Genomic DNA, 141,819 nt, shown 5'->3' on the forward strand with positions numbered 1-141,819 from the left:
GGTCCGGGCTCCCGCCTGAAGGCGCGTGGAGCGGTGCCCCGTAGGCTCTGACAGGCAGCCTGGGGATGAGTGGCTCTAGGGAGGCATGAATTAGCAGCATCCGCCACGGTACGCCCGGGGCACCTGGAAACGGGGTGCCCTTCCCAAAAACTCCCCCTGGCCCCACAGGGCTTTAGTGGAGAGGGGCTGTCGTGGTGGCCTGGCCGCTCCCCTGGCACCAGGGATGGGCGTGAGCTGGCCGGAGAAGGGTGGCTTGTGTGTCCGTTTGGGAGCAGCGGTGCCCCGCGAGCTCAGCAAAGCCAGCGCTACAGAGTCCTCTCTTTTCCGGGCCCTTTTCTCCGCCAGGAGTTTGTGCCACCCTTTGCAATGGAACAAGCTGTCGTTGGCTGTGGATGTAGTTCGGGGTAGGAAGCGCCGCTCGGGCTTGCTCGTAGGGCTGGTGTAGAGAGCAAACGTAAGGGCACTGCTTGCGGGCTGACGCGCGCCGCTGTGCGTGCGCTTGTGTGGGGTGTGTTGGGTGGGAAATAGTGTTCTGCCCCGTGGGGTTCTTCATTGCGTTCTTGTGGTGTGTTTGGGTCAGCTGAGTGCTGTGAAGTAACTGCTGTGTGTGCCTTAACACTCTGTGTATGGGTGCCTGTAGAAGGGATCTTCTCTTCTCAGTCCATCTTGAAAACTGCCGGTAACTTCATCCTGTGGGCTTGGGCCAGGGTGTTGGGCTGCCAAGCTTCTTGTGTTTGCTTTGTCTCCTCCTGCCTACACCATAAGTGAACGTTCATTCACACTTCAGCTGGTTATTTTGGAGTGGGTATCCTCGCTCTCATTGTTTTTTTGTTCCCCCTCGTTTGAAGCTGATCTACCTTACTTAAGCTATTACTCAGCAGAGCCCTACTCAGTGAAGTAAGAAGTGAATTTGTATAATGACAAGAGGAGATGAACTGACCTGACTTTGTTTTGAGCTGTACGAAGGGTGGTCTTTGCAGACTTTTGTCCAGAGTCCAGAACTCCCTCCCCAGTGAGTTGTCTGTTGAACTGATAGCTTCCTGTCAAACCCTTAACTTTTACCTTGTGTTCTTAATCAGGAAATACTTACCCACTGTAGTCCTGTAACGCTGTGCAAGGGACTGAGCTGTCCATCACAGAAAAGAAGCCTTCAAGAAAAATATTTAACCTGAGCCATCATACTTTTACTGTTCAGTATGTTAAATATTAATTCTTGTAGTGCATTTTAAGAAGGCTTCTGTGCCGATGTGGTGAAACGGAGGCATTGAGGTGAGCTCACTTGTTCACAAGGAGTTACTGTAAAAAGTCACCAGTTGAGCAATGCTTTATCCCTCATGTTAGCCTTGCTCTGCAGTGGTTGTTCATGTAAACTATGTGAAAAAGCCTTATAAAATGTATATTAAAGTTCCCTTGTTCTTTTCTGTCTCAGAGATAATAACTGCCTGTGCAATAATGTGTGTCAAAGCCTGCTTGGTAACTGAGTGCCTGATGCAGGGATAGCTGTGCCTGAACGGAATGGGAATCAGAATCCATTTGCATGGTGTCTTGGACTCTTTCTCCTCGGGCAAACTCTGTAAATCAAATTCCTTATCCTGGTTTGTTTGGTTTTCCTCCCCAATTTTCATGCCTGAAAAGTGACTTTTTTTTCCTCCACCATAAAGCAGTGGGATCAGTGGATTCTGCTGCGGAGTTTTGCTTGTTTGCAGGCTGCTTTCAGTTGCCATTTAAGTGACAGGTAAAACTTCGCCCTGGTGCAGCAAAGATGTGGTGTGTTTAATAACTGCAGGATTTAATCCTTGTAGAGTATGGGGCCTTGCACGTGTCATCACTTCTTGCATCTTCTCTAAAAGGCAGCATTGAGGTGCTGAGCTATTAATTGTGGTGTGAGTAATAAAGGTAGCTGTGTTTGAGCTGCTGTTCCTGTGGAGATCCATCCGGGCTGTTTTCACAGGCTCTTCTCAAGTCTCATGAGTTCAGACTGCCATAACATATGATGGTTCAGCATTGACTAATCTTGATCGGCTTCTCCTTGTCCTGTAGTAGTACCCAAAGTGATTGTTCATGTCTGCTTCCCTTGATTCCTCAGTGCTGGAGTTATTTTTAGAGTTAAGATCAACTGAGGAGTGTGAAGAAGGCTATTTTTGCACCTTGTGAGTGTATTACAGAGAAAAAAATAAAGCTTATACACTCTGTGAGTGTTAATCCCTCCCTACGTAGTTGCAAACTGAAAGCAGAGGTTTAAGAAAGGTGTTTCCTGAGGGTTCATGAGCCTGAAGGCTGTCATTTCCATGGGTAGTAACGAAAATACTTGCTCTGTATTGACACTTACGTGTTCTACTGACCAATACACTGGAAAGTCAGTGTTTCAGAATATTTTTGAAGTATATTTGAAGTCATCTTCTCTGCCCTCATCTCCCATGCTGCTATGACACATTCATTAAACTATTCTCTCTTGGTCTTGCCACAGGACTGAAGGGTTACTATACAGTGGGGTCACATTTGAAAATCTGGAAAAGGACATTCCCTGGTTCTGAACTGATCACAGCCTTTGTACCTCCGTGTTAGGATTTTCTTGGGGAGCGACAGCCTGATGGGATTCTGCATACGACTCTTGCTTCTGGCTGTAGAAGCCGACCTGAGGGTTATTTGCACCCTGGTGGAGGTGTGGTGCTTCTGTTACCTACCTGTAGCGCTGGGGAACCTGCAGCCAGGCGACAAACGTGAATGAAGAAAATGTGGTAACAAAGAACAAAATCAAGGAATGTGTCTCTGTGACAGCTTCATTTTCTCTTCATACTTTCTTTCAGGCATACTTTTTTCCCCCTTCAACTAATCTTTCTCCATCTTATCCTTCTCCATCTTATCCATGCTTTCCTATTTACAGGGTAAGAGAGGTAACATGATTCCAAGCATCAGGTGAAGGTGAGAGCTGCTAAGGGAAAGAGAATTGGAAAGCTTTTCATGCTATCAGCGCCTGATTTTTTTTTGATACAGGTGGATCCAGACCGAGACAAGAAGATTTACTTAAACATGCTGAGCTGCAGGAAAATGTTAGAATACTTTTTAAATACAATCAAAGCAACTTGATTATGCTGTCTTTATAAAAGAACACCGCGACCCCAAAAAAGCCCTCCAAACCAAACAAAACCCCCTAAACCATTCCTTGCTCCTACAGAAAGCCTACCAGATGTCATGGTACTTCCCATAGACTCTTTCCATCCTCTTTTTCACTTTTACTGTCAATTGTGGGAGTTGGGTGAATTCTTTATGTAATACGCCTATATTTCACAGTAGGTAGGTAAAAACCAGTTTGTCACTTATTCCAGGAATTAAGAAATCATGTCACCGTGTTTTGGTTTATTAAACTTTGTTTTGCTGACTTAGGTTTTTAGTGTGCAGGGTTCAAAGTGCCACTGTTACTTGCAGTGATGTGTGTGTCTGTGCTGGCACAAGAGTTAGAAACAAACTTTGGAGTGTAGATGTGAGGCTGCTGGACACGTGACCGTGTGCTTTGTGCAGTAGCAGCTCTGTTGGCTCTAGAAGCAGGCATAACCCTCATGGTGTTTTTCTTGCCACCACACCTGGTACAGCTATGGAGAGGAGTAACGGGTAGTCAGATGGCACATTGATGCGGAGTTGAAGCCAAAGTGAAAGAAAGAGAGGGCATGAGGGCAAAATTCATGAGTGTAGGCTTGCTAGGGAGAAGTTTTCATGTGTTGGGCAAGAGCATGGGCAGAAAATAGGGCGATGAGAATCACTTCACTTAGAAGCATTGGGAGCTGCCTGGCTGGACCAGACTGTCAGGCTGCCTAATCTGATACAAACAGAACCTGCCACAAACAGGTTACGGGCTTCAGAAAAACTTGCAAGAACCTGCTCGTGATTCATGCTTGCCTTAGACTGTGCTGTAAAGGCTTGTGTTTCTTCACAAATTTTATCCTGTTTGCATGGAGTTACCTCTGGCCTTGCAGTCTCAGGCACTCTGAGCAGCTATTGTAGAGCGTGGCAGTGCATCAGAGCTGTTCCCTTGGGCAGTGGTGCCCAGTTGTACTGCAGCAGTGCCTTTTGTATGGTTTCGTGGTCTCCTGTGACTTTCAATAACCAGAAGCAGCACAGTCACCTGAAGCAATGATCTCATCTGCCAGCTCTGCCAGCTCAATGTAGGGCTGTTTTCGATCTCTGCAGAGTCATCGGGGAAAGTTTTCACCTCGTGATTGAAGCTCTGCTTGCTGGCACTGGAAGTAAAACTCCACCCAAAGGTGCCCCCTGTGTCCCTGAAGGTTGTTTGGGAATTTCTTTGGGTTTTATCTCTTAGACTATTCAATTCAATTGGCTTTGGAAACTAAGAATACTTGTCAGTGCAGCTGAGCTTTCAGATACAAGTGGCCAGTGGAGTTCTTTGCTTTCAGATGGCCAGTCTTAAGCTTCCAACGCAGTCAACTTCTAATTATCTTCTTGAAAATATTTTTGCCAAGGACTGCCTTGATTTGTAAGCTAGCCAAAGCCTCTTTCCACGTTTGCCAAAGAGTGGCTAATATGAGGGTTCTGTAAGTCTGTCAAGGTTGTCAGACTTGTTTCAGAAAGGGGTTCTTTGCTAATAAGCACCTTTTCACTTATATCTACGCTTGGTTTTCTTCTGTCCATCGATCACTCGTTGAACCCTGATGGAGCTTTCTCACTTGGCCTGAAGTTGCATGGTAATTTTATCAAAGGCTTTATGAAAATAAAAGTATTTGATACCTTTCTTTTGTCTCTTTATGAGATGCTGTGTTGCTTTCCAACTTTGAGGTGTAGGATGGGGGTGGGGGAAGGTTTGTCTTGGTTTTTCTGGGTGGTGGTAAAAGGCTCGCAAGACATTACCTGATGGGATGGTTCTTGTTTGGGGTTTTTTGGTTGTGGTTGGGGTTTTTTGTTTTCTGAGTAGGGTTTTTATTTTCCTATAGTACTCTAGCTGGTGTACGGGCGTTACCTGCTTTTGTGATGGCTTTAGTGCTTGCTTTGGCTTATACTGAAAGCTGTGTTGGGAAGGTAGGTTCTCTGTCTTTATATGGTAGGTGTAAATTCAGCTGTATGCTGGAACCTGGAGATGACCATCTCCTCCATGTGCTTTGGAGAGATCTTAGGTCTTCAAATTCTCGTATCAAAACCCTGCAAGAAAAAAAAATAGCTTCAAAAATAAGTTATGAACTTGTCACTGTTGTTTTGAAACAAGTAAAATACAACTCCTTGGAGCTTGTAAGCATGTGCATGCTTCGTATTGGTTTTGTTTCTTGGAGGAGGAAGGGGTACGGCTATACTGAGGTGAAGTAACTTGGGGTTTTTTTTTAATGTGGCAGTTGTTCAGAATCTGTTGAGTGGTATACTGTGCCTGAAGCTTTGTTTTGTGCAGAATGTACTAATAAACTGAAATTAATCAAAGCTGTAACTATTTTTCCAATACTTGAAATATCCTCCTGGAGTACTTTCGACGGGAGTGTTGTGTAAAGGAGCCGGGAAGTACAGCTGAGCTGGAAGGGGCAGACTGGCTCCTTTTATTTCCGCATGTTAAGAAGCAGCAAGTGGTGTAAAAGAAAACCCGTTGAGCAGTTCCTTAATTTTTGAACACACCTCCGCTGTGGTCCTGGTACGTGGGTCACTTGCCAGCGCTGAATTGGGTTGCAGGCGTGTGTTGTGAAACGGGAGCTGCAGGGGGTTGCACCTAACGCTGTTTGCACTTCTAACTGTTTCAAAGGCAAATAAAAATGAAACTGACTGATTATTAGATACATTGGATAATAGCTTGTGGTACTTTGAGTCTAAAGGGTTTATTTGGATTTTGTAATGTGTATTTAGACCCTCATGAAAGGTTAGCAAGAGCCACGAGAACAGCTGTTGTCCTGTAGCTATTGGTGTCTGTTGACTTTTGCTGCTTTAAGAGTGGTGGAGGTTGTCATTGATGGAAGGATGTATAAATATCCTGAGTTAAAATGCTGTCAGCACGGCTTAAACCCTGTTCTTTCTTAGGGAGAAGGAACAATGGTAACTGTTGTCGTGTTTGAAATAACTTGCCTTTGCGGCACTGTACTAATAGGCTGCATGGCTCTTTGTTTGGATTAGTCTAGTGGGGGGAAAGAGTTGCTGAGTCAAAATGTTATGCACTGAGCAGGAGGTTTTCACTGAAAGTCACTGCTTCCTCTTGCCTGTTAGAAATAGCCACTCTTAAACCCTTTTTTCCATTTTGATCTAACCTACCAGGTGCTTCCCTCACCCCCCCCAAAAAAGCAGCAAGCTGCAGTCATTGTCATGCCAAATTCTGTATCTAGCCATTAGTTTTTTTTCTTGCACGTCCCTAAAACAGATACCCATCCTTTTGAGTACTCCTTTAGGAAGGAAAAGTACAGGGACCTTAATTATTCTCAAGCATTAATCACTCATGTTCGTCTCTGTGCATGTTTTCTCCACATTCGCACAGGGGTACCAGGCATCCATCTCAGATGGACACCACATGTCTGCTTTCCACAAATATACTCAAGCCACGCAGGAGTAAAGCAAGAGAAGCTAATTTATTGTCTCCTCATATTCTAGTTGAAATGGGTGGTGATACCGTGTCCCATGCCCTTGGGAGTAAGAAGGGTACCTGTAGACCTGGGACCTCTTGCTCCCTGCATGAGGAGTCATGGAGGAGGTTCGGCCCCCAGGGGAGGGACAGGGAAGCACAGCACTGTCATCTTTTTTTTTGTGAGAAATTGAAAGCCTGTTTCTCTGCCTGCTGAGAAGTGATGCTGCTTCATCAGCCTTGCCTGAGTAGTACCACTGTTCAGATTAGTGTGAGACCGAGTCAGGTAGCTGTGTATGTTTGTGGTGTTCTCCCTCATTGTCTGTGTCTTTCAGCGGGCACGCTGAAAAGAGCTTAATCCTCGATCACTGAAGTGTGTAGAGACGGATCTTTTTTTTCCTTATTGCTTCCCTGAGAAGATGAATCCATCCTAGCGTATTTTTGTGTCTGTGTGTGTTTTGGCAATCTTAGCTTAGAGGTACCTTTGGGAAGGCTGCACAGCAAATAAAACGTAAACTGCAACTTGCATACCTCTTGTGAAAAGGAAGGTGCTTAGTTAATTCCTGTAGTGACATCCAGGCACGTGAAAGGAATACAAACGTGCCTTTGTGTTGCTGGAGCTGCTGGTCTGGGCTCCTTTGTGGTATGGGGGCGACGCATAAGAAATCTGCGTGGTGAGTTGCACTCACAAATCACCAGGCACGGCCTGATGCGAAGGTGCTGTGGGTGATGGGAGCCTAATTGCCATCCCTGCACCGGCAGCATCTAGGAAGCATCCTGGGAATTGCTTGCCCGACGCTGGGAGCAGCTGATCACATGAGCCTGAATTTTCAGTTCAGTTCATTAGTCAGCCATTTTGGTCACCACCCTGCTTACTGCGCACAACCAATCCTGTCGGCACTCGCTCTCCTGGCTGGTCTGGGAAGAAAGGGACCAGCAGTTTGATTTTCAGCAAACCTGGGTATCTCTCTCTACAGTCTTCCTTTGTTTTTGCTCGGGTAATCACCAGAGGAAGCCATTCTTTTTCCTCATTCTGCTTTTTTTTTTTTCTTCTTCTTTTTTTTATCTTTTTCTTTTTATCTTTTTGTTTCTTTGCCTCCTGTCTTTGATGTGGAAGCCAGTTTTTCGGTGGTCGCTTAGGATCAATAGCCTCTCACGTAGCTGAAGACAACGGCGACAGTTGGAAAGGAGGGAGGAAGAAACGAGCGTGAGGAAGCAGCATTTTTACCTTGCTTTATATATGAAAAGGCCAGAGCAGTCTGTGTGATCCTGAGCATATCTGTCCTTTAATAGCAAGGTATTTCTTATTTTCTTCTTCAGAAAGCTTTTCTTTTTAGTTCTTGTTTTTTTTCCCCAACCCGTGTTGTTGCTGTACCAGCTGAGTCATCATGTCTGCTCTGACGCCTCAAAGCGACATGCCAACCCCCACCACAGACAAGATCACTCAGGCTGCCATGGAGACCATCTATCTTTGCAAATTCCGAGTGTCGATGGATGGAGAATGGCTCTGCTTGCGCGAGCTGGACGACATCTCGCTGACGCCTGACCCAGAGCCTACCCATGAAGGTACGGTCCAGTTCCCCACAGCCGTCGCATTGGTACAACCGCTGCACGGGTTGGGAGGGGGTGTCTCTGGGATGAGATGCTCCTGTCCTGCCGGGAGAACCTGGACACTGTTTGACATGTTAGAAAGCCAGATTGGTGCTTCAGGTTGCCCTTAGAATATATCGGGTCTCTTGAATCTCCCCCTTTGACAGATTTGTGCTTAATTGCTGTTATTTCACTAGCACCTGGAGAAATGGTGTTTGTGAGTCTCAGGAAGATAACCACTGTGTTTTCAGTGGTACATTGGTTTGTGATTTTACTCTCAAAACAGGGCTTACAGCTCTACTGGGCAGCCAGCAGCTTTTAGAAATGGAGCATTCTGGCAAAACACAGACATGTTTCTGTGTAGGGCCAGTGGGTAGCTTTTGGAAAACCCCAAGTAATTACGCAGTTATGCCTATTGTCAGGAGATAATTCCATCACAAGTCTTCCAGCTCACTTCTGTTGAGCATGCTGCTGCTTATAATGGCCTGGAAGCCTGAAAAATGGAGGTGTAACACACCTTTCTTTCTTCGACAAAGGATTTGTGAACTGGGTGGATTGTGGCAACAGTTTAATGCCAGGTTGTGCCAGATGAGGATTGAAAGCTTTGTGAGGGCAAAAAACCCAGGAGAGGACGTTCATGCATTGCTCTACCAATAAAAAAAAACAAAGGGGGAAAAAGGAGATGGGATGAATTTTGCACAGTAGCTGGTGCTGCCATGGCCACTGACATGGCCAGGGTCCAAGTGCCCCTCACTGGGTACACCTTACCCTTTTCTAGTAACTACTGAAGTGCGACTACACCAAGTAGTCTTGCCTGACCCGTTTGGTACTGGCTTGTCAAGTCAGCAGTACCTTACTATATTGCTGTCTTGCTGGATGAGGCAACTTGAGTTGTGGTGAGGATTTGAGCTTTAAAATTAATTCCCAGGTGATAATTGAATTTGCATTTAACAGCTGCTTTCAGTGGTGGCAGCCTTTGGGTTTGGATTTGCTTGCCAAAGACTTAGTCACGCTGTGGGACACAGACAGAGGTTTCCAAAGCAGAGAAAAACGCTCCCTCTGAAGCATGTCCCGGGGTTTCGGTGGCATACTGCAGGCTCAGGACAGCAGAACCAGAGTAGTGAGCACAGGGTGATCCAAGGGTGCAGAAATTGAGCTGTCATCCAGTTTCTGCTTCCTTCTATGTGTCACAGGAAGAACTTGCTCAGTCTTACTCCTATGGTTTTGGACTTGAGCGCTTAGGGATTTTTTAACAGTATGTTCTAGTGTGGGTGGATTGTTTTTATGTATTCACTCTTTCATTCGTAAGTAGTAACTACTCTTTGGACTTGTGTTGTAGCTGGTTAATGACCCTCAAGGCAGTCTAGGGCTCTTCTGGTAGTATAGCCTGGAAAACCTTTTGGTCACGCTGCAAGTCAGTTCTTTAGATCCTCATTTCTGCATGTGTGTCTCTTTCCTTTCTGTTGGTTTTTGTGCTCTGAGCAGACTCACAGGGAAGGTAGGCTTGGCTGAATCCAACGTCTGTAACAGAGCTGTGCTGGGTTCCCTTCCTCAAATATGCTGAACGTGTCCTTACAGTGCACAGATTGTGCTCTTGCCTGCCTATGTAAATAATTCAAACACTAATACTACACTAATCATTCCCCCAAACTAGAAAAAGAATTGTTTATAATTACAGTTACTCGCTTGCAAGTACCAAAAAGGGTTAGAAAACAGTATTATCTAATTTCATTGTTATATTGCTTAATTTGTATGTCAGAAATTAATGAAGAGAACTGTGTCATAATTGTAACTACCTTTATGGAGATGTTTATACATTCATAAGTTAGGGTTGCTTGCTGGGAGACAGAAAGACTGGTTGTCTCGGGGCGGGAGGTTTGAACCCAAGCTGTGTTTTTAGCAGAGATAGAAGGTCAGGAAGGAAGTGTGCATAATAGAAAAGCTGACACAGCTTTATCCCTCGTGTTTGAACTGATACTACTGCATCAGTGCTGCTGCTCTGTCCTCGGTGTATGGATGGCTCACGGGGACAGGGTGACAGGGCTTGCAGGCACCAAGTGCTCATCCGGGGGAAAAGCAGGAGATCTAGGAGCCAAGGCTGGTGTGACTTGTAACCTCTTGATAAAACTGATGCAGAAGGGTAGAGGTTGTGAAGAAGGGAAAAAAACCAAACCCACTGGAGATCTGCCAAAGGCATAACAAGAGATCTGTGTTTTTTTACCTTACAAATCAAAACATATTAAAAATAATCTATTGCAGTAGCAAATCCAGCAGATTGTTGAACTATGGGTTTGAAGCCTCCGGTTGCTGCTCCTCAGCTCCTCCTGCTTCTGCAGAGTTTTGTTGCCTCTGGCCTCTCTTGACTCTGGGTTCTGCTATGCCCCCAGCCCACAAGCAGCCATGCTGCCTTTCTCCTCACTGTGCACCCGTCCTGCTGAGGATGAGCAGGAAGCTGCAGCACACTTCTGTTTTCTTTCTTTCCGATGGAACTAGTTTGTTAATTTTGTAATAGGAGCTAGAAGGACAGGGAGGCAGCTCATAAGTAAGGCCATAGTAGCCATCACTGTCTTAGTGACATTTAAAAACCGTGTGCATCCTCCTGCCATGCTGATATTCCCTGTTAAACCCAAACCCAATCCTGCTACTTCTTAAGCCAAAGGCAGTGCACTTTCAGAAGCAGATTCTGACATGAGATGAAACAGGAAAACTGGAGGAATTCCATTCCTGCCACACGTTTGGAGTTTGTTTCTGAGTGTAACTCTGAGAAAAAAACTTATATTTAAGTCAGTTCAAGAGTTGCAAGTCATGAAAGTGTAAATTTATTAGTATAGTTACTGCGTTTCTTGCAACTGTGTGTATTCAATAGAGCATGCAATAAAGGCAGCAAACTTTCAAACCATTTGGAGCAATTAGTAAGCCGATTTTGCTGTATATGGCCTATTTGCTTGTCTTGGCAACAGAATTCTTTATTGAACAGTGGTTCTTAATTAAGTAATCAGAACTTTACTGTGCTACACAGGCACCATGGAATGAAACGTGGCACTAGTGGCCATTAAGCTCTCATTTACAATAGCTGTAATGACCTTTGAAGCATCTTTAGGGGCTGAGGTATGAAAAGCATCTTGGTTGTGTTTCTGCTGCATGTTCCTGAGTGCATGTCTGTACAGGATGGGACATCGATTGCAACTTTGGGGAGAAGCTGTGCTGTGCAAAATGGCCTTACACGGTTTTACTTTGAATAATCACTTGTCTTTAAGGAGCTTCAGGCTAGAGCAGTGGAAATATTAATCCTCATGGGATCAGCTTGTAATTGAGAGCAGAAGGAATAACACGTGGTAACTGGATGATCTGAACTTGCTTGCAACTGTCAAGAATTACAATTTTTTCAAATCCTGTTCTACTTGTACTCAAGTTGGTCAATTGGAGTGGTATGCTTATAGCATGGAAAGATTAAATTCTCTTCTCTGTAGTATAGTTGAGGTCAGACTTTTTTTTTCTTTTTTTTTTTTTAATTTTAATTCTTTTTTGACCAGGAATTTAAAAGTTTTACTTTCAGATGTGTGCTTGTGTGAAATGGCTTGAGTAGAACTTGTACAAACAACTGTTTAGTAAAAGCAAAAGCGCATTTCAACCCTCAAATACTTCTGGCCCGTTATTTCTTGCACTGATTACTGAATCATCCTTCAGATTCTACCTTTTTTTCTCCATTTTCTGTTCAAGTATTTTTCTGTGTTTCTTTGCACACTTGAAAATGGTTTAAGGAAACATCAGGACCTTAATAGTTGTCTTTTTGTTTTGCAAATTGGCAGCGGACTTGTAAGTTAAATTTACGCGGAGGGAGCAAGAATCTCCTTACTTTTGGTGGAGGAATTTAAGAGCTGTTGGGTTGAAAGGGAACCATGTGGCATGAGGGCTCGTCATCCAAACTGGGCTGCCCTAGCAGAGGAACTACGCTGCTGGAGTAGAGCTGTGCGGTCTGCCAAGACCAAAGCGTGCCTAGGAAGAAACCCTCATAACCCTTACAGAGAGGCGAAACTGCTCCATGGACTCTGCCTTCCCCGTTCCAGCACAAATCTGCTGCTGAAAATGCTATATGGGGAGTAGCAGGGACCTTTCATGTCTTGACAGAAACCCCATGGAATTGCTTTCTTGTTAGGAAAGTACCTCTTAAGTATGTATGGCATCAGAAACCCCTAAACGTGTCAAAAGTTTGAAGGAGCTAGAGACCAGGTTTAATAGAACAAACGTGGAGTCAACATTTATCAGCAAGATAAATGAATTACAGTGCGTTAATGGTCCTAAACCTTTGGCATAGCATGTCATGTGATCCAGACAGCACGGACTGAAAACTAACCTAATAAAAATGGTCATCTCCCCAGGGATGGAGGAGATGTCCCGTTTGCTGTATCTACACCGAATTCCATTGCAAGCCACCGAAAAAGGGGGATGACCCAGAACAGGTGGAATCTTGACCCTGTACTAAAGGGCAGATTGAATTTTAAAAAGCTCCTCTGGAGAATCGGTACAGAATGAAGCAATTTGGGAAGAAAGAGGGCGAGTGGCCTGTAAGCTGAGGGTGAAACTTGCATCAGAGCTACTCAGATTTTAAACTTGTAAATATTTTCAGTGCTGTTAATTAAGAAATCACAATTGAGAGTTTTCTTTGCTTTTTTAAACTTGTTTCAATCTAAATGAAATCAGATGTGGGAAATGCGGGGCAGGTTCATTTCCCTTGGGGATAATGAATCAAAAGTGCTACAGAGAAATGTCTTAGATGCCAACCAAGATGGGAAATGAAAGTGTGGGGGTGGAGTGGGAGGGAAATAGGGGAGTTCTGTTTTGTTGGGGTGTTTGGTGCTAGAATAAAATGAGAAATTTCCCGTAGCAGCTCCTCCTTACTTCTCTCTGGAAGAGCCTGCCTGTGGAGAACATACCATGGAACTCCATGCAGCTGCAACATACACAGATGCCTGATGGTCATCATGAGGAGACAGGAATAAAACCTAGGGTGGGCTTACACCATCCTCATGTGATGTACAGTTCCTATTTACTCATCCCGTCTACATCCTCTGTACCTTTTTACCCCCTTCTTTTCATCTCCTCCCAGTCTGTTGCAGGTGTGTGACTGCTATGTCTTCTGGTGCAGTGCAAGACTTAATTTATGTCAAATTGTCCATGTTCTAGGAAAAATGGTCATGTCAGGCTGTCACCCAAGGAGCAGCAGGTGTTAATACAAGGGTGATGACAACAGCAGCCTTTAAAAAAACCTGACCATCAAAGCACATATTGTAGGAGTTTTACACTAAAAATGATGTGTCCAGTTGTCCCAGTTCAGAGTGGAAGCACAAGCTGTTGGTGCAGTCGGTGAGGTAAGGCAGTTCTGGGCAGTTGGGCGCTGAATAAGGATGTGCTGACTGGGTGGACAAGGAAGGTAGGTGTGGGATAGAGTCGCTGCGCGTGGTGTGGTCAGAGGCAGTGGATACAACCAGTTATCAGCAGGAAGCGGATAGCAGCGAGGTCAGTAGTGTCAGTGAAGAACGGCTGTAGGAGAGCAGAGGCTTCCCCAGGCAGCAGCAGTGCCAAAGCTGAGCTCTGTGTTCTCCAGTTTGTTCCTGTGCTCAGGAGGCGTAGCCGGGACTCGTGGGCAGGCCCCATGTCAGTGCAGCGGTGCTTGCAGGGGAGAACAGGTGTATGAAGTGTCTCTAGTATCCCTTACTCCCACCTTCCTGGTTGGGAAACAGCTGACCTGGGGAGAGCCTGCAGGGCAGAAGGGATGGACTGATTGTTATTTCTTTAGGCGTGGCTTGCTCTCTCTAGAGTTACATTTAGAGGTGGGATTCCTGTGTGATGGGGTTTAAAGATGTTTTTCTCCTGCTTTGTAAATCCTGACGAGATTGTTCCCAGCGGTCTAGGCTGTGGGCTGTCTGGTCACTTCACGGATGTTTGGATTGAAAGGTGATGCTGGATCTCTCTTTGCTGGCCCCTTTTCTTTGTCAATGCTTCTCGATCCACCTGATTTACAAGTCTAATCTGAAAAAATTCCTTACATATCTCCAATGATAGTAACAGCATCTACTTAATTTTCTTTCTTAAGCACTTTATTTCTTATTAAATGTAATATTTGTCATTCCTAAGGCAACATATGTGAGAGAATACAGTTTAAGTATAATAATGTGACTGTAGGCTTCTGTTTTGTGATAAATAAATGTTTGCCCATGCAGTGAAGGAGAGTGTAATAGCCTCAATGGAAAAAAAAATTATGTGGATGCAATTATCATGTATATTCAATATTTTTCGATAAACTCTTCCAACTTTCCCTTTTGTTGTGAGGTCCTTTGGCCCAGAAAAGAACAGCAAGCTGTTGGTGCAGCAGACTGGAAGTTAAAATCAGAGAAACAATCTTAAAATTAACCTTCTAAAGCATCAGCGTTTCTTCTGTTAGTAGAATGCGGACAGTGTTCTGTGGGCATAATGAGGCATAAGGACAGGGGAGCTCTCAGCTGGGGATGTAGAGCTGGGTGCTGTAGGATTCCACTTAACCTTGGAGATGCCTTGGAGAGAACGTCAGGAGTGCTTCCCTAACTCCTGGTGCTCTGACTGGGGCACAGTGGTGTGGTCTTGTCTTGTCTTGTCTTTCTGGAAGTAAAAGAATGAGTTCCTGGCATGCTTTGCCTATTAGGGATTCGATTAAAGAACAGTGTTGAATAAAAAAGGGGCGTTGGAGACAGTTATTCTTGCTTCTGTGTGCTTCTTGGTTTGGTTTGATTTGCTTGAGCATCTTCTCAACTCCTGCATTTATTGTTCAGTCCTAAGTAACTTGTCAGCACTTCTGTAGTTCTTATTTTCCATCTGTTGGTTGTTTTTCTTCTTTCCTCAGAACTTTTTTCAGTGGTGGCAGTTCAGCCAGGCAGGAGCAAAGGAGTCTGAACACAGTCCAGTTGACATTCTGGTATTGGCGATCAGCTGTTGATGCATTTACTGTTTACCTGCACTGCTGATATCTGCAAGCTTAAAAAATAACCCCTGTCCTGATCAGTAAATGGACCGTGGGGACCCTGGTCTGGCTGTGGTTTTGTTTGTATTTCTTCACCAGAGTTGATGTTTTATCTAAGGAAGGAGGAGATTTGTGCCAAGCCTTTCATAGCAGGCAGAGCAGTGTAACTGACAGGTCACCACTGCCTTGGACTTTCTATATCAGGCTCGGTTTTCACTTCCCAAAACTGGTGCTGGGTTGGTTTGTAGGGGTTTTTTGGGGGGTTGTTGGGTTTGTTTATTTTACTGAGTTATCAGCTTCTCCTTTACATGTTTGTTAAAAATCCCCAAAAGATCCTGACCTATTTAGCTTGTCTCTGGAGGAACTTGATTCTCATATTGTGCTTGGAAACTGCAGAAGGGATGTGTGGACTCCTTGCTTTGTTCTGAGTGTCTGTCTTTATGCGTGAAAAAATGCTGAAGATGTAGAAGAAGATTGGAGCATTCAGTCCTCCTGGTGCATTCACAAGCTGTTTGCTAACAAAAGTAGAGGAGGTGGAGAGAAAACTGGTGGCCTAGGAAGAAGCTGGGGAACCTGGAGTTGTACTGTTCAGCTTCCTGCAAATCGTGGGAGCTTGCTTGTAGGTGGTATCTCAGTATAGCATACATATACACACACACACATATATTTATATATATATGTGTGCTCTTTGCTTTCCTAATGGATGCATTCTCCCTTGGGAATTTGAAGGGCATATATAGGAGGTTGTGCAGCTCTGGACTATGGGAACATCTCAGCATTTATTAAAGGACTGATGCTTGGTTAAGTTTATTTAAAATATCACCGGGATAATTCTGCTGTATACTTGGGGACTTTAGCTGGTTCCTGCTCATGACACACCTGTCCAAAAACCCCATAAGGTGAATTGGATGCTGCTTTTATCCCCATCCTGCTCACAGTGTGAGGAGCCACAGTCTTGACTTCCCTTTCGTGTACTCAGATTTTCATGTAGCATGTTTTTTGGGTGCACAGTAGCGTGGCAGCTCGCTGCTAAGCAGAGGTCTATTTACAGGTTTATTTACATGGGAAAGTGTATCTGCTGGCAATATCCCTTTCTCCTGCCTGAGTTGTTCCAAATGGCAGTGTAACTGGTTAGGTATTGCCTATGTCTGTGAGAAATACTAAACCAAAAGTGAAGATATGAATAAATTCATTTAGGAAGATAAAGTTAGAAGGGAAAGTTTTTGCTTCTTTTCTTACTGTATGTAATCATTCACTGTTCATTAATCACCACCTCTTTAAGCATTCTTATTAGTGGGAACAAAGTCATAACTCAGAGAAGCTGCTGCTCTTCTTATACATCAGTATCCCTGCTCATGAGGATGGGTTTGTATTAATTTTTTTTTAATTGCTTGGATAAAATGCATTGGTAAACCTTAATTGGCATTGGGTTTGGGAGGCACTGTGGTTGGTAGTGGGTGTGTGGACAGCAGCCGAAGTCACCGTGGAGGCCTTTGAGGGTTTCTTCCTCAGGTGCTCAAGTGGGTAAATCAGCCAAAAGGGAGTCCCAGGCTTCTGCCAGACCCGGACTTGTAGTCACACTGCTTGACAAGAGCACAGCGGGGAAGAGAGTAGCTTGGAAAAACTGTAGTGTTAAAGTGACTGATGGGATTTGCATGGTGACGATGGTTGTGCTGATAAGCACTCTAGTTCCTCTGTAAAGCACTTGCTTGTGTGCTTATTCCAGTGGGATATTCAATTCAGTAATGCTAATCTTCCTGGGAATCTAGTTGGAATGAGGTAATAGCTTTATGAAGACTTAAAAGTTTGTTTTCTAAACTTGGTACACACCAGTTACAAGCTTTCATATTTTTCCATAACAGTAGAAAGTATTGAGTTTGTCTTAGATGTGCTAAGGTAAGGAACATGGAAACTATCAAGTAGCTGATTTCTGATTGTTTGGGGGGTTTTGGCTTGGTTTTTTGTGGTTTGGGTTTTTTCATTTCTGTGTGTCATGAGGGTTTTTTTTTCCCCACTGTTGTTTGATGGAAATTCCAGACAAGTAGTGGGGGAAGCTGTAGAGTGTAAGAGAAGAAAGAAGATATGTGCAAAGGGCAGTTAGATGTGTAAGAAATGAACAAAAATATGAAAAGTGCTAATTAAGAACTTCTGCCTGTAAATCTGTACAAATCCCATAGCGCCTTAGTGCCAGCCTAAATTCATTAAATTCTTGCAAGCTTCTCACTAGAAAGAAAATGGGGCGGGGAGGTAGGGTAGGGGGCGGTAAGGAGGATAAAAATGTATGCCTTAGTCCTTTACCATGAGTTGGGTAGCAGTTGTCCAGGTAGAGCCAGCACAGTTGTGTCTGTGAAACGCAGCCCAGTTGTGATGCAGGGTGGGGTTCTGGACCACCCGTGCTGTGCTGACCTGACGCTGCGAAGGGGTTTCCTGTGTTGAATTAAAAATACAAAATCATTCAAAAAGGAAGTGATCAGAAAGTAAAACCTGTTCTTCTGTGTGTAAACCTCGCTGCCTGTTGGCCACAGATGTCATGGTTGGTTGGAGGTCTTTGGTGGCTTTTGGGTATGAGCCAAGCACAGAAAGAGGCCTGGAGGAGCGGTGAGGTGGGAGGATACGTGGTGTGTGTAGGGAGGGGCTGAAGGGGCAAAATCCATGTGAGAAAGATCTCTCATAAGGCCGAGCAAAGCCTGGCGATTTTCTCTGTCCCTGTTAACAAGCTGATTGTAAATCTTGTTTTGGTTATGAGAGGTTCTGTTTACGCTTGAGACTAAGGAGAAAGCCCAGACCCTCAGTATTAGGTAACAGACCGTTCAGTGATGATGTCTGGCTTCAGTCTCAGTATGTAGGTAGGGATTTCGGGGTGCTGGCAGTCCGGTTCTGATCTTTGCATGCGATGGAAGCCACTAGTAAATAAACCATTGTGTGTGCAGCTAGGTTCTCATCTGATTTGTTTTCAGAAATGCTAGAAATACAGCTAGAAAATACTCTCTGTGTGAGCTTGTTTATGTAGTGTTGTTAAGCAAAGCACTTTCTGCAGATAGTGAATTTCTCCCATCACACTGACATCTGTGTTTTAAGGCCTTTTTTTTTTTAAAAAAATGGGGGGAGGCGGAGCAAAGGGGTGAAAGTGACTCTGGAAGACAAGACCAAAAGCCACATGTGTAGCATGGGGGAGCATCACCAGGGCTCTGTTTTGGCAATAGCAGGGGATTTCTCAAGCAAAACTCCCTGTTGCTCCTTGGAAACAGAGGAACATGGGCATGTGTCTTTCTCTCCCTACTCACCCCCCAACAAGGAGAAGAGAGACCCCTGCTGAACTGAAAGGAGGTGATCGATTCAGCCTGGGTTGAGGTGTGGAACGGTGGTTTTCTGCTCTCAGGAGTGTGGTGGTAGTGCTTAACCATAGGGCAAGAAGGGAACTTCTGGTTTACGATGAAAACTAATCGCTACAAATCATCTATGTAGATAAAGCAGTCAGAAAGGATGAGAAACGTGTTGGTCAGCAGCATTGCAGTGTGGGAAGCTTTCTGGGACCAGTTGAACCGTTAGTCGTACTGGTATTTGGACTTTTTATTTTTGTCCTTCCTTTAAATGTAGTGACTGTGGCTGTGCTGTTTGCTAGCCAGCACTGGCTCCTGGGGCAGGAGGAGGCTGGAGATAGCTTTTCCGTGGGGGGGAGGAGGTCCCAGTAGCATGTGTACTTTGCTCAGGGCTTTGGCACAGTTGGCCGGTGCAGGGGAATAGAGCCGTTCTCGTGCTTCCGATGTTCCACTGGTTGCAGGTTGGCACTGGGGACGGTGGGGCGCGTAAGTAGGGAGCTGAAAATCTCACAGGGTTCAGAGCCTCCCTGGTTTGGTCCAGCTTAGTTTTCTGGGTTGGAAACTGGGGAATTAGCAGGCGAGGTGAAACAAGTTTTCCTTGTCCTACGTGCTCCTCGTGCAGGATATTTACCTATTCCCCATGCCTGTCTGCCATCTGCAGGCTCCCGGCAAGGAGATAGAGGTGTTTTCCTCATCCAGACCTTAATGAATCATCATCAGAGTGACAATGTAAAACCTGTGACCCGGATCTGGGCTTAGTTGGACCACCTCTGCAAGATTTTTCATTTGAAGTCACGGTTGTAACGCAATTAAAGTTCTGTTTAACCTTGTTTAAAGTGTCCTCAGTATGTCCTTTTCCTGAAGTGTGCTTGCTTTTCCTGCCTGGCTACGTTTCCCTGGTGTTGGGGGGGTTCTTTTGCTGGCTGGGCAGAAGGAAATTGAAGCAAATGCTGACTTTGCATAGCTATCGAAAGTTCAGTGCTTTGATCTGACAAAGAAAATAATGCTTTTCTTGCTTTTCTTTTTAGGATGTGCTTTACAAAAACATTGCTTGTCTTAATGCAGAAGGAAATAAAGCTTCTGAAGCTTTTCTGAAGCCTACCTTAATTTGACTCTCAAGGAAAAAAATGCTTTGCTGTGTTGCTTTGTGCAGACTAACAAACCCTTTTGACTTGCAAATCTCTTCCCGATATGAATTAAATCTTGTATTATGCAAATCTCCCTTTCAGTTATTCTTTTCTTATACCTTGATTTTGAATCTTCCCTTTAGATCACGGCTTGCATGACATTTTCTTTCTTTTCCTTTCTTTTTGCTGTTTGCAAAGACTCTTGGGAGGATTTGACAGATGTGGTGGAGCAATTGCGTGATGATACTGAAGGTGCGTGCCACACCAACATCTTTCAGCTATTATTTCCGCTCGTGATTGGCTTTTGACTTCTTATTTTGAGCCTGAGTGCCAAATACAATTTTCCTTTACTGTTCCAATAGCTGGTGCTTTCTGAACCTGCTTGTCTGGTTAAACCAGGTTCCCGGACAGAACACGCTGCCCTAGTTGCACTTGGTGTGGATGTTTGGTTTCTGCTGTTAGCGTGTGAAAGAAAATGTATTTGATCACTCCAGTGCATGAATTTGTTGCTTTTGCCATTGTATTAATTTACATTGTGAAGGCTTCCTTTCTGGATTTTATTGGCCCCTTCATGGGTTGCATGGACTCACTTTTGGTTGCTAAATTCTTACCCATCTCATTGAAAATACATGCATACAATGTTGCTTAAAACAGTGTTTCAAAAAATTTTGGATGTTTTGACTTCACATGGAGGTAGAAAAAGTGAATGAACAAGGGGCTTATTGATTGATATTGAATCCTTTCTGGGGAAATTATTTTCCTGAGTCCTGTATAAACACAGGTTACAGCAGTATCCATGGAAACCGAATTTTAAGAAATATAAACGGAATATATATGCAGCAACGTATGGAAGCTAAATATTAAGAAATATTCCAGAAATCACCTTCAGATTTTCTGAAATGTTTCTACTTATCAACTTGAGACCTTGCAAAAGTGGCTTTAAAACTTGTATTGCAGATCTTGATTCATACTTGTGAAGTACTAAACAAGCATTGGTTTTACAGAGCTTATTACTTGATCCTTAAAAAAGGTGCGAGCGTGAGATAGCGGGATGCTCGTTCAGCATGTGCTCCAGTAAATTGGCAATTTGATGACTAAATACAACTGTTCATGCATGGGATGAAAGCATTTGCAACACAAAAGGCAAGTAGGCCTTTTGGAGGCAGGGAAATATGAAGGGAATTTTCCTTTTGTGGCCACGAAGTTCAAATGCTCATTATAAGGATGAATACAGTTTTTTTGACATAGATTGGGATATTTACCTATACAGCCCACGTTGTTTTAAAATGGCAATCTGAAGTTAGAAGCTAAAACTAAGGTTCTTGGTATCCTGAAGACTTTTGAACATAAATCCTGTTACTCTCCCACTGATAATCCCAGAGGAGTAAGGTCGGGAGATGCACGTCAGCTCTTTGCCTATCTGCACGTTCACTGTTTTTGGAGGTGTTGCAGATGGCAGATCTGTGGCTGTTTTCTCGTTGGGGTTTTATCAGTTTTGGTCTAATTCTCACTGGTAGGATATAAACCAAAAGCTGCTGTTTTTTTCTTTACAGCACAGATAAACGACTTAAACTATAAACTTGGTAAAGCAGGATGGTGAGATTGAGTGAAGTGCGTTTGTGGTACAGACTCAGGGTTATAAATAGAGCGTAAAGTATGTGCAAGAGTGTGAGGGATACATCTGTCTTAAAATATGTAGCTGCAACTATTACTAGACTAATAACTGATAGTTAAGGATGGCCAACTAATGCAGCTAGGTTTGGGGGACAGTTAGGAAACACCTTCCAATGCAAATAGTTTTAAACACATTTCTGGCAGAAGAAAAAAGCAAAATCAACCACTAAATAGCAACATTTACTGTTTTTTCTGTGTATTTCTATTTTGTTTGTATTTGGAAACTCAGATGGTATAACCCTTTTTAAAGAAGATGTGTTGGGCAGAAAAAGTCACAGAATGACAGAATGTTAGGAGTTGGAAGGGACCTTGAACCCCCCTGTCAGAGCAGGATCACCCAGACTAAATCACACAGGAGCGCATCCAGACGGGGTTTGAATGTCTCCAGAGAAGGAGACTCCACAATCTCTCTGGGCAGCCTGTCCCAGTGCTCTGCCACCCTAACAGTGAAAAGGTTCCTTCTTACATTCACATGGAACTTCCTATGGTTCGGCTTGCATCCATTGACCTTTGTCCTGTCGCTGGCCATCACTGAGAAGAGCATGACTCCATCCTCCTGACTCTAGACCTTTGCATATTTATGAACATCAATAAGGTGATGATGTATGTTTAGATGTATTAACTAACCTGGTGTCTTGCTGGACATCTTCCTTGGATATTGCCTTCCTTAACTGTTGTGCTTGGTTATGTGCCTGGGTTTCTGTCAGTGGCCTTGTAAACACAGCATGCTTCTCGTTGGCCATGGGAGAGCTCTCTCCTGACAAGACAGCTAGTGCTGCTTCCCCAGCAGCTCCAGCCAAGGGCTTATCCAGGGTAGTCTATAGGGACAAAAAAAATAGGATGTCCAGATTATTTCTTTTCTCTCCATTAAACAGATTTTTTGCATTGATTTTGTCAGGGTGGGATGCCTTTGAAATGTCTTCTCTGTTTGAACCTGTAGCTTTTGTTTCCCATGTCCCTCACCCTGTTCTGGTTTGGGGTGGGGGGCTTTTTTGTTTGTTTTGGGGTTTGTTTTTCTAAATTCTTACGTGCTTGGTAACAGATCAGAGACTGATGGATGCTTGATGTGCAGCGTGGTTTTCCCACTTGAAAGTTCAGGGTATCACAGCGAGAGCAACTTGTGAAAATGTTTCTTCTCATAGGAAATCTGTTTAATTTTTTATAAGGTGGCATTAGTCCAGCTGCTCCCCAGTTTATCCACAGGCCCTCAAAGCAGACAGGTTGAGTTTTGAACACAGAGGCAAAAAATTAGACTAAACCATCTTGCTGTAGAAACAGATGTGCCTCTGGCTTTCACTTGCGAATAGTCACGTCCCTTTTGTTTCCATGGCCGCTTTGCTTTAAGAGAGCGTTGACATGACAGGCAAAACGTGGGTCACCTCGTCCTCAAGGTGGGTGTCAGGGCTCACATTGCCGTAAGGCAGATGAGGTGTTTGAAGGTAAGGGAATGTCAGGAGTGCTCAAATGGCAATACAAGAAGCTGAACAAGGACATAAGGATGTTGGACCCCAATTTAAATTATGAAAGCCCTTAATTTATCTAGGGATTTGCTTTCCACATTTATTAGTAATTACACATGTGCTGATGATTTTGTAGTCTGAGCAGCTGGAACTGATGTCTTTCCTGAATTTGCTTAACTGAAACTCTGGACTGTAGGTAGCACGGGGGTTTGCTTTGAAAGCAAGTGTTCCACTGTTAACATATCTCAGTTAATCTGAATACCGTGTGAAATGTTTGCAAGATGCAGTTTCTCTTCGATACACAGAAGCAGCCTTTTTAAGCTTCAGATGGCAGCAAGTTTCAGTTCTTGATCAGATATGGGTCCAGTCAATGGGGAACCTAGCTGAAATACTAACCAACTGGCATTGCTTTGAGCAGATTCATATCTACAGTGTTTCATAACTACCTGCATTTGATCAAAGTTCTGGTTATATTTTAATTTCTTCTTAATTCTTTTAAGGTCATTAATATGAGTAGCAATAAAATTTATTATTACCAGGTGAGAAGTACTTAGACCAGTTGCAGCTTAACCCTTGGAGATCCAGCATTGTATCAACTTTTCCCCTCACTGTTAGGTTCCTAGATACATATTTTAACTTATAAACAAATTTCAGGGTTCCTGAGATTATTGGGGGCCTTTGAAAACATTGCCCTTGTAGAAGCTTCTCAGGAACCCTTTTCATGCTGTTAGCATGTCAGTGATGGTGGCACTGTTTTACCTCTTCAGAAACCTGGCAGTTCAGTGTTTTAAGGAAACAGTAAGATGAGCTGATGATTTGACCCTGCAATGGTAGTGGGATGCAAGTCCAGTTCAGTCATAACTGCTTACGTGCCATGTGCAAGGTCGTTGGTTGGAAAGCACTTCTGTTCTTTAGAAGCCACGATACTTAAATACAAAAGTGTCTTGAGAATTCAAGATGACTTCAGTTGAAATCCAAACCACCTTGAAAGGTAAAGTTTAAGGTCCAAGATTTTACTTTTTAAGGTTTACAACGTAGCATGTGTAGTAAAACACAGGTAGAGGTTTTGTAATTAGACGTGGAAAGAGAAAGTTGGAGAAGACATTGTTTCAAACAGAGTCTCTTAATTGCACATTGTGTCAGGCTGTTGAAGCCCAAAGAGTCTGGGTTGACTTCAAGCCAGCTGTGTAGTCTTAGTGTTTGAAAGTGATCTGTGCTTGCTTAGCCCGCTCTTTTAGTCACCTTTAAAGATGTACATGTTGCAGCACATATAACAATGGTACGAACTACTTAGAATTTAATGCTTGGAATAAAACTTTGGTATTTTACCCAGTTTTGTACTATATAAAAATCAGTTTGTGAGATGAAAATTATAGATCAGCATATGCAGATCACCATTGTTGGCAAGAGACTAATGAAGCAGAAACTGTTCATTAGTTACTGTGATGAAAATATTTCTTTTTAGCTCTTAAGACTGTGAGTACACCTTTTAGTCTTAAATGAAAGCATAGCCCTGCTTTGTCTCTTAAGTGTTTTCATTAGCTCAGACCTTCATTAGCTCTTAAGAGTGTTGAAAGAAACTGGTTGTCTAGAACATGCTTCATATACCTCTTGTCAGATAGTGAAGAAGAGAACAGAGTGTTGATGTTTAATGAGGTTTAAGTTACGTCTTTAAACTTTTAGGTATGTTCAGGAGGAAAACCTCACCTTTTTGAAATGGTGTGATCTCACCATTGAGATCAGAGTACCCAGTGCGTCTGTGTATTGGAGGTTTTCTTCAAGGCCTGGCCAGGTGAAGTGTCATGTTCAATCTAGACTTCCAAATGCATTTAAACTTTAAAATCTACTTGTTTCTGTTACCCCATAGTCTTTTAAGCTACATATAAATATGCCTCCAATAATTCAAGCCTGCCAGACATTTGTGTCTTGGTCAGAAGTGTGGATATGCTGTGGATGGAGTTGTGCTACCAGAAGTGTTGAGGGAAGGGATTTATTTTTTTTTTTACCAGATAAGCTTGTTCTTAGCAGATTTTTGAATCATGGTACCGAATCAAAGCACAATTATGTGATGATATTTGTGTGCAGTAGAAGCAAATGCTCTGGGGTATTGATATGCTATTGAATGGCAACTGTGATGGATGCTATCAGAGGTGGTGTTCATGAGTGTTATGTGGAAGTACCCAGGAGAAAATATACAGAAGGGGGTTTAATTGCATGTGCAAAAATTGGGTTTTGCAATCGTGTGATACTATGTCTGATTTTTTTTCCCCCCCGGGTCTGTGTTCCTAGCAGTGGTGGCAGTTAGCTACCTGGCAAATCCTAAATGGATTTCAAATCACAGAACAGGTAATTGGCTCAACGTACACGCCAAATAATAGTAGTTCTGAAAAGGTGTTAAAAATGACCTGCTACATGAAATCTTTCCACAGTCCAATGCTGCTGTGAGAATTGAATTCATAAATGAGTCCTTTTGAAATTTTCTAAACTGTGAAAATAAATGGCAAATGCCTAATCTCAGCCTTTTTATAAGGTGTGAGCCAAGACAATCGGTGCTTGAGGAGCATGCCTTAGCAAAACAAAACTCCTGAGGGGCTTTGATCACTTTGTCCCTCAGCAGTAGAAGATTGGGTGGAGGCACAGGAACCACTGGACTTGTTTGCTGTGCATCTGAATGAGAAGGCATTGGCCCACAGCAGCAGATATGCACCGTCCAGGCCACATAGGAGTGGCTGTTGATCAGTGGCAATTCTGGCTGATGACCACCCCTTTGATGAGGGGTACTCGAGTATTGCCAGCACTGTTGCTGGGTCTGAGTATCTCTGTGAGTCAGCAGCAGTATCCCGGAATAAAGCAGCTTGTCCCCTGGCAGACAGGCCACACAAAACTAAGACCTTACCAGACTTGAAGGCATGGTGTGCTTCTGAGGCAGATTCAGCAAATCTCTTTGTTCCCAGGTTTCAAAATATTTCTTTGATAATTTTACAGAAGTTCATAGTTTATTTGAGGATGTGCATGTCTCCACTTCAGTAGTAGCTTTTTGTCTCCCAATCTCAAGGAGCCTTTCAGTGGGTCCTGTCTGGCCTAAAGGTTGCATGGTAGCAGTTGCTCCTCTTCTTCCCTGTTTTGAATTCAGCCACAGATTTCTGAAGTCATATATTACTCTTGTCAGCCACGTGCTGCTGGGCCTACAGTGCTTTTCAACCTGCAGGAGATAAGGGAATTGGGAACGCTGTGATTTTTAATGATTCTGTGGTTCTTCCCATTTCAGCTGATGGGTGCTGACAAGATGCCTCACTGCAGTACTGGTATTTATGAGATGACAAGGAGATTGTACTTCAGCAACTGGACTTGTCAGCATCAGCGTCATGATGAAGCAGGATGATGACTTGCATCATCAGGACAAGTCCTATAGGGGACTGCAGTAGTTTCAGAGGAATGTACCCCTTGGTCTGAGATGTCCTCTGTGTGTCTGCTGCTAGGTGTAGTAAATTCTTGTGTAGGTGGCAAATTGATTCAAGGTCCATGGCTGTTTACGGCAGCCCTAGAATAAAGGTACCTTATGGGGATGAAACTGCTTGTGCCAAAGTACTTGAGCTCAAAATCAGGATGTGAGACTGGAGGTAGAACAGGTGCAAACAGAGAAATTGCAAGCAGTGCAACATCATTTTAGAAGCAAGAATTTCTATTACTGTGTTTCTCCAGATCTAAAGCACGCTTCGTTTGTTGTGGTCATAAGACAATTTCACTCATGAGAAGGAAATACTGGATAGAGAGGCATGTGGATGAATTAAGTGTGAGGGTAATCGTGATGTTTAGATGGAAGAACATATTGCAAGTCGAGAGGTCTTGCCGGTCTGTAGCTGCTGGGTGTAGTGGAAGGTTTGAGCTGGAGCAAGCGTTGGCCATGACTCAGTAATGTGTTGTCAAGATGTAAAACATGATATCAACAGCTGTCTTCAAACATCTTTTCTTTGAAAATGTAAAGCTTTTGTAGTTACTTGAAGTATTGAGGAACCCTTAATGTGATATACCACCTGTTCCTGTGCCACTGTGGCTTGGGCCATAAAATGCTAGTTCATTTTGATTTTTCTCACCAAAAGGCCTGAACGTCACTGCCCTTAAAGAGCCCTCAAAGCTGAGGGACAAAAAGAGAGATGGGCTATCTTACTGCATTAAAAACAACATTTCTTACTTAGCAGCATTCTTCCTTTTTTTCAATAGATCCTAATTATCTCATGGCTAATGAACGCATGAACCTGATGAACATGGCGAAACTGAGTATCAAGGGGTTGATTGAATCGGCACTTAATCTGGGCAGGACGCTGGACTCCGACTATGCACCTCTTCAGCAGTTCTTCGTTGTGATGGAACATTGCCTTAAACACGGCTTGAAAGGTAACCTTGCTTGAGAGGAGTCACAGAATCATAGAATGGTATGGGTTGGAAGGGACCCCAAGGATCATAGAGTCCTCCTGGGCTGTTGGTCCTAGTGTAGGAATGGAGAAAGAGCAGCCTTATTTTTTTTTTAAAAAAGTCTGGTTTTGTAATGTGCAGTAGGCTAAGGAGAAACTGAGCCAGGGTCACTGCTGTCATCACAGTTGATTTGACAGGCCACAGGAAGGGGAAAAAAAATGTGCTGAAGGCGTAACACAGCAGCTGAAAAGTTCACAAGTTGTGCTTGCTGTTTTTAAAACGGGGTGTCAGATGAGTATAACGAAGTGATCAGTGATTAAAATTAGCTCCTCAGCAAACTCATGACTCCCTTCTTTTTCTGTACTTCCTTATGCTTTAGGGACACAACCGTCCTCTTGCTGGAAGAGGAACTGCAACATGGGTGTCCTTTCTCGATAGTTTTATCAAAACTGAGGATTTTGGCTTTGAGAGGCTAATGTCTTGTAAGCCCCTTTCTAAAATAGGGAGCAGGGCATAGACTTAGCAGTATAATACAGAGTTCCAATTAAAATGGCCAAGTACCAGAGTACTTCTCTTGATATGCGTTATAGTAGCTTGAGATGAAAAGCAGGGGCTATTAAATACCCTTTTGTCACTCACACGTACGTACGTTTAGTAGTTGTGTTCAGCATTGTGCTTCTCCTTGTGCTGTGGTGGTCAGTGAGTGAGAGGAAGTTACTGTGCAGGTGTTGAGTATAACTTAGGGACAGTGACAGCATCCTAGTAGAAATAATGGATTTCTAGCAGGGACTTGAAGTTGCTGGTTATTGCCAGATGCCATTGTGGTGGCATTTTGGGATCTATGGAATATTTTCTCTGTCTCAGGCCCCTGTTGAATGATGCCAGTAACTGCTGCACTCGAACATAAAAAACTCATGTTTGGACTTGCCCAGCAGCAGTCCCAGAAGAATCTTTCTAGCCATTTTTGTCTGCTCTTCGTTCAGTTCTGACTGTGTTTGAGAATGTATTTAGCCAGCACAGGCCTAAGAGGCTCATTTTCTGTCTTTTTCTTTTCTAGCCAAGAAGACTTTCCTTGGGCAAAATAAATCATTTTGGGGACCTCTAGAACTAGTAGAAAAACTTGTTCCTGAAGCTGCAGAAATTACAGCAAGTGTTAAGGACCTTCCAGGGCTGAAGTAAGTAGAGTCTTTTACCGCACAAGTACACAACACAGAAGAAGAGGACAAACATAACCTTCAGGAATAGATCTGCCACCTTCTGCCAATAAAAATGGATCATGACTCTTTAATCACGGAACTGCAGAAGGAGAGGATAGGATAGATCCTTTCTGTGTTAAGCACACAGGAGGTTATGGACAAGTTTATTGCTACCATTGAACTAGTGACAGCGTGTATTGGGGATGGGAACAGCCTTCACTGAGTCTCTTCCTGATTGGAAGGAAGGTGATGACAGGTTAAATAGTTTTCAGGCTGATACATAGAGGTCATTTTTCCTTTAAATCATTCCAGGTTAACATGTAGAGTTTGTGTAAAAGGGAGGCTTGGTCTCAAAAGTGTGAGAAGATGCTAGCTTGTGTTAGAGAGTATGAAGAAAAACCCCACTTTAAACATCTATTACTTTTAAAATTTCATAGTAATTTCAGATATCCCATTCAGGTTTGCTTATTCCAAGCTAAAAAGAAACTACATGTGGCTTTCAGACTGAGGAACAGCGAAAGAAGTATAAGGAGGTTTTTGTATGAGTATCAGGACTAAGGATTAAATCTTCTTCACTGAAAGAAGTGAATTGGTCCAATAACAGTTTCTTTGGCAATGTGCATACAGAGAAGTGCTGTTACTGGAGATCTATGTAGGACTCCTGGAACAGCTTACAGGATCAGCGTGCCAGCCTTTTTCTGCCAGAGCTCCTGTTACCTTTTCCTGTTGTAGAAGAATAGTGGAAGAAATTGAAATAAAGAGCAGCTTTAGAATAGCTTTCTAAACCTCAGCCTTGCATTCATGCTGACTGTTGGGAAATGTGGGAAATGTCATGTATAGTGAGGTCAAGAACAGGGAACAATGAGGATGACTTTCATGGGCAGTTGCTGCTTATATTAGCTAAGGTTAGAAAATGAAGTGCCCACATGCTGTTTGATGTAAGATGCTGACTGTCTGCTGGGCATGGAAAAGAAATTTCCTTCTAATCAGAATACTGCTCAGTGTGGGGGATCACCACCTTCCTTGGGAGCATCTGGTACTGGCTCGTGGCCAGCACGCGAGGGTGGGTGAGGCAGAGCTGTGATGTAGCATATCAGTTACTGTGTTTTTAAGGCTGTGTGCTTCAGATTGCCAGGAGAAACAGAGGGGGAAGGACGGTGACTGTAACCCATTGCGTGCTCTGAGAGTGTCGCTATCAAAATCATTGAAAAGAGCAGTACTGAATTTGTTTTCAGTTGTTTCTGTGGGTTCTCTCCCAACTTAACAGCTACCTGTCAGAGTGGTGCTTGGGCGTCTGTGCTGAAGTGTCCACATGGTTGTGCAAAACTGGCTTTGAATCAGAAGGTGATGTGTTGAAGCAGCTGGTGTCTCTCTGTGGAGTAGCATCTCGCAGGAGTAAAGTCAGGGAGATATTTTTAGTATAACAGCAAACACATGATCAGTTGAGAGAGAAGCAGTGATTGGTTGGATCATCTTGTCTGTAACTATTTGCACTTAAATACCTTGTATTTCCCTGCTTTAATAAATGCCAGCTCTACCTTTTGAGATGCAGAAACTTTAGCTGGAAAAGGATTGTTAAAGTGTTTGCAAATGTGCATTGCAGTGTGTAAGTAACTGTTTTGTTTCTGGCCTTTGCAGGACACCTGTGGGCAGAGGAAGAGCTTGGCTTCGCCTGGCTCTAATGCAGAAGAAACTTTCAGAATACATGAAAGCCTTGATTAACAGAAAGGATCTTCTCAGGTGAGTGCTGAGCTCACTCTTGGGTTAGGTTAGGTTCACTTCTACCCTCATTTATGATATTGTGCACCCAAAGGGTAAAGTACATGTGTACTACTTTTGAGAAATGGCGATATTTCTGAAATGCACAGCTTCCCCTGAGGGATTAAAAATGCTTAATTCAGAAGCTGTTATTTCTCCACTTTCATTGTCTCAAATATCCGTTATAATAAACACAAATTGTGGCTCCGGAGAGATAACTGGGGTGAAATATTTGCACAGAGGGGATACAGCATTCTTTGTATCCAAAATCTTGGCCCTGGATATGTTTTTGACCATGTCACTTCATGACCACCTGACTTTGAACAATTCATTTCACTTCCCTGTACCTCTGCTTCCCACTCATAAAACTGCAACAGTTCTGTAGTTTAATTGAAATCTGTGGACTCAGACTGCTAGGTCTGTACAAAGCAGTAGGACTTATTAAATATGTTGGTGTTTCTTGACTTAGACAAGTAGGTTTTCATTGGCTGTCTGTGTAAATCCATAGCTGTCTTGGGGTTAGAGTGGAGAACTTGGCATTGCCCACTGGAAAACGTGGCAGTGGCTTAATAGTAGTGTGTAATAGAGTAGTACAAGTCTGCTACTTCAAAAACTCTGCTGTTAAGACCCCATCTGAAATCTTGACCATGCTGTGCCATTATTCCTGGAGAAAGTCCAAAGAAGGGCTACAAAGATGATTAAGGGCCTGGAGCATCTCCCCTATGAGGAAAGGCTGAGTAAGCTGGGACTGTTCAGCCTAGAGAAAAGAAGACTAAGGGAGGACCTTATCAGTGTTTATAAATACCTTAAGTATGGGATGCAGGGGGAAATGGCCAGCCCCTTTTTAGTGTTCTGTGGGAACAGGACAAGGGGCAATGGCTGCAAGTTGGAGCACAGGAAGTTCTGCACCAACATGCGGAAGAACATTTACACAGTGAGGGTAACAGAGCCCTGGAATGGGCTGCCCAGGGAGGTGATGGAGTCTCCATCTCTGGAGATATTCAGGACCCGTCTGGACGCCTATCTGTGCAATATGAGCTGGGGAGCTGCTTTGGCAGGGGGGTTGGACCCGATGATCTCTCGAGGTCCCTTCCAACCTCTATGATTCTATGATTACTCAAGAATCGTACGTGATTTCCATCTCCTTTCCACAACTGAGGAACCAGGTCTCCTACTTGTCATTGCCTTGTCTAAAGATTTACTGTGCTAAGAGAGGTTTGTTCAGAGCAGGAGTACATTGGCAGTATGTAGGAGTATGTTTCTGTGTGAACTACGTGCCACTGTCTGGGTTATTGTTAAGGCTGAGCTTGCATTATGTCATGGTATGAACTAACAAGGATCACATCATTTTAGCTGACTTTTAAAGATGTAATACTTGTCTTCTCTTGCTGTGCACTCTACAGTGAATTTTATGAGCCTAATGCACTGATGATGGAAGAAGAAGGTGCGATCATTGCTGGCCTCCTGGTAGGTTTGAATGTCATCGATGCAAACTTCTGCATGAAAGGAGAAGACCTGGACTCACAGGTACTGGGTATTCAGTTAATGCTTTTCTGCTCATTTAAATGAGAATAATTTTCCATTGTAGAGGACTTTGGTTGACTGAGATACAACTTAGTTACTGTATGCAATAGAAGACTAAGATAGGCGTTTAACTCTGATTGTGGTCTCTGGATAGGTGGTGGCACTGAGATCAGAGACTTAGGACTTGGGGTTTTTTCTTTGCTGTTATGCTTTGCTCTGGTCTGCATGCAGGTCGCTGTGGAGGGGCAATGGAGTAAAAGAAAAAGGAGGAAAAAACAGGGAAAGACTTGGCCAAAATGAGGGGAGAAATGGACAGAACTGTTAATTCACTCCCACTGTGAGATGAGATCATTGTAGTTGTTAAACAAGAGAATATGTGCCTGTGTGCACTTAGGTTCCTGCTTGTGCAAGCAGGGTATATACAGATATGGGGATGGTAACGATTTGTCCTTATGTCCTAAGACTTGCTTGCCAACTTGCTGCTAATCTGAGCATATTTGTGCTTGGAATACACTGTGTTTTCATTAATTTTTGATAGAAGACTGGCACAATGAATCTCTGCTATAGTACAACACATAGTGATGTTGGAACTGAAGGACACTTAGCTTTCATGGCTCCAGATAGTATTTAGTTTTAGAAAAAGTATTTAATGTAAAATATAAATTTTTCTTTTTTAGGTTGGAGTTATTGATTTCTCAATGTATTTGAAAGATGGGAACAGCACAAAAGGCAGTGAAGGGTAAGTCATACATAGTTGTCCTGCTACTTATCTATTGGTAACTGTATTCAAGTATTCTGGGTTGCTCTGAAAGCTGTTATTTTTTTATTTTTTTTTTAATTAAAAAGCTACTTGGACTGAATTCCTGTTTTGTGAGAAATCATAATATATAAATAAGATATTGGGAGTATTGGGAGGGAGCTGTGGAAAAGTCTCCCAGAAATTCTGTGTGTTCTTCCGTAATGGATGATTGAAGTATTTAAAAAGTGACCCCCTGTTGAGTTAGCCCAGCCATTCTTTGTTGCTGTTTTGGTAAGCATCTTGGTAGCCTTCCCCAGTTGTATGGCTAACGCACTAGTAGTTGGTTTTTGGCACCATCATGTCCTAAGAAGGAAAAAAAAATTCTCCCTAGCTGTAACAGTAGCTTAAAGTACTTGTGCCAGCATACAGAGATGGAACTGTGCGACATTCGGAGCGAGAGACTGCAAGCTGCAGTGTGGGCACACTGACAGGGAGCATGTCTTCTTGTTTCCTGGTGTTCTTCAAGAGTTCTTTCTAAGGAAGTCTGGCTGGTTTGAATTCGGGTCTCTAATTGCTGTCCCTCAGGATCGGGTGTGTTGGATGCATTTATGTGATCTGTATTTTCATTTTTAGCACAGCCTTTAGTTAAGTTTCCCTGCTGGAAGCACATGCAGAATGTGATTTTTTTTTTTTAAAGATTTCCTTGAGTGGAATTTGGTGAGGTGACTCTTGTCCAGTGTAAAGGTAGCACAAACTCAGGCTCTTTTCTTTGAAATACCACTGTACACTGTGAAATGCTGCCTGCCTCAGTGGTTCAGCTTCTGGGTCCCAAAATGCCTGAACATCATCCAGGTGAACGTAGCAGTTGCAGCTTCTGAGAGGTCAGAGGGCAGGAGCTGGTTATAAAGGCATGGCCTGCAGCTCGGCTTTGCCATCACACACGTCACATGGAGTCATTGAGAGCCAGGGTTATGCTGGGTCCACAGGCTTTCTTGCCCAGTTTCCTCTTAGACCTTTGATGGTGTCTCTTGTTCTTTGAATCCAAATGGTGGTGCTGAATGAGAATTCTTTTTTCCAGAGATGGTCAGATAACGGCCATTTTGGACCAGAAGAACTATGTAGAAGAACTCAATAGACATTTAAGGTAAGGAATAATTTATTTATTCTTTATTATGTAGTGTAGCAAAATAGAAAAGTGCCTTTTCAAAAAGAAGGAATTACTGAAGGGTTTGGGTTTTTTTTCCCTTTTCAACAGTGCTACAGTAAACAACCTACAGGCCAAGGTGGATGCCTTGGAAAAATCCAACACTAAACTGACCGAGGAGGTAAGTGTAATAGAAAATCATCTGATGTTTTCCCCTTTAGCAGCCAGGGATTAAAAAGGTGGTAGGGGAGGGAGGAATTATTTTTAGATTTGTAGTGTACATAATGATGAGTGTGTTAATGCTGGAACCAGAGTAACTGACCTGCTGAGGAATGACACCAGCTGTCACTACTAACAATGAAATACCTATGTTAACCTAAGGCTGCTGAATCCTCATGAAGTCTTGGAATGCTTTCTGATTTTTGGAAAATGTCTTAGAAGTAGTTGTCAGGTGGTTTTGAAGACCGTGCAGGTGATCCAGGTTAGGAGATGTCCAGACATGACAAATTTTAAAATGCCTGTTCATTTTGATGGGTCCAGACATTTACTGCAGCGTAAAGATAGCAGTTCAACTGTTTCATAAACTTTTTCTCTAGCCCCTCACAATTTGTAAGAAATAAAGGCAAAATGAGCATTGTAGATAAAAGGATGTTCAGTCTAAGCATGAAAAACAGCAGGTATGTGTGTCATAGGTGTAACCTGTGTTTTAAAATGGGTCTTGCAGTTCATTAGTAATAGCATAAAAGTCAAAATCTTGTGGGGTCAGTTCCCTGACAAATGGGTGATAGTACGTCTCATCCTAGCAGTGTCTCTGTCTGCATGTCACTTAGCAGAATGATTTTTGTTTGAGATGTCTCAGTGCCCTCACAGTATCAATATGATATGGAAAGCTTACGTTTTCCTTGATCATCCTCACTGAAGGAGGTCTGTGTGTTGAACACTTACTCTAATGAATGTATTGCAAATTAGGAGAAGCTGTAGCGATGGAAATTTGGTATCCATCCTTGCAATAGTTTTTTACAATTAAATTACTGTTTTTAATTTGTAAAAAGCAGTCTGCACTAGAGGCTGCCTTTCTCAGGGCTATGATAATAAATGGCTTTTAATTTATTACCTGCAGAGTATGAGCACTGTGCTCATTAGGCATGTTACCCATGGATATTAATTGCAATATTGACTGAAGTATTTTTTGATTTTTAATAATGTACTTGCTTGCATCTTAGTGAAGTCTGCATGCTGTTCAAAGAATTTAAGTGGCACTGGAACATGCTGTGCCAACCAGGGCTATTTGCAGGGTGGAGTTAATGTACCGTGTCACATGTCACATCGATTTGTGTATGTGGCTTGAGCTGTACCAAAGACTCACACTTTTATCAGGGTAATTTTAGCTTCAGTTTGTCACTGAATTAACGTGCTGATCTCTTGGAATGTCACTGAGCTTTTCTTCTGCGCAAGGCTTACGTAAGGTAGGATTTACAAAGCCAGAAGGTGTTTTCTGGAGTCCCTTTGGCCTTTGATCACCTGCTCAAAGTAATCTCTTAGTCTGCAGTCATGTCTGTTCTGGGAGTTCCTCTGGGCAGATGTCCTGTCTCATAAAGGTGGTGTGTGCTACTGATCCTCCGTTCCCAGCCAGCTGTTCCATTGTGCTTCTCTTGCCCAAATGCTTGGGCATCTTACATCTCATGTACTTCACCTCGCAGTGTAGCCAAACCACTGAAGCTTTAGCAATCCCACTCAAGTATTTTTTTCTCTGGTAATGTGCTGCAGTTGCTTAAAGTCAACAAAACTTTGCTGCCATGTGTTCAGATTTTTCAGTTTTGATAACTTTGGCAAGGGAAGGGGAATGGAGATTTCAGTAGAGTTGTGCTACCCATGTGTTACACTGAGTCTGGCAGGTAGAGACCTGATGATGGCAATAACTTGACTGAAAGACAGGAACTAAAATAGGTTGGGAAGTCTCTATTTTAGCTACTATTGGAAATTCTGACACTAATCAATGCTTTTTCAGCTAGTCTTTCTCCATGGTGATGGCAAAGTTTTGTTTTACCATTCCCAATTTTCTCTCTTGTGAGAAAAAGCTGAGTACTGAAAACTAGTCCAGAGGAAAAAAGGAGGTGGTGAAGTATGCTTTTGATATGTGAGTGTTGCCCTGTTTTGTTCACAGCTTGCAGTTGCAAACAACAGGATTATTACGCTGCAAGAAGAGATGGAACGGGTTAAAGAAGAAAGCTCTTACATCTTAGAGTCCAATCGTAAGGTTGGTCTGTGGGAGTGAGCACTGAACCTTTTGGGCACTCCCAGCCCAAATTTGCCCAAGAAGTAGGTGTTTTAGCCTCTGTTGGAAATCCATCACACTGGCACTAATTGATGCTTTTCCCATAAGTATCTCGCACAAAACCTGCAATAGAGAAGAGTGACTCGAGGTCAGCCCTCTGCAGAGGGTGACAGATGGACCCTGGCCACAGTAAATCCTGTCTGGCCGCAGGCGATGGATCTGTGAGCGTGCGCAGAGCCGGGGGCTGGCACAGCCTGTTCCTGGCTTGCTGGGTGGAGGTGTCAGAAGGGACAGGATGAAGGATGATTTACTGAGGTGGTGGCAGAAAAATTAGGATGTTGGAGTTCTACCTCTGTGGCCTGAAGAGCCACCTCTTTTGGAAGTGTAGGGGTAGGATCTATAATTCTTCATCATCGTTGATTTATTTCAAGTGCTAGTAACTATGGCAGAATCCGGTTTATGTTTTAAAACATCTTCTGAAGTTTTGTAGCCACGCTAAGAAGGCATTTTGTGTGTTTTGATGCATATCCACTGCGGTGCACTGAGCACTGTGGGGAACCAGGGAAATGGAAGCGTTTCACGCAGAAGCTGCGTTAACTGAATCACAGAATCAGGATCCTGAGTTGGAAGGGACCTATAAGGACCATCGAGTCCAACTCCTGGCTCCACACAGGGCCAGCCAAGGCAGAGCATATGACTGAGGCTGCAAATTTTGATAGCTGTGGAATTCAATTTCCAGGCAGTGGGAAAAACAAATCATCAGGTTGGTAGTCTACAATGACAAGCTAATTGGGTGTCTTCATTACCTTAGGTCGCTAAAGACAGAACTGCTGATGGACATGCACTGACTGAGGCACGAAAACAGCTAAAGGAGGAGACTCAGCTGCGGCTGGTAAGGACTGTGAGAGCTTGGAGCTGGCTACAGATGGCTGCAAATTTCACACAATAACTCCATGTTACACACTCCCTTTGGAAAATGTTTAGCCAGGCGATGTTTTTAATGGTTTTGGCTGCCTGCTGCAGTCTGATCACAGAGACGGTCTCGTCAGAAGCGATGTTCGTTTTGTGGCTCTGTTTATCAGCCTGAGGTCTGTTTTTTCGGAACAAGCAGTGCAGTTGCATTTCTAGGTGTGGCACATTTCCCCTTGCTGATGAGGTTATTGCCACTATCTGAACTGTTACGCAGCACAGTGTGTTCAGCTGGTGGGGAGAAAAATGTCTGAGCAGAAGGATTTTAGGAAATAAAAGACCTGCCAGCTTTTCACTAGTCCCTTCCATCAGAAAGACGGACTTGCATACTTCTTTCTGACTCTGTGCTGGTTAAGCTGTTCACGTTGCTTTAATACTGGACTGAAAATGTGGATTTGTTGTCCTTAGATGTCTTTAAACGGGTCTGAACTGTAAGCGTGGTGATGTGGGAACGCGCTGTGCTTCTGGGCAGCGCTGGCATTGGCAGGAGCACCAGTTAAGGGTGGGTGTCTCACGGCTGGTGAGGAAAGCTGGCTGGTAACATGGGCTGATCCCTGTGTTCCAGGATGTGGAGAAAGAGCTGGAGGCACAGATCGGCATGCGACAGGAGATGGAGCTAGCCATGAAGATGCTGGAGAAAGATGTTTGTGAGAAGCAAGATGCACTGGTGGCACTCAGACAGCAACTGGATGATCTCAGGGCCCTAAAGCATGAACTGTCTTTCAAGCTGCAGGTAGGAAAATAATTTAATGCTGTGAATTCCAGATAAAAGTGATAGGTCTTGGTCTTTTTTGCCTCCTGATCTATTTAAAAGCTGCTAGGTGTAGGAGGGTTACAATCTGCATAGCGTACTACTTGCTGCAAGAAAGCTGTATTACTTGAACAGCTGGGTGTGTTGGAGGTTAAAGGAAAATGAGGTTTTTTGAAGAGCAACTCGTGATGATCTGCAACTGTGTCTGTGTGACTGGGGAAAGCACCTTCTGTGTTCTTGTGGTACAAAAACCGAGCTGTGGTATCTTCTGTCCCAGCACAGTCTAGCATTTGAGGATATACGGGGTGATTACTTACGTTACCGTGCGATGACAAAAGCAGATGCTTAAGATAAAGAGCAACCCAAAATGCTCAAAAAGAATTTCTAAAATAAAGTTTAGAACAGAGAAGAGCTGCTTCTGCTCTCCTTGAGCCAATCTTTGCCTGTAAAACAGTCAAAGGCTCTTAGCAGGTACTGCACTAATACGCATCAGACAGGGAGTTTCACTGATGGCAGTATTGCCTTCCTGTGGGGCCCAAGTACAGCCTGCGCCTGTATGGAAAAATGCTTGTCCTTGTAATACTGGCCTGGCATTTGCTTTCTGAGCACCTTATCCTCCCACTTTGGCTTCTGCTTTCGTTTCTTGTACCACATGATTGAGTGTGGGTTCTGTTCGTTTTCCTGCTGCCCACAAACAAACCCATGACGGTGCTTGTTGCAGAGTTCGGACATGGGAGCGAAACAGAAGAGTGAATTAAACAGCCGCTTGGAAGAAAAAACAAATCAGATGGCTGCCACCATCAAACAGCTTGAACAAAGGTAAAAAATGAACTTGTACAATTACAAAATCACAAGTGTCTGCTAGTGGTAGTGTCCTGCTCACCCTGAATGGACCAAGCAAGAGTCCAAGTGCGCTGCTTGGCCACTGCTAGAGCGCTACACAAGGAGAGCTGTCATTTTGTGAGATGCTGTTAGGAGTTTTGTGTGCTTGGGAGGACTTCCACTGGCAAAGAATATACTAATGAAGGGGTAATGAACATAACAGCATTGTTTATCTACGTCAGCTGCTTCTCTGTGTTCCCCAGTCATTGCCAGTTAATTACTCTCTGATAGTGCTGATAAAAAAAATAGAGATACAAACTTAGAGAAGTGCTTAACCATTAATGACAGTTACATTGGGAGTGGGAAGGACAAGCATGCAGCAGGGACCAGGCTTAGTGGTGCTTGGTTATTCCAGATCTCACTGGTTCTGTTTGGAAAACAATACCCTGAATTGAACTGTTCTGACTATGAACAGCCTTGTACTTAGGGAGATAAGCTGGAAGAAACCCTCACATGGAAGTAAATGGAGGAAGATGAGAGGGCAGCCTGGCTCTCACTATCAGACCAGCAGTTGATACAGATAGCCCACAGGTGTAATATTAATTTAGACAGGGACAAGTTCATCCTTAGTGACTCTGTTGATCTCATGTTAGTAACCCTCATGAAGTGAGGAGGACCTCCATGTTGAAGTTGGATCGATTTGAGGAGGAGCAGTGTGCTCCTTTTTACCCTTTGGTCTTGTTGTCGAAACCAGGCTTTGCAGTGGTTTGGCCAAAGGTTCAGAAGAACTTCAGTTTCTGCTAGTTAATGAGTAGGTCAGTGTACTAGATGAAAGCTCTCGTTTTAGGGTTTGTGTCTTGAAAGATTCTTTGTAAAAAGGGTCATTTTGTTTGTAGAAAGTTTGTATTTGAAAATGTTTTATGGTATCTACTCAGCTAATTGATTTGCTCTTTTTCTCTTGCTGTTCTTATTTTTTCCGTTTTCTCATCATCCTCATTCTGACTTAAACAGTGAAAAGGATTTGGTGAAACAGGCAAAAACCTTAAATAGTGCAGCAAACAAACTGATCCAGAAGCATCATTAGACATTTTGATGTCTGGTCACCTCACAGCTCCAACATCAGAACTCATTTATGAGGGGAGAACTTGAGAATTGCTAAAAGCAACTGTTAAAATGTTAATTGTCACCTAAAATTGATTTGGAATTTGCTGAATTTTTAAAATCAGAGTTTTTCTTCAGAGATTTAGAGTTGGGTATAAAAGTCCCTAACTTTGCCATTTAAACTGTGTTAAAATACTGATAAGTTGGCCAATAAACACAGCAGAAAAGCGTAAGGAATGGGAGATCTGTGGCTCTGTACATCCCGGTGATGCATACCGTATACAGCAGCACAAGTCTTCAGCATTTATGGATACTAGGTGCGATGGCCAAGACCCTACCAGATTGGCCAGCTCTGGCAAGTCAACTAGTTTTCTCTGTTACCCTTTTTGTGAAGTAGATGAAAAAAAAAAAAGCATCCCTGGAAGTTGTTGACAGTAGTTGTGTGCGTACCCCAAGCCGTTACCCATCCACTTCTGTTCTGTGGGTTCAGCCCCCAGTCCAAGACGAACGGGCGCGACTCCGTAGCTCGTCACCGTGAAGACCAGCCCTCTTGTAACCAAGACTGCTTGCAACGATTTTGCCTTAGTGACTTGGGGGGAGGGTGGGGACTTGCCCTGATTCCTTTAAACTTCATGTGTCCAGAATTAGTAGCTAGGTGTCTTTAGAGTAACATGATAGAGTGGTAAGTTCAGTGGAAACCTCCTTATCTTTACATCGCCTTCTACCTCTGCCATGATCCCGCTAGACATGTGTTGCGGTTCTTTCTGACCGAAGGAAGCTAAGGAGAGGTGTTTTGGTAGGCCTCTCCCCTTTAGAAAGGGAAGTTCAACGTTTTTAAAAATAAAGAAAATAAAACCTGCTCTTTATACTCTAGTGTTTAACAGAAACAAAAGCAAAAAAAAAAAAAGGAAAGGAAAGAAAATGTGCAGTGGTGGGGAGTGGAAATGGTAATTGGGTACTTGACCATTCCTTGTCTGAGTAGTTAGTGGTTGGAAAGGAAGAGTTGCCTTCTACATTTTTTTGATTTCTGTCTGAGTTTCTGTTGCTCGACACAAATGGAATTTGCTAGTGAAAGAACAGCTATAGCTTGGAAACAGCTCTCAATAGGGAAAAATATAATTGCCAATTCAAGGCCCCAGCACAAATCTTTAGGTAACTTTAGATAATATGAAAACTAATATCCTCTTCCCCGGGGCCACAGAAGTTCACCGTGCTGGCCTGCCTGTCACAGGCTTTAGGTTATAGGTTTCTTTTTTCTTTCAAAAAGATCTTGTTTGGGGGTTTCCTGTGACGAATTAGGGTTTTTTTGCCCTGGTGAGATGCCGATGGAAATTGTTTGGTGCCAGTTCTCCCTTTGTCCTGAGGGATAGTGCTCCTTGGGCCAGTGGGCAGCAAATGTGACTGAAACGTGACTGGGGAAAGAACACCTATTGATTCTTACTAGGTAGGTTTAAAAATCCTTGAGGCTCAGCCTAGTCCTCCTGTACACAAGCGTGTACCACTGCTTAGCTTGTCTAATGGACTCCTGCCCAAAAAGCTGACTTGGAGACGCGTTTTAAATCTGTGGGCGATGCCCAAGTTGCATGCTCCAAAGCATAAACTTAACCTCTTACTAGAAACTCATTTTAACTACCTGGAGAAAATAGAAAATAGGGATAAAAAGCTGGAAGCTTACATCAAGGGATCTCCAATTAGTTAGAACTGTTGGCTCCCCCACCCCTCCCCAGATTTCCTCTGTAGAAGTAAGGGGTTGGGCTGGGTTGGTTTGCTGTCACAGTACCGCTAAAATAAGAGAGAATTAGGGATCTGATCATTTCTGATGTCAGGCCTGAAGTGGAAGTGCTTCGGTGCAGTGATGCCTGGGCCTTGAGCCAACGTGCCAGTCCATGGAAGAGACCAGGAAAATGCACTAATCCTTAAATAGTAGCTAACCTAAGTTGCAAGTTCCAGTTACATGTGTAAAGCTGAAATGTAACGTACATTAAAATCCAATTTGACTTAAAATTCTGTGTACTTGAGGTTTGCTTTGAATCTGGATACAAGTGATGTTTTATGTTTTTCATCTAATGGCTGTAAACTGTAGTAATAGAATAAAAACTATTGAAAATCAGAGCCTTCTGCCTGGTTCACCACCTACATTTTGCTTTTCTTTTAAAATATTTTCCTCCTTTCCATTGTTTTTACCATTCCTCCTTTTTTTGGCTTTACCTTTTCACTGGGTTTTTTATTTGTTGGTTAAACTCGGTCTTCCTCCCCACCATGGCTTTTGTTTTTTATCACAAGTTCATGTGGCTCAAATCCAGATTGCGACAGGCGGAGAAGGACCGTCAGTTGGCCCAGCAGGACAACCGTCTCTTCAAGCAGGAGTTTGGGGACAAAATCAACAGCCTCCAGCTAGAAGTGGAAGAGCTCTCCAGGCAGCGGTGAAGAAATCTTTTTCTAATCTATTTTCTGGGCTGTTTTTAATGTGTCTAGTAGGAAGTAGGTATGAAAGCAAAAGGAAGCATGGGTTGGAGGTGGAGAGAGACAAGAGGCATTTTAGATGCCAGCCAGGTATGAAATGCTCCAGGGAGGTGAAATGTTTGGTGAGATGGCAGATGTTCCGATGTGTGAAGTTACAACTCAATCTGGATTGGAAGAAAATGCAAAAGAATTACGTGGTCAGTAGAAATCACCAACAAAAGTACTGGTCTTATGTGGAAGTGGATTATCAGAAGCAGGTTGCAGAACATCTTTTGGGTAGAAATGAAATGTCAGGGTATTTTTCTGATTTTTTGGGCATCTGTCGATAACCCTCTCTCTTGAAAACCTGCAGCACTAGAGGTGCAGGAACAAAGATCACAGCAAGCTGCAAAACTTGGGTGAGATCCCAGGGATGCTGGTCAGATCTTTGGTCTGCACTGAGGTTGTGTTGCAGGTTAGCCTGTTCTGGGGAATGAGAGTCACCAGGATGTGTGGTCAGGTCTCTGACCACAGCCTAGTCCTCTCTAACACAGCGTTGCATCAGACTTTCCAGTGTAATACCATGATCTGGAGTCTAGAGCAAAAGACAACAATTTGCTGTTCATTGGCAGGGATGTGCCAGTGGAGGCTTTGCCTAGCGCTGGTGCTGAAGAGTTGGGGCTGAGGGTTGTCAGTCCTGGCTGTTGGTCTGACACACAGTGCTGTGATGGTTTTTGGTTTGGCTTTTTTTTTTCTCCAGCTGAAACTGGTCTGTTTTGCTGAGCAGCAACCAAGGAGCTGGAAGCCAAGTGCAAAGAGCTTAGTGAGAGCTGTTGTATTTTCCCCTGCAGTGTTATCTGTTGGCCCCTGTCAGGAAAATGGAGAAATCCTCTTCTCTTACAAGAGAAGAGCATCTCTTCTCCTGCAGCTATGATGCGTCTTCCATCTGTTGCAAGGTTACTGCAGTGAACTGTGCAGCAGCATTGCTGGACGTGTGTTGATTTTTATTTTTGTCCCCTCCTGGCACAGCTTTTAGTTTCCTTTTCAGAAAGTTACAGAGGGGATCCACAAAGCCAGCAAATAGCTTTCATCAGAAATTCCCATGGGGTGCTTGTGGGTGAGCTCAGCGGTGCTCACGGGTGTGCATGGGGAACGCCTCATCTTACACTGAGTGGGTTTAACAGCGTACCTACCAGTGGGGGGGGATTTGCAAATGGGTCTATTTTTGCAGCACTTGGACTTTCTCTGATTCTTTCCTCACCCAAGCTAAATCAAGACAACGGTATGAAAATGTTTGAGCCTCCTTTACTGGGAGGTTGTACTGCTTTACTTAACTGGGCTTCCAAAGCAGCAAGTTACTGGTGAGTGCTGCAGTAGTTGGTGGGTAGTTTTGCTTGAATTAGATTCCTTGAAGAGGAAACGGGGCTTTTTGTGGTGGTGGTGGTTTAAAATCCAAGTTATAAACAGGAATTCCCTCGGGTGGCTTGTTTTTAAATGTCAGCCTGGGCAAGGTTCATTTCTGGATCTAAGTCTCCACCGGCTTACACGCTTCAGTTAGGCTATGTAATTAATGAGGCTGTAGTCATGATGAGTTATTTTAAAAACTGTTGGAGCAGTATGGAGGCTAACGAGGGTAATAATGGGTAATGTTGGGTTTAATAGCATCGAGGAGTCTGAATGTTCTGTAGTACAAGTCTTGCCAATACTTCTGCCAGCCAATACTCAGTTTCTAGGCTTTGATTTTGGAACACGGGTCATAATTTGGAGCATGGAGCAGCTGCCATGATTTCAGAAAAAGGGGGTTTATGGCACTTTATGGCACACTGAGGGCATGTGTGCTCCAAAAGCTTTGTCACTGTTGCCCAGTCGTGGAGGTGTTGGGTGCCCCAGGGTAAAGGGTCTTCGATCCACAGCTAGATTTAGTCGTGCCTCTCTTCAGCCTGCTTCGGGCTGTGTCGGGACCTCTCGGTGCCTGTTTGTCCTTGACCCACTGATGAGCTGTCCTCCTGAATATGAGTGGGCTGCTCTCAGCTTTGGTTCCCTGCAGCTCCACATACCCATGTGGGACTGGGGTACTGATGAAAAAGCCTCAGCTGCGGTACCAGTGTGGGGCAGTCCTGAGGGCGCATGTGTCATCCATTCCTTGCAGGCTCAGTCAGACTGGGGACTTGCCTGTGGTCCACATGCAGCCTGTTTTTAGCCTGCTGGACTTCTCCTGGTTTCAGAGCTTGTCCTGTGGCAGTTGACATGCTGAAGAGTGTCTTTTTGAACAGGGCACTGACTTTTTTTTAAAGACTTGCAGGCTTAATCAATGGGCTTGTTCTCCTCCCCTCCCCCCGCCCCAAAACTGTGCTAGAATTAAATTAAGAACTTACAGATTTTTTTTTTCCCACCCTGACACATTACAGCTTAATGCACCGTGAGACAGCTTTTCCCTCAGAGAGGAAGTTTTCAGCTCTTGAATTGGGGTTTGGTAGCTTTGGTGTGAGGAGAGGGTTAAACAGTTCCTTTGCTCTCAGTGTCCAGCATTACAGACCCAGGGCCCTTATTCACAATTCCACCTCCACCTTCTAGGAGCCACCTTGAGCTGGAACTGAAGCGGGAAAGAGACAGATGGTCACACAGTCACCAGCGCAGCCAAGAAAACAAAAAGGGTGCAAAGAACTGGCTGAGACAGGTAACACGACTCAGACTCATGACTTGTGTTTGAAGGACAGTTTCATTCTGCTCATTTGCTTTTCCTGAGTTTTATTGGGCAATAAATACGTGGTGTTAATGTGCCACACAAAAATAAACTTGGGAATGTTTTTTTTCCCACAGGCACTGACTAGGCAGTTTAAGTTAAGCCTCACAAAAATATTGCAGGTGTTACTCTGCATCGCAGGACACAGATTTCTTCTTCCAAGCTGGGTACCTGACAAAATCTCTGCTGTCTGGAAGGCAGAACAGCTGCTTTTCTTTGCTGTCTAGCTGACGCGCTAGGTTTGAGGCCGGGGTCCTGCGTGGGGTTATCCTTCTTTACTCAGCAGGCAAGTGCTGAAGCAGGAGTGGGGCATTCCCACCAGGAACCAATGGGATAACATGCCAAATGGCAATTTCAGTCTGGACTTCTGCCACAGAACTCGTAAGTGGCGCTTGAGCTAGTGGAGTTTGCTCTTGCAGAAATGGAAGAGCTCCACTGAGGCTGTAGTCACAACGTGAGCGCGATGCGCGCGTGAGGGACTGTGCCAGCCCTTACCATGTGACTGGTGTTCTACAGTCGCCTTTCAGCGTGGCATTACACAGATGACACGGCTCGAGCTGGGACCTGGGTCATGGCTGGGGAACAGGGCTGGATTTGTTTCCTTTCCTGGCTGAGAGGATTTGTGGCGCTGATCAGTCTTTTAAAAGCCTGTTCAGCCCATCTGCCTTTCAGCCTCTGTTGGTAAAATGAAGAACGGTGTCTGTGGTTCCCAGCAGTGAAAAGAAGTTATCAGACGTGTTAGAGTCCATCCTAAAATGTGAAGTCAAACTTTAGCTCAGAGCAAAAGGAAAATGTGTGGGGCTGCTCCTGGGGTGGACTGGTGTTGGCGTGTTCTCACATAACCAAGCACAGCTCCGTGCCAAGGAGGGGCAGATGAGTATTCCCAAAATAGCCGTGCGAGTCTCCCTTCACAGTGGAGCAGGGATGAAACCAGAGTCTTCCTATCGCTCAGCTGATGGCTAAATGTTTCCTTTTGGCAGGATGGGAAGCTCAAAATCCTGGAAGAAAATGCTAAACTGAAGGAGCCGCTGAGAGAGAACAGCTTCCTGCCACATAAGTATGGAAGAAATCTATTTTACCTTTTGCCTTTCCAGTCCTGCCTGCCCTTCTCTCACTTCTTTGCTGATGGGAGGTTTGGAATAGTGCCGCTTCCCTTTCTAAGAAAGATTTTTTCCAACTTTATGCCCTTTGTTGAAGTCTCTGCTGCTTTTGCATGGCTCTCAAAGGGGAGCAGGGGTTCTGCTGCTTGCTGTCAGCGTTTCTGGATCTGGAAACTTGGTATCTTTTATTTACCCCTTTGTGTTTGTTTCTGTGTAAATCTGCTGTTTACTAATTCTCCTTTCTTAATGAACCTTGGTAAGCCAAATCCTGGATTTGTTTAGTATTTGAAAGCTAAGTTTCTAATTTGGTTTGAAGTGTGAGAAGATGTTTTAAAAGCTGCAGGAAACAGCTCTGCAGTGAGGATGTTGCTTGGAGGTGGCAGCAGCCTACCTGAAGTACCCAGAACGTCAGTGAAAAAACCATGTGCACTGAATGCCAATGTAAAGTTAGTCAGAAAAGTATTGTCTTAAAAATAGCATAAGCTCAATTCAGATCTGTTTTATTATATAGTAACAAAACCTTCTAGGCCTCAGAGGCTTTTTATCCTCATTTCACCTTGAGCCTTCAGGCAGTGTGAGTGTCACGCTGCTGTTTCTCTGGAAGGCCACCAGGCACGTTATCGCTGCCTGTTCAAAGATGACGCAGGGGATGAACAGTTTCACAGGAATGTGTTTAAAGCTAGTCTTACACTGTGGTTGTACCATTCAACCACTCTTTCCTGTCTTTGTGCTCCTTTTCCTCTGCTCTTCTGAAGGCACTTTGCAAGTCCTTCTCCTGCTCTTCCCCTTTAGCTGGCAGTGCTGCATGTCTAAACTGCACCAGTCACGTGCTGCCTCTTTGCTTCGCTCTGTGTTTGACAAAGCTGGTGGACACCTTGTCTCTCATTGAGCAGCCTCAGCAGAAGGGTATTGAAGGAGCAAACCCAAAACTGTATGGGTGGGATTTTAAAAACAGGATGAGGGAATTCTCTGATCAGCCAGATGTTTTCCTTAAATGTGGCAGCGACTGAAATGCCAGCTCCAAGTGACGATCATCTTCTCTTCTAGGTCACTGAGCAGCGCCCAGGAAGAGCAGGTTGGTGATCGCTTTCCTTGCGTTGAGATATTGCAGGGCAAGGGTACCGAGGGAGCATCCTACTGCCCACATACCCTGAAGTTTGTCCCCTGGGTTTTGCCGTGGCAAGGGTTTGTCTGCAGAGTCTGTAGCAGCGATCCTTCCTGAGTGGAAGAGCGCCGCTTGTCTCATTAGAAAGGCTTTGGGTTGGCAGTGCCGCACCCACATGAGGTTGTTTTGCCACCTCGTACAGCCATGTTGGATTTTAAACTAATATTAACACCTTTTAATATTCCTTTGCCCTATGCCTGTTAGGGTTGGTGTTCCTGGGCCTATCAGGAACAACAGAAGCATGATATAATTTAGTGTTTTTGAAAAGAGGTATTTAATCTCCCTAATGTGGGCTAGGGGCTTCCCAATTTCTCTGTAGGGTAGAGGAAAGGGGGATGTTGGTCAGTTGGTCGGTCATGTTTTATCATTGTATGTCAAATAGAGCAGAACCCATTTGTCTGTCCCCCGGGTGGCTGGTGAAGCACAGCTTGACCCCTAGCTGTCAATGGGATGCTGCAGTGCTTGTGTTGTGTTCTGTCTACGGGGAATTTCTGCATCTGTCAGCTCTTTTTCCACAGTGAAAAAGATGTTTTGTTCCCACTGTGGTGCTGGGCTGGCAGCCTTGATCTCCGCCTGAAAACCAGGCTTGTGTGGTCCCAGTTCCCTCTTCCCTGTCTGCCCGGTGCTGCAGCCAGTGCAGCTGTGATCACCCTGCAAGCGCACGGTGGTGCTGCACGTGGTCCTGCACAGCCCCACGGCCTGCGGGGAACAGTGAGGGGTTAAAAGCACGAGCCTGGGAAATGTTCCTCCCTGCTCTACAGCGCGGGTCACCTACAGCTGCAGAGCTCTGCTACAGGCGCCAGTGAAGGGGTATGTAAAGCAGGTTTTGGGTTTTACTTGGGGTTTAGGAACAGCCATTGGAACCTGGAAACGGTGGGATCTGCCAGCTCTGCCAGGAAGAAAGCAGCCGAAGCAAAAAGAAGGTAACTCCCAGGACTTGTACTGTCACAATGGGCACATCCTCTGTCGTGTTCAAACTGCACAGGCTTCCTCAGGTGACCTGGGACAAAGAAACAAGCCCTTTCTCTGAAGTCTGCTTTACTCTTAAAGGGATCTTGTTAAAACAGCAGCCGCCTGAGGGTTTCCCGCTCAGCTGTGTGGTTTGCTTTTCCTTCCTCTTAGCAGCTTCTTCCCTTTTTCTGTCAGTGTTTTGTGTTCTGGGATCACTCAGGAGTGAGAAGAGGTGTTAACACTTGGTGTTGCTTCTTCACAAAAGCCACATTGCCTCTTCTCTTACTCCTTTTTGTGGCTAAGCCTCTCCTGTTTTCCTCACTGCTCTACAGTTCGAGTCTAGAGGGGTTTTGAGAGACCTACCAAAAAGGGTGTTCAGTGGGAATGCTGTCTTCATTCAGATATTCTTCTCCACTGGTGCTGAGGAGCAGGAGCAGTTTGCAAGGAAACAAGTCAGAGTGCTGATCAAACTGCTGTCAGTGCAGCCAGTGCCCCGGTCACGCTGGTGCGAGTGCTTTAGGGAGCTGGAAGAAGCGCTGGGTTGTCTTTTCCCCTAGTTGATGTGCCAAGACCTGAATGGAAAGGCTGTTGTGGACAGACAGGGGTGGGGAGGAGGTCTGCCACACACTGGGCTACAACCCCTGCACCTAGGTAAAGATGAACTGGTTCTTTGGTTCCAAATAGGACTCATCAGATTTTGGAGGGGGACTGTGGTGCTCAGCGTGGTACCTGACCAGGAAGCTTTCAGGCTGACACAGAGGGGCCATGTCTGACCAACCAGTCAGCGATGAGTTGCTGCTCTTGTGGGCAGGGGCTCCCTGCTGTCTCCATGTTTGGAGTTCTGCCTGGCATGGGGACAGGTCTGGCAACAAGTCATTTTGCCACAGTAAACAGCTGCTCTGGGGCTGTGCCTGCAAAGGCGATGTTCCTCCATGCCATCAGAAGCCAGCCCCTTATCCCCATCCCTGCTTACAGCAGACAGCAATAGCCAGGGGTGGGGGTGGAGCCAATTGCCCTCAAGCCATGTGGGAACTGTGAGAAGGATCTCCAGTCTTCCCTGTTCCCTTGTGTTATCTTGAGAAAACACATGAGGTCAAAGCAAATACCACAGCTTTATATCTGCCATGGATGTATTTCCAAGTATATGTGCACCTTTAAATACTTGAGCAAGACTCCTGCTCTGGCAGACTGAGTCCCCTGAGCTTGGGTGGTTCATGCTCAACACCTCTTACCTGCTTTCCTAGGAGCCCTCGCCTACTCTCGTGTTACCTACAGAGCTTTGCTATAGGCTGGCCCCGAGCACAGGAGCAAACTTGTGGTCTTCAATGGCATCAGGAGTTTTGGAGCACCTTTCTGTAGCCCAGGGGAGGATTGGGATTGATGGAATGATGAGAGAAAAGTGTCTGTGCTTCTTCTGTCTTCAGCATCTCTTAAGTTCTTGTCCTTTTTTTTTCCATTTCAGAACATCTGCAAGAACTGTGGCGGCATCTTCTGCGAGGCCTGTTCTGTGAACGAGCTGCCTCTCCCATCTAGTATTAACCCTGAGCGTGTCTGCAATCCCTGTCATGAGCAGCTCATCCAGCAGTATTCGACCAGTCCCTTGTAGGGGTCGGGTTATAGAGAGAGGTGACCAAAAACTGGCTGTAGCTAATGCTGATGGCTTCTGGAATTGTTTGGGGGAATGTGGAGAGAAGACACTTGCCTGTGTTCTTTGGAGGTCAGAGGAGAAGCAGCTTCATGGTGTTTACGGTCTCTTGTGACGAAGTCTGAGCCTTCCCTGTACAAAAGTCTGCCGGCTCTCGGGCCTGTGCTGGCGCTGGGTGGGGAGAGCTGCTCCGGGAATGTCCCCTAGTTACCCCTGAGATGTGCCCGAGTGGCCTCAGCACAGTGAGAGCACAGAGCCCTTGCCCAAAAAGTAGAGCCGCCCGTGCAAGCTGGGAACGGTCTCGTGCTCAAGCGTGTGGTGTGAGCGCACGCTGCGGCTCAGCGAAGGCGCACGAAAGCAGGACAGGGGAGCGTTTAGTCCTTTTGCTGCACTTGAAATGCTATTTCCCCTTCCCTGGTTGCTTTGACAATCCGGCTCAGCCTCACTAGGGCAGCAGAGGAGGGCCAGGTGAGGCCAATAAACACTTCCCCATGCAGGTCTCTGGCTCAGCCCTCTGGCCACGGGCTCACTATGCAGATCAGTCTCAAAACCCCCAAGCAAGCTGTGAAAGTTCCCCTTTATTTTAGGGTGGAGGGTTGTAGGTGGCTCTGAGGCATGCACTGACAGCCTGATCTAGCGTGGAAGCGCCTTAGGGCATCTCCAACCTTCCCCTGACCCTCACTGTGACTTTGGGGCTACAGCACAGCCCTCAGAGGATGCGCTCCCTGTCCTGGGGTGGTAACTGGGGAATCCCATTCCTCCCATACTGCTACTCTAAACCCTCATCACCTCACAGAGGGTTTAGGGACACTTGGATCCACCTCTTCCCCTTGTGCACATGCAGAAATTGTTGTGGAAACCTGGAATTTCACATAGGGTTTGTAGTTTGATGACAATGAAGGTGAGATGAAACGGGAATGCTTTTCACCCACTAGAGATTCTACTTTGAAACACAGCTTAATGATGTTTCACAGTTCATGTGGTACTTTTTGTTGCCATTACCTCAAGCGGTTCTGTGTTACTCCAAAGTGCAGCAGCAGCTTCTTCCTGCAGCATGTGACATGTCACAGTTGGGTTTGGGATGCTGGGTACTAGAAGCCTACTTCAGCCTGTAAGACCACAGAATGTTTGTAGCACGTAGACAGCTGATGTATTTATTTATATGTGAGAAATGTGTTTGGTTTAGTACAGATGTTGTTAGGGGTTAGTTCAATTCCTCTGAGGGGATTCTCTGTTCGTTAGACCGTCTGGGCCTGTGCTAGGAAGCACGTGGGAGCTGGTCATTTCCATGATCAGGGCTAGTTAGAACTGGGAATTCCTCTAGTTCCCTCTGAGCCTCGGCGTGTTCAGCCACCCCAGTTCTCCAGCTCCTCTCAGTGCCCTCGGGAGCCAGAGCCCTTCACAAGGGGGCAAATTGAAATCCTTTTTCTGCTCTTTATTTCCTCCTCCCACCCTTGGGGTGGTTCTATTTCCTTCCTACCGCCCCTTAGAGTAGTTGTAAAGTGTCGAAACATGAAGGGCTTAGAGGTGAAGTGTGGGCACCCCACTTTGCAGGGTGAGCCCCCAGAAATGAAGGGAAAGGATACAGAAGTCGGCATTTTGTTTACATTCTGTACATGTGAGATATTGAATTCCTGCACCCCAACCCAGTGGGACTCATCCCCCAAGGAGAAAATGAGACCTGAGGAATTTCCACGAAAGAGGATTCAACTGGAAACAGGGCACTTAATGCAAATCCTTCTAATGCTGGCTTGTCCAGCATTCCAGCTTGGAAGTGACAGCTCTGTGTGTGACCTGGAGCCACCTTTTGACTGTCCTGGTGGGAGCAGCCACCACTCCACTTGCTCCAAGTGAAGGCCGTGACTGTTCATGTGAAGAGCAGGATGGCTCTTCGGCAGCTCCTCTGCTGTGACACATGATCACTACGCGCAGGGTGGCTGGAACCCTTCAGCATCCGGCGCTGGTGGCCGTAATGGAGACGTGTTTAGAATGGCCAGAGCAAGACAGCGCTCACTGCTGGTCTCGGCACTTGCCCGTCCCTGTGGCCCCTGAAGGTCTCCCAGTACAGGACGTCAGGCCTCGGGGGGGGCTGTGCCTTTGGGCATGTTTGCTCAGGTACTGCTTGTTGTACCAGCGGGGTTGGAATTGGGGCAGTTACTTTTGTTCCCCACGGTAATAAAAACATTATCACCTGTATGGCACGTCCTGAGTGCTCTCTGCCCACATCAAAGTGCTTCAAAACCTGTCACAGATGGCAGGTGCTTACAAAGACCGAGAGCAGGGTGGTGGGAGGGATGAGGGTATCGGCTACACTCCCCAGTGCACCTGCTGCCCGCTGTATGGGGACACAGAATCGCTCTGGTTTTAATTGTCAATACTGGCAGTTTATTCTGCTGCCTCCTGCAGCGTTGGCCGTTCCCCCAGGACAGCCACCTTTGCAACAGCCACTCTCCCCAACGTACGTTAACAATTTATTTCTACACAGCACTGAACACGATTTACAGTTTATCCTTGTTCACTGAGCAGCAGCGGCACTCGTACTCTGATCTTTACGCTCATACCCCCGGAATGTGTTCACTTGGGCCTAAAAGGGGAGAGGAAAAAGCAACATCAGTACCTGCCTGAGGGGGAGCTGGTGCCATTACAGCAGCAGCAGCTGCCTGACCCACACCCCCAGTGCCCAGCAGGGGCACCCAACCCAGGCCTCCTGCTTTACTCATCAGTGGCAAGGGGAGAGATGGTTTCTGTGCAAAAACACCCAACCCACCCAAAAGCTATCGGGCACAAAACCCCTCCTCCCCGCACCCCCCCCCCCCCCCAAACACTGCAACCTGTTGTGCTGAATGAAACCATGTGGCCCTGTTTGGGAAAGCAAACCCAAAGGATGTAACTGTGCCCCTCTCTGCTGTGTGTAATAGTAAGCAGGAGCTGCCCCAGCTGAAACGGTGCTTGCTGTCCATCCCCAGGCCTTGAAAGCACTTTGCTGCCTTTCCACTTCCCTGCCAGGGAGTACTTGCACATCCCTGCCCCTGAACCTTTACTCAGTCGCACGAGCAGAGTCCTGAGGGGAGGAGGAAAACCAGAAGCTGTGGCTGCAGAGGGGCCTACTGCTGCACAGCTGTGCAGGGTGGGTGCAGCACAGCAGCCTCTGCTAGCTCCAGCCCTACCCTCAGTACCTGCTGCTGCCCCTTTCCCACAGGGCCGTTACAGGGAGCTGGATGCCCGGCCTGAATGGTGACGAGCCCCTTCACCACTCTCCACTGCAGGCTTTAAGCTAGCTGACATCCACAGCATCAGAAAGATGGAGCCTGAGGGGTATTCCCAAACATGGGCCAGGAACGAGAGGAGGGATGTGCTTACCAAATCCAAGGCCGTGCCACTGTCGCTAGCAGTTGTCTTTTGCCTTTGGATGTTTGTTCAGGAATAATTCAACAGCATTGCACTCTGGAGAGAGATGAGAGCAGCAGTCCCTGGTCAGTGGCTTTTGTGTTACAGTGCTGGGGTTTTGGGGCAAAGCCAATATATTGTAGGGTAACTGGGAACTCCTGCATGTAAGCTGATCCTTTCATGCAGGGTGCCAGCAGAAGCCTGACAAGTTGTGCCAAACTATTCAAGGATCTGAGTCTTGGGGTTTTAAGACCCTGCCCCGCCCTTTACTTACGTAGCTGTGACCCCTCCTTAGCCATTGCAGACAATGCATCCTCATGGCTCTCAAAATGCACTTCTGCTTCTCCTGTGGCATCTCCATCGGAGTTGTATTCTACCATGATCCTCGTGGGCTTCAGTGGAGCAAAAAACTGGAAAGAAGGAAAAAGGAGAGTTTGGTGAGAAACAAAGGAGCAGTGATGCACCCTATTCCCGAGAAACCAATGAGCTCACTCATAAAGCCAGTCCAGCTGCTGGGGAGCCTGAGCTCCTGAGCAGGGAACACCCCTGGCACTGGGGTGATGCTGAGGCACACCCAGGTCACTGGTCCTGTGGTGTGCAGCCTTACGGCCTCTGTAAGCTCCTGGCCGAGTCATTCCTGACCAGAACAAATTCTCTCTCACAGCACACACGTCATGTAGGCACCACAGTCAGGACGTGGGGGTAGCCTCACTCTCTGCCACTGCACACTTGTCGAAGTAAAAGTGGTCCTAAGGAGGTTCTCAAGTGCTGGTACAATCCGCTCTTCAGAAGCCCAGCTAAGGGCATAATGGCCCAGCATTGCTCAGCCCACTCTGTGTAGAGGGGAGCACATTGCTGCACCAGGGAGCCTGGAACCCTCAGCAAGGGCCAGCTCACAGTTCCACAGCCCTGGAGACCGACACGCATGCAATACAAATCCGAAGTCACTTCCCCTGTAAGGACTAAGCAAAGGTTTGCACTGGTAATGATGGTGACAGTCTCATGGTTACTCACATTTATTATGTCTTGGGCACTAGACTGGGGAGGAAAACCCCTCACGTGGACAAAGGGCGGAGGTGATGAGAGGTTCCCAGCTTCTGAAACGTGCCCGGAGCTTTCTCTTTCTTCCCTGCACAATCCTGTGGAACAGAGAAAAAAACCCCACCATTTATCGCTTAAAATTAAGACCCCCCTCACGTGAAAGCTGTGGCCACGCAGGGTCACACTCACAGCAGGGGATCAGGGTAAAATGAAGAGGCCTCAAAGAACACACGCCATGGGGAGGGACTCACTGTTCTCTCCTTCAGCGCTGGAGCCTCCAGCATTGTTCAATCCCCTCTCTTCAGACACGGACTCGTGTTCGTGTCTCGCTCTGGGGTAGGTCACCACCTGCTTGTAGTAAGGCACGTGTCTCTGCATCTGATGCTTTCTACTCACGTACACTTCTATGTACCTAGAGTGCAGAGGAAAGGGATACATGGCACATCTTGTGCTCCATGAGGAACTCGAGGTTTTGAGAAAGGACCTTCAGGATGTTCTCCTCCCTCAGCTCTGCTCACGAGCTGTAAGAGCCACGGCATGGCAAGCAATGGTTCTTAAGCAGAGTTATGTTTGTGAAAGCCCTTTTCACCTCACAGTGACAGCCACGCTCCTCTCCGCGCCCACCCACTGGAGGCAGCTTGCCAGGTGGGACAGGACAAAGTTTAGCTTACAGCCTGATACACAGTTCTTGTCGAAGTAGTATTAGTCACTTGGAGGCCAAAATGCTGCTTTGTCACAGAAACACACGTGTGTTTCCCCTGAAAAATGTTTCCTCTTTCAGTAGCACATCCCTTCTGAGCAGCCCTGTACGTGCCACCGTTCTCCCCTCAACCTGCTCTATCCCCATCTCTGAGGACCCCAAAGTACACACGCCACCCAACCCCAAACAGGTTACCAAAACAGACGTAGAAGATGCACCTTCCAGTGGAGCCCTAAGATTTTACGTATTGCTATGACATTGGTGGCATGTGCATTAAAGTCAGGGGGTTAATACACCAATACGTAGAACAGTCTTAAGGGACTCCAGGCAGAGCCCGCTTACACCACAGGATGACAAAATCCCAACCAACAGCAAACCCTTATCTGCAGGTTTAATCAAAGTATAAAGCACTAACACCTTGCAGTTCACCTGTTCCCCCCAGAACCCCTTAACTCCGAGCTGCCTGTGCCAATCTTTCAGAGAACCAGCAACCAACCAGCTGGGCCTCACACAAATCTAACTACCAGCGTTCAACAGGGCATTTCTGCAGCTCCAAAGGGGTACAGGATGAAGAAGAGAGCACAGGCATCCAAGGCAGGCGGCTTTCCTCCCTTCCTAAGGAGAGTGGCTACAGGAGTGACGTAGCCCCACACTCAGGCCCTGCCTGGATAAAATTCACAGCCTGGGAAGAATGAACTGGAACAAGGTGGCAGCTGGTTTGGGAACCACTCTGGTTTGTGGCTCATCGCACAGGAACAGTGAGTCAGCTCAGCTCTTGTTCAGCGCTGGCCAAGGAAAAATTAATGGCAGACTGAGAATTAATTGGAGGGAAGTGTGTCAATTAATTCAATTACTGGGCACACCAACAGTGCAGCTGTTTGCCTTTAATAGGGGTGGGGGGACAAATACAAGGGGAACAGGAAATGAGGAAACAAAAGGAAGGTGGTGCAGTGTAGAAGTTGTCAGGTTTGGAGTGGCCTTTTGCCATCTTGTGTCCAGGAAAGCAAATTTAATGAGTTTTAAAAGGAAAACCAGAAACCTCAGCGGGCTAAAAGCAATTTTAGGTTTTTTTCTTGGCTGTAGCTTGGTGTTCTGGGAAGAAGCAGCGTGTGCTTCTGTGTGAGGGAGAGAAGTGTAGGGGCTGAGGGCTCTGGAGGAAAATGGATGAACAGGATTCCTGTGGAAGGAGGACAGCACAGGTGGGTGAGGGCACTGAAGAGGTAGATGACTGCATGATGTGGGCCAGCAGTGGAGGTTGGGAATGGGCTCAAGCTGGAGGTGAGCAGCAAGCTGAGCTGTGTATGGTGTGTTCGCTCTCTAACTGCGGATCCTGACTGTGCCTGTACTAGGCTGAAGGGAGGGGTGAGGGCTGCTAAACTGCAGAAACCACCAGGGACCCTGGTGGAAGTTTGGCATGGGTAAATGTCTGTGGGAGGTAAGGGATCCCTGTGCGCTGGTGGCTGGGCTGCTGGTGTCTGCCTGTCACTCCCTGCTCTGAATGCTATCACCCTGCCCTTCTGGGGATGAGACTGCCTCCAGGAGCACTGAAAAAATCCTGAGACCTTCTCCAACAGGCACCAAAGTACCCCCAAGCTACAAGCACTGAAGGTTCCTCTGCAGCACCAGAAGCCTGTAACAGGCTTCATTTTCTTCACTTCTGTCGTGGTTCTAAAGGAATCATGACCAGAGGAGATAACAGTTGGGTTACTTGGAGTATTTCAGAGGGTGTTATCAAAGAAGTGTTCTAAGTGAGTCTGACACCACTCTGAGAAAGATTTACCTATGATTCCTACTGAACTGTGCGTCTCAAGCCTGAGTTCTAGGCTTAAGGGCAACAAAGGCAGAGGCTTCCTCGACAATAATGTGTGGCATAGCTGTAGGTAAGCTGTTTCACCTAGTAAGAAGCAAGTTGTAAGTCACACAGCGCGCTTTATACCACATCTTTTTACCCTTGTGAAGTACCTACCTACTTCCCATATATTCCCTGTGTTGTAACAGAGCTTTAGATGCCATTGAAGGAGCTGCAAACTGCACAAAAGCTTCTCCTGTTCTTCTTTCTCCTCGGTAAACGAAAACTATGTCAGTTATTTTCAGACCTATGGTGTGGGGGAGAAAGAGACCTTTAGGTTGTAATGAACAGCTGCCATAGCTCAGATGTTTCTTCCCCGATGGGCTTTAATGAGCTAATTAGTTGTTCCGCAAAAAAGTGCTCACACTGACCTATGTACCTTCTGAGAAACTTTTAAACCTTACTGGAAGTAGATTTTCAGTAAGCTAGTCTTCACAGAAGGAATAATTCCCAATAATGAATCAACTTCAGGGTTCAAGTAACTAGGAAAGCACCAAGTAAATCCAAGATCTACACAAGGAAGTCTCAAGCACGAGTGTTCCTGAAGCTTTCTCTTACAGCAATTTTTCCTCATCTCTTTAAAACTGCGCTCAGATTTGTAGTATTTAAGTTTTTCTATCATACAGCAGCTTCCTGGGGTGCCTGTTATCCAGTAAACAGCTGTTATCTGACCCAACACAGAGCACACATGAGGCTGAGCTCCTACACTTGGCATTTCAGGAATGCTTTGTGTGTACCTTGGTCTGTGGCCCTGTTACCTTTCCAAAGGGTTGCCTCAAGCTCCTAAAAGAATGAAAATACTTGCTCCAAAATGTTGCTCTTGTTATCTCACTGGGGGAACTCTGCTACTAGATGCCTTCAACATAATAATCTACCAGTTACAAATGGAAAACTTCACTACTGGTGGATGTGTGATGGTTATGAGCCTTTGTGCTACAGGACTCTGCGTGTGCCGACCCCGAGCAGAAGGAGTTATGGGGGAAAGAACTGGTTTGGCTTAGTCTACGACTTCTAAATTGACATTTCCTTAGATACAAGTTTTTTTTGTGAAACCTAAAAAGGCTCCTTTGCTGATGAATGCAGGCAGCAGCCACTGGGTCGCTCCAGCACTGAGTGTGTGCACTGGGCAACAGTTGCTCAGCAGAGAACTGATGCACTTAACGTAACCATGAACAAGCCAGTAATAAAAACTTGTTGTTAAGGGTTATAACAGTGGCACTGTTATATGACCTGTCAGGGTTATACATCGGTGAGTATTTTACCGCTGCGTTCACTTGTACTTTACCTATCATGCAGGTTATTTTTCCCCCCTCTTGACCTGACCAACTCGGGCACTGACAGCAATCAAACTGCAGTTAACAGGATCTAGGTTCCTCCTCTTCCCTTCCCCCACCCTGTAAGAGCACTGCAAGCCCTGATCCTGGGTCAGACCCGCAGGAAGTCAAAGGTGCGAGAATGCCTTGCGGCCACATGCAGCTTCAGTTATTTCTGGCTGCAGAGAGACAGCAGCTCCTTACACCGGTCAAGGCTGCATGTGCTCTTCCTTTTCTCAGAGGAACAGTGGCCTCGCTAAGCATCAACTTGGAGAAGTAAAAGCTTCGAAACTGAAAAGTACAGACTGAGTTACCTGCGAAAAAATCTGCAATATCCTCCTCAGTGGAGCTGAACGGAAGGCCTCTGAGTAGTACAACTCCATCGTTTATGGCTTGTGACTCATCACGCAGATTTTGTAGTAAGCCTTCTACATCACTGTCGTGTACTTCAAAAACTGGAAGGAATGCAGGCACAGAACATGGCTTCTTACCCTTGCGGCACACAGAAGGTGGCACTCTGCAGACACTCAAGGCAGCTTTTGATCCTGGCAGAATTCTGTTTCTTTCCCCCCACCCTGTACTCCACAGTTCTGCCACAGTGTCCCCTGCTACACAAGTCACACCGCTTTTCATGTCCAGCATAGTAAGTTTTGGCTTCGGGGTGCCTTGCTGGCTAATCTAGGGCTCTGTTCTGCATCCCGCACCTCTCCCCACCAGCCCTCTTTGTTATTCAAGCTGTTCTAATAAACTTAATTGCAGGTTCCCCTCCAACGTAACTTACGTTGTTTCAAACGCACCTTTCACATAGCGTGGGCCCATATACCTCAGGTGCTTTTCCAGGGCTCTCTGGACATCTGCTTTGGACTCCAGCTCGATCAAGGCGTCCCCCCTGCGTCTCCCATCCCTGTTTAAGAGGAAGTGTATGCCGTTCTCACCGTTTCGAATTCTACAGCCTAGAAATCAAGGAACATACGATACAGAAACGTACGCGACTGCATCAAACGCGGGGGTCTTGCGGCTGCGGATGGAAACTGTGTACTCTGCACAGAGCTGTGCCCCTCCGCAGCGCAAGACACTGTCCTGAAACAAAGGATCAGAACCTCACGTTTCTAGTCTGAACTCAAACTCATGATGTTTATTGCAGGTAAGAAACAGATTTGCCACTCACTGGCTTCTGCAGCAGTGTAACTGCATAGTGTATATTCTCCTATTGTTGGCAAAGTTGATTGTTTCCGAGTTACCTGAAATCCAGAACTGATGCTATAGGCTCTCAGGGTCCATGTTCCTTTTCCCTAAGTCTTCAAAGTGACTTAACTTGGTTTGGCAGGTTATTAAACCACTTACAAACACGGATCTGACCATCTAGCCTGCTCTGAAAGGATGTGCCATAATATTACAGCATGGAGGGATCAGCCCCACAAAGATATGCATAAGCTTTTACAGGAACCACTTTGAATCGCATGAAACACCAATGGAGAAGGGCCAACCATGCTCAATTTAATATTAAATGCTGTAAGGATGAGTTTCAAGTCACTGTCCAGCAGTTTGGAAGCTGATTTTTCAGTTTATGTGTGTAAAATACGAAGAATACTCATATATTAGCAATAATGTATTAAAGACCACTTGTTCTCTGGCTGGTGGTCTTTACACTTTATTTCTGTTAACTACTCATTAAGTATTGGGTTCAATAATACCACGCTGAAGGGTTATACCTTCAAAAAAGTGAAGTACATCTTCCTCGGTGCAGGAGAAAGGGAATCCTTGCGCCCTGATGAGAAAGGCATTGTCCTGTTCTGCCTTCGGGGGCTCCTGTTCCTGCTCCGAGAGGTGACCTTCCTGAGACGGCGCATCTGTAACCTGCCGCGGAGAGGGAACCAAGCGCGCCGCTCAGAGGAAGAAGGGAGACCAGGAGCTCTCAGCAGAGGTGCGGAGCTGCCTCCAGCCCTTCGGGGTACCCAGAGGACGCCAGGAGGAGGGGCCGGCTGCTGCACATGGTCGCGGCTGGGGGTAAGGGCGCGGAGCCCCGGCGCCCTTCTCCACGTGTCTCCGGCCCCGCTGACGCTCCGCCGCCGCCCCGGCGGGACCCGGCCCTGTTCCCGCGCAACGGCCGCGACCGTCCCCGCTCGGTGCCGGGCAGCGGCCCCCCGGGATCCCCTCTGCCGGCAGCGCGCCGCCGCCATCTTAGGCCCCTACCTGGCTGTAGCTGCGGCTGGCGGCGCAGAGCCGAGCGGCAGCCCGCGGCGGGCCCAGCCCCGGCCCCAGGGCGGCAGCGGCGGCGCCGGGGAGGCCGCGGGCGATCGGCGGGCGCAGCCAGAGCGGCAGCGGCGGCCGGCGACCGAGTATCAGCGCGGCCAGGCCGCGACGCGCTGCGGTGACGGCCATGGGCGACGGGCGAGGGCTCCGCCTCCCCTTCCCAGGAGGCGCCGGCGGGGCGGAGCGGGGTGCCCCCTCTACCCGGGAAGCGCTTCCCGCGTATCCCGCCTTGCGGCGGCCTGGGAGGCTCTCGGGGTGGGCGGGTGGGGGTCTGCCTGTTCCCCGCTGCCTCCGTCCGCCGTGCTGATGGCCGGTACTCACCCCTGTGGCCAGGCCGCGGCTGCCGCTTCCTGGCCCGGAGAGCTCTAGGCGTGAGGAGGAGGCGAAAGGATGCTCCCAGCAGGCGGGCAGCGCGCTTGTCTCCTGGCCTGCGGGGCCGAGCAGAAAGCGGTCAGGCTCTGCGAGAAGCAGGTTGTTAGAGAGACGCTTGTTAGCTGACACGGGTGGGCAGGGAGCCACAAGTTATTCCCGGCTTAGGTCTATCCCTTTATACACCCTTCCCCTGTAGACTTTTCAAACAGAGCTGATTTTCTCCCCCTTGCTCCCATCCTAACTTGACAAGCTGAAATGCCAGAGGCCAAGCCTCGTTGCAAGGAACACACAGCTTGGAGGTGATCTGGAAAGAGTTCTGCTGTCACTTCTACGTTGAACTGGGATAGTGGAAAAGAGACGACACTGGCCTCTTGAGTGCACACATGGTCACTGTGAAGGTCATGCTGAACCCAGAACAATTTTTAGGATGAGGCACAAACAGGATGAGGAGAAAGCCAAAAAAAACCCAAACCACCCAAACCCAACTCAACAGTAGAGGAAGCTAAGGAGTCTGGAGGAGGAGGTATGTAGTCAGGTATCTGAGGGGTTGTTCAGAAAGGGTGTCCCAGGATGTCCTGGACTGTGGAGCCCAGAGTCTGGAAGACTGTGACAGTCACAACATGGAAGATTTTCTTCTCTTTGGCATCCTGTTCTAGTCTTGGGATTGCCAAGTAAGAGTTGCCATCTCAAGCCGTTGCAAAGTGCCACCCAAGGGTTTTTTTCAACAGAAGTCTTTAGACTTGTAGAACTGCCAACCCATGAGTTGTTTGGAATCCTTGAATGTGTCTTATCACCACACTGAAAATGTTAATGAGCTGGTTTAGGTCATCTTGTCATTTCTGGCATTTGCTTTTATATAGTAGCTTTTGTAACAAATTTTCATATGACAGACTATTACTTCGATAATAGCACATTCTTTTGCCAATAGCATTCTCAACTCTCTTGAATTTTCAAGGAAAATGACATACTGTACACCGTTTTGAAGGAATGTTGGCCTCTGCTCAAGAGGTTCACATTCCAGTTTTTCATGGTCTACATGTCAGGTCTCTCTTCAAAACCTTCTTTAAACAAGCAAACAGATTTTTATAAGAGAAAAAAATTAAGATAACTAGAGGAATTCATCTTGAACACTTACCTTTATCTAATGAGATTGGCTTTCATGCTTTAAGTGTAATTGAAGAAGCAGATCCACGAGTTTTAGTGACCAAGGGAATATTACATGCATTCTGCTCATAGGAACCATGCAGGGTGCAAGGAAGAGCCTCTTTAAGGGGTGCAAACCTTCCACCCATTTTTCCCTTAATGTTTGCTTCCTAGTACACTAAAAAATATCCCACTGCTTGTCTCACAGTTTGTCAGTCTCTGCAAATTACCTTTAGAGGGCACCATTTTGTTGGGCGTCTGCTGGCACTGAAGTTTTCCAGGAATCTTCAGAGCTTCCTTAGCAAATGTGAGGGATCAAAGCTTCTGCACCTATGATTGGAGAAAAACCACAACATCCTGGGACAATAGAATTTGCATTGATGCACTCGACAGAACTGTTGTTGAATAAAGTCTGCATATGAGAGGAAACCTGTTAGCATAGGTAAAACTAAAAAGACTCAGGAGATGCCCCTGCATGCTGTTGTTGACCAAGAAGTTAGATTTAGCTACTTTTGAAGGTGCCTTTTTCAATAACTAATGTTAAACAGACTGTTGTTAGGAATAATTAATACCAATTATTCTCTAATTTGATCAGAGAAAAAAGAAAAACCTTATGAGCTGATAGTAAAACAAGTGCTCATCTTATATTTGGCAACATTAGTTATCACTGTGCAGTCTGCCATGAAGAAAAAATTGCCCTTATATTCTGTTGTGGTATTTTCCAAAATTATTCATTTAGCCTTAAGCTACTTGAGCTGTGGGGCTTCCACCACTTTCCATGGAAGATGAGCCTGTTACAGAATTGCTTGTGTGCAACTATCTGCCATTCAGCAGAGTGCTTCCCCCAAGCGAGCCCACTGGCTCTGGAAAACAGAAAGGAGAGTGTAGTTTGCAGGGACCGTCCCTGCAGAGTGTCTGCACCATAACCACCACTGAGATCTGTGGAGCAGCCCTCCACAAAGGAATTTATTTCTTTCTGAGACACTGTTCCCAGAGTGTGTGACCGTTGTAGCAGGAATGACAGGTATCTGAGTGCCGCAGCGGTGCTGAAGGACACAGAAGGCCCAATTAATTATTCTCTCTGCAGTCCGGCAATATAGGCTGCTGAGCCATACTATCCAGCTCCAGAATCACAGGGATTGCCATGTAACAACCTCATAGTAGCTGTAATGTCTTCATGCATTGCACTTTTCCTAGAGAATAATTACCAAGTATATACTGCAGGTTCGATCTGCTGTTCAGACTTAAATGCTTCACTATGTTTATATCGTTAGTCCTCTAGGCATTGCTCGTTCAGAAATCAAATCCCTTAATGCACAAACAAGCATCTGATTAAAAAATGGATGGATGCTATCGTCTTAATCTCGAATGCTGGGAGAATGTTTGCAGAGCTCAGTATCTACATACTGTATTAGTAACACTGCAAACAATTTTATTATTTCTGATAACGTATGGATTAAGTTTTGTGGTCTTAATTTTTCAACTTTTTTTCCCCCCTCAGCTGGAATGTTCTGTGTTTACCGAGCTGTGCTGTGAAAGCCGGAAACTTCAGTTCAGGCCCCAAGTGCTTTGTCAGCTGGAGGGCCCTTTCAGAGTAAGTCTTTAAGCTCTACAGTATAATGGATAAACTGAAATGACAGACGTGAGGCCACGGGTGCCTTCACCGTGCCTTTCCTGGAGCAACTGAGTGGTTCGACTTACGTAAAACCGCAGCGTGCTGCCAGTCCCTTGTATCAGCGGTGGCTGAAGCGAGCGTTTCGTGCGACCCTTGGCCGTCCCAAACAGACCGATATTAATGTGAGGCATAAAATGTACACATTACATAAACCATTTCTCCTGACAGCCGCCCAGGCCAAGTATTTCCTACTGAGTGCTGCAGTAACAGGCATTTAATTTTAACTTGCCGCTAAAATAAAGTGTTCTGTGGGTAGAAGGAAGCGTAAGGGTGGGAATAGAGAGCCAACGTGAATCTGCCAGAAAGATCAGCAATATTTTTTTGAGTTTGATTTATGTAGCAAACTGAGTCTGACTATCATCTGTTAAAAAGTGTCCCGAGACCTGTTTCATGCCCATCTTTACTAATGTAGCCAAAAGGAAAATTGCAAAGGTCATTAGGTGCTTTTTAATTACACCTTTGCTGCCCAGTAAAACACTTTCTGGTGTCACAAAAGCCAGTAGCGTAATTTTAATTTACTTAGAAATGCACTGACCTGGCAGTCTGACTTGGTCTGAAGGACAATGCCAGAAAAACTGAAAATGCAGTTTCAGCATTATAAACCATGGGAGCAGCAGACGACTGTCAGTGTTGCCACGTAAGGTAGTACAGCTGACACCCGTTACGTGCCGTATGAAAACTTAATGCTGCCCGGGGTTGCACTGTTTCCATGTGCTGAATTTGCCTGATAATGAATATGAAAGTTGTGGGTTTTTTTCTCTGGCCTACCTGAAGCAGGGTGAGCTTTGTGGGGACTCAGGGCTCACACAATCCCGTCGGGGTAGGAGGGAAGCTCTCTGGGCTGTACTGCCTGTCCTGTGTGCTCTCTGAAATCCAGCTGGCTTCTTACTGACCTAAATGGAGGCAGATTTTTCATGTGAAATTACACTCTGAGGTTGTCATTTCTGCTGTAAAGAGCTGTCACTTGTATATGGCAAAGTCTACAGTCAAAGGTGTGGTTCTTTTCGGATAGAATATTTTCTTTTGAAGCATTCTGGATGCTGCTGCCTTTGTTTCCCCTGGAACACATTAACTGACCAAGACAAACCCTAAAATTAAGAGCCTTGTTCCTGGTTTGGGAACAGGAGGTAGGGATCCTCAGACCCCAAAACCACAGCCTGTAGCTGTCATCTAGTGTTGAATGAGCTGCTGGGCAGCGTCTGGGGTGCATCCCTGGGTTGTGCTTCATGGAACAACCCTCTTGCCTGGCAAAAGCATGTGTTCTGATAATTGTTGCCAGACAATGATGCAATTGTGCTTATTTGAAAACTTAGGCTGAAGTGGCAGCCTTGACTACGCTGTATGTGAAATTTCCACAAACAGGAGATTTGTGGCCTTTCTTCATTGACTGCTAAGACCAAACATTTGTGTCGAAATATTAAAAGCTACTTTTGAGACTTTTCTTCTAAAAGGGGTCAGACTATGGTGTGAGGAACGCAGATAAGGCCAGAGTTACAACCTCCCTATTCTTTTTATGACTATGGTGGCTGTCTGTGGGTTAGGAACCTGAACCCCTTTGTTGTGCACATGAGGGAGAAGGACAGATGGCCTAGACTTCTGGGTGGCATAAAGGATGAGCTTGGGCGTTTTGGTTCCCTGTCGCAATGTGCTAAGTGAACTGCTCTGTTGCTGAACCAGACAGGCTGTGCTCCATCCACAGTTAGGGCTGAAGGGGCATGAGTACTGGCAGGCCGCACTCTCCAGCACTTTTCAGTTTCCACACACCCGCCCCCCTGCTCCATTTGGTAGGTAACCTGAGGCGTGTCACTGCCAGGACTACCTAAAGCCTGCCAGAGTCCTTTATGTCATGCCCCGGGCCAAGAAGCATTGCCCAGCGACGGCGGGGACACTGCCCCGAGTAGGGCAGGTTTACCGGAGGAGGCTGTGACCAGCTCCCCGTGGGCCACCCGGGGCTGAAGGGACGTGCTTCCAGGGCGCCGGGGGCTGAGGCCCCTGCCGCAGCGTGTGTCTGGGGGAAGGGGCTGTGTGGAGGGACGGGGGGATTCCTGTTTCGAGGGCGTCGGAGGCACCAGGTTACAGGGGGACAAGCCGATAACCCAGGGAGAGGCCTTGCCGGCCGCTGCCTTGAGGGGAGCTTCGCTGAAGGGAGGCGCGGGGACTGCTGGGGGCGATGGCGGCCGGGCGGGCCGCGGGTGGCGGCGGCGGGAGGCGGCGGGCTGTGTCCCCGCCCCGCGGCGCTCTCCCCGCACACGCCCGCCCTGCGCCGCCGCTGCCATTGGGAGCCGAGCCGCGCCGAGCCCAGCCGAGCCGCGCCGAGCCCAGGCAGCTGCCGGTCCCGCTCCGCCGCCATCGCCATGAGCTTCTTGTTGTGAGTAATTGCGGCGGGGTGGCAGTGGCGTGTGGGGCTGAGAGTGCCCTCTCTCCGGCCGTCTCTCCTGCCTGAGGAGGGAAAACGATGCCTTCCTCTTCCTCGTCTGCCCCGCCGGGCAGGGCAGCGTGCCACCCCCGTCCCCGCTGCCCTGAGGGAGCGAGGCGGCCGCTCCCCGCCGGCATGGCGCCCCTTTCCGCACCTCTCCTCCCCGTCCCGCCCCGGCGGCGGAGCAGCGCTCTGCTAGCTCTCTCCCTTTGTGTCCCGGTCCCCCACGGGAGAGGTCGGCCGCGCTAACGGCGGTAACGGCCGCCCCCCCGGCCGCGGGAGCCGGGAGTTAGCGGCTGGTCGGGGCCGGCCGGCAGGCGCCTCCACGCCGCGAGGGCGTTTGGAGGGCGGCCGCCCGCCTTGAGAGGGGGGCTTCGACCTTCTGTGTCGGCCGGGAGTCTCCAGCCGCCGGCGGGTGGGTTTAAAAAGCAGCCACGCGTGGCGAGGCTTTCACGGGGGGCCGGGGGACACCTTCCCGGGGTCTGTGCCTCACGCCCCGCGGGCGGCCCTGGCACGGCCAGAGCAGCCTGCGGGGCAAGCACCGGTCTCCTGTAGTTTTTCCTCTTTTTTCCTTGAATAAATTTGTTTGTTTTATTAAATAATATTTTGGAACTTGTAGCTAGGACGGTGCGGGCAGAAGTCGCTGCCCGTAGCGCTATGCGCGGTAGATAAGTTACAGCTGGATCGCGTTGGCGCAGGGCTGGTGAGCAGGAGCGTTTGAAAGTTGATTCCCGGTCCGGGTCACGGTGGCGCAGATGACTGCCCGTGGTGGGGTACGGAGCGGGCAGCCGAGCGGGAACATGGCATCGCTGGCAGCAGGCGCCTTGCCGATGAGAAGGCGGTTGTTGACTGCGGCATAAAAAAGCTCCCTTAGGAATCGGTGGCAATCTAGGTGCGTGCAGTAGTAGTTTTGGTAGTTCGGCTTCGGAGACAGCAACTCAATGAACTTTGTGCCGTCCCCTTGGGAACAAAGACAAGACACTTCTGACAATTAACATAAACCGGTTCAGTGACCTGTTAATTAAAGTGAAGCTGCGCTCTAGGGAAAGAAGGGAAATCCAAGCAGCTGAAGAAGGCACCTTTTTAGAGCCACAAGCTCCATTAAGGCCTTGGACCTGCTCAGTGCTTTTGCCTGTGCAGAGTTAAGTGGGACCGTTGCTGTGATACCTGACAGTTGCCAAAGGCTTATATTGATAACCAACGATGTATACCTAACCTACTTCTACACGTGATACTTTATCTTGTGATCTGAAGTGTTCTGATAAGTTGTGTTCTTGTGGAGACAAGCACCACCAAGACTGGCTTCCTTCTAAAATCTCTCCATTGCCTTTATCTGTGAACTTAGCCATACCAAGCAAGCTTGCCTGTCATTGTGTTCATGCTGCCTTACCCCAAGTGAGATTTTGAGAGACACCAATCAGCTGCAGGGTGGAAGCTGTGGATGGGATGTGGGTCCAAATGACTGTCTGTGGATTCAGGCACAGTGCTTCTAATGAGGTGGCCAGCTGTCCCCCTCCCTCATCATTCTCAGCTGCTGCAGTGGAGAAAGGGGTCCAGGATTTAGAGTATGGCAATGTCCTGGGGGTCTGGTTTGCAAATTATGAGAGCCTCTGTGGCATTTGGCTAACTGCTAATGGAAAAGCATGAAACCCTCCACCCTCTGTCACAGGCAGTAATGAGACGCTTGTTCCTTTTTCCAGACCCTTCTGAAGCCTAGGACAGCAAACCTTTACCCCCACGTCCGTTGTTTTAAGTTCTCTTGCGGGATGAAATCTAGAAATAGAAACTGAAGTTATTGCATGGCAGAGCTAGAAATGTTGGCTAGGCTGTCTCAGCTCTTGTCAGCAGGGTGTTGTAGATGGCACTTAACTTGCTCATCTGCAGTCTAGAAATAGATATTCAAGAAGTAATTTAAAATACACCTGGTAGGCCTCAGGGAGACCAGGGAAACTTTCCGTGTTACTGGCAAGTAGTTAGGATTTTTGTTTGTTTGTTTGCTTTGTTTTTTAATTATCCATAAAGTTAGCACTGCCTTTTGTCAAACTTGATTTTTGTGTTTCCTTGACAGAAGTTATTCAAAGATAATGGTTGGGTATCTTTGCACTTTTACAGATTCAGTAGTATAAACTTGTATTTTGAGATAAGAAACACACACATACCCCCCTTTTCACAGTACTTTTTACAGATTTTTTCGTAGTACGTTTTCACCCCCCTCTTTCACTGTGAGTTTCCTTGTTACGGAGGGAGCAGAGTCAGTTGTGCTGTTTTCTCTGCGTCAGCGATACTGTTATCTTTGGGTGAGGTGACTCACTTTAGAAGTCAAAATAAAAGATGTGTAACACTGAGATTGTCCTTGTGCCCTTAGACTCCAAACTTTTTCTGAATTGCAGCAAAGTGAGCCTGTCACACAGGTTTGTCGTCAGTAACTTGGCTGTAGTTTGTCAGTGTGACGCTCAAGTACGATACCAAAACCCATGCTCTGCTTGCAGACTTGCTTGTTGTCAAATAACAGGGTGATTGTGCCTGGATAACACAGGGTGCTTGGGGCCCCCCTCGCGGGTGTCCGTGTCCACTGACAAATCCATTGCTATTCTTTGCTGTTGCTAGGGCCAGTGACATATAAAGCTACATTGGGAGGGGGAGGGAGAAAATCAAGGGAAACCATTGTTTTCTCTCATTATGGGTAACATTATAAAAAGACTGTGTTGTGAGACAAGTCACTGAATTAATACAACTCTGTTTTGACAGCAATTGTTATTTTCAGCGCTGCTGTTTTCTCTTTCTGATCTGTTCCTTCCTTTCTGAAAAGACTACAAACCTCTCCAGTGGTTGAACAGGTTATCCTGAATCTTTAAAAAAAAAGGGGGGGGGGTATTAGAACCAGAAAATATGTTCAGTTCCAAAAAATTTCAGCGTGATAAGATCTCTCTGAAAGGAAATTACAGCATAGTTGCAGGTACTTGAGCTTACATCTCCAAGGAAAAAAATTAAAGATAGTTCTGGTAGGCGTGCCATATGGTGACATGCTTGTGTTATCCTACGCTGGCAAAACTTACGTAAAAAAGAAGCTAGATAAATCCCATTTATTTTTAAAAGTAAAAGATTAATTTTTATTATTGAAATAGTGAAATTGTCTTTTCTTTAAAAAAATCCCCCGACCATCTATGTATTAATTAATTCCAGTGTATAATGTTTTTCTTTTTGAGACTTTGAAAGTCTAGGAGCTGATGGAAGCAGCAAGTAAGGGTGAGGACAAGTAGCTACAGTTTGGGGTGTATATACTGATGAATCGATGCAGTTACCTTGCAAATCAGACTCGGGGGGAAGGATGTGTTCTGTCGTCTTGGTCTTGTTTTACAGCGTGGCAGAGCCTCTTCTAACGATGCATAAGTTGGGTTTTTTTTAAATAACTTTAATTAAAATCAGAGTTTATGTGTATGTGCAGAAGTTGCACTGGAGAACTACTACTTTTTTTTTTTTATTCCTTACATTTTTGGCAGAGTAATACCAAAATCAGAGCTGGTGTGTTTGTTTCCAGTGTGACGAGCGCTGTGACCTCCTCGATTTCCAAGTCTCGCTCCTGCTCTTGAAGACCATCATGACTTTTTGCTGTTGTTTCCCCTCTCTCAGCTTTCCTAGCTGCTGAGTTGCTGCTGCTTAACAAATCAAAGTCTCTTTAAAGTGGGGAGTGTTTTTCGGCTTACTGGAGCTGGAGAATAACCAAGTGCTTTGCCAGTGCTCCTTCTGTAGCTAAAAGTTGGAGATGTGGTATTTATCTCTTTATCAGGAACTCCCACAGGAGACTGTTAGGCACTTCTAAACTGGAATTTCAGTAATTGAAAATCAGTGTTTAATTTAAAAACTGTTTGAAATGGGAAATACATGCTTGTCAAATACTCAGATGTACTGTAATGTACTGGTTCAGTTTTAGCTTGATTAGTGTAATACAACTGTGCAGGCTGTGTTTCTAGAGCAGAGCGGAGATCAGAGTGGATGCTCACCACTTGTCAGTCTGTTACTTTAGTGCAGAACCTGTTGTTTGTGGTACCATTAGCGATTCATTAGGTTTCTGTAAGAGAACCGGGAATGGAAAGTCTCTTGAGTTTGCCTATGAGTAAAGTGGGGAGAGAATTGCTGAGTTCTTGCCAACTTCTTCAAGTTTTATTTAATCATTTTTGAGTCTTTGTAACAATAGTTTTGAGGAAAGCAAAAGGATTCCTTAGAGGTGGAGTGTATATGGAATCAGCTTTGTCAGTGAACTTCACAGAAAATATCTTTTTTCTTTTTTTAGTTGCTTATAAACTTCACTAGTCATGTTGGGTTAATGGTGGGACTCTCTGATGTTAGGGTCTTTTCCAACCTAAATGATTCTGTGACTGAATTATTGACAGTAGAACCATACGCTTTTACCTGAACTTCATATTTAATGCTGTTGAGGCACATCACTTGTCGTGTTAACTGTATTTAATTCCTGTTTTGAAATGCCTGCTGTCAAACGATCTGCCCCTCAGCTGGCAGCGGGTCTCTCTTTCAATGAAAGGAGCACCAAGAAGCAAAAAGCTTCCAGAAACCACAGCAGTGAAAACGTAACACAGTTCATGTTGCTCCTTGTGCTGCCTGTGGTATGATTCATTTTACAATTCTCAAACTCTCCTGAAAAAGACCTTTTAAAGTGCTTGTCACCCTGCTTTCCTTCATGTTTATCTTCCCTGGAGACCCCAGAACAGTTTCTTAGGGTACAGTTTACCAGTAGGGTTGAGCTCAGAGGCGCTTCTCTGCCTTCCAGTGGACTGGTTGAAGAAGCAAAACCATCAGAAACCCTACTTTTTTTGGTAGGGTAAGTGTTTTGCTAATTTAGTTACATGGTGTCAGTATGTAGTGACGTGGGGGATAGAGTCAGAGTAAGGGCGGCCGCAGCAGGAGCGTCTGGACGTTGCAGAGGGCAGGAGGGCTTCTTCCTTGTTCTGTGCACACTAGCAATCCAGTAAGCTTAGCTGTGTCACCAGCCCAGGGCTTCAGACTTCATCAGGCTTTGCGTGTGCCTTACTACCTGCTTAGGTAAGTAGAGTTGTAATTATTCTTCTGTCAGTGGCTTTATTCTGCCTTGATGAGTTTGATGAAATACCTGCTTGTTGTGGTGAGCTAGCGTATGGTTTTTCAAAGTAGCTGGCTAAGGATGTGTATGGCAATGGCAGCTGGCTGTGTGTGAGTGCTGCTGCCTTATCAGTCAGGTGGGAGGTAGAGGGCTGCGAAGCTGAGTTTATGGCGAGTCTCCTCGGAATAGCAGAGCTGTGCAAACCAGTTCAGGCTGTAAGGTGCCTGAGCTGGACTTGTATTTGAAGAAAACCTCTTCCGCTGCTCATTCTCTGTTTTGGGGAACGTGTAAGTAATGAAGAGAGTGATTGGCACTTTTAAATGTTCTTCCATGCTTCTTTCTCAAGTACTGAAGCATTAGTTTGGTGGGGGTCAGGAGAGGGGGACCACAGTAAGAAAGGCATTATTCAGGGTGAAAGTTGTGTTTACTGCATTACAGTGATGTCCAGTCTTAATTGCTTCCTAATTGTTGGTTTTTATGCCACAATTGTTTTCCCCTGTTCTGCTCTCTTTGTGTTTGCAGTGTAAGTGAACCTATGCAATTAGCTATTTACATTCGTCAGAGGAGAATAGTGGTGGAACAAGGATCACTTTCAGGGCAGGATTTGTGCATCTGTAAAGTGCCTTGTTTTTTAATTTTGAAGAAGTGACAAAAGCATTTCGTCATGTTCTGTCAAGTCTTTGGATTTAGGACTTCATGGCAACAGTCAACCATGGTGAGGATGGCCCAGGGGCCACAGTTATGTCTTGGGTGTCCTGAGAGATACATAGTGTTTTTTAATCTTGTTGGAAAAAGGGTGACATTTTAGGAGCATTTTTCTGCCAGGGAGTGGCTTAAGAGTTGCAAGTATGGTAGTATGTTTTCGTGCCCAAGGCTGATGGAATGGAGCTGCTTGTTTTTCTTAGAGAAGTAAATAGCTGCATTTAATTATACTGCTTTAAGTCTTCCATAGTAAACTCTAAGAAAGATACTGCTGCCAAAACTATCAATAAGTCTTTGACCCACAGATCAACCTAAACCGCAGGATATGCTCTGCTGTGCTTTTAGTGTTTGTAAACTAAGCCACTTAGCCTTAGAGTTGAGCTGCAATGAACTTGCTGTTTGGTTTTTGTCTTTAAGTGTGCAGAGAAGATGATTGTGGCTTGTGTATCCAGATGTCATAGAATCTGTTTTCAGCTGTAACCTGATATAACTTAATTGCTTTTCCCAGGCATGTACATATTTTTCTAGCTTGTAAGTCTCGTGATGTGGGGCTATCAGGATCCAGTGTTTTGTCATTTCCCTGTGTGTTGCTTTTTTTAAAGGAGCCATTTCTTTCCCTTTCATAGCACTTATGTGGCGCTAGTGTCGTGTTGGTTGTCAGTATTGTCACATCACCTGCTGCATGGTATGTGAATGTTATTGGAGAGAAGTTGGGCTGGGTGTATCCATACTGGTGTGAAGGACCATGGTGTGCTGTATGAAGGTCCACACAGGTCAAAGACGCTCAAAGCATTTTTGGGAAGAGAAACTGTAAAAGTCCTTCTCTACGAGACAACTTAAGAGCAATAAACTTATTTTTTCTATTGAGTTTTCAGGGGCCTGTCTTCCAGAGGAAGACATTTGTTGCATTTATCCCTTCTGGAAGGAAAGACACTGAATTTCAAAATTGAGCTAGGTGCTATAAATACCCTTCAGGACTTACAGTGCTTCCTGGCTAGGTTATCTAAAACCATGTGTGTGCAGTTTTGCTGGATCACTACAAAGCAGATAATAAAGTAACCACCAAGTTAATTTTACACTTTTTTCAAGTAATTTCCCAGAGCCAGCATGGTGTTAGGTCCACACACAGGTCTGTTGGATGCTTTCCTGGGGCACTGCTGTCTGGGTCAGTATTTTGGGGAAGGGATTTGAAAGAAGGGAATGACAGCTGGGGTGGTTTTCCTGGAGAAGCATGTACCCGTTCAGCTTACATGGGTTCTTTGAGTTTGAGATTACTTATTTCTTACTTAGTTTAGTAGGTGTATGCCTTCCAGGACTTGTGCAGTGTAGTAAAATGCATCGTGCATCTCAGACATGTTCTATTTAATTCAGGTCTTTGCTTCCCATTTCAAATATGTAGCCTGAGTCAGCAGACAGTAAATCCACGCATATGAGATGGTAATTTTGTGTTAATAAAAAGGCAGTCCCCCACTGTGAATTCATTAAGGTAACTATTTTTTTTCCTTGCAAATATATTTTCAAACTTTCACAAGCAGTACTTGGAAGTCAATTCATTTGCTCTTCTCTCCCATTTGTTATCAGGAGGAAGCTAAGGATAAGGTGCAGCTTTTTGGTCTGTTTAGGCCTTGCCCTTCAAAACACTGACAGTTCTCCTATGTAACTTGTGAATGTAAATGATCTTTCTTCCTTTGTTCTGCCTTTTCCCATTCTTCTAGAAATCCAACTGCAACCTTAGCTTCTTGTCCCAGCTTTCCTTCTGTAGTGGTGGGTTTTTTTAAATTATCATCACCATAAAAGCACTTCTCCCTTGTTCACCTTACCCTCTCTTCCATCTCCAATTCACAGCTGTCCCTTGGCAGCAATCCATTCCTTTTGTTATTCTTACATACCTCCCGTGATCCTGCCCATATTTCAGTTGAATTTTATTGGAAGTTTGCATGTTTTCCACATGCTTGGGTTTTGGGGTGGGTTTTCTTGGTTGTCTATCATTTCACTTCATTTTAAAATTTGGTAGCTTACCTCCAGAGTTAGTTGCTTGTGTCCTAGAGGTAGAAGCACTCCCAACATACAAAATCTTAATGCCTTCCTCAGGAAAGAACATCTTCTAGATAAGTACTTATAATGCCTGAATTGGTTCTCTTTATCATGGGTCTAATTCCTCTCTTTGTGACAAAGAGCATAAATGAGCTTAGGGAAGCTTTGTAAAATTCCTCTTTTGCTAATAATTGAAACATCAGATTTTTGATAAATAATTTCAACCCAGATACTGATTGGGTGCCTTTCCTGTGTTGACCTTAATAAAATAATCTGTATTTTGTTTTGCTAGCTGGTACTTGTATTGTGTTTTTTACCAACTTCAGTAGCACAGTCCTGTGTTTTCTTGAATGGCAGTGTAGTTTCAGGGATTTGCTGTGTTCTAGATCCAGGAATCAAAATGGCATTACTGTGTCATTTACTTGTCATGCTTTGTGGCAAAAAAATACCATTTGTTTTTTTTTTTTTTTTTTTAAGGCTGTAGTGTAACTTTTATAAAAAAATGAAGTGCTTGTAAGGTCCTATTATTAACTTCAGTGGTTGGCAGCTCTTCTTTTTCTTGCTGCAATGTAAATGGTAAAGAGGAAAAAACGTATATTTAAATTCACTGTAGATTCACTGTTAAACTGCAGATTCAACTCTAAAATGCACAGGGTTAAATAATTTCAAAAGAAATGTTCTGTGGATGTAGGATATTTCAGGCAGATGGATTTTCCTGATATGATACTTTGCAAGATAGAAGCAACTGTTAGTGAAGATAGTTACACACAGCACATACAAGACTGTATTAAATATGGGCAATGTGTAAGAAATACTTGGTGATGAGATAATGCAGTGTATTTTTGGAAAGCTGTTAGATTATTCATTGCTGCCTCCTGTCCATTTCTTCTTCCTGCTGTTCGCTGTGTTATTTCTTGCCTCTAATAACTGTTATTTCCTGAATTCAGACCCTGTTCTACCTATTAATCAAAGCCTAAGTGTAGTGTTGCATATTTGCTTTGAGGTTTTTTTGTTGGGAAGTTGCCGACTATTTCTCACTTTCCATGTTCATATCATTGGCTTTTTTTTAGCCTAGGGGTTACAACAGATGACAGCATTTCACAAAGTGCTAAACCAACTACTCCCAATTAAAACTGAGTTAAGTTTCTCTTTTTTTAACTTTGCCTTTTCCCTAAACACATTAACAGATTGTTCTTTTTGAGTTTAAAGTATTTAGGTTTGTTTGTGTTGTGTGTTTGTTGGTTTTTTTTTAAATGCCCTGCTGTCATTTCATAGGTTGTATGATTAGATTTGCTTTAGTCATTCATAAAGCACTGCTTTTCAAAAGCACTGATCAGCATTTTGGGAGACCATCCATGTTCTGAGGCATATTCCCCAAGCACTATATTTGGTGTGTAAGTAAGGATCTAATTTGTTACTAGAGCCAAGTTTTTATTGCAGCAATTTATCATCCTCAACAGCTTGTAGATCAGTTTCCTGAAACCTCTGCTTCCTACTTTCTTAAATGTATTTAAAGGGTATGACTGTTACCAGCAGATACAGTAAGATAAGGAAATACAGAGAATTTAGGGGATGTAAGAAAATCTCTGTAGCAGGGGGAACAGTTTGCTGTGAACAGTAGCGTACACCTGTTGTGTTGGACACTTTTTTCCTTGTTTTATCAAATTGAAAAAACACTACTCTAAAGAAATCAGAGGTAGGCAAATACTGTTAGTCACTGGCTTTGCTTATTTGATATGCCCTCCTCCCCACACCCTTTCCTTCTGCCCCACAAGCTGGATGATGCTTCAAGGGACTTAGCTGTGTGCAAGGCTCCCTGAGCGAGCTGGAGCTCTCCAGGCTACTTGATGTTATTTTCAGTTACTTGTTGAAAGATCTTGAACTCCTTAGTGCCTACGGAAATGGTTTAGTAAACCTCCTATTTTTATTAATATTTCCAGTTTCTTCTCTGTGTTACTGAAAGCAATAATGCAGACTTGTAGCTGTACATATCTTCTTACATTTATTTGAATTTGCTTAGTTGTATCCATGTGGTACTTTGTAATTCTAATTTCTGGTCATCCGTGGATATTCATATTCTATGATTGATTTGTTTCTCTCTCTTGTTGGTATTAACGTTGGCTGCCAGGGCAAGACTTGAATGTTATTGCTGCCTTCTTAAAAAGGCAAAAAACCAAAATATTGTTCTGTTCCCTTATGTTCTGTGTGATGTTTGAGTTGTCTAATACTGCTTTTCATGTTTCCATGTGTCTGCATAACATGTGCTGCGTTATCCTCCCTCCCACATGTGTTACCAAGCATTTTCTCTCTGAGAAATGGTTTTCCTTTAGAACATAACATTTTCGTGGACACATGTGACATGAGTGATAGGTTTGAAGTATTTCTCAAAAATACGCAAACATTCCTGTATTTGCTCTTGGGTCTGTGTCTTCATTGTGCTTATAACAAATAAGAGGCAGACAGCTTGAGTTGGTTTGGGGTGCCAACTTCACAGGGTTGAGTCCTTCTGCAGGTTTCCATGGCTATGAAGCAGTAGGTAGACTTTTGTTAACAAATGTTACTTAATCCTCTGCCCCAGGCACTTGACTTTGCTGTTCCTGATTTTGTTTGCAGCTGGGCAGAAGGGAGTTCTCCTGCAGCAGGCCTTGCTGCAGGGTCCTTGCTGCAGTCCTCGCTGCAGGGCCTGCACAGCATTCTTTTCAGCAGACTCCCTGCTTTAGTTGTCTGCTATTTACAGCTTGAGTAATCCCATGTCTTGAAAGGATAATGTGCCATACTTGTGTGTGCAGTAGAAATAAGTGTTCAGATGGCTTTTTGGTGCCAAATTTTGTATATGGGAAAGGGTAGGTTTTATAGAAGAAGCATAGTTATGTCTACTGAATGATTTAGGTATGGTTTTGCAGTAAACTGAGATTTGTGCCTTTGTGGAAACTAAACTTTGAAGTGAGTGTCCTGATCTCAGCTGGGATTGAGTTAATTTTCTTCCTAGTAGCTGGTATAGTGCTGTGTTTTGGATTTAGGGTGAAAATAGTGCTGATAAAACACCGGTGGTTTAGTTGTTGCTAAGTAGCACTTGTATTAAAGTGCTTGTGCAATTTATTATTAATACTGTGTTTTAATTAGTAAACTTCTTCTCTCAACCCGTGAGATTTCTCACCTTTGCTGTTCTCATTCTCTCCCCATCCCAAAGGATGTGCAGTAAAACATTCAGGACAGTCTTGATTCCTCTCATGTAACAGGATTTCAAATGGGTGTCAGCGCATCACGTGGAGGTATCTGGGCCACTGATGAAAGCCTCTTTCTCACATGCTGGAGGGAAAACTTTTTTTGAGTGCTGTTTGGTGGTCTTGAAGCCCTTACAAAGTCTGTGGAGAAACCTGGGAGCAGCAGCGTGGTGACATAGATAAAAGACACGGAGTGAGCCTTTTGGAGGCTTCAGGTTTCAGACCATGGACATGTTCCAGTTCCTCTGCTGTCTGCATGTCTGCCTGCTTGTCTCTGCAAGTCAGGAGGGCATGCTTGTCAGAATGTGGACTTCTTTCTTTTTTCAGCCAGATTTTTCTCTGATACTCTTGTCTACTTGGCTTTTTTGTGTTTCTGGCCTGTCCTTCTTGCATTGCCCAGCACTGCTGTTAGCCCTACAGAGGATAGCGCTCCAGAAGTATAGTCACTTCTGCAACTGTTGGCTGCTCTGTGAATTAGTGTAACTGTGATTTTGAGTGCAAGTGTCCAGTGAGGGCAGCTGTGACTTGCTGTGTCTATTTGAGGATTTTCCAGAAGATGGGGGTGTATTAAATGAACATGTTGGTAATGAAGCAAGGGGGTTTATTTTGTTGGCATAGCAAACTGATGATGATTTCCTCATTACTGGATGGTGTTCTGGACGCTTGTTTGTTCCTTGCATTTTAGGTATTGTGATTACTGGGAAGAGGGAGTTGTATCCAACTGGAGAAACAGCAGGAATATCTTTGCCACCTACACGGGTGGGGTTGTAGTAGACATGAGTGTTGTAGCATTGCACCTCCCCCTTGTTTACAGGCACATTCTGAGCTTGCAGACAGAAAAATGGAGGCAGAGAGAGGCACAGAAGCGTAGGTGGCTGGCTCGTCTGGAAAGCGGTCTGTGGCCACCTACCATGGTTGTGGTTTTGGCACCAAGCGTACCGCTGCAGAGCAGGCGAGGGCATGTGTCAGAGAGCTCAGGGCCAGTCTCCATGGGCTGGTCACCTGTCTCTTAGTCATAGCTCAGCCAGCAAAAGTTTGTCTTCAGCTGCGTTCTGGTGCATGTAGGAGCATCTGACTTGTGCTGGACATCTCGTGTTCGCTTGATTTCACTGACTCTAAAATGTGTGTGCATAGAAGGAAATAAAAGTGTTTTAAGAATGTGGACGTGTTTTGACAGCTTTCAACACTGGGCGGTGAGGGTCAGGACAAGGAAAAGCAAAACATTCCTTAAGGCTACCTTAAATAACTTTCTCCTTCCTGTATGTGAATCATCTGATAAACTTCACTCTTTTAACATGTAGAGTCTTGTGTATAATGATACATGTGTTTTTTAAGGGATGTCGATCAGACAATGACTTTTTCATTTGCCTCCTCTCATCCTGTGTGGAATTTTGATATATGACAACAGCTGGGTTTTTTTTCTGAGAAGAGGAATCCAGATTTTAATCCCTGTCTTGATCAGTAGAGAATTAAAAATCTCCTAAAAATGCCTATTTCACTGTCAAATCGATTATAATGGAAACAGTTACTATACCCTTTGAGAAGCATGTTCAGGTTGAAAAGGCTACAGAAAATTTAACTTACATGTAGCAAAGCAAAAGGGTGGGATGAGGAACAGTGGAGAACAGTGTTTCATGAAAAAGAAAAAAGTGGGATTTGTTTTGTTTTTTTTCCCTTGATTTGTATTCATTCCTTTTCCAGATGTCTGAAGAAGTTCTTGTAGGAATAACCAATGTTGTATTGGCAGAGTATCAGTTCCAAGTGCTGGAAGATAAGGTCGTTATTTTAAGTTCCTTTGATGTGTCATACTTTTGGTTTAGATGCAGCCATGTTTTTGATTCTGATGTCTTTTATGTGTGGAGATCAGTAATTTAGTTTCAAACACCATTTTTTAAGCATTTTCCTTCCCCTTCAGAAAGGGCCCCTGCCTTTTGTGGAAATCTGTGTGTTGTATCTGTTACTTTGGGGTTTATTTTCTTGAAAATTTCAATTTCTTGTTAAGCTGCTAAGCTCAAGGACCTGGGGTTTTTGAGGAAGAAATGGCTGCAGAGAACCTCAGTGCCCAGCCGAAGCACCTGTGAGGAGGGCACCTGAGTGGAGCAGAGCCTGCCCACCTCCCCTGGAGAGGCCTTTGGCCTGGACAGGAGTTGCAGCTGCCTTCCCTGAGTCTCTGCCAGGCACCTGGCCAAGGGAAAGATGCAGCCAGGCCTCTTGGCCAGCCTGTGGACTGGGAGAGCCTGTTGCTGGGAGGAGGCAAGAAAGCTCCCTTCCTTGTGACAGGGGTTAGGGTGTCTGAATGGACAGCTTTGCACAGGAAGTGATCCTATTTTGGAGTGAGTAGGAGCCTCTGTGGGATATGAAGTGTATGGGTTCTCAGAGAAGTGCTGGAAAGCTTAACTGTTGCTCTGCAGGGCTTTGCTAATGCCAGTGCTGGAGAAGGAGCATGCTGAAACCTGGAAAGAAGTAACTTGGCGCAGATTCCTTGGGTGATCAAGGTTGGCACCAGTCTCTTGTAGCCTTAGCAACTGGCTGCGGTTTGGGCAGGCAATAGGTGAGTTGATCACACAAAGACATTCCTTATAAAGTGGAGGCCTCTTGGTTACCAAGTGCAGTGTTAGCTCTGGGAAGAATAATTTGTTAGGCACCCTTACTTTCACCATTTGTATCGGTGACTTAGTCTGGGTGTAGTAGCAAATTGATGTTATTCTTGTACCTCATACCAGCTACAGTGGGAAATTTCAGCTCTGTGCCGTTGCTGAGTATTTTCAGTTACCGTTTCTTACAGGAGAGTGTATAAGCAACATGTATTCTGCTCCTGTAGGAATGAATGCCTGTCTATGGAAATTGTTCAAGTCAGTACAATGAATTCTTCCTTAAAAAAACCCAAACAAACAAGCAAAGCAAAACAAAAACCCTGAGCCTGGAATTGCTTTCTAAGCACTCACTGCCTTACCTTTTGGGAGAGCAGTGTGATTGTGTAAGGGCTTGGCAGCTCTTAACTCTCCCGGATGGGCTGCTTCGATTTGCCTAGTGATCTTGGCAGAGAGTCCAGTGTTTCCCTCCATGTGAAGGGATTAAACTTTTTACAGCTTAATGTTTATGAAAGTTATTTGTGTTTGACGTGAGGGCTCTTTAGAAGAGTGTTGTTTTTATTAGTGTTCAGAATAATAAAGTGACTGTATCTGAAGGATTTATGCAGAGGTATGCTTTTCAGGGTTAGTGCTATCACCTTGTGCACTTAAGAGTCTCTACTTAGTTGTGTGCTTGCTGGCTTTTAACTTGCAAACTGCTGAATAGCCTTCAGATACCTCTTAAAGTTGAGTTGTAACCCAGTATTGTAGTGTCCTGCATTACTTTGATCTTCTGAGTTGGCTGGACTGGTAGTACCATGTCTCACTTCAGACCATTAGCCTGCTCTGTTTGAGGGGTCTCATAGTTGTTTTTGTGGGAAGTAACACTGAACAGCATTTTCAGAATAGTCTATAGCACTTAAGCAGCTGTGCCCTGGGGTTTCTCTTCTGGCTGCAGAGCCTGGCAGAAGCACTGGTTTCTCTGGACGATTATACTTGCATTCACTGGGCATGGGACTGAAGGTTTGTAAGCTGGTGATTACTTCATTTGCCTTTGCTGCTTGTGGTAGGTCAAAGGGACACAAGGTTGGGGAATTCTTGCTTCCTGGATTCTTGCACTGGATTTGTTGTGTCCAAGTTAAAGTGATTTGACTGAGACAGGCTTATTTTAATGAGTGGGAATTTGACTGGAAAATAATAGGCTTTTTGGTATTGTAAGACGTAAGGAAAGTAATGCCTGGCTCGCACACTGTCTCTCTCCAGAACAGAAATGTTGTGACTGCTCAGTTTATAAATAGAAATGCTCAAGTTACATCTTGTCGCTGTGGATTTTTAACACATAAATTTAATTTCACCTGCTGTCCTGATGCTGCGTCTGTCATGGGGCAAATGCATTTAAATGCTGCAACTGTTGATTGGATTTCTAAAAAGTAACTGGAGATTTTACTGTCTGTGTTACATAAACATGTTGGTCATCAGAAACTAACATGGTCATACTCTAATGTATCTGTTGTTAGCAGGATGTTATCAGTTTAAGTCATGTATTATTATTTGAAGGCTTGAAATGTTTGTTCTTCTGGAATTTGGTTATTGCCTTACAGTGTTTCTGTGTATCGGGTTTTAAAAAGAGGAGTGGCAGGAGAAAGGAGACAAGAAGGTTCAGATGTAAAACCTGGGGACTTTGCTGATAAGTTTACTCATCAGCCTTTGGCAATTAGTCACTGCCTCAGTTTCTCTGTGTCTAACAAGACACTAATGATGCCTACTTCAAAGATTCTTTGTGACAATTAATTAATGCTTGCAAGGCCTTTGAAGATGACAAAGCAGGAGTTGAAATACAAAAGGGTTCCATGCCCCAGGTAAATGTTCTGGGTAGTGTCTTGAGTTTGGTTTTTTCAGAATCCCTTGAGCACTTAAAATATTTGGAGTGGCTTATGTCAGTTGGACCGTGGCAGTGAATGGTTTTGGGAGACAGTAGTATAGCTATAATTGGAGAAGTTATTTACTTCTGCGTTCCTCAGAAGAAAGAAGGAAACATGTCCCATGGCCTCAGCAATACCTACCAGTCAGAAGAACAGAGGTGCTAGGTGTATCCTGAAAATGGTGCCACTGCAGCACTTTGTATTTATTTTTCCCCAGGACAAGGACAAGATTCTGTTCTTTCCTGTGTTTGATCAAACAGCCCACAGGAGAGCCCCGTATTAAATGATTTATGCTGTTTGCAGCACTTTGTTCTTGAGCCCGCAGGTAGCCTGAAACAGATTAGAGGAGCAGTCTGCTCTCTACTTTTGATGGAAGTGATACTTTAAAATAAAATCTTAACTTCCAGTTTAGGATTTTTTTTAAAAATATCATCACAATTTCTTTTAAAACATGTCAGTTTGGTATGTGATATGCAAATAGGTGCTCAGAGGGAAAAAAACCCCACCAAAAAACCAAACCATGTTTCCAGGTTCTCACACCTTCTCCAGCTTGGCATCTCTTCTCTTCCTTCCATTTTGCCAGTGACACAGTAGCTACATACTTTGTAAGTACTGTGTTAGTTGAAGGTGCTGTAACGAGTTGTTAGTGCATTATGGGATAACTTGGTCTGGTTTGGTTCGCTCAAGAGGAATTCAAGGGAGTCTTTGGAGCACTGTCAATATTTCAGTGGTTCAGGTTGTGGTGCTGCTGCAAAACTGACAGGTTGGCAGTTTGGGTAGAGGCAGGATTTGGGCTTCAATCTGCATCCGTACGTTGGATTGTGAGGCATGATAGGCTCAGGGCAAAGTCCTTCACTTGTCCATTTGAGCCATGTTAGACACAACAGCAGTAAGAGCTTGAGGCAAGTTCTCTGGTAGGAACAAGCTGTGAAGTCTTAGGTTTTATTCATAAGGAACCTAAGCTTATCTAGTTTAATTCAAGTTTCCCTGGATATGCAGCAGATGGTAGAAATAGATTTAAAACTCCATTGAAAGGCTCCAGTGAGCAAATCGCTTGGGTGTGAGGAGGGCTAAGCCAGTCCAAGCCACAGCACTTCAGTTAGGAGTGCAAAGGTTCATGTGGCTCCTTTCTTGCAGTGAACAAGACATACCAAGAGTTTAGGCTGGATTCTTGGTTGCTTTGATTGTAAAACATCTGCCAGAGTTGCGTTTGAAGCTGAAGTTGGCTGTTGAGGCAGCTTAGTGTGTTGTAAGCAGGACGCCTGAAAACTTTCCTTTCTTCTGTAAGCATCATCCTGCCAACCGAAAGCAGAGCTGCCTGCAGAATCTGCCTCATAAAAGCCCTCCCTGTCAGCAGATGACTAGATAAAATTACAACTTTGGAGGAATTTTATATGCTTGCTTACAAGCAAGTCGTGACGTCTGTGTGAGGCCAAGTAGCGTGTAGGCTTCTGGCAGGGGGAATGGGAGGTGTGGCTTCCTTCTTGAGCTTCCAGACTCATCCCGGCTCAATGAGTCAGTGACTTTAAACACTTTTCCTGATTTAGTGCTAGGTTGAGCTGCATCTGGCACTGCTGTAGCTGTACTTACCTATAAAAATAGAAGGGCATAATTTACTAGAAATGTTGGATGTAGGAGTGCAGGCAGCAAAACGTCCTTGGAATTGCAAGAATTTTTTTAGAAGTCAGTTCCTGAAAGCCTAGAAATTGGTTGTGGCAAACAGTGGGGATGATGCAATGTGTTCCCTGTTTCATGACCTTTTTATGTCCAAGGAAAATGGTATTTTTGGTATGGCATTTCTGATGATTTCTCTGTCCCCTTCCTTTTCTTCATTCATGTGATGATGTGAAACTGAAGGACAGTTCAGGTGTGGTTTTTAGGTGCTCCCTAATAACTCAGAGAAATGGCTTGCAGATAAAGCTAATTCTGTCATGGAGTGTAGGTGAAAATATAATGTCATTCTTGATCAATACATGTGTTATGTGTGTATCATTGGTCACCAGGCAGAATTTCCAGTTACTTTTTCATGGCATTCTCAAGGAGTTGGGGAAATTACCTGGAACAAAAAGACATCCCAAATCTGTTGCAGGTAACACAGACATGATAGCAAAAAAATGTGAAAAATATTACTTACTTGAAGTCTTTTTGATTTTTTTTTTTTTAAGATGCCTTCAGCTTAGTGCTAGGAATTACAGGATAGTAGGAATAATAGACTGCTATGGTCAGGGTTTAGGAAGGAAGCAGGATTACTTAGTAAGGTAACCATTTGAATGAGGAGTTAACTGGTGGTGCTGAGGAATAAATAAATGAGGATGTTTTTAGTTAAATAATGGGAGAGCTTCTGAACTAATAAGACAGTGTCCATAACATTGTAAGTGACATTTACAGCTAGACTTCCCAAGAGCAAACATGTCCTTTAAGGGTTTTGGCTTAGAGAAGCTGTATTAGGTTGTTGAGTCCCTGGACTTCTTGTATGTATGCCCAGGCATGCACTTAACTGCTGTCACGCATGGTAAACTGCATAAATGCATGCAGTTCTGATAATTTATTGCCAAAATTGCAGGTATTTCCATAGCACACGACGACTAGCAGCCTGCATTTAGCCTAATTACTTTCCTTTTGGATGCCTGCCTGCCTGCCTTTTGTGCGAGACCATTTCCTGCTCTCTTAGAATGGCCGTGCTGAAATTGAGGAGTGATCAGGTAGCTGAGGCAAATATGGAGTGACTTATTTAGACTAGGTGGTGAGACCAAGTATCCTGGTTACAGCTTTTGCCATTTTACAGGAAAAAAACCCGTGTTCCTGGGAAGGGGTCAGCATGACTGAGTGATACCTAATGCTGAAGCTGTAGGGGCTGCGCTGCCCTTTGTGACCCGAATCCTCTTGGTAAATGCTCCCTCTGGATAGAGCTATCCTCCTCAGGACAGAGCTATCCTCATCATGCTAGAGGAGCTCCATGCAGCCATTAGTAGTCTCTGTAATGAGCTTTTTAGACCTTGCCTCAGATAACTGCACTAGACCAGTTACAGCAGCTAAGTTCTTCAGTCTTCCTCATTGTATTCCTTATTTGTATTATTGTGCAAGAGGTGATGTACTTAGGTTTTGAAACATGGTGAAAGGAGAACATAGGCTTTAAGAAATGGGGGTTTTGTGGGAGCAGAGGGGGGATAGGAAGAATCTCTTACTTTCTTTTATAATTTATTTTGAATGAATAACCTGAGCTTTGGATTGGTGCTAAGTGTGTGGAAACCTTGGGTTTGCTTTTGCTGTAAATACTAGGAGTTTTTTCCCCTCATTATCTACTTATGTTGAAGCAAGAGCAAAATCTTGGGAGCAGGTTAGGAAGTGCTGTGCTCTTGTTGAGCATGTGCTGTTTTTATTATGCTGACACACGTGGAAAGATAATGATACCAGTCTCTCTTGCTCTTCAGTTGTATTACCTTGCGTCAGCCCTGCCCGTGCAACCATATGCCAAAGCAGTTGCCAGATGTCTTAAGCAATATTTTTACCCCCTGCATTGGCATAGTGGCTATAAAGTGTGTATGCTCCCAAAGAGAAAAACTCCAGTCTCTGAAGCAGTGAAAAGATACGGGGGGGTTTGTTTGGTGGGGCTTTTTTTCAGTTGCTTTTTTTTCAGAGTCAGTTTGAACCTGGTCTGGCAACAAATGCAGGTGGCTGGAGGGGTGGGAGGTGAAGGTAACTCCCTGAGCCGAAGAAGCTTCTCACTCCCACTGGGAGGCAATTATTTTATTTAAGATTTGAATCTGGTATCCTTGCTTAGGGCAAAATGCAAACAACTGTGTGCATGTTAGAAGTGTCCTGTAACAGACTCTATGGGAGCCATACATTTCCTCTTCCTATTTCTGGCTCTTGGATGCATTCAGCAGCTGACTGCATTAGCATTGTTCTGGTGTCTCTGTGAGTGTACATGGCCTGTTCAAGCGTATCATCCCACGATCCCTGTTAGTCCAGCCAAGTGCTTCTTTAGGAGGAATAGAAAACAGGATTACTCCAGAGGCCTACGGGAAGGGGAGGATGCTGCTGCTCCTTTGTACCAGGGAGAGTCAGCACAGGACCAGGACCATGTAAATCTCTAACCAGACAGACTTGTGGGATCTGTTCAATACCCTGCCAAGGTGTTGCTACCTGCCCAAAAGAATTTGGGAAACTCGTTATTTATGTCCAGTTTCAGTAGGTTTTCTGCTGCTGCTGCTCTTATTTAGGTTTGAACTGTGACTTAGTGAATGATTAGGCAGTGTTGTCCTTTGCTTGGTAAACGACACTTTGTGGATCACCTGCTGTTACGTATTTTGGAAAGAATAATTTTGTGGTACACTTTGCTGCGCACTGTGTCTCTGCTAGAGCTGTTCATGCTTAGGATTGTAGAAATGAGAGATCTTCATGGTGAATTTTCTGTTGATGGCTGTAGTGTGGTGTGGTAGGGAATATGGGCACAGAATTAAGTTTCTTAGAGTGCTTCTGCGCGACAGTGTAGCTACGCTGGCATTGCTCCAAAGACAAGCTACAGCCCTTGAAGGTTCAGTGCATGCAGTTTAAATACTTAGTAAGCTGGGGACATGTCCCACCAGCAAAAATTTCTGTTTGGTCCTGTAGAGAGATGGTAAAAAAAATTGGCCAAGCTTTTATATAAAAAGAAATGGAATTGGATAATGTTTGTAATGAAAAATCTTTTGTGTGGGTTTCCCCATCTTTCAACTTGATTTCATTGGAATTCAGAGCCCAGTTTTCCGTTTCTGACAGAAATCTTTGTTTGGCTCATACACTAAAATATTCACAAACACTGGCTCATTTGACACTTTCCTACAAATATTTAAGCTTACATGTCATGTTTCTGACATGTTAGGGGCTAACGTGCCATCCAGACTCACTGCCAACAAGGAAAATTTAAATGCCTGAAGGTTTTTTTTCCTATGTCAATCTGTGTTTTTCAAACAAAATTCTGGGTAAGGAAAGGATGTAGGTGAAAGCTGGAAAGATTGTCATCCTTATTTTTTGCGTAACTGTGGATGGAAAGGTCTGTATGTTCTGAAACCAGGGGAAAATGACGTAGAATGTTTATGGAAAATGTGGAATTGTCTCACTCTTGGGCTCAAGTGTTAGTGTGGTTTTGAGCAATTGTATTTTAAAAGCAAAGTTCCTAAACAATACCAGATGCCGGAAGAGTTATTTTTATGTTGATAGCTAAGTTATATTCTGAACCAAGTAGGCCTGCAGAAAGTATGCTTTCCTAAATAACAACAGCTTGTTTTTGAGGAATAACTTAACCCATTTGTACCTGATTTGAAAAGACAGAAGACTGAACAAACTTTCCCAACTTCCTTACTACACTTGGGCAGCTGTGATGACATTTCATATGTTAGAAAAGAACACTTGTATTTATTTCTGTTAAATAAGTAGTATCTTCAATGACCAGGACAAGCTTTGGGACTGCTCAGAGTAAGGAAGGTTTCTATTTGGCTGGAATGCCAGCCTTGATATGTGGCCATCCAGATTCTGGGGAAGGAAGTGTTTTTGGTCTCATCATGTCTGTGATCCATTTGCTGAGAGAGAGAAAACAGTCTGAGTGTTCCCAATTATTTGGCTGGCTTAAGAGTAGTAGGGCGAGCGGATGAGAAGGCTGAGTAGCAGAAAAATAATTGAATAGTTTAAAACAGGTCACAGCACCCAGTACGTACACATCCCAGTTTTTGTTAAATAACCTTTTTTTTTGGACACAAAAATAGGGGAGTGGGTAAAGTATTTAATGTTAATGCTGTGCTTACACGTGAATTGTCCTCTCCTTTTTCCCATCTCTTCCCATAAGTTCTCTAAATATTTCCTCTTCCTTTCACAGTGGTAGTCGCTCTTCCAAAACCTTCAAACCAAAGAAGAATATTCCAGAGGGGTCTCACCAGTACGAGCTGCTAAAGCATGCTGAAGCCACGCTGGGAAGCGGTAACCTCCGGATGGCTGTTATGCTTCCAGAGGGTGAAGACTTAAATGAATGGGTTGCAGTTAACAGTAAGTTGGCTAACCGCTTTTTTGGGTTTTTTTTTTTGAAAGGGGCACATTGAATGTGGTCTGACACCTCTGGGAGGACACCTGCATACTCCTTTGTGGTTGGGTAGGCTCTTGTATCCTGCATGCACCCCTCTGCTGCCGTTGGGAGAGGTGACTGTCATGTCATTTAGAGCTGAGAGATGCGGAGCAACTCACTGAGACAAAAACTCCTAAATCTCCTTGTGCCAAAAATATGTTGCTGTTAACAAAACAATTTTTGTTCTTAGTAGTTAAAGTCTGAGCTCTTGATCACAAAGAAGTGCTGAAGTAGAAATGTCACTGCTGTTTTTAGCAAGTAGCCTGTCAGTGCCATCTGAATATGTTTCATCTAGCTCTTCTTCAGCTAGGGCTGTTAAGCCAGTGGTGTAGTGAAGCCCTCTGTGTGCTAAGCATAAAACCTTTAGTTAAGCATGGGGACCAGGTCTAAAAGACTACAGTTCACATGCATGGCCTGACATTTCACTTTGTCTGTAACAAATCCAGAGAACAATCTTTGTAGTTCTCCTGAAATTAGTTCCTTCCTCTTGTTTCTCCATCATCGTCACTTTAACTTCCTCTGAGGCAGTTTGCCCTTACCCCTCTCCTTTCATGCTAGGTGAGGCCAAACAATGATCCCCAAATTAGTGTTTTCTGAGAGCTTGACCATGTTTCCTCCTCCTTCCTCTCCCTGCTGCATGAATTTGCTGCTTGCCTTCTGCTCTTAGAGACTGCATTAACCCAAGTCCTATCGTGCTCTGTAGCCTGTGCAGAGTTTTGGCTTGCACAGACTGTTGCCCATCCGGGTATTTCCTCATCTTTTGTGTCTTTGGCTTGGTGTGCATCTGTGATTGTGTGGTGCTGATTGTGCACTGCAGTGCAATATAAACTATGCTTGAGATTAAATGTCTTGTAATTGTTGAGGAGGTTCTGTCTGTTTCTTCTTGCTCTTTGACATGTTTGGGAAGTGAAACTGTCACACTGATTTCAACCTTCTGGTTCTTAATTAGCCAGGCAGGGCTCTGGTATATGACTTGCCACTGTTTCCAGGGAATGTTGAAATTGCTGACGCCATTCTTTGTAAGAGTTTATTCATGATGTATTGCAAAACTGGTGAGAGAAAAAGCCAGCCTGTTTTTGTGAGTAAGCATTACTAAAGATGCTTCATATATTGTTGGCATCTTTCCCTTTTGGTGGTTCCTCCACTCCATGTCTCTTCTTTCCTGTGTGGCAGCAGTGTATTTCATTTCCCAAATGACTTAACAGCTAAATTAGCTGGGTGGCAGAAGGCAGAAAAGCACTCTGCAAAAGAGTGGGAGATGCCTCTTGGTATCAGTGGCATTCTGTAATGAAACCATCCTCTTTGGTGTCTCCTGCAGCTGAGTGGGTTTTTTAATGTTTAGCGTTTTGTCTAGAAGGGATTAACTGATGCTCCCTTCATTTACAGCATCCCCCTAGCACACCTAGTACCACTTAATGGTGGCTCTGAGCCCCTTCTATCTATTGAGGTATCTAGTAAGGGACAGAATGTGTGACTTCATGTCATTGCTTTTGCCCTTCACAGTAGTGAGAGCGCAGGAAGAAATGTTCTCGCCTGCCTTACTGACGCCTTGCCATCCTGAGTTGATGCGTGTGTACATGTTTAAAATCCGTTCTTAGAACAAAGTAAGGTGAGAGGTGTGTAACCAGTTTCTTGTGAGTTTCGTTGAAATCTCCTGGATTTGAAAGCACTAAAAAAATCATTTCAGAACTACATCTTGCCCATGTTTTTGTAGGGGAACACCAGATAGTGTACACTTTTGGGAGCAGAAAAGCACTTATAAAAACTCATCTAAACCCTCAAAACTTAAGAACAGTGAGTAAAGGTAGAAATGAAAATATGCAGAGACACTGAACCGCTTGACACGTGTTGGGAAGGAGGCTCTTGCATGTTTCTTGTTTGTCACACACTGCTGACTTTGGTGGATGGGTGGTGTGTCTCCAGGGCCTTTTGGGACTTGAAAGCACGGGATTCATAGTAATCTGTCATCTTGTTGAAGTCTGTGTGGGCTTTTTGAACATGCCTGCCTTGAAGCAAATATTGGGCTGTGGTTTCTACTGGGAGCAGGGAATGGAAACTTAATTACAGTCCTTGTGTATACTTAAGAAACAAGGGCTGCATATAACCACGTCTTGCTGCCTTCGGTGTTAAGTGCCTCCTCTCCCCGCCCAAACAAGCTTTAGGAGACCTCCTTTTCCTCCTCTGTAACTTTTGTAATCAAGCTTTCCCAATGTCACTTTGCTGTTCTCTGCTTTTGCTGTGCAAGGAAAACAAAACAAACCAAAACCCAGACTTTGTTGCTGGAGATGAGCTGTGCTAGGTCCATGCCATGGCAGTTTTAATTTGCTTCCCGTTTTTGATACAGCTGGCAAGTTGTGTGACACAGTTGTAGCTCGTATTCTTCATCTGCTGAACAGTAGCTGTAGCCTCCTGCTGTTAATTTTGTGTAATCTTTGATGCTTATTCTCTGCAAGAAAAATCAGTAAGGGAAGCTGCAGTATTTAACCCTCCCTTTTCCTTCAGCCATCAGTTACTTCAGCAGTATGTGGCATCTGCTAGTGCTTACTTGTAGGATGTCATTACCTGTTCTGTTGCAGCAAAACTCTGTCTGTAATGGAGTTAAGCAAGGAATACAGCATTCGTTGGGCTACTAAGTAATATACACTGGCTTCTCTTTGGCACGGCACCAGATTGAGAGGAGTGTATTGTTGGTGTCAATTCCATGGTGTCCTGCAGGTTTATGGCATGACACTATCCAGTGCTGCAAGTGGTAACTTTTTTTTTAAAACCCTTTTTCTTTTTTTAAACTGAAGTTTCAAGTTAAGGGACATGGCTGTCTGTCTACTGCAGAGACTGGTGACAAGAAAGCCTCTCCTTTCTGGCTCAGAATGAAGAGCTTGGTTTGTTACCTGAAGGCTGAATTGAATAACACGTGGCTATTTGGTGACATGATGAGAGTGTCAGCACTGCTGATAGGGGGTTTTGCTTGAGTATTCCTGAAATCTGTATCTATACAGAAACTGTTTGTTACTGGCATACTGTATTGCTGGCATAACACAGGTAGCAGTGCAGCAAAGTAAGTTTGAAGTGATGTGGAGTCTGGATAGATTGCACACTGACTCCTCATCCTGACAATGGATAAGCAAGTGTCTAGCAGTAAAGGCTTCTGCCATCCAAGATGGCACACCCTATGCTCTTAGCAGTAGAAGCCATGTTGGGTGCTTAGGCATTGTATATATTGATACATTGGATATTGTCCCTTTCAGGGTAAGGGTGTGTCAGTGTAGTGATCAAATTCGTAGAGCACTGTAATTAAATAGGAGTTGGACACCACTGCATTGGATTTGAATTTTTGTATGCTTGCTGAATATCACATATGCATGAAAGTGGATGAAAACCAATACCAAAGCAGGTCCCACAAGTCTTAAATTCCTGTATGCTGGTATTACTTGGATTAATCCTGAAGGAGAATTTACAGAGTTTACAGTAACTGTTATGGGTTAAGGGAGACACTTAGTTGTAAGAATGTAACCCAGCCTACTTAAAATTTTATTTCTGAGTGCTTAATACTGGTGACCTTTCAATTTTTACTTGTGATGTCTGCTGTCTGAAAGACATTTTGAAAAGATAACCACATAAATTGATACCTTAGTAATGTTCTGCGCTCCCCAAGAGATTGAAAGGAGATAAAATGGATTTTATAAACCAATTACAGTGACCATGGTTCCTAAGAACAGAACCTGCTGTTAGGTTATTGAAAAGGAGCTTTGTAAGCAAGGAAACAACTATTTCAAGCAGTAAGATCTATGGCAATATTCAGATATGCTAACTTTTGGTCTTCTTATTTCAGTAATTTAACCATGTAACAAAACTTAAGCTGTAACACACACACCAACACCCCCCACACCCATCACAAACAAAACTCTTAAGGATAGAGAGTTAGAGTTTTGTTTGGGGGGGAAGTGTTGTGGACTAAATATTGGTTTGTGGTAATGAATTGATAACCTAAGGAACTATAGTTGCTTGGCACTGTAACTATTACTGTGTCAGGCCTTCTGTATCCACCTCCCACATGTAGAATCACAGAATCATAGGGGTTGGAAGGGACCTCGAGAGATCATCAGGTCCAACCCCCAATGTAGTGTTTGATTGTAACATAACTAAAAGAGAGTACATTTATATTAGATAGGAGGAAGAAATTCTTTACTATGAGGACAGTGAGGAGCAGGTTGCCCTGAAAAGCTGGGACTGTGCCTTGATCCCTGACAGTGTTCAAGGCCAGGTTGGATGGGGCTTTGGGGAGCTTGGTCTAGTGGATGGTGTCCCTGGCCATGGGAGGGTATGGAACTAGACCCTCTTTAAGGTCCCTTCCAACCCAAACTGGTACTAGGTTCAATAAAACATTTTTTGAAGAGGTAGTCTTCTGGAGTACAAAGCCCAAGGGAAGTCAGCATCACCTTATGAGTGACAGCTGTCTTAAATGTTTGTTTTATTCCAGACTTGCTAGTGGAATTTGGGATTCTAATAAAAATGCACCAGACTTTGAGAACAGGAATAACTTGCCTTTCTCTTTCCTTTCTTTCAAAATAAGATTATGCTGCAGCAAACAATTAAGTAGGTATTAGCCAGAGGCTGTTCTAGAAACTTGGTGGTGATAGTGTTCCACATCTCCTTTATAATATATCTTAAAAAGCAATAACAGTGACCTTTTTTTTAATGAAAAATACTCCAGGACCCTCTTCAGCAGCATGAGCTTTACAGTAGAGGCTGTAAGAAGCTTGTGTTGCTGTTACATTGCAGAGTGTTAATTGATGGTTTAAATGCTTTACAGCTGTCGACTTCTTCAACCAGATCAATATGCTTTATGGAACCATTACGGACTTTTGCACAGAAGAGAGCTGCCCTGTGATGTCTGCTGGCCCAAAGTAAGATTATTTTTTACACATTGGTGAGAATGTGCAGTTTTTGAGATGATTTTGTGTTTGAAAACTTGATAGTGTTGGTGCAAAGGATGTCTTCTCTTGTTACCTGTGGAGGGAGAAAAAAAATAGAATATTTGCTAAGGAAGTGGGGAACAAAAAAAAGGATGGGTTGGTTTGGTTTCTTCAGCTTGGGAGGTAACCTGTTTTTTATAAAAACTACTTTTTCCTAGTCTTTTTCCTCCATGAAATGTTAATGAGGGCTTCTTAAATTAAATATATGTGCAAGTGATTAGTTAGGGCTTGGCAAAATCCTTCTTCTGGGCGTTTGAGTAGGTACTGTAGAAATAAACTCAGCTACAGTTCTGGATAGTCTGGATATTAATCCTCTACCTTGCTCCTCAGTTCAGTGTCACTGCTTCAATTCTTCCTTATGCTCTTGTGCAGACATCCCACCTTTGTGGTTTTGCTTTGCTCTCCAGCAGATGAGTGTGTACTATAGAGGAAACTATTCATGTTGCTAAGCCAGTGGCAAGGGAGTGCTCTGCTTCATTAGTGAAAAATCTTAAATAAACAAGAAAAACAATCCTCTCCACCATTTCCTCTTCCTTTATAACGACATTTGTTGTTACTGTCTGAAGCCAGTAGTTGTGAGCCAGTGTGGTGGAGAGCTGAGGACATGCACCAGGGGTGCTGTGGGGAGGGCAGGAGCCCTGCAAGGCAAATGCAGCCAGGCAGACCAAGAAAAGCTCGGAAGCTGTGTTTTTAAACTAAAAATGGATGCAGGTGAATGCCAAAACCAGTGTGGGCAGAAAGACCTGCTGCTGCTGCGAAGCGGGGAGGGGTGAAAATGCAAAAGGAATATAAGTTTACCCTTATGCAAAAGAACTTCGGGCTGAGTTTCTGCAGCATCAGCCCGTTGTCTGCTTTGTGCTTTGGCAGGCAGAACAGACTCTCATTTATTAAATAAAAGCATAAAAACATTTCTTTGATTTATTGTTTGTGTGCTGAGCAGCAGTTATTTGTGGGTGGAGGTTAATTATTAAAGGCTTAGTTTACTGGTTGCCAGACTAAACAATTTCTTTCTCTCCAAAGAGTGTGATAACCATTGACAGAACTGTATGTCATACTCAAATAGTTAAGATGCAGGATAGAAAAGAGATGCAAGAGGCTAGAAGATGCATTTTGCCAGGTTTTTAATTAGGTGATCTTGTCCGTGGCAAAGCAGTTCTCAAACTCTGCAGACCCCACTTTGTTCTCAGGAATGGGTTTTGTGAAGGGATCACGTTTTGTGTGGGGGTGTGAGGAGCTGGACAGGCACAGGAACAGGCAATTTGTGAGCCTGGCAGCTGAGCACAGACAGTGTTGGAGTGAGTGTGTCTTCCTCTTGCTTACAAGGTGGTCTGCATGATTATTTTTTTTCAAGGAAGTACTGCTGGAAAAAGCATCAGCATGAAGGCACTGATATTTACAGATTTTTTTCATGCTTTTTGATTTGTTTTCTGTTCTTTTCTGGTTCAAGCTGTATTAGTTGCAGAGGCATTGAATCTTAGGTGCTCATTAGTGCTTCTGGGCTCAAGGCTGCTGCTCACATCCGTGGCTGAGCTGCCACCAGTATTGCGTTCTCATCTATGTCAGACAAAAGAGTACAAGTTAGCTGAAACAACTTGCTTGAGGTCATTTGAAACAGGTTAGGCAGCTGTAGCATGAGTAGCTAGAGAGAATCAAAAGCAGCAGGTACTCTGTGGCTCTGAAGTCTCGTTTTTGCTTTCCCACTGGAAAAGTGCCTGTAGTCCATGTATTAAAAAAAGGTTGTAAGGTGCTAGTGTGCATAGATAGGTAGCTGTTTAGAACACAGTGTGGCTCAGTCACCATTTTCATAGCATGACTGACAAATTTATAGCGGTCTATGGAAGAATTAAACCAGGCAGCTGAAGCAAGAGGGTAGCTAGAGCAGAAGTGTAATGTTGATTGTGTCCACAGTCTGGTACTGTGCTTAAAATCTCTCAGAAAGGAGAAAACCAAATGGACCTGGCAACAGACAGGTCACCTATGTTAGTGTCTGTTTCTTGATGTTATGTTCTCAATGTAAAGAGTGTTATCTTCTCCAGAAGGCTACCTTTAATAAGCAAATGCTTGGGACTGTATTGCTGCTTTTCCAGCCCACTGGTTCTTTGTGATATCAACCTGAAACAGCAGGGCTTAGCTGAGGCAGATAAATTTTCATGTGCTGTGGGATTGCTTTCATTTGGTTTGGACTTGTCTTGGTTAGGATTGCTGACTTACCTTCTGTCAGGGTGTTAGAACATTGAGTTAGTTAGGGATTGATAAGAAGATCAAGAACGCATCTCCCTCTCCTGCCACACAACTCACTGTCTAACAATTTGAAAAATAACTATCTGTTTAATTTGTGCTAAAGCATCTGATTGTTCAGGATAATGTTCTACTCTTCACTTCAGCACAGACCGACTATTTGTTACCTGAACAAACCCTTGCTGGTTATCACTTGCTGCTCTTAGATCAGTAGCAGTATCGCCACCAGTGCAACAGGGTAAGAAGCTGCATAGAAACAATGTCTTTGTTCACCACCTCTGGGTGAGGGGACTCTTCCTTATTTTGCTCTCTGGTTGTAAGTCTTCAATAGAAGCACAAAGGAGGGATGTGGCTGCTGCATTTCTCAAAGGTGGATGACTGAACCAGGGCTCTAAAATTCCTATTTAGGCATTTGTGTAAGTACAGTAGGCTCACTTTTAATGGAGGTGATGTGCTGGTGATTTTCCTGAGGTTTCTTGGTCTGCAGTGCTTCCGTCTTCAGCTGTTGGAATTGGAATAGCTGGGCTCTCCACAGTGGACAGCACCCATAAATCCTGCACAGGCTTAATACGGTGTAATTGAATGTTTGCATGCTGCCTTCTGCAGCAAAAAAAATAAATCATGTAATCAGGTCCTTGAAATAGCCTGTTGTCTCTGAGCAGTATCAATCCTTCTGCTTTTTGTGACGCTCTGCTCTGTGCCTGTGTCATTTGATATCTGAAGGACAGAACAGAATAAATATTTTTCAGCAGTCCTGATGTAATACAGTTTTGCTGAGATGTAGAGATGATAAATGTCTGAGAATGTTTTAAAGGCACTACTGAGCTGCTGTGTTTTATTGCTATGGGACAAGGTAACAGCTTTTAATTTTACTCAAGCTGATTTTTGTTCTGTTGGGATTTTTTGCCTTTTGTTAGGCTATGTACATGTAATTGCACAGTAGAGGATAAACATAGGGATATTTTCTTTTGTGAGAAGTATAACTGGGTTTTCTGTTTATAGGTGGCAAATAATTTGTATTTATTAGTATGAGAGAATTCCACCAGTCCTTAGGATAAGGTTAGTTTGGGTCTATTACCAAAGGTGTAGGCGTTTGCTCACAAGCTTGAGCTAGAAATGTGGTTTTACCCTTTGTTTCCCGCAGCTGGAATGACTGGAATATTTGTGATTGGAATGTATAGAAATTTTTATGTGTGCATGTTGGTTTTCTTTTTTGGTTGAAGAAACTGGACTAAGATTCTTACTTGTTTTCAGTGATATATTTAATCTTGTTGGAAGACTTCATTTCCCCCTCCTTTGCGAATGCCAAGCCTTTTGACAGCATGGGAGCAACCATGACCATGACATGCACTGCATGGGGCATGGGGTGTTTGCTGAAATACTTGCAGATTCTCTGTGAAACTCTGTTTTTGTCAGGATATAGCTCCTCTTTCTAAGAGCTGTGTTGCTTAAAGGGTCATTCTACCACATTCCTTCCTCTAAAACCTGCAGAATTAACTTCTCATGGATATATTTTACGTGGAAGAGATTTTTAGTGTGTAATTTAGTTTGTTGTATTGCTCTGTTTGTCTCCAGGCTGAACCTTGCACCTCAGCTAAGTGTTGGTATTTGGCCTACATTAATAGGACATAAGTCTTGGTATTGTGGGAATACTGGGTGGTGAGGAATACTAATTTTTCAGAAATCCAGACACACTTTGGTGCATTTGGCATGTATGGAATTCTTGCATGTGTTCTGAGATGCACTTTTTAAATGCTTTCAGATCCTCTGGTTTGTTGCCATTCTAAAAATGGGATCTTTTTATACTGATGTGGCCAGCATGTTACCTCTCTTAAAAATTGTTTATTGTGGAAATGTTCTCCCAGTTACTGTTCTGACTGAATTTGTTAAACAAAATTAGAAGCCAGATTTGTCAGATACAGTTAAGCTTTGCATAAAACGATGTGTGTGATCTTTAAAATAGCATTGTGTGGCCACTAGAGAAGGTCGTCTAACTGGAGATAGCAGGGGAAAGTTTAATCAGTGGTCGTTGCAGCCAAAACACTGTGGTACTAAGTAATAACAATCAGATTGAGGACGCTTTCCTCTATGAAAAGAAGAAATATTAACCATTAATAACATCTAGTTGTTTTTAAAAAGAGCTGAGATAAAACTTGAAGTGGGTATGTTTCCTGTAACAGCGTAACTGAGCTGACATCACTGTCCTTGTACATTTTGTTTGCTTGTTAAATCAGATATTTTTAAAAGAGGAGTGTTGCAGGTAGTCTGAATCATGGATGGTTTGTTGTTCTGGGAGGATTTCAGAGCTGCAGAGCTCAGCAGTCCTTGTGGCTTTGGGCTCAGCAGCAGGCTCACCTCACAGAAAGCTGTTCTGCGGCAGTGCTGGTTGGCTGAGCCAGGCAGGTGGATTTAAAACCAGTGTGGAGGTGATGCCATGTTCAGCTGTAGAAAAGAGAGGGCTATGCACAGCTCTGTGCTGATAAGAAGAAACTGCTGGAGTGTTCCAGATTGCCATGGAATACTGAGAGATGTCTATTTGCACCCAGCAAGTCACAGAAAGAAACACCGTGGTTCACGTGTGAGCCCGTATTGTCAAACTCCTGGTGTTAAACGTGTTTTGGGTTTTTAGCTGTACGCCCCCAAGATTTAGTTGCCTGCTGCTTGGTCTGGGTTTGGGTCATTGCACTCCCTGAGCCAGTCAGAATATCTGTTCCATCCTCATTTCACAAGGACTTGTGTTTGGTTGTCCATGTAAATGGGCACTGCTTAATAGACTTTTTCCGTGGCTTTTTAAATTCCTGCTGTTGAAATGATACTGTAACATGAATGACACTGAGACTGACTCACTCAGTGTGCTCTGTAAATGTCCATGTTACTTGCTCTGGGAGTGAAAAAGGATAAAAAGAGCAGAGGTGCTACTGTTCTGTAGGCATGTCAGTGGTCTGTAAAGGTGCGATATCACTGTATCTACAGATGGAAAAATTAAGCTAAAAGGCAATTATTGGCCTGTAACTATCGAGTGGGTCAGTGGTATGACTGGAAGCAGAGATTTTTCTGAATATTTGTGTGTTGCGTGGTAGCAACTAGACCTTCAGATACGAGTTTTTTGGGGGTTTTTTTGAGGAGGACTATTTAGTTTAGCAGCTTTCTTTGAGCCATTAGCTGAAAAGCACTTCATACCAGCTTCCTTTTAAGAGTATTCTTTGGTCTCTAACCCACCTCTGAATCTATTCCATGTCTCTCATCAGTCATAATTTGGGGTCTCTGGCAACAGCTAATGTAGTTTGGTCTTCAGCTATGTGAAATCTGTAAGAATATTTTCAAATACAAAGAAATCCTGTAAATCTTTAGGGGTCAGATATGTCCAGCTGGCAGCTGCTGCAAATGTTGAATATGTGACTTTTTAATGTTTCACTTCAACAGGCACATCTCTTTTTGGTTTTTTTTTTGGATGAGTGTGTGTGTGCAAATAAAGCTTTTAAAAAGAGCAGGTAGCTATTGGTCTTTCAGGGTTTGGAAAGCTACTCAGCAGCATCTTTTGATGCAGGTTAGACCGCAGGCTGCCACGTGCATTTTAGCAGGAGCATTGCAGCTGAGGGTGAGCAGGTTGTGCTATACAGGGTGATGTTTTTGAAGGCCTTTACAGACGGGAGAAGAGAGTTTGCCTAAAGCAGGATTGCAGCGGGGAGATGGGGAAGAGAGCAGCTGCAGATGATTCGGGAGCATTTGGACCTTTAGTTTCAAGGAAGGGAGGTGGGAGGGTGTGGGAGTGCAGAAAGCAGAGCAGGAAGAGCAGCCTTCCAGGCCTTGATATGAATGATTCATTTGTGTTAAGAAATGTCTTGTTGTTGTCGTCCCAACCCAGATATGAGTACCACTGGGCGGATGGGACAAACATAAAGAAACCAATTAAGTGCTCTGCACCAAAGTACATTGATTACCTGATGACATGGGTCCAGGATCAGCTGGATGATGAAACGCTATTTCCTTCTAAAATAGGTAAAGTAAATAAGTAAAATTGAACTGTGTATTTGGATTACAGTTGTATTGGAATATCCAAATCTTACAGCATTAAAAGGTCTCCTAAATGACTGACTGGAGTGGGACAATTTTTAAAAATTACATTGTGTATATAAAGGCAGTTTTATCTCTTAAGATAAAATGTATGTGGCAGTATGTGGACTCTGATCCACTTGCTCATAATCCTATTAAACATCTGCCACAATTTTGAATGCAGGAAGTACTGTTTAATATCTGACTGTGTTGATCAAATCTGTGTTTTTCAACTTTGAATTCAGAAATATGGCAGAGGTTTCAAAATCTTATAATCAGTAATTGGTACAAACTGGCAGCTTTTTGATGCAGGAAAGATGCTCAGTCCTCAGAAGAACAACTTCTAGGCCTTACTTCCCAAGAATCTGAACTGTATCTTTGATCTTAGTTTAATGATTTCTATTTTTTATTTTCCTTTTTCAAGTGAAGATGCAAGTTTTTAAGGTGTTTCATTCAGAAAAGCAGGAGGAAAGTAATGAAGAACCACCAGTTTTAGGAACACTAAGAAGAAAACCCTGCTTCTAGAGGCACGAAGGACTGTTTGTTCTCAAGCTCCTAATTGGCAGTTTTCCAGTACACCACTACTCGTGGGTTTATGATCCATTGTGGAAAAAGGAAGGGAGATCTCTTGTTCACAAAAATAAAAGCAATTAGTTTCTGAAGCATTTGACACCCTTTCAGTAGGCCTCTTCAGAGAAATAGGGCCACCTGTCAGAATCAAGTGGTGTTTGATTTGCAGTTAAGCCGATAGGCAGAGAAGGCTGGTTAGTTTGGGAAGAGGTGACAACAAGCAACACCTTCCCTGTACAGCAGATGCTGGCACAGTTTCTTTGAGAACCGTGGCATCTGTTTTAGTGTTTTAGGGCAAAGGTCAGAGCTGCAGTAGGTCTCTGCTGCTAATAGGAATGATATTAAAGAGCTACAGTTAATACCAAAGTTGTCTTCGAAAGACTAAATCAGGATTTGATCTGTCTTCAACTGCAGCATATATTTTGCTGAAGACTTTTTTTTTTCTTTTAATAGGACGTGTTTTTGAAAGGTAGCGATTCAGAAAGAGTCTGAAAGGCCCCACTGGGTAACCAAGTAAATCCAAGCTACCCACGCCATGCAGCAGCCAGGGAAGATGTGATGTACTTGCAAGCAGGGCAAGCTTAAGTAGGAGCATGAAAATTTTACTGCTAGGGTTTTAAGGCGCTGGTGAGATGATGATTGGCCTGTAGAATCCAGCTTGGGCCTCTGGCCATTGGAAAGGGCTTCAGCAATTGCGAAGACTGCAGAAGAACTAATCTGACTGGGAAGACAGCTACCTGATGAAAAGCTAAACAGGTTTAATCTTTTTAGATGGTTGATACATATCTTTTTTTAGCCTGCGGATGTGTCAACTAAAGAGGTTATTGCTCCCAGTAGCCAGTTGCTGTTTCCTAACTGATTATAATCAAACTTGTGCACTGGCAAATGTCTGCTGTTGAAACAGATGTTACCTGTACAGGGTAATTTTCACTGAAATGACTGAAAGGAGCATGTTTTGGAGTACTTCAGCAGGCAGTTAAGAAAGCAGCAGCCTCTGGCTAAGGGATGATGATGAGCAGGATGGGAACAGGAGTCTCTGCTGGGCACGAGCCATGTGGAAGAGAGTCTGGTTCTGATTTCACTTCAGCCAAGAGAAGTGTACGACTGATGGCTGATAGCAAGGGTGGTTTCAGTTACCTACACGAAGGTATCTAGTGTCTCTTGGAGCACCATGTGGTATCTGGGGCACGTGCACAGAGCCATTGGTGAGGTTTGGAGCCTGACGGAGACTTACCCTCTTCGGCATTGGTGCTCGGAGACCAGGCAGGTACTGAAAGGGCATCTGTCAGCACATTATGTGCCTGTGCTTGGGTATTGGAATCCTACCCAAAGGGAGGAAGCTTCTTGGTCAGAGAAGGCTCTTCAGGGAATGACACCGAGACACAGCAAGGTTAAGTAGCTGGAAGCTGAAGGTAGGAGGGTTTAGCATAGCAAGGTAGTCAGGTTTGTCCTGGAAAAAGGTGATGAGCCATTGGTCTGCTGAGGGGAGGGAAGACGGTCCCTTCTGGCCTTCAGACGAGCTAGTCATTGTGCTTTAGCCGAAGTAGTGGGATTTACAGATGGAATTGCTGAGTGAAACAGACCAGCCCTTGTTGTGCAAGAGAGAGGATGGGGTATGATGGCTTTCAGATTACAGGAATGTGGCACGGGCATTTAAAAATAAGCCATCTGTCTTCTTATTTCTAGGTGTACCATTCCCAAAGAATTTCATGTCAGTGGCAAAGACAATTTTAAAGCGTCTCTTCAGAGTTTATGCTCATATTTATCACCAGCACTTTGATCCAGTGATCCAGCTACAGGAAGAAGCACACCTTAACACATCTTTCAAGCACTTTATATTTTTTGTTCAGGTAAGTGTGGCAGGAGCATTATGCTTACAGTTATGTTCTGGAAAAAAGTATCATATCAAAGTACTGCCACTTCAGTTTCTTAACAGCTGGTATATTTGTAGGAGAGTCAACACCTCCACTGTTATGTGTGTTTACTGCTAGAAGCATTCAAGGAATGAAAATTATTTCAACGAACTACTTTTTCACCACAAAACTGGACTCTGAAAAGCATTTCCTATCAAATACATCAGTAGAACAGTAATTCCTAACAAGAGAGGGAGGACAGCATCTGAAGCTAGATTGATATGTGTGCTTGCTTCGAAGCTACTTTACCCCCTCCCCTAATAAAAAAGGAGTGTCTTTGAACACTTACTTTAAGTTGGAGTAAAAGTGGTTGAACACTGCTATTCAGACGATGGGAGATAGGCAGAACACACTGTAGTGGCTGAGCCTGGACTCAAGGGGCATACTCCCACATAAATTCTGTTGGAGTAATACTTGTCACCCAAGCTGCACATGTAAAACTCTGTATAAATGTCTTTCTCCTTCCTACAGGAATTCAACCTTATTGATAGAAGAGAACTTGCACCACTTCAAGAACTGATTGAAAAACTCACTTCTAAGGACAGATAAAAGGAAGAGCATTTCTTGAAGTCACTTGTTTCTTTAAGCAAGCGTGTAGTATTTGTTTTTTGTTAATTTGTTTTTTTGTTTGTTTGGGTTTTTTTGTTAGAAAAAAACAAAACAAAAATCTGTGCTGTTACTAATGGCAGCCAAGATCTACTTTCTGTGCTTTTCTTAGGGGAAATCTTTTATCTGTTAGTGACACGCAGCAAATAGCTTTTTTTTTTTTATTTTATTCCTGATTGTTGTTACTCATTGTGGAATTTTAGCAGGTGCTGAGCGTTTATAAAGGAAACATGCTTGGTTGGGGGATTGACTCTGCTGGTGGATGGGTTCTTGTATCATGTCAGTGGTTGCCCATTCTCATGAAGTCCCTAAAAGACTTGCTTACATTCTCTAAGTGCCTTGGCAGACTCACTTCTGAGGTGCAAAGCACATACAATACTGAACATTGCTGGAAACAGAAAATATGAACTAACACCCAGGACACTTACTGATACTTGTTTTAGAAATATATATATATATGCTTACACTAAAAAAAAGCCATAACTTACTGAAATCAATGATCTCCAGCTTTTAATACAAATATTTGTCTTATTTTTTTAGAGACTAATGTAGGATTTTTTCAAAACTACGTATTTCTTACAAAGAAAAGTGATGGCAAAGTTCTAGTTGCTAAGGCTAAACAAAGAAGGTGCTGTCAAAATTACAAAGAACTTCTGCTTAGCAAGTAGCTGTATGCTTGTTGCCACTGGGTTTGGCTTTCAGAGTGGCTTTTATTTATTTTTTTTTCCCACAGGGAAGCATCAACTTGGGTCAGTCATGTTTGTGATTGTCAAATCAATGGTTTGTTTGCACAAATGCAGCTAGGGAAAATATTCAATGTTTAAAAAATGCACTGGGGTAATAGAAAAAAATCTGGCTTGAAAAACAACTAGGGAAATGAGGTTTCTAAGTTAGAAGGAAGAAGCCTGGCTCTGTGGAGGAGCTCTGTGGCAGACAGTTTTTTCTGTGGTAGGAAACGTAGCTTGGAGGGAATACAGTTTCATTGACCACTTTGGTTGTATGTTGGCATAACGGTGTTCTCCCCCATTTAAAAGCACAGCCCATCTCCAAGGAACTAGGCAGCTGGGACAAGTAGTAGAAACATACTGGCAAATGTTCAGTGGCTCGTAATTTGCTAAATGCATCTTCTGAGAGAACCTAACCAAAATGTGGCCTTCTCCCACACATCTCTAGCCTTGTGCTTTCTCAAACCAGAAAGGAGAATTGTCTGTGAGAAATTCACCCTTGGAGTGATCCACAGATGATGCCTTGGAAATTCCTGCTGCAACCATCTCAGTCAGGTTTCCCGGTGCATGAGCCCATACAGCTAGCTGCCTTGGTTGTTGACAGATCTTGTCAGAACTGTTGGATTTTGGAGTCAAAGAAGTCTGTGTTCAGTTTTGCAGTGTGCTGTCCCATGACGTCACTCGTTACCAAACACGGTGCCCTAGATGGTTAATGCAGCCAGACTTCACTAGACTGTCACTCTGCGAGACCCCTAATTTTAGACCTGAATAACATCAAGGCATTACTTGGCTGACTCTTGAGCCCCTCAAGTTTACAGCAGAAACCAAGATTAGCACATGACAGAAAAGTTAATCTTATATTTTGGGCATCTTTCCTTGGCTGAAATTGCTGAGTAAAGGGGAAAACACTGCAGCAGCCTGCAAAGTTTGTACGTGGCCATTAGTACAGCCAGCTAATAAACATCTAAACACAGAAATACACCTACACTCATTTGGGAGGCTAGGATCACTACTTCTGAGTTCAAATGATGTCTGTCAGAAGCGTCTGAAGGTATTTTGAAAGCAGAATTATCTTCGATGAAGGTAAATTAGCTAATTTGTTTTATCATCTCTTCTGTCTCCTCCCCCCCCTTCTCGAGAACAATTGAGAAGACCTAATGTTGAGCTAGAAACAGGCATTGTGTACCTGTTTCACTGCTGCCTATTTAGAAATGGAGCCATGGAGTGCTGTGTAGAAAAACAGAGCATGTGTTTGACTCCTCTGCAGGTCAGCATCACTGCCTATTAGAATCTGCTCAAAGGACAAGTGGTATTTTTCCATAATCCTTATATTTCACCTATTTTTAGGTCAGAGAGAGCTACTGTGTTTTCTTAATGTGTGGATGTAAAAGCAAAGGACTTTTACATTGTGTTTTCCTTAGCAGTAGGAGGGCCATGATAGCTCTGGGTGACAGGTTCAGGGGCTCTCAGGACTGAGTAACACAGAAGACAGTCATCTTTTCAGAGTTACAGGAGCGGTCAGCATCCACCCTGCTGCCAAAGCAGCTTAGCTTGGCTCCCAAATGTGAACTGGGCTATTTTAAACAGACTTCAGTGATGCAGGAAGCTGAATGTAAGAACGTGATGTTACGCACACAGCTTTTTATGTGTGCTTCTAACTGAGGAGCACTTACTGAACGTTTCCAGCTACAGAGGCGTGAAAAGCGCTGTGGATGCAGTTTGATATTAGAAATCCTGTAAACTTTCCAAAGAGAACGGCTTTGCTGAGCTCAGTCAGTGCCGCTCAGGAGGCAGGGGGTGCATGCTCACTGCGCTGATGATGCGTACCGGAGAGGAGCCTTTTAACTATGCTTCAGCTCATGGCATCACATCTAAAAATCGCTTTTAAAATAGCCAGTTATAGAAATTCAGAAGCATCTGCTGCAGTTCAGCCAATCAGAATTAGAATGTATTACATAAAAACCCTAGTCTTGGGCGGAAAGTGTGGGCTTTTTTGTACTTGTATCTGGCAGTAGAAAACACTTTTACAGGATAATTTCTAGGCACGTAATAAAAGCTTGGAGATCATGATTTGCCTGACAGCTGTATGAACACATTGTTTAATTATTCAACACTTGAAAATAGCAACATAAAAAGACATGTACGCAGTGTTTGGGATGTAGTATCCCTATGCTGTTTATATTTGCAGCTTTTAATTGTTTTTTTGCTTCAAAAAGATGTGGGACCAGAAGTTGCTGTGTGTTTACACTCTCGAAGTAAGGGCAGGTTAAAATGCCAAACAAAAGTCACCATGTCATACAGATGGAACCTGGATGGAGGGAATGTGTTGATGAAGTAGTGTGCATTTTGGGGGTGGGGGACACACACACCTTTATCCCCCAAGCAAAACCCAGAGAAACAAACCTCACATTACCAAAGGACGCTGTTATGTGCCATGAACTCTTGAAGACAAAAAATTTTTGGCTTTGTTGTCATCGGGAGCGGAAGGTGTTGGGGAGGTTAAGCCAGGCTGGGCCACCAGTGTAATGGGGTCCCTAAATTCTGTGGTTTGTAGTGATTTTCATCTGCCAGCATATCAGACCGTGTCAGTGATGTGGGTGGTAACCTCAGGAGGTCATCTACCTCAAGACGGGCCGGGGCTCGCCTGCTGAGTTCATCAGGTTCTGCCCCCGTTGCCAATGTTGGCGCCGTTTAGGTGGCACGGATACATTACCTTCGCAGAAGTAGATTTTGAGGGCCTTTCAAATCCAAGTCAGGGCTACATGTTAATAATGGAAACAGAAAACAAGCCACTTTGTGCTGTTGCTGGTAGCTGAGCGGTAGATGGAGAAAACAGGTTTCTTGGGGCAGGTGGCCCGCCTGCGAGTATAGAGTTTCTTTTACTGCTTACTATGCAATGCTTGGAACTTCGGCTTTTACTTTGAGAGAGAGAGAGGAGCGCTGTCCTTACTCAGTACTTAGGAACTGAACACCCTCCCAGCCTCCCTGACACTCACTTGACAGGTAAGGATACCTATTTGCTGCTATGGACTTTTACTTACCCTTCAGAGAATTCCTTGCCGTTTCTCTTGGGGTCCCCAGACCCGGGTTCACCAGAAACACATCCTTTTTGGGTAGCTGTTAATTTTCTCGCTCCCCTCTCCCCCCTTCCTATCTGCCAGAGTGCTGTATTACTGTATATAAACCACCCCCTTTGAGTTAGACTGTTTAAAAAGCTGCAGCACGAACACAGACCCTGTGCTTTTCTTTCACAAAAGAAATTCCCTGTTACTCTGAACCTTGTTTCCTTCGCTGCTGATGCGAATTGTCTTTTTTCTTTTTCCTCCAAACTGCACTACTAAAACCACTAGCAGTTTCCTGGATGCCTGTCATCTTCTCCTGGCTATCTTATCTTGTAAGGTGAGACTAACATTGGTTATTCTAAGTGTTAAACCTTTCTGTTCTGCTTTTCTTACAAGTTCCTCTTGCCAGGTTAAGATTACAGTCTAGGTAATTATCAGAGTACTTTTTTGTTTGAGGAACCAATTCCCTAAATTGTTCATAGAGTATTGTATTTTTAGGGGAAATTAATTTTTATAGCCACTAAACTATACTCATTATTTTTGTACGTTTGCAACTTCTGACATTTTTCAGAGACGTGTCGTGGAGGGAACGCTTATTTTCATGGCTGTTTTCCTACTTGGGTATGCTGTGGTTGTGTTGCTTGGTACCTGGAAGCACATCCCTTGATGTGCAGTGGAAGAGAGAGAAGAATGCAATAAAAAAAAAAAAGGTCATTTTTGAATGGGGAAAAAAAAAAGTTACTATGAAAGCAACACTAACCTTTCCTCTCCTCTTTTAGAACTTTAAAATATATGGGAGAAAATGCAGTGTAAAATGCAAGGTGAGAACCCTTACTGTAAGCTAACTGTGCCAATATCGCTTCAGTTTGTAGTCACTGATTGGTATTTTAGTTTTACATGAAAACAGCTTTTGATTAAAGAAAGAAAAAAAACACAAACCAAGTTGAATGTCTGAAAATCTGCAACATGTTTATTTGAGAGTTGTAAATAATGTATACAGATTGTTGTACGTGATGGGACAAAATATTTAAATTCTAGGTTTTTTCAATAAGAAACGAAAGGCTGTTTATAAGAGACAATAAATAGCTATGTTTGACCATGATTGTCTTACCTCCTCCTTGAACTGGTTTCTAAATTATCTCCTGCCTGTAGATAGATTATTCCCCCCCCCCTCCCCTCCCCACGCCCATGTACGACACATACAAACATCGCACATCCCTGTCACAGTTCTGTTCAGGCACTGTAGCAATAAAACAACCCTTCTCGTTTCCTTCTTTCACTGCCTGAGTTTACCTTGTATGCCTGGAGCCCGGGGTGGGGTTTCCCACCGCACATTCAGTCCGGCCTGAGGTGCAGCCGCCCGTCTTGGGGTGGTGGAGGGCGTCACTCCGAGGGTGGTACCTCGGGCGCAGAGCTGGGGGGCCCTCGGTGCCAGCAGCAGGCAGAGGTGGTTAGAAGCCTTGCTGTGGTTCTGTCCCCAGGTAGCAGGGGTCGGGGTCGTGCAGATGCTCCTGGTTTCATGTGAGAGCGATTTTGGCACGACTGCCTCGCTGTCTGCGCCTCTGCTACAGGTTAGAGGTCTCTTTCCCGCTTTGACCCGGTTGTTAGGCTGGGAGGGTGCCAAGGATGGGTACGGCAGCTGTGGCCTGATTTCCCCTGACTCCATCCTGCCTTTGCCCGTAGGAGGATTTTTAACGTAACCAGTTGCGTGTGAGGGCCTTGCGCTCACCTCCCTGTGGCGTGCAAAGACGGGCCGAGAACCGACCAACTCGGGACAGGGGTGGTGCCCGCCAATCGATGCGCTCCTCCTGCCGCAGCCCTGCCTGGATCCGCAGTGCCGAGATCGACGGCCTGACCCGCCGGCCGCTCGCCGCCACTCCGCGCTCGCTCCTTCTCCTTTTTGGCCCTCGCGCCCGCCCGTCCGCTCCGCCGCGGGCTGCCCAGCCCCTGTTTTCCCCCCCGCCGCTGACGTCAGGGGCCGGGCTCGCGCGCCCGCAGCGCGCCAAATTCGAAGGCGGGTGAAGGCTGGGCGCGCGAGCGCGGCGGCCGTTATTTCCGTTGCGGTCGTTACGCGCAGCCGGTGGCTCCGTCCCCGTCCCTGTCGTCGCCCCCGTCGCTCGGGCCGCGGGCAGAGCAATGGCCACTCCTCCCAAGCGCGGCCGGCGCGAGGGCAGGATCAAGAAGATCGCTGTGGAGGGCAACATCGGTGAGTCGGGGCGGGCGGGAAAGGCGGCCTCCGGCGGGGCTCTGCGGCCCGGCCCGGCCTTCTGGGGCGCCCCTGCAAGGGCTCTCTGGCCTTCTCTGTGCGAGAAGGGGGTCACCGGCAGGCGGGGAGCGGAGCCCTTGGCGCGGGGCGGGCGGACGCTGTAAAACTGACACGCGGGAGGGGAGGAAAGAGCCCAAGGAACTTTTTGTTGCGGGTTTTAATTCAGTCGCCGCTTTCAAGTTGCGTTGATGTCGGGAATAAATTTCCTCCCGCACCTGTCACAGACTCACGGACCGGTTTGGGCTGGAAGGGACCTTAGAGATCATCTTGTTCTGCCCCTCCACCAGCCCAGGCTGCCTAAAGCCCCATCAAACCTGGCCAGAGAGGGGGCAGCCAGAGCTGCTCTTGGCAGACTGTGCCAGTGACTCACTGTGCTCACAGTGAAAAATTTCTTCCTTATATCTAGTCTGAATCTTCCCTCCTCTTCATTGTACAGGTCCCACATAAATGCAGTCTGTCCGGTTCACCATGCAATGCTCAGTACTACTACCGATTAACAAGAGAAGCCAGTTTAACCATTGGAAAGAGCAGAAAAAAATGTGGGCTGTTCATAATGAGATACTTAATTTGTCTTTTGGTTTCTTGGAAGAGACTGCTTAAAATTGATGCTAGGAGTTGCCAAGGGCATCTGTTGCTTTTGTGATGTGTACTTGGGTGTTTGATGGCCAACTGATTGGCATCTTGCAGTTTTAAGGATCTCCTCTTAAAGCTTTTTTTGTTGTTGTTTTGATCGACAGCACATTTATGGTTAATGTACTGTTGGAAGTCACCAGGAATGCACCTTTGTATCTCCATTTGAAAAACCATCACTTTAGCTTTCCTTTTTTTTTTTTCAAGATTGCTTCCCCCTCCCTGTCCCCTCTTCTTCCTTAAAATAACTACAGAAGGCTGCAACTTCATGCCTGAGTCTGGCCCACTTATGTAGCTTTCAAAATGTAAGGCTTGGTGGTGTTATTGCAAATGTCACCTTCTAGAGCTCAGGTAATTGAAGTGGGTTGAGACTTATTACTGATTTTTGTAAAATGTGGTACCGGTGTAGTGTGGTATCAGATGAATAGGAAAACCCCAGTTGCTCAATTCATTGCTGATCTGTGGCACGCAGTGTTCTCTGATTCATGCTTGTCATGAAGTCAAAGTAAATAGGTGTGGGAGACTCATTTTGGAACTTGAAATTAGAGTTGTAGGGTTGTTAGATACTGACAGCGTCTGTGTTTTCTGACCGTTGTCCTTCCTGTTCTTTTCCTGCTTCTTCTGCAGCTGCAGGAAAATCGACGTTTGTGAATATTCTCAAACAAGCTGATGAGGAATGGGAAGTTGTCCCTGAGCCTGTAGCTAGGTGGTGCAATGTTCAGCAAAACTCTGAAGAGGATTGTGAGGTATGGTAAAAGAAACTAAGGGGAAACTGGACAAATAAAATAACTAATCAAATGTTCTTCTAATTTCAGTACACCAGCATACCTGATAGACTGGGTATTTTAGAAAATGTGATGGCAGTGTTTTCACTGCTGCTTATCCTAACACTTGAGTTCCTGCTTTCCAGTCTGCTCAATGTATTATAGAATAAATGCTATTCCATCATCAGATGTAAATTGTAGAAGCCTGTTCGGTTCTACATAGAAAAGCAAAGGATGGAAGAAAGTTAGGCAGAAGTTAATTTTAGCAACTATGAAGGAACTAGATAAGAGCAGAGGGTTGTCTAGATGGCCTGAAAGGTCCTCTAAAATGTTTGGAAAATGTCTCACTTGTGCTAAATTGTTTATGGTCTTGGTTTTTTCCATCAGCTACCTGTAATTCTCATTGCAGTGCAGCTGCTACCTAGTGGCCAAAGTCATTGCTGTGTAGACAGCTGCTGATGACCTGTAGAAGACTCTTCCTTCTTGGGTCTGGCAAACAGTACTATGCATTTTGATTAGTTAAGTGTAAACTTCTTCCAATTTTTTCTCAGCTACATTTTTTCAGTTCACCTTAAAAATAATTTCTTGATGATACTGTACTAAGTCCAAATACAAAACCAGACTACAGTCCCTAATTTTAAGAACTAAGCTAACAAGCTCATTTAATAAATCTGAACTTAAGGATTTTATTTTATTTTTTTTTAATTTAGAGTGGTAGGTTGACCCCAGGCAACAGCTAAGGACCCCCACAAACACCAGCTACCCCCCCAGCAGAGTGGAGAAGACAGTAAGAAGAAAGGCGGTAAAACAGTTGATGGGTTGATATATAAAGACAGTTTATTAAGCCAAGGGAACAGTATAGGAACAGAGTGATGCAAAGGCAATTCCTTACCTCCTAGAAACGGTCTCTGAGCAACAGCTTCCTTGGAAGACAACTGCCTCCTCTCCTACATCTTCCAGCCCCTGAGTTGAATTGCAGAGCGGGATGGTGTGTGATGTGGAATATCCCCTTGGGCACTGGGGCTCACCTGTTCTGGCTCTGCCCCTCCCAGCTGCTTCTCACCCCAGCCCTCTTGCTGAGGAACAGACTGGGAAAGTGAGAAAGCCTTGATGCTCTCCAAGCACTGTTCAACACCAGCCAAACCACCTGTGTGTTAGTAATGGCGTTTTAGCCACACAAAACACGTTGCTGTATGGTCTGTTACAAAGAAAATTACCTCCATCCCAGTCACGTCCAGTAAGCTTAACATGAAATTTCAAATCTCTCCTAATCCTCCCTGAAGTTAGAGTTACCATTTTCTCCTTTTGCTTTGGCTGGTTTGCAGAAATGTGGTGTTAGATATGGCTCCTAACATTAGTCACGAAACAATTAAGTCAAGGTTCATAAAGACAAGACTGTACTCTGTGTGTTAAGCTGTTTGAGTGTGTTTTGCAGGTATCTTACGGTCTTTGTATTGTTAGTAGCTTGTAGTGTTCTCCTTGTTCATGTGATAAGAGCAGCACGGCGCTGCACACCAGCTTTGTTTCTAGTAAGAATATTGTACAGCCTGAACAATAGGCCTTTGCCTTTCCCCCTCCCCTTCCCTCTTTTCTTTCCCTTTTTCAAGAAAAGGTGTCAACATTCAAGATCTTCATTATTGCTTTTTTCGGTATAGTTTAATACCAAAACGTAGACTTCCACTTTTTGATCTTTATGAAAGTTTGTGGTTTTGTTGTCTCACACTACCAGAAGAAAAACAGTTAGGAAGTTCATTTTAATGTGTGTGTTTGTAGGAAGAGATGTGTCAGTGTGTGCATAGTGGTTCGATTTTATGAAAGTTGCACCTGAAATGCTTCACACTGTGCTTCTCTAGTAGGGTGTTTCTCAAGGGTATTTTCCAGAGGGTAGTTCTTCATTTCCCCCTGGTGAAACTGATAAATAAGGGCTTTGTGACTTGAGAAAGGTCACTGCAGCTGCATTTTCTCTACTCGATTACGGAACAAGGATGCGTATCCTGCAGAGTGGAACCAGGCCCCATAGTTCTGTCCCATGCCAGCTAGAACTCTTCCAAGCAGTTCCCATGCCGTAGCAAAAGGACTGAGACAGGAGCAGGCGTTCTGGTAGGCTGTGCTTTCTAGTAAAACAGAAGCACGCAGCTCTCTGTTTCCATGGGCTGCAGTGGCTCGCTCTTGGCATTTGATCTCCCTCATGGGCTGAGGGACATCTTTGACCTGGAGTTTGTTCTGAACCTCCCGGCTAAGGTAAGAGCATAATCATATCTGAAAATGCTGCATCAGCAGCTGGTACTATAGGAACTGTAATTAACAGGTGGAAAAAACCAAAAACAAGCCCAACTTTAAATTCACACATGTCAAAGCAAAGGGAGCATGGATTTTTGTACAGCATTGCTGACTTTTTGTACTGATAGGATGTTGTTCTTTTATTTAAGCTTGGAAATAGTGATCAAAGTGTTTTGGTCCTTGAGCATTTTGACATTGTAGCCTGCAAAGAGTTGCTTATTCAGTGCAGCGCCATAACAGAAATGACGTTAAAGGTGCTTATGCCTGGTATTACAAATAGGGTTGAGAGGTAGATGTTGTAAACCTGAACTAAGGGCCGAACAGCTTTGACCAAGTAGAGCAATTCTGCTTTGTCTGAATCATCCACCTTCTCAACTTTACTTGAGAAGTTTTGTATTTGTTTAAACCCAGGAGCTGACTACATCACAGAAGAGTGGCGGGAACGTGCTTCGGATGATGTATGAGAAACCAGAGAGGTGGTCTTTCACCTTCCAGACATACGCATGTCTCAGCAGGATCCGGGCTCAGCTCAGATCCCTGGATGGCAAACTCAGAGAGGCAGAAAATCCTGTGGTGTTCTTTGAGCGATCTGTCTACAGTGACAGGTATGTTGGCCTGAAGTTCTTAAAGCAAAGATCAAAATTCTCTTAAGTCAAACGCCTAAACAAAAAGTAGAGCGTGACAGAGTTTTGTCTCTCCCTTTGTCATGTTTTTGATACTGGTGAATCATAGTGCCCTCAGTAACTGATTTGTTATCTTTTTCTCATTGGTGTGGCAGCGAAGTAAAGTTACTGTTTTGAGAGGTTGTATTCCTATTGTGTAACCTTGGTTAGGTACACGTCGTTTCCCATTCTTAGTGGGTGGGTACTAGGACAAGGGGCAATGGCTGTAAGTTAGAGCACAGTAAGTTCCGCACAAGCATGTGGAAGAACTTTTACACAGTGAGGGCGACAGAGCACTGGAATAGGCTGCCCAGGGAGGTGGTGGAGTCTCCATCTCTGGAGATAGGCGTCCAGACGGGTCTCGAATATCTGTGCAATACGAGCTAGGGAGCTGCTTTGGCAGGGGGGTTGGACCTAATGATCTCTTGAGGTCCCTTCGAACCCTTGTGATTCTGTGATGCTCCTTCAAAGAAAAGAGGGGAGAAGGAGTCAAGAAGAGTCAAAAGCAATTTCTTCCTTTGTCCCTTATCCTTGTTTTCTTCTATGCTTCTTGACCCGGGCTAGCTATTTTGTGTTACACTACACTGTGTTTCTGGGTGTGGAAGGTGAGATTTGATAGCTAAATCACACCACGTAATCCTTGAGTGTTCACTGTATTCTAACTCATTGTAAATAAATGAGCAGAGTGTACAAACCAGTGGTGGCTTACAGATTATCCTTTAACAGATACTTGACCTGCACAAGTTACTGCTTTTCGTGAGCACTGCTATGGGCAATGGCAGGGGACCTAGATGCATGTTTCTAGTCCCACCATACATCAAACACAATCACTGTGCTCAGCTGCTTCTCTAGCTACTCTGTGGTACGTGGGGCAAACAACGTGGTATCTGCGTTCAAGCTAATTTGTGTTTACATAACTATTTTGTGTACACAGGTATATCTTTGCAGCTAATTTATATGAGTCTGATTGCATGAATGAAACTGAATGGACTATTTATCAAGACTGGCATGACTGGATGAATAAACAGTTTGGTCAAAGCTTAGCACTGGATGGGATCATTTATCTCAGAGCCACTCCTGAGGTGAGGAATAAAAATTTATCACCGCACAGAGAATGAGAGTATGTGTTTCGTGCCTTGCCTGTAAAATGTGACCTTTGTTTGTGTTTCCATAGCTACATGAAAAAAAATTGCTATAATTCTAGCCCTTTTTTATGATAAAAGAATTACATGCTTGCAATCAACTCCAGTGAGGTCACAGCTGTGTGTCATTGCATATTGTTGTATCTTTGTTTTAGGGATTGCTTTTAACATCTTGGGCAAGGAAACAGTTGAGAAATTCTCCTTGAAATGTGATCTCAAAATCTTGAACTATCCTTACCTTCACCATAAGAGTTCTAATGATCAGAGTTCAGTTCAGATGGTAGTATTTCCCTGAAGACTATAATACTTGAGTTATGACTCATGCAGTCTGGAAATACTTAGAAAAAGAATGTTCTTTCAAATGCAGCTTGTGTATTTTAAGTAAAACATAATGAGAATGATTTTTCTAATTACAAAAACCAGAATATATGGCAAAAGCAAACCAGAAAATAACATTGGAACTAAACATTGGGGAAAAAAAAGATGGGGGGGAATCACAAAATAGCTACAGGAACATTGCTGTGATAGCTAGAACAATTTATGGTTAATGTCACAGCTGGTTGGGGGTGTGTGAAGCCCTTTCACCTGGAGCAGTGGAGCTAAGTCAGATGAACACACCCACTGCATGTGAGGATTATGACAAAGCTTTGATCTTTGGGCATCTGACGTGTTTTAAAAGGAGAGGACAACGTAACAAATATATCTTCTGATTATGAGACTTACATGAGCAAGAGAAATCCGGAACTATTTAGAAGAGCTCTACTTGAAGTCATTAACTTACAGGTCGCTTCCTTACTTCCAACTTGGTTATTGTTATAAACAATTGCATAATGTAACATGCCAGAGTTTCTCTGAGGGCTTTCTTTTTTTTATTGCCCTTTCAGTCCAGAATGTATATTTTAATTATGAAGTACAGCAGTTTTAAGCAGTTTTGACTGGGTTGTTAGTGAGGCTTGGATGTGTTCAGGACAGGAACAAATGATTTACTACATTTGAAAACTCCTAAGAGCCAGAAATATACAATGCATTTTTTAAAATGCATGTCTGTACTGTCAAGTGTATAGTTCTGTGCTCTTCTTGTGCAATTCACTGCTACCACTTCTTTTAATAAGGAACTTACTAGACACCTTTCCTTGAGGTGGAGAAAAACAACGCTATATGTTTCCTTGGGTCCTCCTTGGATTTGGCATGTAGCATGTGGGCTCCAGCAGCTGAACATGGCATACTGTTTCTATGTTTCTAAGGTTGTTGGCAAGCTGAATGGTCATCTTTGGCAAAGAGTGGTGCGCAGTAGGAAGAGTTGGCAAAAAAATCTTCTGTGCACTAGACTTCCCCTGTAGGTCTGCAAAAACAACTAATTTTTTTTTAATATCTTTTGGTCTTAGAAATGCTTAAATAGGATTTACTTGCGTGGAAGAGATGAAGAACAAGAAATTCCCATTGAATATCTGGAGAAGCTTCACTACAAACATGAAAGTTGGCTTCAGCACAGGACACTGCGGTAGGGTTTGTTTCATGGTTACTTAAAGGTTAATAAGTCTTCTTAAGGATGTTCTGTAATGCGTTTTCTACCACTGAAACTTTAGCTTTTCCTATGATAGATAAAGCTAAACTCCATGAATATTTCTATCTATATGTCCTTAGTAGTCTTGGCTTTACAGCATGTTAATTATTGCTAGGATATGCAACGTGCCTTGAGTTCTCTTCACAAAGAGCTCTGAATAGCAGAGGATTCAGATGAACGAATTTGAATACACAGTTGAATTTAACATTAGCTGCTGGGGGAACAGGATGTTCAAGAGTCAAGAAGGTATCCTAGGAGCCACTGTAAATTCAAGCTGCTTTATATTCAGAATTCATGCCTGTAGTTTATATATGCAGTTCTTTTCCTGGCATTCTTAACAATAAGGTGCTTGCAGGGCTTTGAGTGACGTATACTTTATTTCAGCTAGTAATGTTTTCTTTGTTCCTATCCCAATACAGGACAGATTTTGAGTATCTGCAGGAAATACCTATTTTAACGTTGGATGTTAACGAAGACTTCAAAGGCAAAAAGGACAAATATGATCACATGACTGAAAAGGTAATTTTTGACAAGCCAAACAAACTGATGATTTGGGTTTATTACCAGCATGTCAAAATGAATTCTGGATACTTCGTGCATCTCAGAGCCTCCTTGTAGCATTCTTCAAAGTCAGACTAGACTTACAAACTGTGTCTCTTCATGCCATTTCCTACGTTAATTTTCCACGTAAAAAAAATAAGGTATGGAGGGAAGGAAATAGTCCAGGCTCATTTGAGAAGACTTTCAGTAGTAGCTTTGCTTACAAATATAGTTTTGAATTTGGAAGAAGTGTTATTGTCTTTGTCCTGCTTCTATCCTTTTCCAGGTATCCTAAGAAGTGTGATGGGGGTGAGAGAGGATGAGGGTGGCTGTTGAGGGAGGGGCAAAGACTGTTATGCAGGTCGAAGCTGGATGTCTAAGGTCAAGTGTGCCTTGTGTGAGGTGTGAAAGTGTCTAACCTGTGGTGCTAGTCAGTACATGAATTTTGGTTCCTGGTACTGTGAAAAGACAGTCCAAAACCACTGCAACACAGAATCCAAGGTTGAGTTTACTGAACCTGTGGCCGAATTTTGACCCAATGCAAACTATTTTAGGTTGTGCAGATACCTCTTGCTAAATGAAAGAGTGTGCTCTAGGCTCTCTACTGGTTAGCAGTGAGCAGTACAGCTGATGCAAATCAGGATCTTTTGCTCTAAAAATATACTTTCCTGTATAATCATCTGTCTAAAACATTTAAGTCATGGAGTTACATTCATGTAACGAACAGCCTTCTAGGCTGCTGCAGCACTGTGTATTTTTAGTCTTGTTTATTAAATTGGCACTATCATGAAAGTTTTTCCCTTCAGTTGTGTTTATTAAAATGTTATTCAAAACCTTGCTCAAAAGAGGTGGTCTGGAGTTTCAGGGTGTGTTTTTCAAATGTTTTTGTTTGTTTAGGAAGTAATGCCGAATATGTGTCAGAAGTATTTTTTAGTTTTATTTGAAGGCATGGGAAAAAATGTCTATTTGATATAAAAAGAATTCAAGTTGAGATTTCTATTTGCATTAAGATGATCTAATCCTTAGCACAAAAAAGGTTCAATACATATTTAAAGCTGGGCCAAACCATAAAGGGTTTTTTAACTGCTCAGGTGTCTGGTATTTTAATCGTGATGAGATTCAGCTGAGGGCAACTTGACTTTTATTTGAGTAGTTGCAATGAGCTACAGACCCTAGCAATGGCATGTGCACATTTCTTTGTGCTTTGGAAATAAATTGTTTACCTCCCAAGAAAAGCAGCTTTGTCCTTTGATCTCAGTTTACCCACTGAGAAGTAGAACTGTTCACCTGATTAAAACCAGCCTTTGTCGTATTTGCTCTTGTAAAGCTTGTTAATGGATGGAATGGCTGGACATGGCAGCTGTGGAGTGAATGAATATGCTTCCCATCTGCCCCATGAGATAAGGCCAAGCTCAGGCACCTAAAAAGGAATTTTGGAGGAGTTCACTCCAATATATCTGATCAGGTTATCTGGGAACAACTGAAGCCCTCTGCTGGCCTTACTTTTTTGGCATTTCCTAAGCAGAGTACCAGAACTGCCCCATGCTTTGAGGCTGGGTGCTTTTGGCCTATGCAGGTGTCCAGTGGGACCCCAAACCTGTGTTTCCTCCTCACCTCTGTTGTGATGCTCACCTACAGAGACCCATCCTGAAACTGTGCCAGCGGCCAGGGACAGCGGCTATCTCGTGATACCTTTTGAGTTAGATTATTGGTAAACTTACATATTACCTTCTCTATGTGAAGGGATTTGGCCTTTTTTTTTTTTTGGTCTTCTCCCACCCCCACTTCCTTGAGCCCTGAACAAGGAAGGGAAGTGTCGCAGCTGGAGAATGTGATCCAAGATCTGTTTCCATTTCACCTCACGGATTCAGACAAAACATTTACAGATGCGCTCTGTGTATGAAAGCCTCTGCCAAAGGAATAGCACCATGTTCTCTAGGGAAAAGATGATTCCTTTCTGTGCCACAGTCTGGCTTGAGTGGACAGATTGGAAAATGCTCCCAGTTCAGACTGTATCATGGTGTAGATGCTAGGATGCTCTTGAAGCTGAGGCGGGAGTTTTGTGCCTAGAGCCTGTGTTCCTTGGGTCTTGTATCTGCTGGATGGTTGTATTTTGAAAAAGGCCTGGTCCTACCCTTGCATTTTAAAGGGAGGTAGTAATTACTCTCTTACTTTTGGGGAGGGGGAGTAGAGGCAGTACAACAAAAAGGCATGTGCACCTGTGGCAAGCAGTGCATTCTCAGCATGTCTACCTGTAACCTTTGGGTGTGACCTGAATTTATAATGTCTGAAGTGACCACACTTACAAGGATAACTCTAGCCTGCTGCTTAGCATGTTTGGATCCAGTTCTTGTGCAGTCACATGGATTGTTTGAGGTGCTATACCAAGTCTGGGTACTTTATGTAGGATCACAGACATCCCACTCAGGGTTCTAGATGGCATTCTATGGACCAGGACTTCAGTATTAATTTTTAGGTGTCTGTAGCCATTAAAACCACTCTGCAAATACTGGAAGTGGAGTTGAACAGAGGCTGAAATATTTATGGGCTTGTTCTACAGTATCGGGTATTTGTCAAGCACTAAGGTTTTGCTGGGTATCATTTTATTATTCATTTGCCAACCTCACATTCCAAGGAACATAATCATTAGGTGCCTTGGGCTGTTCATTGATATTAACTATGAATGGTGTTCTGGTCGTGACTGTGACTTGGTGTTTACCATATGACTGATCTTTTGAGGTGGTCATTATCCTTCCAACGTTTAGGTTAGACCTGCTTTTAAAATAATTAATTTGTGATGTAGGGCTGTAGTTTAGGACCACGGGAGGAATGCATGTCATTCCGATGCCTGTCTCTCTGCACCTGCTAAATTACAGGTACCGTGGCTGAAAAAGTTATTGTCGGACAAGAAATGGCATAGCCGAGCCTAAGATTATTTTTCACATCTCCTTTTTCTGTAGGGAGTAGTAAAGCATGAAGCAGTGGAGAGGTAAATGTAGTTGCTGTATATTTCTGTTGATGAATACTTGGTTTGATTGACGATATTTGTTTTTTTTCGCAGGTCAAAGAATTTTTGAGCACCTTATAAGCCTCTTTGAAGCACAGGCAGAGTCAAACTGTTCCAAACATCTGTGGGATCAAAGCCTGAAGTACAGCTTCTGCTTTTATAGAAGGCCTCTGGAGAGGCAGGACTCAATCCTGTTGATTTAATTATGAGGAACAAACAGACTTTGTGACTAGAGAAATTATTAAATAAATCAGTAGGTCTATTCAGTATTATATTAGGAAACACACACAAGTTCTGAAGATACCAGAATTCTGAGAGTTCCCAAATACTGCACTGCTTTCTAATCAGACCAGTAAGTTCTTGTGGAGTATTTTATTGTATCATTTTAATTTATTTTGCACCCAGTAGCTATTTAATTTTCAGAAAGGTAATGATTTTTTAGACTTCTGTGGTGTGTTTTTAGTGGAACTGATCTATAATGAATGTCTCGTTCTGAGGAAAAATAAAGTAAAACCCATTTTTACTGGTGAGGGAATTTTAATGTGAGCTGCAGTTTTGCATTTTATGGTATTAAAAAACTGCTGCCTGGCAATTTTGATAGTGTGTTCCGTGAACAACCTCACTTGAATTAAGTTCAAATATGTCTGAAATTCAATAGCTATCAAATCAGTTTTGATATGTTTTCGTTGTGCACTGCAAACTAGAAAATTAGGAGGCCTTCCATTCTTGAGCATGTTTGGGGATTTTTTTTTTTTGCCCACCCCCTTCTTCTTAAAGCTCTTAATGAAACAGCTGGTTTTTGTTGTTGGTAAGTCCTCTTTTCCTGTAGAGGAGCATGTTTGTTTGATGAGTACCGTAAAAGGAAGAAGAACATTTTGCAAAGGGCCTCCATCTGTAAATGACGCGTTTCTAAACATTTCCTTAATCACGTTTTGGAAGTCAGAGGTGGCTTCCTGCTTTTGTTCCAGCTTCTCCATTTGTTAACTGTGCCTTCTGGGTGCTTATACGAGACACTGCGATATTGGAAGTAGGCTGTTCTTTTTCATCTTCTAGTAGTAAGAAGGGAAAACCTCTGTTAAGTAGCTGCTGTTCTAGTGCGTCGTGTTTTATTAACTGAGCCACTTCTATTTCAGGTGCGGAAAATACAAACTAGACAGGGTACACATCCCAAGTACTGTGCTTTATGAGCTGCTTTGTTCTGCTTTAAATATTTCTGAATGATTGCACAGTTGGCTTCTGAATGCAAAATTTTATTGTAAAGCATTTTATTGTCTCCTGTGGTGCCTGCGTTACCTGCTAATTTGACATTAAATTTCTTCCTTTGTGGTTGGAATTGTGCTGGTGTTCTCTAACTGTTGACTGAAAAATAAAAGTGGTTGGAAAGACTTTCTCAATGCTTAATAGCGTTGGCTCACTTGTAAAGAAATGATACTGTAGATTGCTGGTATGTAATACTAGTGCAGTGGGTAAGATTGCGATTATGCATTCTCAGTGTATTTGGTGTGTGAGTTCGCTGATGTTTCTGAAATGCTGTGACTGGCTTGAGGTTTTTGTCATGTGTGAAATGAGTTTATGGCATAGAGACATGGGATTATATAAAGGGTATCATATGTATACCTTAACAGATCAGCAGAAGCGTTCTGTGTATTATTTACGTTATGGTGGGATGTAGCAACAGAAGATAGAAAATCTCGGTTTGGACTTAAAGGTTGCCTAGAAAAAGGAAAGATTTTAAGATCTTTGCTCCAGAAGTGAGGTGGAATGGATGAAGATTCAGTTGAGATCTACTTGACACACATAGTAGAAGCCTTTAAAACATTCTTGGCAACAGTCTGAACGGTAACAATGTATTTTGACTAACAGTGCAATTATTCCTACAGTTTCAGCTGTCAAAATTGTGGATTTAATTACAGGAATTGGAATGACAGTGCTCATTGCAAGGAGTAAACAAGTCTGAGTTCTAATGAAGACTTCTTTTTAAACCCATCACAGAGCACACAGAAACTTTGTGGCAGGTTATCTGCATCCCGTTCCAGAAAGCTTTACAAAATCTCTGACTGCCAAGTTGGGCTTTGAAGGAGCAAAGTCATGACCAATAATTAGAGTGTTTTTAATTGCTGTGGAGAAAAAGACAACAACAAACCCAAAACACCCCCCACACCCGCCCCCGAGCTTCACAGGGCTTTGAAAGTAACTGGGCTGAAGTATGTGGAGCTGCGGTTATTTGTGTGTGGGACAGGCGCAGCACAACCAGAAGCGGAGATGTCCTTAGACTGTTCTGCCTGTGCGTCAGCTGAAACATCGCGGTTCTAACTACCTCAGGCTTTCAATTCTCTCAGTATTCTATTTTTCTTGCTTACGTCTATTGCCAGGCTACTGCCAAACAGGTCTGTTGGATTGGGGCTTTTGCCTGTTAGAGGTATGGAAGGTTTCTGAACTGCTACCTGCTCTGTGGCGATGATGTGTTTTCAGTCTTTGAATGCCTTGGCCCTTTTTCTTCCCTTGGGTAAGAGGTACTTTGATCGAACTGGCCAGAAATGCTCGCTTGGTTTACTCAGGTGTGTAGTCAGGATCGGGAAGTGAAACTGGTACGGGTTTCGTTAAGCTTTTTCCAGTTAGGATACAGATTCAGATACAGATAGGTAGTACTTTAATTGCTGTGCAAGTACACGTGTAAGCAGTGAATGTAATATTGCCTCATTTTATCTTCAGTCCTCACAGTTATTTTCTGTGTAGTGGATTTTAAGTTGTCTTAGAACAGCAACCAATTTTGAATGTAGAAGTTAATTTTCTATAATTCTGTGCCAGTTACCCATTTCTACTGTTTTCTGTTTAGGCAGACTTCGTAATAATGGGATTGTATATAAAATGGGATTAGTATTGAGATTGTTCCTTTTTTTTTTTCCCCAGTAATTAAAGACTGTTAAGGAAGCTCCTTGGATTCTGTGGTGCATAGAACAGAGAAGAAAGTATGTAGTAATAATTAAGTTACATCTCAGGAAAAAGCAGTTTGCAACTGCTGTTGCCTAGAGGTTTCAGCTCAGCCAGGTGTAGGGACTCTTGAGGTTGTTTTCCCAGCTTCTGTTTAGACTCACCTTGTGACTGAGTAAATCGCTCTTTGCCTCTGTCTTTTCATTTTTAAAATATTGATATCTCCCTATGTCGTCAGAAGACTGGGAGGATTAGTTAGTTAATATTGATGTGCTGTTTTGTAGGTCTGAAGTGCTCTTAAATAATTGAGAATGAAGGCGGCCCTGGTTTTAGCTTTTTCATTGGGATGCTTTGCTGCCCTCGGTGAAAGGGGTCACTGGCCCAGATTCAGGGGCCACAGAAATTATGTGTTTGGTTTAAAAGGTATTAAAAGCTAAAAGTGCCACAGCAACTGCGTTGAAGTTCGTTCACTGGAGAGCAGGGCCACCGAAATCTTGCCACTGTTTGCAAGGAAAGGCGACTTTTTAGAAATTTAATCTTGAAATTAAAGGTGATGGGAGGAGCTGTGCTGCAGCCGTAGCGGGGAAGCTGCGTGCTGAGTCTGCCGCAGGAGGTCATCGTGTCCTCGCTGCCTGAGCTGGCAGCCAGAAGGGCATTAGTGTTCTAACAGTGAATGGCTTTGGAAAAAGGTAAAGGAAGAGGTCACTGCCTCGCTTTGCCAGAGCAGAAACATTAAACTGATTAATAAATACTCTACTGAATGAGATAAATCTTGATCTAGAGGGAGGGGAATAAAGCAAGCCCCCATTGGATTAAGTGAAAGACTAGAAAAGGCTGAGCTGATGGCAGGGGTTTTGACACCAGAAGGGCTTCCGTGCAGTCACCAGCTGTTGCTGTTCTGTTGAGTGAATATTAGCACATGGATAACACTAATCCTGGTGTGTCTGAGCGATAACGGTTTTCTAGCACTGAGCTATCTGGCCCGAATGCAGGCAGTGAGCAGTGCTAATGCTGGCAGTGTGCTGGGAAAATAAAGTAATTATAAACTCTACTAACTGAAGCCATGCACGGTACTTGAAGTGCTGTACTGAAATTCTGATTGAAGTCCAGTAGTGACAAGGATTCTGTACTGGGAGTAAGTGGTGGAGTGATGTATGTTACCTAAGGTTGGGGTTCAGTGTTGGTGCGAAAACACTGTAATGCTCAAAGCCTAAAACTCTGGGTGTGTAGGTGACTTCTTGTTCCTAGGTGTAGGTTTTAATGATAGGTGCATAAATAAGACAAATACAGTGCATGCCAAACTAGAAAGTAGGCTCTTGCCCATTTCTTGGATTTCTGCTGACTGCTCTTCCCAATGTATTAGGATGTACTTGAGATGTATGTGTGTTTGTGTGTGTGTGTGTGTGTGTGTATATGTATATCTCAGGAACGTCCGGCTAGTCCAGCTTGCACCATGTTTGCTGGCTAGTAGCACTGGCAGAAGGTGGTGGTGGGTTCCTGTGAGTACTTTACAAAGACGTTGCCACTGCAGTTCATTCCACGTGCTATTCTGTGCTTTCTCCAGACCTTTTCTCTCTTGCATTTTGTGCTTCTCTCTCCAATTTCCTTCTAAGTTGTTGTGACTTGTCTTTTAATAACTCCTAAAAACATGATCTCATACAAGTTCTAACAGACCTGTTAAAGCCAAAGTTTCACTAGCATGCAGCCTACTTGAGGATGTGGCTTCTGCCTCTGTTCCAATTGAGTTTCTTAGGCGTTCTAGTTCTCTTCTCTGAGCAGTTCTCCTGCGTTAGCCCAGTGCATTTCTGTGGCTCTTCCTAACTCCTCCTGGCTTCAGCACCGTCCATGGATGTATGCTGACAGTGTGCTCTTTCTGAATAATTCTGTTGAGATTTGCCTCCCCTAGTTTCTTAATGATAGCTGTTGCTCTCTGCTAAGGTCCCCACTGCTGCTTTGGCTTTGTCCCCTCTGTGGGGTTAGCTCACGGCCTTTACCCTGACCCTCTCGGCCATGTACCATGGCCTCAGGTCATTGCCTGTTTTGCAGCAGTGCTGCTCTGGCTGGGCTGCCTGTGTCCTGGTTGGGCTGTGCCGCAGGAGGAGAAGACCCGCTGTCAGAGAAAGCAGGGCTTGACTTTTTAGGCATCTATTCCTGGTCCGCTCCACTGTTTGTTTCACAAGGGTTTATTGGAATGATCCAGCATTGCTGGGTAGGTATTTACACGTGCTTGTTCTTTTCAACGCTTTGGTTGCTGTCTCTGCTTTGTTATTGCCTAGGGGATGAGGCAGCGTGTCCACTGACTGAAAAGCCTGTTCACATGGCGGGTTCTGTTGCAGGGTACTGAGGCTACAGTCTGACCACAGCTTGTTAGGAGGCTTGTAGCTTTTATGGCCGGCTATAACTACAGTTCTTGCTGGAGTGTGCTTTAAACATTGTGGCATGTGTTGTGAGAAAGCAGTATAGCTTTCCCTATGAATGGAGCACAGCAAGTGGAATTGGGTGGAACTGAGCAGTTTTAGGTCTTGGAGAGTTAATGGAGATGCCTTGAGGCTGGAAGACCTCCTTTTCTCAAGCAGTCTCTATTTTCAGCATGTCTCTTGCTGTTGTGTGTGCATTTAAAGCCCATTTTTCTGTAGCTAATGAGCACCCTATGAGTGTCTATTCTTAGACATTCAGTTGTGAAGTACCTATCAATTTCACAGTTTCAGCTCTTAACCTGCTGAGGTTTGCTCTCTGTCCCCTTTGAACATAATCATGGCTGAGACATAAGACTAGCCTTTTCCTCAGAGAGAGGACAGCATGATGCTTAGTGGGTGATTGTTCTGCTGCTTGTGGCTTCCCATCCCATTCAGCATTTTATTCTGAACAGGACTGATCTTTGCTGATGCTAAGATGCTATGGCACAGTGTGGTCTAGAAATTCTTTCTAAGTGTATCCACCAAATCTTACTGCACACTTCAACTTGTGTGATAGGGATAGAATCTTGATCCCCTTTGTAGCTATTTAGCTCAGGTAAGTAATGGCTTTTTATGGTATCTGTTAATGACTTAAGAGTTAGTATATGCATGCAGCGGGGCTGATGGAATTTGTCCTTGCCAGAGATGGGTCACTAACTCTTTCTGTCTGAAAATTTCCTTTTCTCCCAAGGTTGTTCACCCATGATTCACTCTAACTGGTAATGCATCTTAGTTTTATGTTTTATTGATGGTCTGCACTTGCCCATTGCTCTCAGATGAGGACACCTCCAGCATCTGGTTATACTTTTGGCTTTAAATACTGCTGTTAGCATTGCTTCTGTGATTGCCTTTACAATCTAGCCAGACTCCTGTCAGCAGTAGGTCAGAAAGCATTGCTGGAAAAGTGGCAATTCCCTGCCTGCTTGCTGTGGAGCACAGACTGGAGATCTCTGTATCTGTCAAAGTCTCTCTCAGAACCCTCCTGCTAGCATTGTCTGCAATCTCGTCTCCTCATTTGTTGTGCTGGTTTTGAAGGATTTTTCTTTGCCTTTCTTCTACTCTGCTTGTCTCCAGCATGGGAATATAACCTAATTCTCATCCTGCACCCATCACGATGCTACCCAGGGGCTGAACCCTGGACATGTCATTTCCTTAGAACAGCAGATACATCGGCTGGTGCTACCTGCACTGCTCTGTCCTTGCACCTGCTGAGCTCCTGCCGTCTGAGCCGGTGTACTTGGGCTGAACTACTGCCCGTTACCATACCGACCCTTGTCGTGGACAGTGGTAGTTACTTTAGATCTTGGAAGACATTTCTGTAGGGGATAGATCTAACCTCTCCTACAACATTTCCTGCTGGCTGGAATAGTATGTCCATTGAATGATCTTGTCTTTCATGAGGAAATACTTAAGGTCTCGAAGTTAGATGTAGACACTGGAATTCATAGCCTTTTGATGTAAGTACTGATTTCTACTTCTGATTCTTGAATTCAGGGTGTTATGTTTGGGGTTTTATTGTAAGTACTGATTTCTACTTCTGGTTCTTGACTTCAGGGTGTTATGTTTGGGGTTTTATTGTATGTTGGTATTTTTACTAGAAGTCTTCATAGTCTGTCTTTAAGGGGGCACTATGTTCATTGGACAAAGCAAGTAATGCTATTTTTTTTTCAAACATTACTCCATGCAAAAGGTCTGTCTTTTATCTCTCCCCACCCCTTCTTTTATTTGAGTTAGACAGCAGCCTTATTTCTTCATTTTTTTATGTCCTGTGGCCAACTCAGTGCATGGATTTCTCAGCATGAAAGCCGAGATGTTACCAACAAGGTTTTTCCTAACATCCTGCCTGTCTGCAGTGTTTCTCAAAGTCGTTTGTTGGGAATCCTGTTAACTTGATGAACGGCCAGTGTATTTCACGTGTCAAGCACTGAATAACACGTTAGGAGTCCGTATAAATTGCACCTGGCTTTCCTCATTTAGCAGAAAACCTCAGCTGTGACATAGCTTCCGAGGTGTATGCACACCAAGGGAATGCTGGGCTTGTGATCCTGTGCATCTGCCCTGCAGACTTCACACACACCATCGGTTTTGGAGCTGGTGCGACCTGTGACAGAACTTTCACCTCTGATTTGCAGTGCTGCCTCTGACCTGCGTTAACAGTTGCAAGATCACAGCACTAGTTAAACAATGGCTATTATGACTCTATGTTTGGCCTCAGGTGTGGTGTTGGGTTTATTTTGTTTTGGTTTGGGCGTTTTTTCACGTGGGCTGAGGGCTGTTGTAAAAGTGGCTTTAATCTGAAAGAGTAACAAAGTGTTAGAGTTGGAAAGTCTGTGGTTCTGGTTGTCCCTGCTGTGGCAGTGTGTGGTCTGGGACCGGTTGCTTTTCCCTTGGAGACTCCCTGCTAATATCCACGCTGCTGACAGTGGGGAGTCCCTAAAGGCCTGTGCTTGATTGTTAATCTTCTAACTGCTACATGAATGGTTGGTGAGGACAGAAAGAGAGGGAAGTTGCTCGTGTTTTAGAGAGGGAATTGAGACAGAGGTTAAGAGACAAAAAATATCAGTATAAATTCAGATATAATTAATGCCTGAAATGAAAAGTAAGGGGTAAACAGATAATGAATGAGTAGAGGGTCCCTTTGTACCCGAGTAAGATGCAATGCCAGCAGGAGCTAGGATGCAGTCCCTGTAAGTGATGCCTGATGCTGCAAAAAACACACATCTGAGAAATGCAAAGCTGGAAGTACTTGCACGGGAGTTGTCAGGTGACATAGGAAAAGGGGATTGCACTCCAGAGTTCTTCTAATATGATTTCTACCAGTGTTTATGTGCAGCAACTGTACAGTTTGACAGGCTACAAAATCAAAATGTTTGGAAGATGAGGAACTGCATCAAAGGGCAGTGTTAGCCCCAGGAGCAGGGGGTGCAGGTAACAAGGATCAGGTGCTGGCTGTCTTCGCTGAGGTAAACCAGTGACCAGAAGATGCTTGCTGTTGCTAGATGCTTGATGGTAATACCTGCCCCCTCACAAAAAAGGGGAAGATGAAGAATGCAGAATTGAAGAATAATTTGTCATTAAAGAGTTTTGGTGCAGCAGAAGCAGGGTGAGTAATACAAAGTCTGGTAACCATTTAACAAGAAGAATGGAGAGAGACAAAGCTGAGCGCAAGGGAGAGGAAAAGTGAGTCTGTGGTATTGACTGTTGGTGAGGATAAATCAGAAAATTAGTCTGGCTCAGGCTGACATTAAATTAGCTAACTTAAGAAACATGCTGGTTTAGAGTATTTTGTGATTAATCTCATTGTGTCCTGATGCATTGTAAATCTAGACTGTCCCCATGGCATCCAGCAAATCCCACGTGCTCTCTCAGGTTCAGCCTTCATTGGGCTGGGCCAGGTATTTCATGTCTTGATTTCCATGTAGAGATGTGCAGATCTAGTTGTTTACTGATATCACAGAGACTGTCAAATGGTCTGGGGACAAACCTGCCAACAGTGCTCCTGCTGGGTCTCACAAGCGGACAAGCAGACAGATGTTGGAGAGGGAGACACTCGTATGGTAGAGCTGATTCTCATCTTACTGATAGGACTTGTTCAGTCTGGCAGAATATGAGAGAGAATGAGATGCCCTGGACTAACTTTTTGGGTTGTGTTCATTAGTGAAGTTTCGTTTTAAACCAGTTTCCCAGGAATGAAACCAACCAGCATAGATGGGCAGGCTTTCTGTCCTTGCAGGAAATAGCTTTGCTGTAATCCAGGGTGAGATCCAGGTATTTCTAGGCTAGCTTTGAAGTAGCCTATTGCTCTGTGGAATCCTTTATGATCTCTGTAGCATGCAAAATCACCGAGAGTCTCAGGAAATAAGACTCAAGTGACTTGCACACTCTGGTTGGGGCTGACAGAGCTGCGCTGTCAGCAGCAAACCTAATGCTGTTTCCACTTCAGTGATGACCTGTATGATGTGGGCATTCTTTTTGCCAAACAGCAGCATTTCATCAAGTTCCTTTAGCTTTGTGTAAGTGATGAGAGGGGAGAATCGCACCCACAGATGGGATTGTTTTGTCCTGCAGTGGTCAAATTGAAGGTTCCTACCTTTTTTGAGAGGCCCATGACAGCTGGCAGGTTGGGAATATGTGGGCTAGCCGTTCTTAGCACTGATTTAGATCACTTCTACAGGTGGTGTGCTTTTATGGAACCAAATATAAGCTTCCTGGTTCCCAAGGCCTGCTTTCTCCATTTCCTTTTGCAAATCCTTTGGCCCTCAGCCTCAAGAATCTGCAGGCTACATCTTGGAGTCAGTCTTGTAGACAATTAAGACTGTTTGGTATTTTCTGGGGAAGGAGCTAGTTGTGTCAAAAGTGCTGGAGTTAGTAGATATTTTTTCTGTGCATGTAGAAAATTATATGACCCTTAAACCAGAAATGGGTAAATACTTCAAGAATGTCTTATTTTAATGCCTGAAAGGTGTTCTGATAGTAAGCCAAGCATAGCAACTACACTTGACCTATCTAGACTACCCGTGACACATGCATTATACTAGTTAGGAGATATTTCAGATATCTGTAAAGGGAGTACAATGTTTTGTTACAATAATAAAGCTGAGCTTGAAAAATGAGAGATTTTTGAACACTGGGTTTTTTTGAAACCTAAATTGAACCTGAGTTACTAGGACTGTCATCTGTTAATGTGCCAGTGCATGGCACATAGATATTATCCCCCCCTTTTAGAGAGGACCAAGTTGAGACAGTGTGGATTGTCCATTTCCTGCGTGACCTTGGACGTCAGAGACAGGAACAAAGTCTGTTCTGGACGTGAGCTGTTGCGTTGGACTATACTGCATTCCTTACTGAAATGACTGAGGGAGGGGTGGGAATGGGCAGTAACCTGAAAAAAACAGAACACGTCACGTAACACCCTACGTGATCAAGACAAGACCAAGTAGGTTTATAGAAGTGAGAAGGAAATCGATTGATGGAATTTTCCTTCCGGGTTTGGAAGCACAGTGTCTGCTCAGCAGTGAGGTTTGTTTGGAAGCACAGTGTCTGCTCAGCAGTGAGGCTTGTTGTTGCTGCTAAGAAGGATGAAGATTGACTCACTTTTTTGTAGATGACCGAGTGGAAAGTGCACCTAAAAACATGCTTGAAGAACTATTACACTGTATCAAGTTTGCATCCCATACCTGATAGAAGGAAGCAGGGACAGAGCACACTTAGAGGTAATACTGTATGGCTGCAGCTAGAATGATCCGTGCTGCTAACCTCTGTCACCCAGAGTGACTGCTACAGCTTAGGCATCTAGAGAGCAGGTGGGGGCTGCGTTCCTGCCCAGCCAGTGACACACCATACCCCCTGTTCTGGCTCCTGCATGCTAGATGATTGAGGGGCAGCAGTGGGAGAAAGAAAGTTGAAGGGGAGCGTAACTCCCTAAAGGAGTTGTACTGTCCTTGCTTTTCTGTCTCTGCCTGCGCAGGCAGCTTGTATGCCCTGGGACACTTACCAAGGTGAGCGTTCTGGTTTGATCCTCGTGGGTGATGGCCGATGGGGCTGAGGAGACTTGATGTAAGCCTACAGTAAGGATGAAGTTGGTCACGCTCTGCCATGTCAGTTCCATATCTAGATGCTGGAGATGACAGGACAATGCTGCTACTCGAGGGTAACATGAATAGGAGAAAGCAGTTGTAAAGGGGATAGACGTTCTAGCTGTGATGGTAGGGCCAGGTGTTTACAGCCCTGATAGTGAGAGCTACTTTGAAAGGGATACTTCTCAATCCTGTCCAATAAACACAGGTTAAAGAATGAAGAAAGCAGGCTATTTTGTCTTGAGTCTTTTGCTGGGGCGGTTATTAGGGTTAAAAAGATAGTTCTCTCAGTGCAGGTTTTTCCTGGGAAGGCTGGAGTAAGTTCTTGTAGCAAGAGTGTGTTTCAACCAGTAAAGGCTATACTCACCTTACAAGCCCTTTGCTGGCACGAAGTGCAGCTCTGTTAACAGTGAGCTCACAGCATAGACCTGGCCTCAGTGTAAAGGTCCGGGCAAAGCCATTTATTTGATCTAGGTCTTAGTTAAGCACATGTTGTAAGAGAATGAGGGTTGGTTGTTGGTTTTTCTTTTTCCTGGCACACAGCATCTTGTCAAAGAGGAACCCATCAAGTTAATGGGTGGAGGTTTTGTTTGGCTGGTTTGGGGTTTTTTGTTTAAAAAGCATCTCCCACTTAGGAGAACGTGTTCAGAAAAGTCATGGAAAAGAGTAGTTTTCTATCCCAAATTTGCCAATGTTTTTGAGTCTCTCTTATTGATACTTCATGTCTTTAATTTGGTGGGGTGAGAGGGAAAATGGTCTCTAATCCAGCTAAACACATCTGACTGCAAACTTGGGTTTGTTTGCTTGAGATTGAGATATGCAGATGAGCTTTCTGTAAATGTTTAATGGAGGGGTTAGAGTCCTGCAGTGCTCTGACGCTCATGCCATTTGAAGTACAGTGCTGTGGGTAGGAGTTGTGGGAGTTGGGGTTTTTTTTCCCTTCCTGGTATTTTAAGTCATCTGGGTTTCAGTTCTTAAAAGTCACTGATGGGAGGTGGGGAAACGAGATGTGTAACATACAGCACAGCTGCTTGAGGAGAGCACGTGTCTGAATTTCTGGTTAGTGAGAAAGTTGATTCCCCCACTCAAGCAGATTCTGCTCCAGCAGAAGTGACATCAGGAGGGGCAGAATGGGGCTGACTCTTATGCTTCTGAAAAAAATTACTTCAGGAATGTAAAACCAGTATTGTTACGATAGCAAGATGAAAAATATACCACAAATATAAAGAATGTAAAGAAAGAAATGCCTTTGTTTCTGAAATACTTGTTGCTATAGTATGTGAGGATCCATTTCAGCCTAGAGCTCTCTGTTTTTCTTCTGTGGGTAAGGAATTTGGTTTGTTTAGACGTTACCCAAGATAACGGGTGTTGGGACTCACTTGTAACAAATGGATTTGATAATAATTATGTAGAGCAGGGAGTCTTTCTAGAGGCTGGTGAAAACCCCCACCCCAGCCCCATTTGGGGTTTCTTCTCTTGCCCTAACTACTGATACAAACTGCTTACCACAGCAGAGTGCTTCTTGTCCCTGGTATAACGTTGCACACCCCCCCCCCACCTCGAGTGATTTTCAGCAGTGTTCTAATGAAATTGTTTATCAGTGTTCACCTATTTGTTTGTTTAAAGCTGAATGCTGTGTGAGTTAGATAACTGTCTCATGAGTAGCTGAAAGAACAAGTTCACAGGTGGTAGAGGCTCATAAAAAGGCTATTGAAGAAATTACAGGAAGTTTTGCTGAACTGTGGGTTTCTTTTGATAGAACAGGCTCCATTGAAACAGTCACTAGTAGTACTTTGGCCTGGTCATAGACTGGCTCGTGTGAACTCATTTCTCACACGCTTGTAGCACAGAATTCACTTGTGCAGAATTGTATCTGCTGAGAAGTTCATATTTTCCTTGTTTTCTTTGTTAGGAAGACACCCTGCAGCATTTGTTCTTTCTGCAATTCAGTTCTCCTGAATCTTTCAGTGTTTTCTTTGTTTTTCATGACTTGTTGACTTGCTGTTGTAATGGAATTTGGCCTTCTGGGATTGAAGGGGTTATACTTGGTGGTCTCAAGTGGACACACTGACAAGAGACTTCCCCACAAAAGACTTTTCTTTTAACTTGTCACAGATAAAATGGTGTACTAATGACTCTGGTAACTCCCCACCAACTCTACCAGAGGTCTGGGGAGCAGCTAGAAAGTAGGAAACAGGTTTTTCTCCTAATACTATGTTCTCATCAAGGTTACCATGTCATTTGGGGTTTGTTGGGCAGATCATGTTTTTATATGACTTATCGTTGGGTTTATTTTCCCTAATGATTTGGGAATGCTGATTGTTTTTTTTTCTCCTGGTCCAGGAACAATTGCTCATCCTTTCCCATCACTGAGGCAGCCAGTTGGAAATAGGCAAAGATTTCATGACTTTTGGAAGCTAACTGTATTCTTTCCCTGCTGAGAGCCTTCCAGCAGAAGAAAGCAAATCTTGGAAGAAATATGCAGCCTGTGTTAACACTCTTCTCTTCATTTCCCCCTCTGACTCCACCAAACCTAGCACAGTCCAGGATCATTCTTTAGTCCTCACTTGAGCATTGTGTGTGATTGGGCTTAATCCTGTGTCCCATTGTCATCAGAGGATGTCACCTAACTCACGTGACATCTATTTCTATGTAATCTGTTGGTCTGTTTCCTCAGCAATGCTGAGGTTCACCAAGGAGCATAGCTTCTGTGTGAGCACAGAGGATGGGGTTGCCTGGGCTTTCAGAACTACTCCCTGCCCAGCGGCGCCCATTGAAGCCCTCCTGATGGATTTTGCCACACTGTACGTGGGCTTTAGAAGGAGCTTCTAGATACTGGAGTGTTTATGAACAAGCTTGCTTGCTGTACCTAGCCAGAGTTTGTACTCAGCGATTCCAAACATGGATTACTGCTCTGTAACCACAAACAACATAGTTACTACTCAGTAATCATAACAACTAATTATGGTTTCAGTTTTTCCTGTCTCATGGTTGCCTTTCCTGTAATCTCTTAGTACATGGGGTCTGGGGTTTGGTTTTCTTATGTCAGAAGAGTCTCTGAGCATTTTTCTATATAAAAGTCTGTCCAACTTGTGTCCGTCCCAGATGACCGAGAACCAGTGGGTGTCATTGTACATGTCGCCCTCTGTGCCATCTCCCTCCTGCTGACTTTGCTACAATGCCATGGACACATGCAAGGCTAGGCAGAGAGTCAGGTATACCCCTCCGCTCTGCTGGCTCTCTGGTGGGGAAAAAGCTGTTCTGTGGAAACAGTTTCACCGTAGAGATTTGGAACGGAGGCCGTTAGGGTAACCAGCACAGCAGCAAGAGCATGGCTGTACACTCAGGCCACTGCAACAGGAGATGACTGAAGTAATAGTCATCCCAAGGTTGTTAGGAGCTTTGGGGTTTACCAAGCTGAGTTTGAGGTATCTCAAGGTGAAAAAGAAAAATGGAAAGCTAGCTGAGCTGCTTACCCCAGTCCTCTAGAGATGAAAGCCTCAAAAGTGATCAGCATATTGCATGAGCATCAACTGCGCCAGCTGTAGAGGGTATCAGTTGTGCCCTTGACCCTTTGCAACTGCCCTGCGCTCCTGTTTGGGCTACAAATATGTCTTTGCTCACTTGCTGTGTGAGTGAAGCTGCTCCAAGCTAAGGAGGCTGGATCTGCATGTTCCTCTTCAGTCAGTCCTAACCTAAGACATTAATCTTGTGGGTTTTTGAATGCCAGACTGTTTGCCTCTAGTTTCTGTGGTAGTGCTGCTGTATGCTGCACAGTTGTATTCTCTGGTGAACTGCAAGGATCTGAGAGTTAAGGCAGTGAGATTGGGAAGTGATAGTAGTAACTCCAAAGCCAGAAGGTACCTCTTGGCTTTGATTGGTGGTCTCTCCTTTTAGTGGTACAAACTGCCTGATTTCGCTCACGGCCTTGAGAGCCCTTCCTCCCTTTCCTGCTTGTTAGGGAAGTGTGTGTGTGCGTGGCATTTGCTGTGTAAAATAGGATAAGTAGGTGTAGAAGCCCAACGCTTTGATGCAATACCATCTAACTGCCTTCATCAAGGACCACAGTTGCTTGTCTTGGCCACAGAGAAGAAAAAAACCCTTCTTGTTCCTCCATGATAATAAGCTGGTCCTGATGGGAATCAGCCTTCAGCAGAGCCCTGGGACCTGCACAGCTAATTGAGGAGAGCTGGAAGCTGCAGCTTGGCTCAGCCAGGCTGCTGACTCTTTCACCTGGCAACTAACAGTCTTTTTTATTTTTTTTTTATCCCTGCAGTTTGGCCCTGGGCCCTTTCAGAGGCCTCTGGGCACAAGATAAATAATCTCTTTTATTTGTCGTAGGTACCTGTACAGCTCCTGATATGGCTGGCAGTATCTGAGACTCTTGCAACCCTCCAGCGTACACTGCTGTAAAGCTGAAAGGTGACTTACTCCTGAAGCACAAAGAGTGAGCAGAAATGCATCAAAGGTAATGGAGGAAGCCCGCAGCCATGGCTGTGGTCATTTCTTTCTGACCAGTCCATGACCAATGTATGCTTGAGCTGTATTCATGACTTAATATTTTGGTTGGGCACTTCCAGCTTGCAGTTATACGATGGAAAAAGAGGAGAAACATACACTGGTTCTCTAGCGTCAAGGAAAACAGCCACCCTCCAGTGCATTTGGGATTTGGCTGTGGGCTGAGTAAGTGTGCCCTGGGTTACAGACTGATGAGAAAATATCCTGTGGGGAAGACCCTCTGCGGTCCTATGAACCCAAAGGAAAGTGGGATTAGACCCTTGGGTGTTGCATGCCTGAGTAATGCCACAGCAGCAAAGGAAAACCTGTCCCTGCGGAGTGCAAAATGTGGTGTTAACAATGGGATACTGTGTCCATGCTACTGTTACAAAAGGTTTTAGCTCAGAGACCTGGCAGCATTTAATTACAGTTGACTTTTAAAACAGCCTTTCTTGTAGGTAAAAGAACATTTTATTATTAAATCTCCAGTTACCTTCGCATACTCAGGAATTTTGAATGTGTGAATTGGTTGCAGAGGCAATTAAGCACCTAAATCCCTTTTGAGATGAGATTGTGCCAGCTTTTTTCTGTAACAAGGCTGCACAGTGTTTATTTCTGCTTTTTGTACAACTGCCACTTATTTTGGAGTTTGGTGGTGTTGGGGTTTTATAGTTGGGTGTTTTTTTTGTCTTTTTAAAAAGTTGTCTTCTGGCTCAAATAACTAAAGATAACCTCACTTATTTTATTGCTATAGCCCTGTGACTGTTGCCTTATAATTATAAGGCACCTGGGAGGAATTTAGGCTAACAAACAGTGATCTTCCTTCGACATGTTGTTACATCACCCATTAAAAGATCAGAGAGAGAGAACCCTTTGTCCTAGGGAGACTGTAGGAAGTAGAGCAGCTTAAGCCAGATAGAACTCCTCCTTTTCAAAAACAATGTACAGGCACACTAGGTAAGGAATTGGACGACCTCATATGAAACTTGCTTCTCGGAGAAGGGAGATGTCCCATAGATGAAGTCCAAGTTTTGGAACAAAAATGTCCCAGAAACAGAGTGGTTCTACTTAAGCATAGGTGGTCTGCTGAAACCAGGTAGTGAGGTAGTGACAGCTCCAACAGTCATGCTGCTGTTGAAAATGTCCCTTCCCACTATGGTTTCAGGTAACAGCTAAGGTGTTCTGTAATGTCAAGTGTGATTGGACAGCTGAGGAATGACCATGGGTTGTATACAGACTCCTTGATTTTTGGCCCCAGCTGCAAAGCAATTGACTGGATGCCCAAACAAGACTGATCTCAAAGTACTGTCCCACACTAAAAAGGGAAGAGTTTATACCACAGACATTGGGAGTGTCATCTGAAAAACAGTGTGGTTCTCTGTCTTGAGAGTGGTAGTAGTCTGAAGCGCCCTGGGACCAGCAGATTGGAAATTCCATATTTGAGCTTTTAACCAATGTGGAAGCTCACTTGGTCACTGCCAGGTTCCAGACCAGTGGTCTTGAATGATGAAGGGAGCGACTGATGCCTCAGAACTGTTGGAAGCTGTCAGGTTTGCTGTTTTCTTAACTTGGTTTCTATGAATACACATTTTAACATGAGCTGAGGTTCTTTGTCAGTCGGCATTTCTTCTTCAATGAAACCTGCAGCTTTGGAATCGTGCCAGGCAAGGAGATGCCTGATGTCACATGATTGTTTTTTTCTAAATATAAAGGACTAGTAATGCATAGCTTCAAGTACATGATATTCTTTTTTCCCCAAAACCTTTTTGTTTACACATTATTTAATAGTGGGTCATAATGGTATGCAGCCCCACAAGGAATTGCAGGTGGCTCACACGTATTTTGACTACATTGCCTGAGTGTATTCCTGGTATTTTCCTCAAATAACCACTGTCAGAGACTCGTGCAGTTGTCTCCTCAAAACTTTTGCTTGGGCACTGCTGAGGAAGTGTGCCAGCCCTGAGATAGAGCAACTTTTTGTTAGAATGACCTGTGTTAAGTCATGATTGGAAGGTGTCAGCCCCAGGGGAATATGCAAGGGATGTCTGTGGAAAGCAATCTCAATGCTGACTGAAAACAAGAAATTCCTAAAATTTCAGATGTGCCCATCATTTGTGGTTATATCTGGGGGTGGGGTTTATTCCCTTAGGAAATAAGTCCCACTTTTTCGGGGAAATGAACTGTGCAATTGAAACTGATGGAGTTGAAGTACCTTGGTGTTTCTGAGAAAACCTCACAAGGTGTGTACTCCTTGGAGAGGTGCTTGGATTTAAGTCATAGCTCTTGACAGCGTTTGCTGGAGAAGGGGCCGCTGGATGGTGCTGTTGTCTTGTGGTTGGCCACCATAAAAACTGGTCACCGGGCATGACCTCAGCTGTTAAGAAATTCCACTAGAGAACTAGTCTTTTAAAAAGGAAAGGACCTGGGATTCAAGGCTGACAAGTGTGGTTGTGGTGTGTAACACAGTCATATCATTTTATGTGAAAGTTATGTCTCCTGATGAAGAAGGGAAAATTAAAGTAGCCTGGCTGGCCGTGAGCATTTGGGAGATGTCATCCATGAAGGCTGTAGAACCGTGAGCAAGCAAGAAAGCAACACCGTTAATCTGGATACAAACCTGAAGCTTGACAGGCAGAGATAAGGGTTTTGTCTAAACTCGTGTCTTTGAGCTTTCACTAAGTTGTAAATTGGAGTGAGTATGTGCACCCATGCACATAGGAGGGAGGCTACACACAGACTTTTCCAGAGATAAGGGGTAGGAAGTCCAGAAGAAAAGGCAAACTATGTGTATGTACAGCTTGCATAGAGATCAGCACAGAAACATTTCAGAGGAGCACAGTACCGTGCTCGGTGAAGATTTGCACAGTCTGACTTTGTCACCATGGGAAAGGAAAATTGCAAAGCTTCAGCCTCAGATCTGCTGAGAAAAACACCAGTAGGATCAGGTGTTGCACAGAGTGAGGGTCAGAAGTGAGACCATGTGGCTCTGTTTGGGTCTTGGTGAGTGTTTGAAGCCATGTCCTGAAGGAAAGTCCTTTTTAGCAGAAAGTTTTCAAAATTTATTTAGCTCTTGTCTTGTGACAAAGATGTTGGTCGAGGTTTTTTTACTGTGATGAGTGTGAACAAAAGTACCATTGTTTTTAGGCACATAGTTCAAGATGGCTTAAAGGGTCTGTCTTTTTCTTTTGAAAGGTGAAGAAGGGGAAGACGTTTGTTCAAAACCTATTGATAAGTGAAAAAAAAGAGGGGGGATTAAGTGTATAATTATGTGTATTGTTTGACTTGACCTTTAAGCTTCCTTGAGCTTAAGCAGACCACTTTATGCTGTTTTATCTACCCTTTACCATGTGTTTAAAACAGGGCCACTGCTAGTTGCCTACCTGGTTAGGAGGTTAAAAGGAAAAGTGAAATACTGTTTATAGCATAGTGAGAGATCTGTCAGACGAAGAGATTAGAATTGGACTGCTTTCAAACTCCAGTTTTAATACATTGTGAGACTTAAGAAAGGAACAATTCCTTCTTTTTGTTGCTGTTCTCATACAAAGAGTGCATATCTATGTATATATGCTGACATATGTGCATGTTTTATCACCACTTTCTGCAAAATTTTACAATACCTTTTGTTGTGACCTCTGGGTTGTAAAATCGAATTGCAGCATGTGCTGGTTTAAGGACCAGCTTGACTCCCTTTTTTTTTTTTGTCCACCAGTTTGGGCTAACTACCTGCAAATTACTTGAATCCAAAGAAAGTTTGTGAAAGCTGGGAAAACAGAGGGTTAAGTGTTTCCTGCTGGAATCTGGGGCCAGCTTCTTGCCTGAGGTGGAGTGCTTCAGAGACAGTTATGCTTCCAGCACTTTGTTTTCTTGGCCAAAGCTGTTGAGGATGTCTCATGCAGCTGTTTTGTGTTCTGTCATCCAGTGAAGAGCTAACTCTGCCTTTTCAGCTCACAGTCCTGGCATTCCTCATTAAAAATTCCTGACCGACTACTTGCAGCTTTCCTCGTTCATGTCTGTGCAAAGATTCAGGAAAGTTATTAGGAGCTAGTGGTAGCCAGAGGGCTGATAACATAGCTGAAAGTAAATGATTAGATAGTGCAAGGTGTCACGCTCTTTATGCTTGTTGGAGTGTGCTGCCAGCTATTTCGCATGCTCGGTGGTGTTCGCTGGGACGAAACAGGGCTTACTCTTCTACAAGAGAGCTGTGCTCAGTGGTATGAGCAGCATTGTTTTGTTACTTGCCTTGCTAGTTTGTTTTTTCTCCGCTCTCAGCTGAGAAACTTTGGCGATGTGTGTCCTTGTCACGGCGCCTCCCGTGACCTTGCGAATAAAGGCAGCCTGTCTGACTCTGAGACTGAGTGCCTTAAAGCTGCTGTGGGAACAAGTTTGAAGTCTGGTGCGCTCAGGGTGGCGATGGGATGATAGAGATTCTGCTCAGCCAAGCAGAAATGCGGATTTCACGTTAGGGTGGGATCAACTATATAGTAATGAGCTCACTGCAGCTTCTAGCGATGGGATTTCAAGTTGTTTCTCGTTTGGTTGGTGCATGAAAGGTAACACTGAGAAAGTAAATGTGCCCTGCTCCTTTCCTGCCTTAGCCACAGCACATCATTATCATGATGCTGGTTGCGGGTGTATGACACCGCTTCCCAAAGGCACTTGGGCTGCTGACGAGTGGGTGCTGTGGGGTGCTGGTAGAGGGGTAAGGAATTGAAAGACAATGTCAGTTTGTGGGTTTTTTTGTTGTTTTTTAATTCTTGATCATGTATGGGTTTTGGCATGATGCCAGTGGAAAAGCAGACAGTGCTGTAGGTTTAGTCATGCCCTGTGCTTATTATAGTTGTGTTGTGGGATTCCAACAGCTTGCCAACTGCGAGAGCCTATCGTTGGGTAGTCATCCCAGCAGCAGAGCAATATGCCTTGTGGGTGTGAAGAGCCACTGCCAGCTGCCCCTAGACACTGGGTGGGAAGAGCTGATGCACTGACAAATCATACACAAATCCCGAGTAGGGAAAGGGGTGTGATGCCAGCTGTGCAGGACAGGGATTGTTGCCAGGCAGGTGTCTGCAGATGTCATGGCTACCCCGAACAGGCATTCCTCTGTTTATGCCAGTGCTGGCTTTGCTCTCCCAAATTACTAAATGTTTGGGCAAAGCATGACCAGAAGTAATGTAGCTGGGCTTCTAACTGCTACGCCTAGGTGCATATGAGGGTCGCTGGGAAGGTTAACGTGGGCGTTTCTGCAGTGTAAGCTGTATGCAGAAAAATTCTTCTGCCCAACTTCCTGCTTTCTTGCTGAGCTTTGACTGCAGGAATAGTGAAGAGAAAGCATGAGAGAGCTCTCCAGGGAGTGAGCAGCAGGATGGGCTTAGGAAGGACAAAGCACTATGCTGAAGCTTGCTTTTCAGCAGCCAGTATCTTCTAATTGCAGCCCAAAATGTAGACAAATAATATAAAAATATAGTGGTGAAAGTGACTTTCAGTGCTAATGGCTAATTTTGCTTTCTGTTTTTAACTCAGCCCAGAGTTAACTTTGAACGTACTTACACGATGAAGACATCGTAATGGCTTGTTTTGGAGAATCAGACTAGCATTTTAATCCAAGCTTAAGTCTGTTTATGTAAGTGTGATGCAGTCTAGTCTCACCAAACTGTTAGAACTTCCTGGTAATTGTGGTGTTTAATTAACAGCCAGTTGCATTTAAGAATGACCTCTCTCTAATGTGGTGTTTAGTGACTCTATTTTAGTAGATAAACTCCCCAGCTTAGCAGTATGAAATTTGTCTTCCTTGCATAATATTCTAAAACACCATTAAAACAGAAATCAAGCTATAACTCAATGTGATAATTTTGATTTATTAACTTGAAGTAGGTAGGAACTCTTCCTGTCTGACTCTTGATCATGTTTATCGTTAAATGGAGATGCTGGCACATATGTATAGGAAACATAAGATGTGTAATAAATACAAACCCCATAAATATTTAAGGCCTGTTACCTCCAATTCAACCTTTAAAACATGCTTCAGTACTGTTATATTGAAAATAACTTAAAGTAGATCTAGGAAAACAGCTTAAAACCAATGTGAGAAACTCCATTACTTACGGAAAATGAAAATGAGATTTTCAGACAACACAAACCATCTCATTGAATCCCAGACTGGTTTGGGGTAGAAGGGACCGTAAAGATGGTCTAATTCCACCCCCCTCCCATGCACAAGAACACCATCCACTAGCCCAGGCTGCCCAAAGTGCCCCATCCAGCCTGGCCTTGAACACTGATGGGGATCAAGGGCAGCCACAGCTGCTCTGGCAATCTCAGTGTTCCCTATAACCTTGCATTTAGCAGCACAGGCTTCATGCAGAAGTGCTCGGAGCGCCCGAGGCCAGAACAGCCTTAGCCGTGCTGCCCATGGCCCAGCTTCCCCCCGGGGCTCGCTTGGGGTGGGCACGCACAGCCGGGATGGGCCCCGGCGCTGGCCGTGGTGCTGAAGGACAGGCCGGTAGCCCCCATCCCCCAGCTGGTTGAACAGCCTGCCCTTACTGGAAGTAACTGGGAGGTGAGACACCTGTCATCAGATAGCACGGCTATCCCCCCGTCTCTCTGGTGACACGTTTCCAAGTCCCAGAGTCATGTTGGGAATATCCTTTCCTTCGGCCTGAGCCAACTTTGCAGAGCAGACTGTAGATCCTTCAAGAGAGGTTTCAAACAGAACATGGTGTGTCAGGCAGTGATGCAGTCACAGTGGGTCTCATTCAGACATGCAGAAGGTTCGGAATACAGTTGGTGTTTGTTCTCACAGTGTGGAAAAACGAGTATCTAAACCACCTTATGAGCAGCTGTGCAATTGCTCGCTCACTTGCTTGGGAAGTGCAGTCTCTTAAGAGTTGTTTTTGGGAATCTAGAGTGAAGTCTTCTGATGGGAGTGAGGATGCAGCCAACAACCTCCTAGCACTGGAACTGCATTTCTATGCTTGGGTTTTTACCTGTTTGCAGTGGTGAAGAAAATTAATCTTTTTTCTGTGTATTTATTGGTTTGAAGGACTGAATGCATTCAGGATGACTGTTATGTTAAGTGGGAAGCGAGGAGTTACTAATATATTAAGAGCAAGTACTGCCCTGGCTTAGGTTTCCACAGCTGTAGACCGTGGTGTGCAGGTCTAGCTAGTACTACTAACAGCAGTGTTTTCAGATTCTTCATCTTTTGTCTCCTTCCAGTGAGTCAGCACCTATTTCTGTGTAAGAAGTCATAACATGAAACACCTTAAAAGGTCTGATCCCTGCTACAATAAACAATTAAAAGGAAAACCTGAATCCTCGCTCCAGTAGAAAATCAAAGCTAAATTGAGCTTCCGAGGAACGCTGTTTTGCGATGTCCTTGATAACAGTAATAACAATAAAGGTCACGAGAGCTCTGTCATCCTGACACATGATGTTATTTGCTTAGAAAAGCTGTCCCTGCTGAGGCTCAGATCAGGTACGTCTGATAACAGAGATGGAACAGCCATGTTTATTTCTAGAAGCTGCCCGTGAACCTGTTTCTCATCCTCGCTTGTCTACAACAGTGAGGTATTTATTTACATGGTCTGAAACTCAATGGCTTCTCTCATAAACCGGAGTCAATGTCTCTGAACACTCAGTACCTTTCCTTTCCCTTTTGTGTGACGATGCCAGGAGATCTTAGTGAGAAAGATGGAGAGGGAGATGGGATATCCCTGATCTAAGATTATAAGTGTCCAAAAAGGACGGTTTCACCCTGACTCTAGTGGCACATTCCTGCCCCCTTCCCCACAGTGCTGCCTTGGAGGTGGAGCGGGGTAAGCTGGGACTTAAGCCTCAGAGTTCTTTTTACTTTCCCTCCTGCCCTCAGTATTTTTTAGAGAGGGGTTTTTTTGGGGTTTTGGTAGGTGATCAAATCAGAGCTCCAGTACATCTTTGGATGTGTCGGTTTAAGGGTGTTTTGTTACCCTACAAGGAATTAAATTGTAAAAAAGTTTAAATGAGAAAGTGTGCAGTGAAAAAACTAAATGGTTGAGCATTTTTCTGTGTATTTTGTGTATTTGGGCTCTTCTGTTTTAAAATATTAACAACCGATTTGAAAATTAATCGAGAGCATTACCTTTAGATTTGAAATAGAGA

General features: G+C 44.2%; 4 protein-coding genes across 6 annotated transcripts; 3 read left to right on the forward strand and 1 right to left on the reverse strand.

Annotated features, from left to right (window-relative positions):
* Positions 1-7,923: 7,923 nt before the first annotated feature.
* Positions 7,924-50,039, forward strand: RUFY3 (RUN and FYVE domain containing 3; the record flags this gene model as incomplete). 3 transcript variants are annotated; one of them, XM_084263620.1, is made up of 18 exons in its annotated part: positions 7,924-8,101; positions 26,922-27,095; positions 28,171-28,288; positions 29,948-30,049; positions 31,471-31,594; positions 32,269-32,330; positions 33,409-33,474; positions 33,586-33,655; positions 35,639-35,731; positions 36,561-36,641; positions 37,284-37,451; positions 38,191-38,288; positions 41,696-41,815; positions 44,409-44,511; positions 45,558-45,634; positions 46,725-46,752; positions 47,691-47,765; positions 49,256-50,039. In XM_084263620.1, 18 exons carry the CDS (start codon positions 7,924-7,926, stop codon positions 49,397-49,399), a joined length of 1,881 nt encoding a protein of 626 aa, XP_084119746.1. The 3 variants fall into 3 exon arrangements, with proteins under 3 accessions (XP_084119746.1, XP_084119747.1, XP_084119748.1); XM_084263621.1 differs by lacking the exons at positions 41,696-41,815; positions 44,409-44,511; positions 45,558-45,634; ... (1 more) ...; positions 47,691-47,765; positions 49,256-50,039 and adding exons at positions 19,765-19,818; positions 39,303-39,375; XM_084263622.1 differs by lacking the exons at positions 41,696-41,815; positions 44,409-44,511; positions 45,558-45,634; ... (1 more) ...; positions 47,691-47,765; positions 49,256-50,039 and adding an exon at positions 39,303-39,375.
* Positions 50,040-51,800: 1,761 nt separating this feature from the next.
* On the reverse strand, positions 51,801-60,123 carry GRSF1 (G-rich RNA sequence binding factor 1). Its single transcript, XM_084263821.1, has 10 exons — positions 59,922-60,123; positions 59,441-59,585; positions 58,526-58,681; positions 58,043-58,183; positions 56,533-56,662; positions 54,118-54,278; positions 53,840-53,964; positions 53,100-53,235; positions 52,799-52,882; positions 51,801-52,022 (listed from the first exon to the last, which is right to left on the reverse strand). Exons 1-9 carry the CDS (start codon positions 60,108-60,110, stop codon positions 52,824-52,826), a joined length of 1,242 nt encoding a protein of 413 aa, XP_084119947.1. The 5' UTR covers positions 60,111-60,123; the 3' UTR covers positions 51,801-52,022; positions 52,799-52,823.
* A 25,588-nt stretch (positions 60,124-85,711) lies between these two features.
* Positions 85,712-101,904, forward strand: MOB1B (MOB kinase activator 1B; the record flags this gene model as incomplete). Its single annotated transcript, XM_084263249.1, has 6 exons — positions 85,712-85,755; positions 86,989-87,155; positions 92,042-92,135; positions 98,308-98,441; positions 100,752-100,915; positions 101,450-101,904. The coding sequence occupies 6 exons, from the start codon at positions 85,712-85,714 to the stop codon at positions 101,525-101,527; spliced, it is 681 nt and encodes a 226-aa protein (XP_084119375.1). The 3' UTR covers positions 101,528-101,904.
* A 5,603-nt stretch (positions 101,905-107,507) lies between these two features.
* DCK (deoxycytidine kinase) lies at positions 107,508-118,307 on the forward strand (the record flags this gene model as incomplete). The annotated part of the gene is made up of 7 exons (XM_084263511.1): positions 107,508-107,577; positions 108,895-109,013; positions 111,723-111,916; positions 112,908-113,055; positions 114,501-114,616; positions 115,099-115,198; positions 118,281-118,307. 7 exons carry the CDS (start codon positions 107,508-107,510, stop codon positions 118,305-118,307), a joined length of 774 nt encoding a protein of 257 aa, XP_084119637.1.
* Positions 118,308-141,819: the final 23,512 nt, after the last annotated feature.

Source organism: Gallinula chloropus (genome assembly GCF_964237585.1).
Source record: "Gallinula chloropus genome assembly, chromosome: 4".
NCBI lineage: Eukaryota > Metazoa > Chordata > Aves > Gruiformes > Rallidae > Gallinula > Gallinula chloropus.

Bases quoted from the DNA above. Each gene is read 5' to 3' on its own strand.
- GRSF1 (XM_084263821.1), bottom strand. From the start codon at position 60,110: ATGGCCGTCACCGCAGCGCGTCGCGGCCTGGCCGCGCTGATACTCGGT. The intron at 58,682-59,440 runs GTATAACCCTTC...CTTGATTTCTAG, and splicing joins TGTACTTCACTTTTTTGAAG to GCTGTAGAATTCGAAACGGT. The intron at 54,279-56,532 runs GTAGGTACTTCA...TCTGCACTCTAG, and splicing joins AGGGAATATATGGGAAGTAG to GTACATAGAAGTGTACGTGA.